This window comes from Callospermophilus lateralis, chromosome 10 (assembly GCF_048772815.1).
Source record: "Callospermophilus lateralis isolate mCalLat2 chromosome 10, mCalLat2.hap1, whole genome shotgun sequence".
Lineage (NCBI taxonomy): Eukaryota > Metazoa > Chordata > Mammalia > Rodentia > Sciuridae > Callospermophilus > Callospermophilus lateralis.
The window spans coordinates 43283972-43425764 of record NC_135314.1 but is presented as its reverse complement, the minus strand read 5'-3'; the positions used below and the strand labels follow the sequence as shown (position 1 = coordinate 43425764).

Genomic DNA, 141793 nt, shown 5'->3' with positions numbered 1-141793 from the left:
ATGGCATCAATGTTTATAGCAGCACAATTCACAATAACTAAATTATGAAACCAACCTAGATGCCCTTCAATAGATGAATGAATAGGGAAACTTTGGTATATATACACAATGGAACATTATTCAGCATTAAAAGAGAATAAAACCATGGCATTGCAGGTAAATGGATGAAGTTGGAGAATGTAATGCTAAGTGAAGCAAGCCAATCCCCAAAAACCAAAGGCTAAATGTTTTCTTTGACATGAGGATGCTGACACATAATGGCGACTGGGGGGGCTGGGGGGGTCATGGGAGGAATGAAGGAACTTTAGGGCAAAGGGGAGGGAGGGGAAAGGAGGAGGCAAAAGGGAGGAATGATGGTGGAATGAGTTAGACATCATTACCCTAAGTACATGTATAAGACATGGGGGGGAAAAAAAGATTTAAAATGGCCACTTCTAGCACAACAGGCTCATTTTGACTGAGAGAGCTGAAGTTTTCTTAATTTCTGATTCCCTGTCTTCAGGCCTGAGTAGTATCCACACCCTTTGGAGGGATTTGGATGGTACCATTGTGCTAACATGAGTGAAAGTTCACTCTGAGCTGTGCTTACAACTGCATTTCATTTAATCCTCACAGAGAGACTATAAAGCACCACCTTCACTTTGTAAAGAAAATACAAAGCAAGAATTTGGGGGTGGGGATATAGCTCAATGGTAGAGTACTTTCCTAACATGCATGAGGCCCTGGGTTCAATCTCCAGCATAGCAAAATAATAACAATAATAATAATAATTCAAGACACATTGAGTTAAGATAATTTACCCCAAGAGACAGAATTAGATTTGAGCTTAGAGGTACAGGACCTCCTAACAGTTGTGCTGCTGCTTCTGCAGTAGCCACTTTGTGGGTGTTAAGGGCTAATTGCTAGGTAATCTGCCCCTTTAGCACCTATATCTCTCTGAAATGATATAGATTACTAAACTGGATCCAGGCCTTTTGCAAATTTTTGTCTGTGAGCCAGAGTTCAAATTTGTACATTTAGATTCCTGTATCTCTGAAGTATGTATTTCCTTTTTAAACCAGTCTAGGACCAAGAAGAATCAGAGTTAATAATAATCACCAGAGAGCCGCTCCCCGAGCCCGGATCAGCCCCAGCGGCCCGCCAGCGTGGCAGTCACATCACTCCATTTGGAGTAGAGGCAGAGCAGAGCCGCTGCCCGAGCCTGCAAGGTAGACAGACTTGCGACCGACCGGCGGAACAGGCCCAGCGGTCTACTGGTGTGGTAGACACGTCACACAAATTGGAGGAGGGGCAGAGCAGAGCTGCCTCCCGAGTCCGCAAGGTAGGCAGACCCGCGTCCGACCGGCGGATCAGGCCCAGCGGCCTGCTGGTGTGGTAGACACGTCACCCGTCATCCCAATTGGAGTAGGGGCAGAGCAGAGCCTTCGCCTGCGGTCGGAGCAGGCCCAGCGGCCCGACAGCGTTGTAGTCACGTCAACCCAATTGGAGCAGGGACAGAGCAGAGCCGCCACCCGCGCCCAGAACAGGTCCAGCGACCTGCCGGCGTAGTAGTCAAGACACCCCAATTGGAGTAGGGACAAAGCAGATCCTCCACCCGCACCCGCAAGGTAGGCAGGCCTGTGACAGACTGGCAGAACAGGCCCAGCGGCCTGCTGGCGTGGTAGACACGTCACACCACTTGGGGGAGGGGCAGAGCAGAGCAGAGCCGCTCCCCGAGCCCGCATCAGGCCCAGCGGCCCACCGGCGTGGCAGCCACATCACCCCATTTGGAGTAGAGGCAGAGCAGAGCCGCCGCCCGAGCCTGCAAGGTAGATAGACTTGCGACCGACCGGCGGAACAGGCCCAGCGGTCTACTGGTGTGGTAGACACGTCACACCAATTGGAGGAGGGGCAGAGCAGAGCCACCTCCTGAGCCCGCATGGTAGGCAGACCTGCAACCTACCGGTGGATCAGGCCCAGCGGCCTGCTGGTGTGGTAGACACGCCACCCGTCACCCCAATTGGAGTAGGGGCAGAGCAGAGCCTTCGCCTGCGGTTGGAGCAGGCCCAGCGGCCCGACAGCGTCGTAGTCACGTCAACCCAATTGGAGCAGGGACAGAGCAGAGCCGCCACCCGCGCCCAGAACAGGTCCAGTGACCTGCCGGCGTAGTAGTCATGACACCTCAATTGGAGTAGGGGCAGAGCAGATCCTCCACCCGAGCCCGCATGATAGGCAGGCCTGTGACAGACTGGCGGAACAGGCCCAGCGGCCTACCGGCGTGGTAGACACGTCACACCACTTGGGGGAGGGGCAGAGCAGAGCCGCAGCCCGCGCCCAGAACAGGCCCAGCGACCTGCCGGCGTGGTAGTCACGACAACCCAATTGGAGAAGGGGCAGAGCAGAGCCGCCGCCCGCGCCTGCAAGGTAGTCAGATCCGCGACTAACTGGCAGAACAGGCCCAGGGGTTCACGGACGTGGTAGACACGTCACACCAATTGGAGGAAGGGCAGAGCAGAGCCGCTGCCCGCGCCTCCAAGGTAGGCAGACCTGCGACCGACCGGCAGAACAGTCCCAGCGGCCCGCCAGCGAGGTAGACAGATCACCCCAATTGGAGGAGGAGCAGAGCTGCCGCCCGCCCCTGAAAGGGAGACTTTTCAACTATACAAGAGCAATATAAATATATAGGGGGAAAATTTCAAAAACACAACAGTTTCACTAAGCAGAAAGAAACACGAGCAATATGAAAAGACAAGGAAAGAAAGGACCACAAGCAATGCAGGTCAACTCAACTTTAGAAGAGGTAATAGCTGCAGCAGATGGAATGTCAGATAAAGAATTCAGGATATACATGCTGCAGATGATCTGGAGTCTCAAGGAAGACATTAGACAGCAAAATCAGACAATGAAAGATCACTTCGACCACTTCGACAATGTATTACATAAACAAATCCAAGAAGCAAAAGATCAACTATACAGGGAGATAGAGGTAATAAAAAACCAACAAACAGAAATCCTAGAAATGCAGGAAGCAATAAACCAACTTAAAAACTCAATTGAGAATACTACCAGCAGAGTAGAACACTTAGAAGATAGAACATCAGACAATGAAGACAAAGTATTTCAACTTGAAAAGAACATAGACAGCTCAGCAAAACTGTTAAGAAACCATGAGCAGAACATCCAAGAAATATGGGATAATATAAAGAGACCAAACTTAAGAGTCATTGGGATACAGGAAGGTATAGAGGTCCAAACCAAAGGAATGAGCCACCTATTCAATAAAATAATATGAGAAAACTTCCCAGACTTGAAGAATGAGACAGAATCCCAAATCCTAGAAGCATACAGGACGCCGAATGTGCAAAATCATAAGAGATCCACACCTAGACACATTATAATGAAGATGCCCAACATACAGAATAAGGAGAGAATTTTAAAAGCTACAAGAGAAAGGAAGCAGATTACATTTAGGGGTAAACCAATCAGGATAACAGCTGATCTTTCAACACAGACTCTGAAAGCTAGAAGATCCTGGAATAACATATTTCAAAAACTGAAAGAAAATGGGTTCCAACCAAGAATCATGTATCCAGCGAAATTAAGCTTCAGGATGGAAGATGAAATTAAAACCTTCCACGATAAACAAAAGTTAAAAGAATTTGCAGCTAGAAAACCATGTCTTCAAAACATCCTCGGCAAAACATTACAGGAAGAGGAAATGGAAAATAACAATGAAAACCAACAGTGGGAGGTAGGACAGTAAAGGGGGGAAAAATAATCAAAAAGGAAAACAAACCATGTTTAGTAACATAAATAAACAAATATGGCTGGAAGAACAACCCATATCTCAATAATAACCCTAAATGTTAATGGCTTAAACTCACCAATCAAGAGACACAGGCTAGTAGAATGGATCACAAAACAAGACCCAACAATATGCTGCCTACAGGAGACGCATTTGATAGGAAAAGACATACATAGACTGAAGGTGAAAGGTTGGGAAAAAGCATATCACTCATATGGACTTTGGAAACAAGCAGGAGTGTCCATACTCATATCAAATAAAATAGATTTCAAGCCAAAGTTAATCAAAAGGGATAAAGAGGGACACTACATGCTGCTCAAGGGAACCATACACCAACAAGACATAACTATCATAAGTATATATGCCCCAAACAATGGTGCAGCTATGTTCATCAAACAAACTCTTCTCAAGTTTAAGAGTCTAATAGACCAACATACAATAATCATGGGAGACTTCAACACAATTCTCTTACCACTGGACAGATCTTCCAAACAAAAGTTGAATAAGGAAACTATAGAACTCAATAACACAATTAATAACCTAGACTTAATTGATATATATAGAATATACCACCCAACATCAAGCAGTTACACTTTTTTCTCAGCAGCACATGGATCCTTCTCAAAAATAGATCATATATTATGTCACAGGGCATAGACAACTCTTAGACAATATAAAGGAGTGGAGATAATACCATGCATCTTATCTGATCATAATGGAATGAAACTGAAAATCAACGATAAAAGAAGGAAGGAAAAAACATGCATCACTTGGAGAATGAACAATTGGTTACTAAATGATCAATGGGTTATAGAAGACATCAAGGAGGAAATTAAAAAATTCTTAGAGATAAATGAAAGCACAGACACAATATATCAGAATCTATGGGACACATTAAAAGCAGTTCTAAGAGGAAAATTCATTGCTTAGAGTTCATTCCTTAAAAAAAGAAAAAAACAACAAATAAATGATCTCATACTCCATCTCAAAATCCTAGAAAAAGAAGAGCAAAACAACAGCAAAAGAAGTAGAAGGCAAGAAATTATTAAAATCAGAGCTGAAATTAATGAAATCGAAACAAAAGAAACAATTGAAAAGATTGACAAAACTAAAAGTTGGTTCTTTGAAAAAGTAAATAAAATTGATAGACCCTTAGCCATGCTAACGAAGAGAAGAAGAGAGAGAAATCAAATTACTAGCATACGGGATGAAAAAGGCAATATCACAACAGACACTTCAGAAATACAGAAGATAATCAGAAACTATTTTGAATCCTTATACTCCAATAAAATAGAAGATAGTGAAGGCATCGATAAATTTCTTAAGTCATATGACCTGCCCAGATTAAGGCAGGAGGATATAGACAACCTAAACAGACCAATATCAATTGAGGAAATAGAAGAAACCATCAAAAGACTACCAACTAAGAAAAGCCCAGGACCGGATGAGTATACAGCAGAGTTTTACAAAACCTTTAAAGAGGAACTAATACCAATACTTTTCAAGCTATTTCAGGAAATAGAAAAAGAGGGAGAACTTCCAAATTCATTCTACGAGGCCAACATCACCCTGATTCCTAAACCAGACAAAGACACTTCAAAGAAAGAAAACTACAGACCAATATCTCTAATGAACCTAGATGCAAAAATCCTCAATAAAATTCTGGCAAATCGGATTCAAAAACATATCAAAAAAATTGTGCACCATGATCAAGTAGGATTCATCCCTGGGATGCAAGGCTGGTTCAATATATGGAAATCAATTAATGTTATTCAACACATCAATAGACTTAAAAATAAGAACCATATGATCATCTCGATAGATGCAGAAAAAGCGTTCGACAAAGTACAGCATCCCTTTATGTTCAAAACGCTAGAAAAACTAGGGATAACAGGAACTTACCTCAACATTGTAAAAGCAATCTATGCTAAGCCTCAGGCTAGCATCATTCTGAATGGAGAAAAACTGAAGGCATTCCCTCTAAAATCTGGAACAAGACAGGGATGCCCTCTCTCACCACTTCTGTTCAACATAGTTCTCGAAACACTGGCCAGAGCAATTAGACAGACGAAAGAAATTAAAGGCATAAAAATAGGAAAAGAAGAACTTAAATTATCACTATTTGCAGATGACATGATTCTATACCTAGCAGACCCAAAAGGGTCTACAAAGAAACTATTAGAGCTAATAAATGAATTCAGCAAAGTGGCAGGATATAAAATCAACACGTATAAATCAAAGGCATTCCTGTATATCAGCGACAAATCCTCTGAAATGGAAATGAGGACAACCACTCCATTCACAATATCCCCCCAAAAAATAAAATACTTAGGAATCAACCTAACAAAAGAGGTGAAAGACTTATACAATGAAAACTACAGAACCCTAAAGAGAGAAATAGAAGAAGATCTTAGAAGATGGAAAAATATACCCTGTTCATGGATAGGCAGAACTAACATCATCAAAATGACGATATTACCAAAAGTTCTCTATAGGTTTAATGCAATGCCAATCAAAATCCCAATGGCATTTCTTATAGAAATAGAGAAAGCAATCATGAAATTCATATGGAAAAATAAAAGACCCAGAATAGCAAAAACAATGCTAAGCAAGAAGTGTGAATCAGGCGGTATAGCGATACCAGACTTCAAACTATACTACAGAGCAATAGTAACAAAAACAGCATGGTACTGGTACCAAAACAGGCGGGTGGACCAATGGTACAGAATAGAGGACACAGAAACCAATCCACAAAACTACAACTATCTTATATTTGATAAAGGGGCTAAAAGCATGCAATGGAGGAAGGATAGCATCTTCAACAAATGGTGCTGGGAAAACTGGAAATCCATATGCAACAAAATGAAACTGAATCCCTTTCTCTCGCCATGCACAAAAGTTAACTCAAAATGGATCAAGGAGCTTGATATCAAATCAGAGACATGGCGTCTGATAGAAGAAAAAGTCGGCTACGATCTACATACTGTGGGGTCGGGCTCCAAATTCCTCAATAGGACACCCATAGCACAACAGTTAATAACTAGAATCAACAAATGGGACTTACTCAAACTAAAAAGTTTTTTCTCAGCAAGAGAAACAATAACAGAGGTAAATAGGGAGCCTACATGCTGGGAACAAATCTTTACTCCTCACACTTCAGATAGAGCCCTAATATCCAGAGTATACAAAGAACTCAAAAAATTAGACAACAAGATAACAAATAACCCAATCAACAAATGGGCCAAAGACATGAACAGACACTTCTCAGAGGAGGACATACAATCAATCAACAAGTACATGAAAAAATGCTCACCATCCCTAGCAGTCAGAGAAATGCAAATCAAAACCACCCTAAGATACCATCTCACTCCAGTAAGATTGGCAGCCATTATGAAGTCAAACAACAACAAGTGCTGGCGAGGATGTGGGGAAAAGGGTACACTTGTTCATTGTTGGTGGGACTGCAAATTGGTGCAGCCAATCTGGAAAGCAGTATGGAGATTTCTTGGAAAGCTGGGAATGGAACCACCATTTGACCCAGCTATTCCCCTTCTCGGTCTATTCCCTAAAGACCTAAATAGAGCATGCTACAGGGACACTGCTACATCGATGTTCATAGCAGCACAATTCACAATAGCAAGACTGTGGAACCAACCTAGATGCCCTTTAATAGACGAATGGATAAAAAAAAATGTGGCATTTATACACAATGGAGTATTACTCTGCATTAAGAAATGACAAAATCATAGAATTTGGAGGGAAATGGATGGCATTAGAGCAGATTATGCTAAGTGAAGCCAGCCAATCCCTAAAAAACAAATGCCAAATGTCTTCTTTGATATAAGGAGAGTAACTAAGAACAGAGTAGGGACGAAGAGCATGAGAAGAAGATTAACATTAAACAGGGACGAGAGGTGGGAGGGAAAGGGAGGGAGAAGGGAAATTGCATGGAAATGGAAGGAGACCCTCAGGGTTATACAAAATTACATACAAGAGGTAGCGAGGGGAAAGGGAAAAATAATACAAGGGGGAGATATGAACTGCAGTAGAGTGGGTAGAGAGAGAAGAGGGGAGGGGAGGGGAGGGGAGGGGGATAGTAAAGGATAGGAAAGGCAGCAGAATACAAAAAGACCCTAGTATGGCAATATATAAATCAATGGAAGTGTAAAAAAAAAATTACCCATTCCAAGGTATTTTATTACAGCAGCAGGAAGAGACTCCTTCATCTGGGAAGACCTCCATTTCTTCTCTCTGTGGGAAGGACACTTTTGCCAGTTTTAGGATTCTTGGCGTCCATATTTTGTTTTTAATCACTTTGAATATATCAACCCACTCTTTTTTGAATTCCAGAGTTTCCAATGAGAATTCCCCAGTAGGACTATACGGGGCTATTAGGATGAAGCCTTCCTCCCTCTTAGCCCCATAGGTGTTATGACTGTGGTTAGGGAACAGATCATGTTGTTTCAGTATCATAATGGGAGCCAAGTGCTATTATATTTTGAGACCAATGATTTGGAAGAAAAAGAAATTGAATACCTTGAGTGTAGATATGATAAGGTCTTCAGAAGCCCAGAATTATTAGAAATGTTTAGAATTGAAATGACAAGTCCTTTTAATTTGTAAACAAGTAAATATCAGTCTCCATAACCAACTGAACCAAAAAAAAAAAAAATATATATATATATATATATATATATATATATATATATATATATATATATATGTCTGGAGTCCATTTGTATTCTTGTTGTGACATGGAAACAGTTCTGGAGGCCCCAAAGGGAGATGACCACTGAGGGTTTAGACCAGGCATGATTGGTCCTTTTCTTGCTCTGAACTCACAAGGAGCCATTGTGAGGAAGTTTCCAACAGCGGGTATATAAGAAAGTGGCCAGGGCTGGGTTTTTGTCCACAAGTACAGGAAGCTCTTGGTGGTGACCTGTCGGACTCCCAGATAGTTAGTGCGTTTGGTGGTTGGTGGTTGGTATTCGGTGGTTGGTGGTTGGTGGTTGGTGGTTGGTGGTGCTGTGGTCTTTGGCTTTTGGTTTTTTGATTTGGGTTTGTTATTTTGCTTTGTTTTTGGTTTTTGGTTTTGCTTTGTTGTTTTGGCTTGTTATTTTGTTTTTAAGCTAGCATCCTTAGTTGGTGTTCCTGCTTAGGATGTTTAGCCCGAGTAGTGAGAGTAGTGAGAGTAGTGTAGCAGCACTGCAGGTGCCAGGTTCCTGCAGTGTGGCAGCCTTCATGGAGCACTATGAGTTCATGAAGGTCATCGGGCGTGGTGGGTATGGCCAGGTGAGCCTAGCCCTCCATCGCCTCTCAGGGGCACAGGTGGCAGTGAAAGCCCTGGCACTGGAAGTGCAGAACATTCCCGCCTTCAACGAACCCCAGATAATGATGAGTCTGGAGCACCCCAACGTGGTCCAGCTGTTTCACGTGATTGGCACCGAGAGCACCGTCTACATGGTGATGGAGCACGTAGGTGGGGGACAACTGCTTGAGCACATCAGACGTGGCATGCAGGTGGAGGAGGTCCGGAGGGTTTTCAGGCAGATCGTGTGTGCCGTGGGCTACCTCCATGACCAGGGCATCGTGCACCGAGACCTGAAGCCAGAGAACATCATGCTGGATACCAGAGGCACCGTCAAGCTGATCGACTTTGGTGCCGCCACGTGGTTCAGGGCTGGGGAGAAGCTGAGGCGGATCTGGGGCACACTCCCATACCTTGCCCCTGAAGGTGTCTTGCGGCACGAGTATGAGGGACCCCCGGTGGACGTCTGGAGCCTGGGGGTCATCTTGTATTTTATGTTGACACGGAGCCTCCCATTTGACTCCACGTCCTATGAGGACCTGCTGACGCGGATCACTCACGCAAGGTACCATGTCCCTGACTCAGTGCCTGTCAGAGCCCGAAGGCTCATCCACAGCATACTGACTGTGCAGCCCCCGAAGCGGCCCACAGTCAAGCAAATCTCTCGGCACCCATGGCTGAAGCAGGGTGGGGAGCGTGTACCCCAACAGCGTAGTGAGGCTCTTCCCAAACACCCAGACCCCCAAATAATGGCGCTCCTGGTTGACAATGGTCTCGATCCATACCAAACCTGGGTGTCTCTGGCCAAGAGAAAGTTTGATGCAAGGATGGCCAACTACTTGATTCTGCAGCACCAGAAAAGCCAGGGGGTAGAGTGCATGTACCCAGGGAAGCCTGTGCCTCGCAGGGTTAGGCTTTCCTCTTGTCCTGCGGGCCTTTCCCGTGGCCCTGTGCTCCCAAGGAGGAGCACGAGTGAGCCTGTCCTTCAAGCCTTGCCCTTGCCCCATAAGCACCAGCTGCCTGAGGAAGCCAAACAGCCAGGGCAGGTGGGCATCAGAAGGGCCAGCCTGCCTGCTCTTCCTCTGGACTTGCAGCCTGCTGAGGCCCCGCCTCCTGACGAAGCCTCCCAGTCTCACTCGGTGTCCTACTTGCCCAACCGCTGGAAGCGCCTGCTCAGGTTAGTAGAGACCGTCCGCAGCAGTTCGGCCCAAGATGTAGCCCCAGAGGAACCCCGAGAACCCAGGAAGAGCTGGACTAGGAGGATCGTTAACTGTGTCCAAAGACTGTGCTGTTGCATGCCACGTGCCCGCAATAGAGTGTTTCCAAGGGTTCGCAGGAGAAGTGAGCCGGAGCCGGATCAGTAGACCTTCTGTGGCTCCAAGAAAGTGGAGAGCTGAGCCAGACAGGACCAGTGGACAGCCTGCGATTCCTCTGCCCCCACCTGCGGAAGACACCAGAGACTGTTCTGCCTGGGACACTTCACCCTGTCCTGCCCCTTTTCCTTCTCCCATTCCTCTGACATGTTTTTTGATAACATTGATTTTGGACAAATTGTATAATAAAATTTGTGTTGCAAAATTTAAAAGTGCTCTGATTCAAAGAAAGGAGGGTCCTCAGGGTGGGTCAGGTCCCACCAGCCATCATCTCCCAGGCCTGGACCACCGTGCCTCCCTCTCCAGTGTACTGGACTCCCTTGCCCTTAGAATAGATGGGGACTCACTTGTCTTGAGCCAGTGTAGAACATTCACTTGCTTTCACCTAGTACAGACTGGCTTCTGTTGATCCAGTGTCCATGGAGTCTCTCCCATTGAGCATTTGTAGACATGACCTTTAGCTGGTGACCATGGTCAGGAGGAATACCTCCAAGAAGGCATGGAAGACCTGTGTTCCAGGGCAACTTAATGATACTGTGTGTAGGGCAGGTAGGGAAGAGTTGGCCAGTACAGCAGTGGCTGGGTGCCTCAGCACCTGACATGCAGCCTCCTCAAAATTGTCATGACTGTTGCTAAAGATAAGGGACAGGGAGTACTCAAGATTTCAGGACTGGAGGGTCAGTTCGTCTTATGGATGCAATTATCCATTAAGGCATAGTGCACCCACATGGATTTATTCTTACCTTTTTATTCTATTAATAGTCTTGTAAAGCCAAGTGCCCACAAATGAAAAATAAGAAATGGTCAGGCTTGTCAAAGGTGATGGCTTGGGCATCTTGTTTCTCTGACATGTCCACTGGTCTGGCACCAGGAGCTGCTCTGACACCAGCTTCCGGCTCTTGCCCTTTGTGGTCAGAAATGTATACTATGTTAAACTATGTCATTCTTGTGTAGACTTCAGTGTAGAGGTCTGTCACCTCCTTGGTTACATTTATTTCTAATTTTTTTAAAGTTATAGCACATAGAATTTTCCTAATTTCCTTTGCAGCAGATTCATTATTGGAGTAAAGGAAATTTACTGTTTTGTATGTGTTGATCTTCTATCCTGCTACTTTGGTAATTTCTTTCTCTTGCCTGATTGCTTTGGATACAGTTAATGGTCTATGTTGAATCATAGTGAGGAAAGTGGACATGTTTTCCTTATTACTGGTTTTAGAAGAAATGTTTTTAGTTTTTCTCCATTCAGAATGATGTTGGCCTTTGGTTTGTCATATATAGGCTTTAAGATGTTGAGGGAAGTTCCTTCTGTCCTTAGTTTCTCTTGTTATAAAAATGAATGGGGTAGTGACCTTTGGCAAATGCATCTTCTGCATCTATCAATGTAATCCTGTGATTTTTGTCCTGAATTCTAATTATGTGGTTTGTTACATTTATTGATTTCTGCATGTCTTCAACTGATATTTGGTTTATTTTTTTCTCTATGACCTTGAGTTGTAACATTAGTTAGCTATATGGTATTTTTGGTATATGATATTTTTGGTATATTATAATTTTTTTAAAAATATAAAAAAGTGAACAAAAATATATGTGACAGTGTGAAGACAACTTAAATTTTTAGCAATGGGTTTCTATATTTTTTAAAAAATTATAAGTTGCCTTCACACTGTCACATAGATTTTTGTAATATCTCTATTCTGATTTCTTTCTAAGATTTCTTTTCTACAATTCATTGCTCTTGTAAATGTGTAGCATTTAATGTTCAATTGCAGGTGCTGGAATTCCTTTATTATTCCTTTATTATATTTCATCCATTATTATCTATGCAAGGAGTACTCTGTCTTTATTTGTGTTTCCTAACATTTGCTCCATCTCCTAAAATATGAATATTCAAACAGATGTGATTAAAACGTGAATTGCTTTGTCAATGAAAGAAAGATTTTATTGATGTCTTTAAGATCCATTTGATTCATTGTTTTTGAAATATTTTTAGTTCTAAATAATCTTTGTTTATGTCTGGATGACATATCTAATGGTTAGAGAGCTTTGTTTAAATCGCCCAGTATTTTTTGTATTTTGATCTATTTCCTTCTTTATATTGATAAGAGTTTGCTTTCTGTATGCAGCATTGTTTGAAGCATAAATATTTATAATCAGTATATCTTGTTGCTGGATTTTCCCCTCGTCAGTATGAAGGGATCTTCTTTGTCCCCTCTAATTAATTTTGAATTGAAGTCTACTTTGACATGAGAGGAGCTACCCTTGCTTCCTTGCTTTTCCCATTTTCATTCATGTCTCTGTCTCTAAGGTGAGTGTCTTGTAAGGAACACTTTGCTTAGTGTCTTGTAGGCAACATGTTGCTGAATGTCTTGTAGGCAACATGTTGCTTTGTATTGTTTTTTTAACCCAAACTGCCAATATGATTTTTATTTCCTGCCATTTCAATTTATTTCTAATGCTAAATTCAAACTTGGTTATCCTTTAATGGACTCTTCTATTGTATTCATCTCTTTCATTTTTATGTATTTTCTCTGCATGAATTATTCCATCAAGGACATTTGGCAGTGCAGACTACATGGTTACAAATTATTTTGGTTTCTGCTTATTGTGAAGGATAATTTTGCTGGTTATACTAATCCTGTTTGGAAGCTGTTTTTTTCCAAGACTTAGCATGTATATTTTCATGCCCTCCCAACTTTTAGGGTTTATGTTGAGAAATCAGTTGAAATCCAAATGGGTTTACCTCTGAATGTGACCTGCTGTATTTTTCTGTGGCTGTTACTCTAAGCTTCTTCTGTGTATTAGGCATTTTCATTATAATGTGTCTTGGAGAGAATGATTTTTGCTCATGCCTATTTGGAATTCTATATGCGTCTTGAGTGTGGATTTCATCTTGTTCCTAAGATTTGGAAAGTTTTCTAATATTGAGAAGATTGTGCATTTCTTTAGTTCACATTTCAGGAGCCTTGAACCACAATGATTCTTAAATTTGTTACCTGCAAACTGTCTCTGATTTCTGGAACATTCTGTTAATGGTCTCTTTGCATCTTTGTTTATTTTGACTCTATTTTCAAGATTATGTACTTTGTTGTTTAGACCACACTGGTCTAATCTATTGGTAACATTTTTTCCACTGAATTATTAATCCAGTTTGTTTATTTAGTTTTCACTTTCCAGATTTTTTTTTTCAGAATCTTTCTTCATTGGAAGTTATCCAATTGGAAAGAATTAAAACTATACTTGGTGTGTTCTTTCATCACAAAGGACTCAAACTAGAAAATAGTAAAATGAAAGAACACCTCCAAAACTTTGGAAAATAAGCACACTTCTATGTAACCTATGGATCAAGGAAGTCTAAAGGTGGACTAAGTGAAAGATCATTGGGTCATTGGGCAGTAGGAATGTACAAGACCACACCCATCAAAGATATGACCATACCCACCAAGGAAAGGTACTTCACGACAAGCCCACAAAATTGTATGATTGCGTGGATTGATGTAGAAATATCACAGTCAATACCAATGGATAAAAATTCTGAGAAAAGTAGGATTAGAGAGTGTTATGGGTTAAATTATATCTTCCAAAGCATTTGCTTAGGTTCTAATCCCACACCTAGCAATCACGGCTCCCCATAACAAATGACTGAATTATGATGTAATTACCAAAGATGGTGTCATAAAGGAGTAGGTCAAGCTCTTAGTTCTGTATGACTTGAGTCCTTATAAGGAGAGCGGACAGGCAGCTCATTCAATGGCACTTTTGACCTTATTTTTCATGTAAATTTTTTTATTTATGACAGCAGAGCTCATTACAATTTTTATCACATATATAGAGCACAATTTTTTATATCTCATGTTGTTTACAAAGTATATTCACGCCAATTCCTGCCTTCATGTATTTTGGATAGTAATGATCACCCCATACCCTCTCCCTTCCCCTCCAATGAAAGGTTAATAAAATAGGTACTTGTCACTCCGTTTTTCTGTATGCTTAACAAAACACTATTGAAATCTTAAGAACTGTTTGCTAATCTTGTTCCCAGAATGTGCTGTCCCCAACTGCCAAACTGCAGAATGTAACTTCCCTCCCTGCCCTCTCCAAGGAAAGTATATATGCTCTGCTTAAGCGGTTCTCAAGGCTCTTTGCTCTATTCAAGTGAGCTCTGAGCCCCAGCATGCTGGACCCCCAATAAACCCTTTGCTGTTGCATGAGAAAAAAAAAATAATAATAATCACCAAGAAGGAATTGGAAACTTTCTCATAAAATTTTTTTAAAAAGCACCTTGAAAGTAAGCTAAGAAAATCAATTATCAACATGAACTCTCAAAACATTTGATATTTCTTTTTTGTATCTCTTCTAAAGAAAACAAATTTGCTTATTTCGAGTGGAAAGAAAAAATCATTAATCATATTGAAGCCAATTTTAGTTTATTTTACATATACACACAATCTAGTCAGCAAGTATTAAAGGAATAAGTCTACCACACACATATATGGGGAGCCGCTCTGAATGATTCATACCTTTCTTCCTGGAGTGGAGAGGCTTTGATTGGTCACTACATCTAGTAATGACCTGGACATTGCCCCAGTCTAAGAAGTTTGAGGGTGTGTCTTCACATGTAGGTGTGTTACCACATGGATAGAGCTAAACTCACCTATTCCTTTGTAATATTACCCATTGCCCTGTTTGGGAAAGAATGTTCCATGGAAATGCCCTTTGTGTGTCCCCTTGTCTTGCCCTTGCTTTGGGCGTGGCCTTCCTAGATGTCAGTCAACCTGCTGACAGCAAAAATCATGAAGCTAGACTCAACACCCTGAAACCTGATACCTTGCCTCATTTGAATGGCTTCTCCTCAATAAAAGGGTTCAGCATGTACTCACTCTCTTTCTGTGGACCCTTAAGTCAGAGGAGCCGACACAGGACCCCCAAAGAAAAACATATCTCTATCTTTTGTGTGATTATTTTGTGCAGCCCAGTTCACCTGCAGTGATCCTGAGTGTTTAGTCAAGGAAAGCGACACACATAAAAATACTACAACTATATATTTAAATGTACCTTTGAGATTTGAGATTTCTCATCCCCTTCTCTCCACTTCTACCCCCAACATTTAGAAAAGGTTTCCGCAGTCCAATTTGCCTGGTCCTGGCTTCTTCCCCTGCTTCTCCCACCTATCCTGCTGGGCTCCCTGCACACCTTGACTCTGGGTCCCTCCATGTCTCAATAGCTAGCTGCACTATTTCTGAGTCCAGCAATATCAGTGTGCCCACCAAATTCCTCATTTTTCTACCAAAAGAAGAGCGATAAGTCAACAATAAGGTTTGTGGAGGAAACCTCAGACATGATGTCATCCTAGCTATAAAAATGACACTCCCTGTGAACATACCTTATAGTGGCTCCCTGTTGCCTACAATATAAAAGGCAAAGTTCTCAGTCTGATATTGAGGCCTACCTCTCTCTCTTGATTTTTTCCCTCACTCTATTGATGAATCTCTCAAGCCAGGACTCAAATCACCACTGCATATGCTTGCTTAGAGGCAGCTCCATGGTCTTTGAAGGACCCTGGGGCACCTGGGCATGTGACCAAAGAATGTTGCCCAGTTGCTAGAACTGAACTGTGGGCCTTGATTTCTGCCAGGACTGGGGCCTTGCCCTGTATCCCATCTGAGTGCTGCCTGCCCCTGTGGGCTTTCCCCACAGTCCCCTACCCCCCTATCACAAGTGGTCATGCCACATATGAAGATGTCCCAAACCACAGGGCCTGCCTCCCTCCTCTGCCTCTCTAGCTGCAGGGCCTCATGTACTGGTTACAACTCTCCTCTTCCCTGCCCCAACCCTAGCTCACTCCATAACACCCTCTGGACATGATGCCCTTCTGCTGGGCTGTCTCCAATCCTTCACTGGCTCTCAGTGTCCTTCTCAGTTATGTCCCCAAGGTACCTTATGCCTAAGAATCCCAAAGGATGAAAAGTGCTGTAGTGTGATAATATTTATATGTCAGAGCTTTGTGAAGTGCTAGACATATACAAGGTGCTAATGTTCTTGACATTCCTGAACTTGGAACTTGGGTACCACCCTTCCGCACTACCCCTGGTGCCCATGAGTCTCTATCCTGCCCCTGAGAGTCTCATCTCCTCACAGGTCCTCAAGGACCTGCCTCCCACTCACTCACACAGTCCACTATGGGCCCTCTCCAAGTTCTTAGAGCCCTTATGATGTTACTCATGGTGACATTTCATTAGACCTTGTCTGGTGCTCCAGGCTCAGGAGATCTGGCTCAGCAGCAGACAAGTTGTATGAAACTGACCCTCAGTTTGCTGTGAAAGAAAGGAACTGGGACACCTGTGGGGCTTTTCAGTTCCAATGTTTTATTATGTAGGCATTTCTCCTTCTTATCTAAACCATATGCTTTTCATTCTGTCACCTACAGTATACTGCCAGGTTTGTTTGAGAATGTGATTTGATATTGGAAACTGAATAGTGGATCTGTCCTACTGATATGGCAAAGTGACTTCAATTTTGATGCTCCTAATATATTTTTTCACTCCTCATCTCATCACAACTGAATTAGTTTCTAGGAGAAGTTTAGAATATTGAGTAGTGTAGTGAAAGGTCATTTCCTTTTTCTGTTTTGTGCTGCGATAACAAAATAACAAGACTGGGTATTTTAGTTCACGGTTCTGAAAGTCAGAAAGTCCAAGATCGAGGTGCCAGCCTCTGGGGAGGATCTTCTTGCTGAGTTATCACATGGTGGAAGGTGGTAGGGCAAGAACACAAGAGAGCAGAAACCACTCCCAAAAGCCTTTTTCACTGCAGCATTAATCCTAGGATTACTAGGGATTAAATTTCTATATTTGGGACTAATTACACTGGGAATAGTTTCCAACATGAGTTTTGGAGGGAACAAAAACATTTAAACCATAGCAGCTACTAACCAAAAACCTCCATGTTCCACAAATACATGTTCCCAAACAGAAAACTTAAAGAGATTTTGATTCTGCAGGTCCAGATGAGGACTGGACAAACCTCTCAAGTAGTTCTGATGCAATAGCCCTAAACCATCCTTTAAGAAACATTACTTTAGGGAGTAAGGATTTTTAGAATAATCTAGAGAGCAGAATTTTATTCCTGGGATAAACAAGTGATACTTTCTTATTTGTGGGGAAAGGTTGATTGATATCCTTGAGGAATGGGCATGGGGCCAGAGGAGTGCTAATCTTTGGTTTCTGTACAGAGCAGGTTGTACACTGCAGTAACTAGAACACCCATGCTTTTAGACTCATGTAAGCCTCTGTCTCTGCCACCATGGCTACTCTGTTCAGAAGTTTATTGTGCCAACATGAGGACAGCTGAGGGCAGAGGCTGACTGGCTGAGAACAACAGAAATCATTTTATTTGATTGGCTGATTAGTGCCTCCCCCACCAGGAATGCTCTCTGCTGGGCATTAATGCAGTTATAAAGATGTTCAGACTTCATTCTCACTGCCTTGGTCCACACACCTCTTCTCCAAACACTTCATTGCCATTCTTTCCATCCTTTCCCTATCACATTCCTGATGAACAGGCCAAGCTACTCAACCACCTCCTATGAGTATCTATCTGCCATCACTTCTGCCTGATGCTCTGCCATTAAGAGGATATTCCCTCAGTGCAGTCCTGAGTTAGTCTGTAGCATAGGAGCTGCCCATTTTTGCCTTGCACCCACATACCAACTGGATCATCCATGAATCAAGTTTAGCATTTTCCTCCTCTGTCAGATGCTCATGAAGAATCTTCCATGCATTCTGTGGCAGGCTGACTCTAGACTCTAAGGTTGTCCCCATGACCCTACCTCCAGCTATTCACACTGTGGATAATTCCCTCCCCTTCAGTGGTGGAAGAATGGAGAAGAAGGTAAACCAATGGGAAGCGAGGGGAAATGTGTGTTGTACAAGGTGAAAGCCTCCTTATCATCAAATGTCCACATACATCCCTAAAAGAGGAGCACCAGCCTGTATGAAACAGGGTTGATGGGCTGCTTCTATAGATCTACAGAAGTCAGGAGAATCTGGACATTTGAGATTGTCAAGTCCATCAATCCAAACAGCCTCCTTTCAAGTCTCAGTATCCTAGTTTTTTTTCTCAATCAGGTCTTGACCTTGGTGTACCAGATTTGCTGGGTTTGAGAATTTAACCTTCTCTGGGGCGATGTCACTCATATAATTGTGTTTCCAAACACAATTTGGCTCAGATTTCTTTACCCTCTAGCTGCAGGATATGTGAATCATTTTATATGCTACTAAATAGGACCTCTGGCTTTCATATTTGATCTTATATTGGCAATTAATCACCTCAGTCTTTCATTATCTTTAATGAATTAATCACACCCTTCCCAAATGACTATCACATTCCAAAGCTGTTACAATTACTATTTCCCCAAATCCCTGAGATCCTCCATCTGCTGCAAACCCTCCCACAGCACCACAATTCAGTTTGCCACTGATGAAAGTTTGAACAATTTCCACAGCATGCCAGGAGCTGTCAGTGCTCCACGACCACCAGTGATGGGGTTCTGGAGTTCACATACCAGCGGCTGGCAGGTAATCTGGCTTCAAAATTCCAGATTAAACCCTGTGTATTTGTTTGCAGGTGTGTGTGCACGCTGTGGATCAAACTCAGGACCTTACACATGCTAAGCAACTACAGAGCCTTTTTCTAGAACTGCTTCTGGATTAAATCCCTTAGGAAACAGATATTGATATTTGCATGCATAATTTTTTATTTCCTGGTACTCTCAAAAACAAAACCTGAGAGGGCTGAAGGAAGCAGAAGTAGGCAGAAGAAACTGTTTGGTGATGTGGGTTGAAATAACTTGTATAAAGAGTGCTGCCTTAAGAAAAAGGAGCTAAGTGCTTCTACCCCTCTAACTAGTCCTAGGAGGTGGGTTGCCCCCAGGGAAGATTGGCAACTCAGATAAAGTGGCTTAGTTTGGCTGAGGATAGTTGCTGGAGAATGATTCAGCTAATAACTATCAGTTGTCATACTCCCAGCAACTTAGGTAGTATCTGAGTCCTAAAAGGAGACACACCAAAGCATCCACTGCATCTGTACTCCCTGGTTTTAAAATGGTATTGTCATGCGCGAGTTAATCCTTCCCACTCCCAAAAAACATTTTTTTTTTTCATTTACCACCTTAGTGCTTTCCTTTCCTTTTCTAGTGACCCCATAAAACTTAATCCAGGTATGGTTCTGTCTTGTCTGTTCCAAAGGGCAACATACTCAAAACCCTCTTTTACATTAAAAAACTTCACAAATTTCCACTTAATAGTAATGCAATAATAGTAACTGAATGAATATCTATTAAAAACAAATAATAAAAGCTATTATAAATTATGGACTGTTTTAAGCACCTGTAAATGTATTAATACAAAAGATGTATATTTATATAGGTAACTCTTGTTCTAATGACAATGCTTGGTGTGCACATAAATTTATGAACTCCCTAGACTAGGATACTGCCTATAGTTGTGTACAAGAATAGAATGGTCACCTGAAGAAGCAAGTAGAGATTGAAATCTAGCCCAACCTCTTATTTACTAAGTTCACCCCATCAAAAGCTGAATGTGCCTGAAGGATGGTGGCACTTTTTCTAAACAAATTGCTGAAACAGGTTATCATTTTGTCACAAGCCATTCATGGGTTGCATGTGGGTCACAGCACATGGAAGCCTCGTAGAAAGAGACATCTGGTGTCTGGGAATAACCAGTAGACATTTCCTCTGTCAATTGCCCAGGGGCAATGTGAATCTCTATCCCACTCTACTGTGGCCCACACAGCACCTAAGATGGGTGTGACCTGCCAAGATGTCAATCCACTTGCTGACTGCAAGATATCCCCAACAAAGACTCAGCCCTTGAAACCTTATCCCGGTCTTTGATGTACCCCTTAAATAAACTGCCCAAGCCATTTTCCCTTTGTCTTGTTCCAGAACCCATGGGGACTAGATCTCTCAGGGGCTTTACATTAAATAAATATATTTCTGTGTTTGTGTTTTGTTTCTAATTAATTATCTGAGATTGTTAGTTTTAGGGTGGCTTGGATTCCCCTGGGCAGAAAGAACCCTGCAAAGAGACACTGGCTATAGTTCCCCCAGAAATCATTTAGCATTTTTTTCCCTACTTAACATAAAGTCACCCTTCTGCCAACTCTGGACCTGCCCAGTGACTGATTACAAGCCCCAACTCTATAGTCAGGCAGGCAGTCCTACATGTGGATTCTATCTTTGCCACCTATTTGCTATTAACCTTTGATGTACTTTGAATGTTTGTTACCCCTAAGTCTATATGTTGAAATAATACCTCCAAAGATGATGATTTAAGACATGGGGGCTTAGGGAGGTGATTAGGTCATGAGGGTGAAGACCTCATGAATGGATTAGTCTTTTTGGTATGTGTAGGGGGGGGGGGGGATACCAAGGAGTGAACCCAGAGGTACTTAATCACTGAACCTTATCCCCAGTCCTTTTTTTGTATTTTATTTGGTGACAGGGTCTCCCTGAGTTGCTTAGGGCCTTACTAAGTTGCTCAGGCTGGCTTTCAACTCAGGATCCTCCTGCCTCAGCCTCTAGAGCTGCTGGAATTACAAATTGGGTTACAAGTATGTGCCATCTTGCCTGACAAGAAGTAGTGCCCTTTAAAGGAGGCCAGAAGGAGTTAATTCCACCATGTGAGGTTAAAGTGAGAAGACTGGCTGTTTATGAGGAAGCAAGCCTTGACCCAACACTGAATCTCCATGCCTTGACCCCAGTCTCTAGAATTAGATTTTTATTGTTTATAAGTCACCTAGTCTATTTTGTTATAACAGTTCAAATGGACAAGAGTACTGCTTCCTTATCTGTAAAATGGGATTAGAACACCTCCTCTGCGAAGTCATGGTCAAGTAGTGAATGGACACACATTATTTTCACAGATCTGTCTTATCAACTTTATTGAGGTCTAATTTACATGCAATAAAATGTCTAAACATTAAGTGTACAGTTTAATCAGAATAATGTAAAGCAATAACCAGATAAAGCATCTGTGTGCTTTATACTATCCAGGGATTGTAATAGGACCAGAGGAAGATACAAAGTAGCATAAAATACCCTTAGTTAAATCTGGTTAACCCTTTGATTAGATTAGGGCCTGGGTTGCGTGTCTCCCTTTCACCCTCCCTCTCTAGGTCCTCTGCATAACAAATCACATTGTCTAATACTTTAGTCCATAAAGCCACTTGCAGGCATCTTCCAGTTTGTTCCCTGTTGTATTGTCAGCACCTATCACAGCGTTTGGGTTTTCCATGTTCACTTACAGAAGACCTTTGTCAACTTTATAGTTTTTGTTTTGTTTTGTTTCTTTTTTTTTGGCACTGGGGATTGAACTCAGGGGCACTCAACCACTGAGCCACATCCTCAGCCCTATTTTATATTTTATTTAGAGTCAGGGTTTCGCTGAGTTGCTTAACGCCTCGATTGCTGAGGCTGACTTTGAACTCTGGAACCTCCTGACTCAGCCTCCAGAGCGGCTGGGATTACAGGCCTGAGCCATCGCGCCCGTCAAACCTTACAGTTTTAATTAGTAAAGGTCTGTGGAGGCAGCAGCATTGAGAAGGATCAGATTTCAATAAGATTAATGTACAATTCAGGGCTAAATCCAGTATTTGGAAAAGATAAAGGTGGTTTATCTCAGATACCTGCCTGGAGCCCACAGTGCACGAACCCTGGAGGAGCTGACGTTATTATCAATTGTTTAGCTTTCATTAAACGTGTGCTACTAGACTTCTGATCAGGGTTCAGGAATTAGATGTCCACGGCTGCATGGACATGGAATGAAGATGACCCCTCATTCGGGGATCCTCCTCCTCTCCAAGAGGCACACACTACACGTACCTTCAAGAGGCCAAGATACGCACCTTCTTCAAATGTCTCTGCCCTTAAGGCAAATGGTTTGTTCTGTGACCAAGAAGGACCGGAGGACACGATCCACAGTGTGTCCTCTTCTGCAGAAAGAACGACTCCACGGTCCCCAACCCCAGTCCTTTGGGATAAAGTAGGCTGCAAGTCGAACTGTGTCGTCGCAGAAACGCCGGCGAGATGCCCCACGACTACAAATGAAGTTTACAGGCCCTCGGCCCGCGCGCCGCTTTCCCGCCAGAGCGTCGTGTCCGCGGGACCCACAAATTTGGAGACAGTCGCGCTAAAGTGTCCTTACCCGGCGGTCTCGGGTGGGTGCAAAGGACAGGGTGAAATTTCATTCGCATCTCCTTAGTTATGCCCGTTCCAGTCTATGCCTCTCGAAACGTCTGTCGCCTTAAAGATGCGCCTTAAAGCGTCAATGCGCAAAGGGTTCTCAACGCGCGGCGCGAGTCCCGCCGGAAGTGACGCGTGTCCTGCGCGCATACTCCCGCCCTGCCCTTCGCGGCCGTTCTGTGGCGGGAACCGAGGCGACTGTAGAGACTGCACCTACTGCAAGTCTTCGGGTCCCATTATTGTCTGAATTAGGAACAGAGCTGAGACTTTGCCACCACCTCGTCCTTTTCTCATTCCGGAAGACCCCAGAACGAGCCGGCAGTCCACTCGCTTCGGTGACGAGAGGCTAAAAGACCCAGGCTCTGCGGTTCCCGCGCGGGAAACAGAGTTTGCAGGTGACCAGCGGGTGAAATGTGGAGCTTGCCTTCCCTGCCGGTCCCGTAATGCCCCTGTGAGGTCTTTCATCTCGCATACCCACCCACGCCCGCATCCCTTAGCGAGACGGGGGTTGGGTGTAAGCATCTCTTAGAACCCAACTTTGGGCCGTATTATTTTTAGCAGCCCGTAGCAGGGATGGAATAGTCTAATGACGTTAAGACCCTTGGCCGCTTACAGATATTAATAATTTATTTTATTGAATGTATAGTCAGTGCCATGCAGAGCTGAGAGTTCGCAGTTTTCTTTCTTAACTCAGCTGTCTTATGTGGGATAGGCCTTAGCTCCTTTTGCAGAAGGGAAAATCCCGTCTTGTGGGTGGTAATTAATTCATCAAATGTTATGGAGCATCTGTCATGTGCCAGGCACGGTTCTAAACACGGAGGGCATATAGCAGTGAGAAAAAAAAGAGTTGCCACTAATGCTAAGGATTTTCAGGCAGGCTAATGATGTGTTTTGTTTGGTTTTTCCCCCCTGAAAATACCCTGGCAGAATGTTTACCCAAATGTTAGTAGCTATCTTCTGTATAAGGGACTTTATTTGATTTTTTAGATTTCTCATGCTTTTCTCTATTGGGTTCTTCAGTTGAATATGTTAACAGAGAAATAACTATTTTCATTTTAACAAGAGTCCCCCACTCTTCCTACCCCATGGATGTGGCAGAGGTGGGAGGGGGGCTTCTTTAGTTGGACACCAGCTTTGCCAATGAAATAGATCATTGAGTGGAGCTCCAGGCTGTAGTAGCAGTGAAGGTTGTGGTCCCAGCACTTCTAATTGCAGAGTCCATTTCAGGGTGTAGCTAGATCTCACCCATAACTGAAATGGAAGAAACTGTAGAGGTCCATATACAATTTGCCTATTAGTGGTGTCATATTTATCAATGCATTTGGAATTCTTAAAATTTTTTATGATACGCAATTTGTATTTGTTCTGTAACTTTTTCATTATAAATACATTCTAAGTTCCTTAAGAACTTTGGCCTCTTTTGTGTTCCTTGTAACCTTCAGCACACTGTATTCAGAGCATCCTGGGGCATGGGGTGATGTCCTTACAATAAGTATTTATGAATGCCTTTGCACAAGGTAATTGTGCTTTCAGGCTGAACTTTCTCTTAATGATTTCAAGAAAGCCTTTATTGATTGATTGATTGATTGTCTTGCACTTCATCAGGGTGAAGTAACCATGCAGGCATTTCTAAAAGGCACATCTATCAGTACTAAACCACCATTAACCAAGGATCGAGGAGTAGCTGCCACTGCAGGGAGCAGTGGTGAGAACAAGAAAGTCAAACATGTTCCATGGGTGGAAAAATAGTAAGAACGCTTATATTTTGTGGAAATAGCTAATAAATTACTGCTATAATCGTTCTGATTTATTTTTTTAAAATGTGAGGGGGAATTAGTTTATTTTGTTTAGATGCTGTTCTTGAAAATCACCCAATTATATAAATCACAGAAACTTGGTATTGAAAGATACCTTACAGTGACCTAGTTTAATTCCCTTATTTGGTAAATCTTGATAGCTAAAGTTTGTAGTTTGGGGGGCTGGGATACAGAAATGAAGAAAACATTTTTTGCAAACTGGCTGTCAGGAATTCTACTTAAATCCAAATATTCCTTTTTTATTACTTGTAGGTGGAAATTGTCTAATTTTGTTTATACATTTTTGGCATCACAACCCTTGAAATGGCATTTTAATTTTCTTATAATATCAGTAAATGATATTATAAGAAGTCATTGTAACCATTGAATGGATTGATATAGCCTCAGTTATTAAGGGTTTGCAAATTATTTATTGGCCAAATAAGGTACTCATGTGTTTTGTTTGGTACCAACATTCCTTATAAAAATCTAGATTTTTAAGATTTTTTTTTTTTTAATTGTCAATCCTGAGGAATGAACCCAGCATGCCACATGCTAGGCAAGCACTCTACCACTAAGCTACACACTCAGCCCAAAAGTCTAGATTTCTTTTTTATTTAAAAAATTATTAGTGGGAAAAATCTATATTTTCAGCTTCTCAGGAGATCAGGCAGCATTGGCTGCAAGATCTCAATGACAATTTAATGGACTTGTGTATTGCTTCTCATTTTGGGAAGGTCATGTGTTCCTTAATTTGCCATAGTCCTTATTATCTTTTTTCTTGCTGTACATCTGCTTTCTTCACTCTCATTGTCTGCCTAATCCTTGCAGTATTTGAACATGAGACACTGGTTTGTAATATATAGAGGTATGATTCCTGCCTAGCATTAATCTTATTAATTAGGAAAATGTGGATCAAAAACTTGATTACTTAACTAAGCACAAAGTCTACTCAGGGGTGGGAATATATAACTTTGTTCTAGCTTCTCTTAAGATCACTAATTAATGATTTAGGATGAAATTTATACTTCACATTGGTTAAACTTGGTTTTTGTTAGCCCTTTTGGTACAGTTAGATGATAAGAAAAAAAGTGTCATTAGCCAATTCACATTTTAAAGTATATATATGTAGCCAACATAGTTATCTTTCTTTAGATTATTAAATAGTTCTCCCTTTTCAGATCAGCTTCATAATCTTATCACTTTCTAGGCAAGCGTTTAATTTTTATCCAGTTGGCATTTGTGGCATATAAAATAAAATCCCATTGCTTAATTCTTGTTGCAAGCAGTGCAGATGGGAGATAAAAAATTATTTTACTTCTGTAGTATATATTACTTAAGGTAAATTCAAATGAGGTTTCTACCTTCTTCCAATTCATTCCCAATATATGAGAATTATTATTGGTATTTTAAAAGAAGAAACACTTGAGACTTTTCTGTAGCTACCAATGCTAAATAACTTTTTTTCCTTCCATCCCCTCAGTCGCCCAAAATGTGTAGATGAAGTTGCTTTCCAAGAAGAAGTAGTTGCAGTGTTGAAAAAATCTTTAGAAGGAGCTGATGTGAGTACCAGATGATGCTCAATGTCATTGGGAAATTTAAGAATTAATTTATTCACCCTCTTCCTTTGTTTATAACCTTTTGCCTTCATTAGATACGAGTCTGTATAGCAACGCCTTGATAACTGTACAAACAGTTAGTTCAACAAATGCTTATTAAGCATCTGTATAAGGCAGCTTTCCATTGCTGTGTTAAAAATACCTAAAATAAACAATTTACAGGAGGAATGGTTTAGTTTGGCTCACAGTTTTAGAGATTTCAGTCCATGGTTGCTTGACCACATTGCTCTGGGCCTGTGGCTGCACAGTATGTCATGGTGGAAGTACATGGCTGAGGAGGCTGCTCACCTCATGGTGGCCAGAAAGCTACAAGAGAAGGGACTGGGATCCCTATGTTCCCTTCAAGGTATGCTCCCAGTGACTTAACTTCCTTCCACTAGGCTCCACCTCCTAAAGATTACACTGCCTCCCAGTAGTGCCCCAGGTTGGCAACCAAGCCTCCAGTATACCATCTTTGGGAGTGATTTAAGATATAAACCATAACAGTATCTTCTGTTCAGTCATATGTAGCGTTGCTACAGAGTATTCAAGTAAGTAAAGACCATGAACAAAACAGACTGGGCTTCTTTTTTCATGAGCTTTTATTTTGGTGAGAAGAGACAATAAACAAGCCAAATAAATAAGATAATGATAGATAATATTACATGTTATAAAGAGCCAGACTTTTCAAACTTTACGATTTGGCTTGAACTACAGCATAAGAAAATCATTAAAGCTGCATGCCTGTAATCCTAACTACTTGGGAGGCTGAGGTAAGAGAATTGCAAGTTCAAAGCCTTGTAGCAAGACCCTGCCTCAAAACAAAAAATAAAAAAGATTTGGGGACTTAGTTCAGTGATAGAGTGCCACAGGTTTAATCCCCAGTTCCAAAAATTAAAAATAAAATCATTGAGCATTTAATTCTGCTTAAGCTCTCTATTTCCAGCTGTAATGTATAGGACAAAATAATCCTTGAGTAACCTGTCATTTAGATTATTAGAGGCAAAATAAACCCATGTAAAGAATTAGAAATTTCAGATTGTATATAAAGATGTGCCCAAGTACTTCAAGAACTCAGTGAAGAAAGTCACAGATGAAAGTAGGATATGGTTGGATTGCTTGTTTTGTTAATCAAGATATGCTTCCTTAAACCTGGCTGCTTTTAATATGAAGTTCTTTGGTTTTTGTTTCCATAGTTCTCTTATAATTACCCTGTGGGTTGAATATACCTTATCCAAGATGTTTGGAAGCAGAAATGTTTTAGATTTTGAATTTTTTTTCAAATTTTGGAATATTTGTCTTAAACCTAATGAAATATCTTAGGGATAGAATCCAAGTCTAAATACAAAATTTATTTATGTTTCATATACACATAACCCTAAAAGTAATTTTATGTAATACCTTTAATAATTATCATGTATGAAACAAAGTTTGTGTGCATTGAACCATCGGGAAACAACAGTGTTACCATCTCATCCACCCACATAGATAGTATGTGGTTGTTTGGTTTCACTGTCATTCCTGACTCTGAATTTAGATACTGCTGATAAGCAATCATTTTCTACATTTATTCATACATCACACTTAACAGTTTCAAAAAAAAATGACATTCCACTGATAGTGAAAAAAATAACATGTTTAGGGTAACTAAACACTTGTAGCATCATGTTGACACTCAAAATGATTGGATTTTGGAGCCTGAAATTTAGATTATGGACATTCAATCTGTATTACAGTACACCTTTGGAAAGAAGTTACAGTTACAAACCTATTTAAAAGCTTTTCTTTAACTGTGTTTGGTTTGTTTTGGTTCACAATTAATTTCACAGTGATACAATTTTAATTGCATCACAAGATAGGTCCAATTTAATTACTAGTATTTTCAGCTCTTTAAATAAATGTTATAGGATTATGATTTAATTTTTGACTTGAGATTGAATAAAGGTCTTTGTTCTGTGATCCCTTTTTTAATATTTTGTGGACTGGGGATATAACTCAGTGGTAGAATACTTGCCTAGCATGAACAGTACAAGGCCCTGGATTCAATCCTCAGTACCACAAAAAAAAAAAACTCAAAATGCTTCTTTTCAAACTAAATTTTACAAAACAAAACAAAAAAAATAATTTTTCAAATTCTAAATAGTAAAGAAAAATACTTTCTTCATTTACTTTCAAAGGTAGAATTATAATAATTTTTTTTTCTAAAATCAGTTTTATGCCAGGCATAGTAGTACACACTTATAATCCTAACAGCTCAAGAGGCCCAGGCAGGAAGATGGCAAGTTCAAAGCTAGCTTCAGCAACAGCAAGGCCCTAAGCAACTTGGTGAGATCCTGTCTCACAATAAAAAATTAAAAATGCAAGGGATGTGGGGATATGGCTCAGTGGTTAAGCGTCTCTGGGTTCAATCCCTGGTTCCCACCCAAAAAAAAAAAAAAAAAATCAGTTTTAAATTGTGATATTCCACAGTTCTTAAATGAACCACATATATCAGACTATTATATAAGGTTTAATAATTCTACTGTTTTAAAGAATTTAAATTATTGTATGTTATAAGTTAATTACTTGGATGAATCATTACAAATGTTGAGGTATGCATGAATCAAAATAACAGATATAACCTTAAAAACTAAGGAATCTAGGAATATTTTTATGTGGTTTTTTTTTTTTTTTTAAATAGAGCCTCATAGTTTGTATCTTAAGGTATATGTTACCAATTAGTAGTCTTTTTTTAATCTTTCTTTTAATTGTTGATGGACCTTTATATGTGGCGCTGAGAATAGAACCCAGTGCCTCACATAGGCTAGGCAAGTGGCCTACCACTGAGCCACAACCGTAGCCCCCAATCAGTAGTCTTTTAATTAGTATATTTACCTGTATGTTGGTTTTTGGTTTATTTGGTAAACACTGTAGTAGTATTCACTGTACTGAATACTATAGTAGATGCTAAGGATACAGAAGTGACTGGGACAAATAAGGTTCTTGGTCTTTTTTGAGTAAACCATCTAGGGAGTTAGACAGGTATTTTACAATTAAAACCATCAATTAAATAACCATAAATAAATGTAAACTGAAATAAATGCAACAAAAACAAGTAAGCAAATAAGAGAGGAGACCCACTTTAGATTGGATGGTGAGGGAAGATGTCCAACTTGTAATGCATTATGAGTTTGCCAGGCAAAAAAGAGTAATGTCAGATTCTAGGTCATGGGAACAATATATTGCCAGGCCTGAAAATACTTAGCTATTGGAAGCCATTAAAGCTGGAGCCTGGAATGTGAGGGTGATGGGCAGGTCATAGAAGTCCTTACAGGTCATGATAAGCAGCTTGTGGATTTTTGTCCGTTTTTTTCCCTTTTTTGCCAGGGGAGTGAGGCAGGCTGTGCTGAGGATTGAACCCAGGGCCTTTCACATGCTAGGCAAGCATTTAACCTCTGAGCCATATCCCGAGCCCTTTGTGGTTTCTTCCTAAGTAGAGTGTGAAGCCAGTGATAAGGTTTAAATAACAAGCACAGTGATATTTGATTTGGTGAAGAATTAATGGACAGGGTGGTCAGGCAAAAATGAAAGCAAATAAACTACTTCATAGTGTCCTGTATGTAATGATTTCCTTAGCTTAGAGGAATGTATAGTTTCAGCTGGGCACTGTGCCTCATGCCTGTAATTCCAGCAACTTTCGAGGCTGAAGCAGGAGGATTGCAAATTGAAGTCCAACCCCAGTAACTTAATGAGATCCTAAGGATTTAGCGAGACTCTGACATAAAAAAGGGCTGGGAATGTGGCTCAGTGATTAATTGATCCTGGTTTCAATCTCTGGTACCCCAAAAAAGAATGCATGGTTTTAGAATGGAGCTCATTAAAATGTAATACATTTATTAATCTTTACCACAGATCAATTGCCTAGTTGATAGGAGCCAAACTAGCTAGATTAAAGGTATAAAAGAAGATAGCTAGTCATTTCATTTTACCCTTCTAATGAATTCTCCCTTTCTTGTGGACATCTCTACAGGGTACACAGTCATGATGTGGTGTAGTGTCTAGGGCTTTATAGATGTTTGGGGTTTTTTGTTGATGTTTAAATATTTTTGTTCTCATTCAAAGCTCTTGTATGCCTTTTTCAGTCCTTTTTCTTCAGTATTGGCCAAATCCCATTACCCTTTTGATCTCTTTCCCCTTTGAAACAGCTACATCTTTATATAAAATTTCACCCAATCTTGAACAAAGAAATCAAAAGCCTGAGATTCCCTTCAGACATAAGTAGGTCATAAATACAAGAAGCATAGATATTGGTTCAATTTAAGAGATTAGAAAGATACTTTGGGGAAAAAAGTGATAGTATATGAAAAAGCAGTATTTGGAACTGTTAGTACTATGATACCAGTTAGATTAAGGCATTTTAATAGCTACACACATCTATCTTCTTTACTAGGGAGATCACTAAACTGTTCACAGACATTTGCAGTCATCATTTCATCTATTTGTGCCGAATACAATTGATAAAAGTTAAAATTTAATTTCCACAGCTACCTAATCTCTTGTTTTATGGGCCACCTGGAACTGGGAAGACATCCACCATTTTGGCAGCTGCTAGAGAACTCTTTGGGTAAGCTGAATTTAATCAAACAATCTCTCACTTTTAAAGATTTGACACCAAAAATCTTTGGTACTACTTTTCTCTAAAAATTTTCATTTAGTTTCTGTGAGGTTCTTGGGTTTATTTTTATTTCTGAACTTTTATTAATCCCAATTCATCCCCTCCTCCCCAGTAAATTAGCTACCTACATCTTTTGTAACCTGCATTCTGAACTTTGTTCAAATATTTGAATGTACTACAACATAGGGAGCTTGTGATTTTTTTTCTTTAAATTATTTTCTATAACTTTTTTGTTATGATTTTGGAGCCCAGAGGACCACCCTGTCCCTGGTATTTAATTATAAGCACCCTTGTAATGCTTCATCTGTATCTTTGAGATAGAAACTGCTGTTATTTTCTGCATCACCCCCTCTTGAGTTGCCCCTGATCTGGATTTCTTAGTCCCTGCCTTGAGTGGCCAGCCAAGCGAGCTTCTGCCCTCAAGCCTCTTGAGTGTAAGCAGAGTAAGTGGTAGTTGATGGAGTTTAATTCCAGATACACCAGAAAAGTCTCCCTGTGACATTTCTTCTTTGATTCTTCTTCCTTGGTTGACTAACTGGTATAGTCAACTCTTCTAGAGGGGTTAATAGATGGACAGTTGACCCTTCAACCACATGGATTTGAACTATATAGGTATAATTATATGTAGCTTTTTTGAAGATTTGCAAAAATTTGGAAAAACTTGTAGAATCATGTAATCCGTAAATATTGAAAATTTTAAGAAAAGGGCATGTCATAAATGCATAAAATGTCAATAACTGTCTATTTTGTCATTACTACCATAAAATATACACAAATCTAAATTTAAAAGTGTGTCAAAACTTATGTGTACAGACACAATTTGTATATAATGCTATTCAAAGTCAGAAATGTAAACTAATATCAAGATGCAGTAATTAATTCTAACTACATAAAATTAACTGTAATACATATTGTACTACGGTAATGATTTCAAAGCCACTTCCTGTTGCTGTGAAACAATGAGCTCAAATATCAGCTATTTAAGACGCCTTGTAGTTTTGAGCAATTTGTCTAATAAGTATCTCAATAAAAAGTGGTCCCTCGCAGTTCTCACATATTTTTTACCTTATGTAATACATATACAAAATGTGTATTGATAGTGGCCTGCATCTAAATATCAGTAAAACATGCACAAACATAACAAAGGCTGTCTTGAATTTACCCAGAATTTTTTATTAGGCCTATAGCCATGGGGTACATCAGAAATCCTACATATGAAAATAATTAGTTGCCTCTGAAATACCAAACATGAAAGGATAATTGTGCCACAGTGTAAGGGAAGACAAAAGAAGAAGCTGCTATAGCCTTAGAGTTATTAGATGACAGCTTTCTTTTTTCATTACTGAGGATTCAACCCAGGGATGCTCTACCACTGCCTGGACTTTCTTATATTTTTTTATATTGAGGTAGGGTCTCGCTAAGTTGCCCAGGCTGGCCTCAAACTGGGGATCCTCCTGCCTCAGCTTCCCTAGTAGCTTGGAATACAAGTATGCCCCATCACACCCAGTTTAGACAGCAACTTTGTTTCTCAGATTTTTTTTTTTTTTTTTTTTGGTACTGGGAAGATTGAACTCAGGGACATTCAACCACTGAGCCACATCCCGAGCCCTCTTTTGTATTTTATTTAAAGACAGGGTCTCACTATGTGGGATGCAGGGGTGGTGTTTAAGATTGAGCTCAGTTCTTCATACATGCTAAGTATACACTCTACCACTGAGCTATACCTCTAGCCAGTCTTGTTTTTGTTGTTGTTGTTTTGTGGGTTTTTTTTTTTTAATTTAAAATATATGTAGAGAAAAGACCAGAGGGTAGTTTTAGACCAGTGGTTTGACAGGGCATGCCAGGTATTTTTATTTTCTTTTGATTTCTCCATAGTAAGCATATATTACTTTTAGTAATTTTTTAAAAACTCATCTAACTGTTCATGCCAGAGCTAGGGAGGTAGCTCAGTGGAGAGTCCTTGCTAGCATGCACGAGGTCCTGAGTTCAGTCCCCAGTACTGGGGTGGGGGGCAACTGTTCATGTTAAGGCTGAGGGTGTATATAGTTCAATGGTAGAACACTTGTTCAGCATGTACAAGGCCCTGGGTTTGATCTCAAGCTACAAACACACACACACACAGAGGAAAAAAAAAATGCTCATGTTTTAATCCAGTGACTTTCCTTATAATAAGCTACACTCTGGAAATGATTTGAAAAGTGCTCAAGTATCAAGAATTCTAACACTTAAGTATGTTAAGTAAATCCAGTAAGGAATTATCATATAACCATTAAAATAACGTTTATAATGTTTTTTTTTTTTCCTCAGTACCGGGGATTAAACTCTGGGGCACTTGACCACTGAGCCATATCCCCAGCCCTATTTTGAATTTTATTTAGAAACAGAGTCTCACTGAGTTGTTTAGCACCTCACTTTTGGTGAGGCTGGCTTTATTAACTCTTGATCCTTCTGCCTTAGCCTCCCAAGCTGCATGTGCCACCACACCCAGGTTACATTGGTTCTTATAACATGGCAAAATAATTATTATACTATATCAAGAGGACTAAAATTTTACATATTTTCTTATGTAGCTTTTTTTTTTAATGCATGAATAAAACTAACATGTTAACTGCATGACTCTGCAAAAGAAAGAACACAGACTTGCTCACATACCTTCTATGTATTTTGTATACTAGGTGGATCTTAAACTATTGCAATGTTCAAATGTTAAAATGTAATAGGCCTAGGTTACTTGAATGGTCTACAGTATTCATATTTATGAACATATTTGTGTTCATATTTATTTGCAGTGTTAATATTTCATATTTATTGTATATTTATTTATTTCATATTTAAATAGGCCTGAACTGTTTCGATTAAGAGTTCTTGAGTTAAATGCATCTGATGAACGTGGAATACAAGTAGTTCGAGAGAAGGTGAAAAATTTTGCTCAATTAACTGTGTCAGGAAGTCGTTCAGAGTAAGTAAACTTGCCTCCCCTTCTCCATGGCATGTAATTTTATTTGTTTTAAATGTAGGCTGTGGTCTGCATATGCCCCTCAAAAGTTTATATGTTGAGACAATCTTCAAATTCTAATGTTAATGGTACTTGGAGGTGAAATGTTGGGAGATAATTAGGAGAATAGATGAGAGGGCAGGGCTCCCATGATGACATCAGTGGCTTTATAAGAGGAAGCGAGATCGGATAAGCAGCCTCTGTCTTGCCATTTGATGCTTTCTGCCATGTTATAACAAGACAGCCCTCAACAGATACATACAGTCCCTCAATTGTGGGCTTCCTAGCCTCCAGAACTGACAGAAATAAATGTATTTTCTTTATAAATGGCCCAAGGTTTTGCTTTTTGTAGCAACACAAAATGGACTAAGACAGTAAATGTTGCTGCTAAATTTTCAGCTGCTTTAACTTTTATAATTATGTTAGAAAACAAGTTACCTCCCTTGTCAGATAAACTCTTTAGTTTAGTGTATATTTCATAGCTTGAGTTACCACAAAATTTCTTTCAAACTGGGATAGTTTTAGAGTGAAAAGAAACACTATTGGTAATTAAAATATGACTGTTATGCCTGAAGCACACAGAGCTTAGGTGGCAGAGTTAAATTTTACATCAGAACACTTTAAAATTTGTAGAAAGTGAATGACTAATTTTTTTTTCTTTCAACTCTATCTCTAATAAATGACTAAGAAGAATTCTTAAAACTCAGTAATAGCCCAGCACAACTCAGGATCATGAGGCAGGGAGATTACTGGTTTGAGGCCAGCCTGAGCAACTTAGCAGGACCTTCATCTCAAAACAAAATTAAAAAAACAAAACAAAAAAACAGAATATGGCTCTTAGTTCAGTTCACAATGCCAAATAACAGTCAGTAATAACCCAACTAAAAGACGGGTAAAGGAATCCAAATACACATTTCTCAATTTAAAAAAAAAAAAAAAAAAGCTATACAAATGGACTTTAAGATGTGAAAACAGGGGCTGGGGCTGGGGCCCGGTGGTAAAGTGCTTGTCTTGCATGTGTGAGGCACTGGGTTCGAGCCTCAGCACCACATAAAAATAAATATATTGTGTTTTCATCTGCAATAAATATTTTTTTAAAATGTGAAAACAATGCTCTTCAACATAATTAAGCAAATGAAAATCAAAATCATGATGAAATCCTACTTTATACCTACTAGCTGGCTAAAATTATTCTAAATTGAGAATAAGTTGTTGACAAAGATGTGGAGAAATTATAAACTTCATACATTGCTAGATGGAATGTAAAATAAAGTCTCTTGGAAAACAGTTTGGCAGTTCCTCTAAAAGTTAAGCAGAATTATCATGTGACCCAGCAGTTCTACCCCAGGTACATAACCCATAAAAAAAAATGAATATGCATGACTGCTCAAAAATGTAAATAATATCCATAACATTATTCCTAATAACCAAAACATGGAAACCCAAATGTCCAAATGATTAATGGATAAATAGTTCAGAAAGTACAATAGTGATTGCCTAGAGCTGGCAAATTTGGGGGACGAGAAGAGTGACTCCTAATGGATACAAGATTTCTTTGGGTGTAAAAAATTTAGACTGTGGTAATGGTTGTACAATTTGTGAACATGGTAATGCCCCCACTGCACACTGTTTTGACTTTCTGTAATTTGAGTTACCTGTGGTCAGTTGTGATCTGAAAATATTACGTAGAAAATTCTAGAAATAAACAATTTTCAGACTACAAGCCATCAAGTAATGTGTGTGATGAAATCTCAATTCTGTCCTGCCTGGTACATCAATCATTCATTCATTCCTTTATACAGCATGTCATGTCCACGCTGTATGTGCATTCCACCTATTAATCACTCAGTCGCCATCTTGGTTATCAGAACTGTCACAATATCATGGAACTTGTGTTCAAGTAACACTGGTTTTTACGTAACACCCTCCAAACACAAAAACAGTGATGTTGGCAATCACTAAATATATATTGATGATTTGATAAAATTATTTCATTTTATTGGCTGGCCTCATGAATACCCATAAAGAGGTCTGGAAAGAAATGTGTTGCTAAATACTACTGATCTCTTATGATGCCTATTAAACTTCACCATAGCTATGTAAGTATAGGGGGAAAAAAAACATGGTGTGTATGGACTAATACTCCAATTTCAGACATTCACTGGGGACTACCATATACTAAAAAACATTGTATACTTTAATTGGGTGAAGTGTGTGTATATCTCAGCAAAGCTGTTAAAAGCAATACATGCTAAAATCTGATTCCTATGTGTTTCTCCAATTTAGTGGGAAGCCATGTCCTCCTTTTAAGATTGTAATTTTGGATGAAGCTGATTCCATGACCTCAGCTGCTCAGGCAGCTTTAAGACGAACTATGGAGAAAGAGTCTAAAACCACACGTTTCTGTCTCATCTGTAACTATATTAGTAGGTATGTATGTTTCCCTGTAGATGCTAGGCAGTCTTATTTATTTTGGTACTGGGGATTGAACTCAGGGACACTCAAGAGACAGGGTCTCACTGAGTTGCTTAGCGCCTTGAGGTCTTGAGGTTGCTTAGGCTGGCTTTGAACCAGTGATCCTCCTGTCTCAGACCCCTCCCCCCTGCCCCCAGCCTCTGGGATTACAGGCATGCACCATCATGCCTGGCCAGTCTATTTTTAATTGACACGTAGAAAGTGAACTAACGTGACATTTTTCTGCATATATACAATATGTAATGGATCAGAGTAATCACATATCACTTCAAATATAGTTGATACCACTTGTAAGGCAGTTTTATTTTGATTTAAAGACTGCACTAACATTCCATCTTGATTTGTTCTTAATAAGTGGGGTTTTTTTTCCTCTCATTCTTTTGTAGAATAATTGAACCCTTGACCTCTAGATGTTCAAAATTCCGCTTCAAGCCTTTATCAGATAAAACTCAACAGCAGCGATTACTAGACATTGCTGAGAAGGAAAATGTCAAAATTAGTAATGAGGTAAGTAATTCCTTTGATGAATGTCCATGAAGAGGTCTGGAAAGAAATTTATCACTTTGACCCTACTATATTTTTCAGGCAAACTGAAGCTAGATGAGCAACAGTTGGAATGTCTAGGAGTTAAAGGTTTACTACTGTTAAATTATTTAAGCTAATTTCTTTCAGACACCCAAAACTGAGGTCACATATACAAGACAAATACTGCAACAAATAGTCTAATAATACACTTCAAGTAACACCCAAAACTGAGGTCACATATACAAGACAAATACTGCAACAAATAGTCTAATAATACACTTCAGGTGATAAGGTCCTTACTCAGAATTCAACCATAATTTGAATTTCCTTTGCTTATTTTCTGTGATCCAGGAAATAGGATAAATATAGAATGTTTTCATTTTCATTAAAATCAAAAGGCTGTAACTGGTCATCATAGTTTAATCCCACCAACTAGGGAGGCTGAGGCAGGAGGATCTCAACTTCAAAGCCCACCAGTCTGGGCAACTTTGTGAGACCCTATCTCAAACAATGAAAAAGGGCTGGAGATGGAGCTCAGGGATAAAGAGCCTCTTGATTGAATCCCCACTACACACACACACACACACACACACACACACACACACACCAAAAAAAAAATTTTTAAACCCCCCCTATTTTCTTTTCAGGGAATAGCTTATCTAGTTAAAGTATCAGAGGGAGACTTAAGGAAAGCCATAACATTTCTTCAAAGTGCTACTCGATTAACAGGTGGAAACGAAGTCATGGAAAAAGTGATCACAGACATTGCTGGGGTAAGAAACTAGATAAATTCATTATAGTTGTTTTATTTGTGGCTGTTTGAAAATTTTGCCCAGATAGAATATGTAATATGGGAATAAACTGGGTACCAGGATACTAGAGGAGGTAACACTGATTTTTCAGTTCATCGAGTACATTATTTGATTTAAGTATAAAAGGTATAGCATTAGGCACATTAGGTATTCTGTTAAAGCACCCTGTTATCCCTTAATATCTGGGGGATTGAGTCCAGAACAGCCCTTCCCCCACAAAAAAAAAAAAATCCAAGAATGTTCATTTAAATCCTTTATGCAAATGATGTAATGTTCACATGTAATCAATTGTGTTCCCCTTTCTTTGTGCTAGTTTTTATATTGTTTAGGGAAAATCAGGGTACATGCAGACTTTTCAAATATTTTCCATCTGCAGTTGGGTAAAACCATGGATACAGGGCAAAACCTATAAACAAAAGGTATATATCAACATTTGAAATCATTATCAAAACTCACCTCAGTGATTACATTCAAAACATAATTCCCATTTTTCAGAAAAGTGCTTTCCCTGAGGCCCTTAAGGATCAGGTGGGTAGCCTCACTCACCCATTGGCCAGACAGAGTACTGCTGTTCTTGTTCCAAGTTTCTTCACAAGAGTTCATGGAGTTGAGATGATGAAGATAACTCCTTTGCACACATAGGCCACTTCACCATTCTAAGTATGGAATCTATACTAATCTTTTTTATACCTTTTAGGTTATACCAGCTGAGGCAATTGATGGAATATTTGCTGCATGTCAGAGTGGCTCCTTTGATAAACTGGAAGCTGTAGTGAAGGTAAAACCAGTTACCAAGCTTAGGGTAAAATTTAAGTGATCTTACCCTAACAATTTTTTCTGTTACACAGGAATTGATAGATGAGGGTCATGCAGCCACTCAACTTATAAATCAACTCCATGATGTGGTTGTAGAAAATGATAACCTTTCTGACAAACAGAAGTCCATCATTACAGAAAAGCTTGCGGTGAGTACATACCATGATTACCCTAGATGATTTATCTGAGGATAGTTTGTTGTTTACCAACTTTTTTTTTATTATTATTTCCTGTAGGAAGTTGATAAATGCTTAGCAGATGGCGCTGATGAACACCTGCAATTGATTGGCCTGTGTGCCACCCTGATGCAGCAATTAACTCAGAACTGTTAAAGTCAATAAAGTGAATAAAATGACTTTTGTAAATAAAAGGTTTTGAGAGAAAATAAAATGGCCAGAGCATCTTTAAAGTGAATATACAATTTATTTAACATTCAAACTTCATTAAGACATGTGCAATATGGCAATTTTACTGGGGGTTTCACCCTACCTAGGATATGATTGCTTGCTGGGGCTTAGCAACAGGGTCCAGTTCACACTTAGCACTAATTAAATACTTTATTGAATAAATACAATACCAAACAAAATGCATTCAAATGCTTTCTAAAAAAAAATCAATTTTAAAGGCCTTTCTATTCAGGCTAATGACAAACACAATAAAGGCAGATATGCTAGTTTAACATAATTGGCTGATTTTATACAGCACTTATATCTTTTAGTCCACAAGTATATTATTAAATGATAGAGAACATCTAATACAACCATTTCTACAGAACTAGGAAATAAATTTCTAAGAAAGAAAGATTTTACAGACCCCATCTTTTATACCCACCCCAACAGTCTAACTCTAAAGAGGATAAAGCCGAAGACTTTCCTCACAAGAGCTCACGACTAATGTCGCTTTGCTATCAAAATCTGTATTTCTGATCCGTTATGAGCATTGAGACAAGATTCAAATATTCCCAAAGAAGCACAATGCACGTTGTGATCGCCTATTCAGCAACAGCGAGCACTGCATTCAAATATCTCTCATCCCAGGAATTAAATAAGGTCAGCCACATTCATGGGCATTTCCTCCACTGTAGTATTGTAGAAAGTCTCAATGTCACGAAGAATCCTCTTGTCTTCTTCAGTAACAAAGTTTATAGCCACACCTTTCCTCCCAAATCGACCCCCTCTGCCAATTCTGTATAAGAGAAAGAAACCAGCAATCAGAAAATTACTTCTTGCATACTTTTATGAACTACTGATCATGAGGATCCACTTGTTAACCATCAGCTGCTGTTTACTTATCAAGGTTATCGTGCTTCTAATTGGAGCACTAGCTGCTAAATCAATATCTAGAGAAAAAAATCTTCCTTTGCAGTTAGTGCCAAAAGGATTCAAGGCTTGTCTGGCTGCAAAATGAGATTTTATCAGGCGTCTTGAGCATTATTATAAAGCAGATGACAAGTATTGTGTTTGGGGTAGTGAAATTAAAGCCCATACCAAAGTGGGCCAGCCAAGAGCAGTTGTCAGCCTGGGACAGATGTAAACACCAGGAATAAAACAAAGAGAACAGTTATGTAATCCATTTCGACGCACTTCTGGAACTGTAAACTGTAAATACAAATGCTGCAAGGTTAACTATTTTCTAAAACTCACAACTTTTTTTTCAGTGGGAAAACTAATTTTGGTATGGTAACCCAAACTCATCACTGCTTTTTTTTTTTTTTGCTCAGTTTCACACGTTATACTCAAAGTTACTCAAACGTGTTTACCTCCAAAACAGCTCTCTACCTTCCTATAAAAACCAGACAATACAACCACCTAATGCTCCCTAACAAATGCTAACATACAAAATGCCTTAGCTGGAACAACTTAAAATATCAAATAATCATGACAAAAGAAAAACAAATATAAATACCGACTCGCTCTTTATTCAAACAGTGTGCTGTTTCGCTTATGATTCCACGTCCTAAATTACGTCAACGCCGTTTCTGAGCGCCATCTCGTCATCAACTGCTGCTATCGACTCCTGTATTTTTTAAAAAGTCTTTTTTTACATCATATAACAAAGTACAATTCAATTTATTTAGGGATAAAGCCACTATAACTAAACCAGGGATCACTCAAATTGCTACCAGGCGACACCAAGAAAAATCCCAATTATAGAATCACCAAGAAAAAAACACATGGACAAAGCATCACTAAAAATAAAGCTCAAACATACACTAAGACAACCAACAGATCTAAAGCAACCTGATCAGTATTGTATGTGCACAATCTGGGCCAAAGATTACAAGTTTTCCCACTTTGTTCTGACCAATCTTCCCAAGTACAATGTAAATTACATCTATGTTACTGTCTTTACTGACTATTCCCTGATGACACTGCCTTTCATATAAAAAGAGAAATATGAATTTATTTCACCAATATACAAAGTCAAGATGTTCTCACCTGTGAATATAGTTTTCACGATTGGTAGGTAGATCATAGTTTATAACCAAAGACACTTGTTGCACATCAATCCCACGAGCCTGAAATAAAACAGTGAATGTTTCAGAGTCCTATTCAAAAACACTGGGAGATGCCTATATAATGTAGGCCACAAAATAGTAATGAACTATACAAAGTGGTATAGCCCACTGTGGAGCGTGGTCTTTTATTTTTCTCCCAAACAGCCCAATCTGGTAAAGGCTATTAAAAAAACCTTCCCAAATATATTAACTCTTGGTATATTACTTAAAAAACAGTAAAGTACATACATACTTACCAACAAGTCAGTAGTGATCAGAACTCGGCTTGACCCTGATCGGAATTCCCTCATGATAACATCTCTCTCTTTCTGGTCCATGTCACCATGCTGCAAATGAAAAAAACCTTAATTCAAGAATCACCAGTCAGGTCAACATTTAATTTTATGAACATGTATGAGACCAAGCGTCCCTGGCTGCTATAGGGGTATAGCAGACAGGTATAGGTAAGAAACAACTTTATTTTGAGCAGGGGGAACGACAACACAGCACTTAACAGCTATATTGTAGTCTGAATCCTGCTGAAATGAATATTCAATCTTTAGATTACTAAGAACATCTCTTACCAGAGCAGAAACTGTGAAGTCCCTGGCATGCATTTTTTCAGTGAGCCAGTCCACTTTGCGCCTTGTATTGAGAAAAATCACAGCCTGCGTAATGGTCAGTGTCTCGTACAAGTCACAAAGTGTGTCCAACTTCCACTCCTAAGGCGTTTCAAAGAAAAAAAACAAACTTAGATTTCTACTGTTCATTAGAAATTCTTTCCATAAGTCTGTGTAATATATGTTGCACCAAATCTTAAGACAAAGGACACTGGACATTAAGAAAGAGGTCCACCCCAGTCTTTTTAGGATCCAGTGCAGTTAATTTTCTTCTTGTGTGTACTCTGCTAGCATTATTGCAAAAACCAAGATATGATCCTAGCTTCTGCAATTTTAGCACAGTGCTTATACAAGAAGGTAAAAATGTCTTGTAACAATTAGACAAAATTACCTCTCTTTCAACATTAATGTAAAACTGTTTGATTCCTTCAAGGGTCAATTCTTCCTTCTTCACCAGAATTCGAATTGGATCTCTCATAAATTTTTTGGTCACTTCCAACACATCTGTTGGCATTGTGGCAGAAAGCAACACAACCTTAGAGAGGGGGAAAAAATGTTGTCACGGAAATAGATAGCACAAAAAGAACAATAAAAATAGAAATAGAATAATGTTTGACACCAAGCGTCTCTGTCTTATCATGGAATGAACTAGACAGAGATAGTAATGTATCAAATGCTTTAAGCAGGGGGAACGACAATAAAACACTTCAGTTATATTGTAACTGTACCTGCCTTAAACAAAACCTCTGAAGAGTGAAATAAAGCTTACCTGAATACTTGTATTTAATTTTTGGAAAATCTCATAGATTTGATCCTTAAACCCTCGGCTCAACATTTCATCTGCTTCATCCAAAACAAACATTTTGATCCATTTTGGAGCTGTTAATAATAACAAAGTCATACTGTATCATCTCTCCCTTAATGAATTTGAGTCCAATAATAAAAATAAACTATATTAAGATAATACTTACAAAGATATCTTCGGTTTAACATATCAAACACTCTCCCTGGTGTGCCAACAACAATATGTGGTGCTTCAGCCTGCAGTTTTTGCATTTCATTTCGAACATTTGTTCCACCAATGCAGGCATGACAAGTTGCTCCCATATAATCTCCAAGTGCCAGAATCACCTTTTGGATCTAAAATAATTTTAAAAATTAATTATTGTCCTGTAAAAGTATATATGGTGACTAACTTCCAAAGCATAATGGCAAGTTTTTGGTGTGTCAACAGCTTGTATGCATGCATAGCACAGAACTACTTCCAAGCTTAAAATGCAGATTGACCTAACTACTTCAAGGTACAATTCTTTTCATGTCTGTCTTGTGCCCTATCATAAGTTGGATCCTGCTGACCCAGATATCAAGTAATTAAGTAACATTTCCTACATTATTCTTCACTGTGTAAGGTGTAAACAGTGAATCAAGTAATGAATGTTAATTACAGCTAGGGCAAATAATGATTCTCCCACAGGGTATGGTGCCTTAACCTTAATAAAGCCTACGGCTTTATTAGAAAGGTTTACTTCAAAGCCAATACAGCAGTGAGCTTTGAAAACATAGCATGCAACAGATGCATCACAAACTACTGAGACAGTCAAATGGTAACATGTCACTGCAGTTTTCATGTTGCACAACTGCATTCAAATTAAAAAACAGGTACAAATCTAGTTCACCCTAAACAGAAAGCTTTGGATTCACAACCTTTTGCTATACAACCCTAGTAAAACATACCTACACACACATTTCCTGCTAACTTTGAACAAAAACTCCCTGCATGCATAGATAATTAAAAAAGGAGGGCTCTGAAAGGACCAATTTAAGCTGTTTTAAATTCTTCACAGTTGTGAAACCTGAAACCTATGCAACACGCAAGCAGTTTTTTTGAACTACACTATCAATACCTGTTGAGCCAGTTCTCTGGTGGGGGCCAATACTAGTGCTTGGGTCTCCTTGAACTCAATCTCCAACTGTTGCAGGATGGAAATAGCAAATGTGGCTGTCTTGCCAGTACCTGACTGAGCTTGAGCAATCACATCATACCCTAAAAAAAGTAGGATACATATTTACCGATCCCACATCAAATTGTCACTTCTACTTCACACCATGTATTCCAGTTGGAACATGAATTATGTCCAATATTCAAGTGATCAGCAATGAGTATTCTCTTCATTTCAGGTCAGTCCCGAAAGATGTTTGCCATCATTTCACTTTTAAGGAATACAAATAGGTGCTAGTAGTCCCCCAAAGGTTACTTTTCCCTTTTTTATGGTCCACATCAAGGTAGAACAGTGAATTCATTTTTAAAATGCCAAGAGTTTTCTTTTACCTTTAATACAGGGAATAATAGCTCTCTGTTGAATAGCTGAAGGCTTCTCAAAACCATAAGCATAGATGCCCCGAAGAAGAGACTCCTTTAAATTCATATCATCAAAGTTATCAACAATCTCATTCCAGTTGCTCTGTTAAGTTAAAAAATTACAAAACAATTAAGTAAGATGAAGACACTCACCTTTCAAGACCTTCAAAAATCCACACCCATTTCTTACCTCGATGACACCATCGGGGTCCATTCCCTCTGGGCCTCCATGTTCTCTGCTGACAAGAACACCGCAGTTAGGCAACATCCCTTTCCCAAGCCACCTTAACCTTTTCAAACTTTGTCACTGCCCTCCCTACACGTGTAGTCTTAAAAGAGCAAACGAAGCAGATGCTGCAGGGCGCATTAGGAACCGTGAGCCTTCCCCGAGGTTCAGGGCTGTGGACAACTGTCAAAACAGGCCCACAAATATTAATGAGCCCCCTTCCCCTTAGGCCAGAGCGCCAAATGCTCCCGTTTCGGCAGCGGAGCGTCTCGCGAGAACTTCACGAGAGGAGCTCCGCCCCTAACTCTGCGCAAGCCGGGGTGATTGACGCCGACGAAGGGGCCTGCAAAGGGCTATGCCAACGGTTCGCCGGCGCTCCAGCTGCAGGCCCAGGCCCCACTGCCTTCGGGCCATGGGGTGCGCACCGCAGCGACCCACCGCCCTCAGCTACAGCCTAGGACCCCCCAACTCGGGCCGTTGGCCGCAAATAAGCTTTGGGACTGGGTTACACTACACAGAACGGGGGCTGCGCCGTGGCTTTAAAACTAAATGTATACCTTGCTGCACTGGGAGGGGAAGCAGCCACTTTCCTCTAGTGCCTCTGTCAGAAAAGACTCCCTTCACACTCCGTTTGCGGGCCCTCGCTCTCCCTACCCGCATTTCGGGGCCCAACCCATCATGGAAGCTTCTCGAAGGGCACACAGGGGCATAGTACCCCAAGGAAACGCCGTTGTACCTAGAGTTTCGTGCCTCCAAGCCATCCACTACAATCTCTGACGCTACGTAACCTTCACTATTCAACACCACCACCGGAAAGGCGCCATACCTGTTATAATCCGCGGAGCCACCAGACATGATCCGAAAAACCACTCAGCGCCCGACTGAAAAGACAGCCGCACCGCGCCACCGGTTTTTTATAGGCTCGTGGCCGGAACCCGTTTCTTGCGGAGGAATTTACTTGTCTCTCATCGGTAGCCGCAAAATTGTGATCCTGAGGTCATTACCTCAGGTGAAATCCTAAGCGAGTCGATGAGAAAATACAGATTTCATAGTTTTTCGACATTGCAGGATCGTTGGAAATCCTAGGATCGAGAGGAGGGCTGGAACTCTTTACTTCGCGGCGGAAGAATATTGCAGCAGGGAGACAACACCGCTCCCCGCCCGCCCTGCTCCTACGGGGTTTCCGCGTCCCCGACGCAGAGGCGGGCCGGGGAGCGGGGGCCCGCCCGGGAGGCGGAAGCCTGCGGCGCGCGGTTAGCTCGAGGCCGGGCGCCCGCGGGCCCCGCTCCGAGGTCGCAGCCGGGGGTGAGGTAACTGAGGGACTGGCATCTCCGTGTTGTAGACTGGAGGAGAATCAGGTTATTCCGCCTCTTCTCACCACTATTTAATTTAACGGTAAAGAGCCGCCTGGCGTTTAACCCCATCATTTAACATCCGTTTAGATCTTGAAAGTGTGAGACCCCTGCTAGGGAAAATGTCGGCCACCCAGCACATGCCAGAAAATCCGGTTTGCCGGTACATTTTGCAGAGCGACAAAAAGAAAATAAAAACAATTTCTATTGCCATTTACTGATGTCTCCGAGTAACAACTCTGCTCGCCTCTTGTTGCTTCTGGTCTTTTCAAAATAATGCTAATGATTTTAACATAACAGGTGGTGTAAGGAAAGCCTGATAGAGTCATTATTAACTTTGGCAGATGGGTAGAGGTTTAGAACCAAGTAAGCAGAAATTTTAATGATACTTCTGGCAGATACAATTCCATGCCACTTTGGGACCAAATAAGTTTGGGTTCCTTTTTTTTTTTTTTTTTTTTTTAAGGTTTTTGAGTTTTAATTGCCTATGTGTAGTGAAATGTTGATTAACTGAAATTCAGAGCAAATTTTGCTGCTTATCTAAACTTTATGGCTTCTTAAGTCTCAAAGATTTTCATTTAGCCTGAACACAAGCCCCTTATTAAGAATAAAAATGTTTGATCATTGAAGTTTAAAACAGTCCTACTGAGTGCATCATGACTACTCAAGAGAACGTTTTCACGTTAATTCAGAAAACAAAGTCTAATTACTGAAGCAACTGATTCAATTTCCTATATTATAAAGGAGATCTTGCTCTAAATAATATTTTAATTTTAAAAAATTATGTATTTACTTGAAAATTGCCAGGAACTGTAACAAAAATTAATACCAAAATGACAAAGTGGACCTGGCTCTTGGTCTAAAGATGGTGCTTCTCATTCTTTGTGATGGTCTGTAATATTCAAATCCAGATTTGAGGTAATGCCAGACATTTCTGGAGAAGGATGGTGGTCAGAGAACCTTATTGTCTCATTCAAAAACTACTAAAAAAACAATACCCTGAAATCTAAGAAAGTGAGGAAAATACTAAATCAGAAAGGGCACCAACTGTTTAGTCTCACTTGAGTTTTAGTTTGGTAAAATCAAGTGATCATGGGCTGAAATCAGTCAGCAATTAACACCTATTTGTTGAGTATTTTCTTTAGGACTAGCATTACCACTAGATACTGTGAAGGATTTTCCAAAGTCTCTTAAAGAGGAAATGATCAAAGGGCTAACCTTTAGGTTACAAGCACTGATGAAGTTTAAAGATAAAAAAGAATAATGTAGTCAGAAACTCAGATCTACAATATCTGTAACCCCACAATGTATTCCTAATAAGTGCTGTGCTTACCACATTTGCATGTGCTTACTAAATAATAAGGAACATTAGGTAATTAGTGAATTAATGATCAAAGCATATGCTTTAACAACGTTCTGCAGATCTACAAAGAGGATTCACACTCTGAAATTAAAGATAAATGTTTCTTTTTACCAGGGATCTAAAATTAGATTGAGAGAGACCTCAAATAATGCTAAAAGTCACATTTCCTGTATGAGCCATCCAATTTAGCCTTGCTCTTCAGTAACCTCATCTGACAGTTACAATCCCATCTAGCAGCTATGAGCTGACATTCACCAAAGGAAGCATGGAATTGGTACAAATTTGTCAGTATTACATGGAAAAACAATAGCAAAACCTTTAATGAATATGTTCTGTTGGTAGTGACATCTTCCTAATGAAATACCATATAGTCTTATCATTCAGGAAGCATTTGTGTGCTATCTTGAGATTCTTACATTAAGTCCATCAGTGGATTTTAAGCAATAGCCACACAACAGCATGTTGATAATTTATTGATATATAAAAAGTTTGTTAAAGTATATGTTTTGGATCTAATTATTACTTATTAATGTTCTTTATTATTTAGTAAGGAAACTGCATAATACCTTCTGCTCCTACATCTGTAATGTTAGTGTTTGAAAAGAATTGCCTCAAGCAGGATAGGAGTGGTAGTTAGTGCAGCTACTCATCTCTTTTTTATTCTTTAGTTGCTGGAGGAAATGAGAGGATAGATTCTGCCTGTAGGTAGGCAGCATCCCTGAAGCAATTTGGAAGGAGGCACTCACTGCCATGTTCTTCATAACTTATAAAACCACTGGCATGAAAATAGGTAAAGGTAATAGAATTGAAGAAAATGGAGAAAACTGAAAAGGATCATGGAAGGAACTATTGAACTTTATAAGGTCTAACTTTGAATCCATTTTTCCAAGATTATTAAATTCTGTGTAACCAAAATGCATGTTTTACTACACTTACATAGAGATTCAATAAAAGTACATTCTATACTTCTAATCAAGAAATATAAACCTGTGTTATGGGTGTAGCTCAGGGGAAAGGGACATGCTTAGCATTCATGAGGCTCTGGGTTTGATTCTCAGCACCGTACATACACAAAATGTGGTGTGCATAAAAACCGATGCAGTTTCAAGGTTCTATAAGAGCAGACCAGACACTTTTTCTTTATATCTTTCTTTTTTTTTTTTTTTTTTTTTTGTACTGGGGATTGAACCCAGTACTTTGAGCTTGTTAGGGAAGTGCTCTAATTATAAACTCAAGTTCTATTTGAAATGCAGATTACTGTGGACTCTGATTTCCCACACAGATTCATTAGATTTGGTCTGATGTGGGGCCAGCTTTTTGATTCTGAAAATGTTTAAATCTACTAAAGAGTTGCCAGAATAAAGCAATGAATGACAAATGCATGTCACAATTACGAATTGTTAAGAGTTTATCACATTTGCTTTCTTTGTTCTAATTATGTTTAAAGTCACAGATGCAGTGACACTTCACTCCTAATTCTTCAGCCAGACATCCTTTACATCTTAAAATAAAATTATTCTCCTTTCATAAAACTATAAAAATACCATTACACCCAAGAAGTTTACTATTGATATAAGAATATGTCTAAAATCTGTCTATATCCAAAATTTCTTAAATGTTCCAATGACATACTGTAGTTTCTTATGTTTTCAATCTAGGATCCAATCAAGGATCACACATATTTAATGGTCCTGTCTCTTTAGCCTCTTTTAATCTGGAAGAGTACCTCCTACTTTTTCCCTGTCTTTTATGACTTTGACATTTTTTTAGATTCCAGGACAATTCATTATTCTTTGTTTTAGAATGTACCACATTTAATCTTTCTGATTTCTCCCTCATTATTAGATTACATTTCTACATTTTTGACAAGTGTGCTATGTATAAGTTGTGAAATGTCCTCAGTCCATCCCATCAGGGGCACAGCACATAATGTTAGATTTCCCAGTACCCCCTTGTGATTTTCATTCAGGTTAATCCACACTTTGAAAAATCCTGCTTTAAACCTTGCAGTGTTGTGTTTTGTTTTGAAGTCATCAAACTCTAGTAGAGTTCTGTATTGTCAGCTCTAATCCTTTATTTGAACTGCTAAACCCATCAACAAAAACAACCATTAGTATATGGCACCACATGGGTCCTTGCAGGCATCAAGAAAAAGGACAGAATTCTCAACTTGGATCCAATTGAGAAAGGAAAATAAGCACATCAAAACAATTTAAGAGAACAATTGTCAATCAGAAGACCAAAGAGCAGAAAATTTGTCAAGACTCAGTGGGAAAACAGATGTACTTCTATTCAATGGTGGGAGTTTTAATTTGTGTAACATTTTTATGATATTTTGGCAATATGAAGAATTAAAATGCACATATTAATTTCCCCAAGTATTCAAGTTAGTAATCTTAAGCTATGCATTACTAACACAAGAAACCAGAACCCAGCTTCTCCACTTTACCATCCCCACAGTGAACAAGGATGTTTCTTTCTTCATCATTTTATTGTATGTATTGTATTGTATTGTATTGTATTGTATTGTATTGTATTGTATTTATTTTGACGTGGGTCTCGCCATATTGCCCAGGCTGGTCTTGACCTCCTAAGCTCAAGTGCTCCCTCCACCCTCAGCATCCTGAGTGCTGGGATTATAGACATGTGCCACTGGGCCTGGTTCCTCATTATTTTAATGGAAATAACCTAAGTATGTATCAAAATGACATTGATTAATAAATGGTATACACACATATTAGCCATTAAAAACAATGTGGTCCTCTTTTGCTTTTAGGAAATTGAATGGATATATTTTTTCCCTATTCTTCCTCCTAAGTACAATTTAAAAGGCTAGATAGTATATAAAGCAAACACAAAAAGACTCTGAGAGGCATACAAAAGATAAACTGGCTAGGAACCTTGAGACTGAGTTGGTGGTAAGTTCCCTGCAGTTTCTTCTTGTTTTTTTTGCATCCCAGATTGAAACAGAAGCAGCCAGCAACCCAGAAAAACCAATAGGCACAGTCAAGAAAAACACCCAACAAAAATCAGCTGTCTCTATCCAACCAACCAGTAAAGAGGCATCCTAGGAAGAACAGTTTTAGGCATATCACATTATTTCAGTCTTAACACCACAAAAGAAACTGGGTCCTACCCATGGCCATGCCAGCAAAGGCCAAGTGGGAAGACTGTAATGAAGTATCCTGTCATCAGTATCACAACTACCACCACCTCCACATTGTTGGAGGAGACTTCTGGGATACCTGGCAATAACTAAGATGCTCCTTCCCATTCAAATGGTGTAGTATCAGAGGACGCCTGATGGAAAATCAGGACTTAAACATCATACAGTGGCAGCGAAGCCCCAATACCAGCCTGTCAGTAACAAGAGGTAATCCCCTCTGAAATGTGTGAGGGGGTGCCACCTTTTGGTAATGGAGAGGGGTGCTTTCCTTCCAAACCAGAGCCTTGTTTCAGCCTAGAGAACTAGCTGAAACAGAATTAATTAAGCTCTAATAAGCAATTAAAAGATAATATTACGGATTGTAAGAGAAATGCAAATCAAAACCACTATCAATTCCACTTCACATCCATGGGGGGGGATATAAAAATAATAACAAGAAGCTAGAGTGTATATCTTAGCAGACCACTTTCCTAGAACAGCAAAACAAAACACACACACACACACACACACACACACACACACACAATAACATTATTGGTGTGGGAAAATAGCAATTATTGGTCTGGAAGTTGGAAAATTGAAAACCTAATTCATTGCTGTTGGGAATGTAAAATGGTGTATCTACTGTGGAAAATATTAAACAGAGGATACCCTATGATCCACCAATTCTATGTGTGAGTGTATCCTTAAAAAAATTGAATGCAAGGCCTCAACCAGGTTTTTATACCAATGTTTACAGCAGCATTATTTAAAATATACAAAAAAAAAAATGGAAACAGCCGAAACATCCATTGATGGATCAAAAATAAATAAAATGTGTTTTATACACATAATGGAATATTATTCAATCTTAAAGAGGAATGAAATACTGGTATATGCTACAATATGGCAGGACATAGTCTTTTTAGAACTTTTGAGTACATCATCCTAAGCGACACAAGCCAGATACAAAAGGACAAAAATTGTATGATTCTGCTTAGGTGAGCATACAAACAGTAAAATGGTGGGGTGAGGGGAGGACAAGGAGTCATAATGCGTACAGAGTTTCAGTTTGGGGAAAAAGATTTGTAGATGGATAGGTGTTCATATTTGCACTACATTGTGAATATACTTAATACCTCTGAATTGCCCACTTACAAATGGTTAAAACTTTTATGGTGCATGCCTCTAATTCCAACTACTTGTTAGAGAAAAGCAGGAGGATCTAGAGTTTGAGAACTTAGCAAACTCCATCTTTAAACAATATATGTTATGCAAAATTTTATTTTTACCATAAAAATTGTTTTTAAATGTCTTAATCTAATAATCTATCAGAATGAAATTCTCCCCCCTCCAACATGTGGTTCTAGGTTAACTGTCTTAAAAAAGCAGTATACTGATAGAGAAAAAAAACATCCCTAGAGTCACATAGCGATATAAGAGCATCCAGGTTTCAATAGAAAAATCACTATGCAAACAATTAGGAAGGTCTCAACCTGATTGAAAAAAATAATAGATGCCATCCCAGAGATGTTAAAATTGTCAGATCAAGACTGTAAAGCAACCATGAAAAAAATAAAATGCTTCAATGACTAATTATTCACACACTTGAAACAAATGAGAAATAGAAAGAAAAAGTTAATTGTATTCATCCTTAAAATGAAAAACCTTTGCTTATTCACTCTTCTCCCTTTCTCTCTTCTCTCTCTCTCTCTCTCTCTCTCTCTCTCTCTCTCTCTCTCTCTCTTTTTTTCCCCTAATGCCAGGTAGGTCTTAATGGCCTGGGACTGGGACACATAGAGTGAGGATCCACAACCATGGTGTGTGTGTTGGGGGACTGAGAGTAAAGATAATTGAGGTTCTGGATGTGCTGGATGAAGCTGAGCTGAAGGCCAGGTTACTTGGTAGGTGCAAAGTCCAAACGTATGCTGGTCACACCTGCATGGGGAGCTGGAGGTAGGTAAGAAGTCCAGGGCCAGGTGAAGAGCCTGGGGATATAGGGACACAGGAAGGAGAAACCAGAAAAGTCAGTTTTGTAGTTAGTATGTTCCATCTGTTTTTCAAGGAATAGAGTACTACAAGGCTAGAGGAACCCTGTCTGGGGAGGAAAGTGACCCAGCAAGACATAGTCTGTGACTGTGGCTGAGATAGGTACTGTCATCAGGAAAAACTGAGCTGCTCAGCCATGCTCACCAGAACTGTAGACTGGTCAGAATCATTGGTAGGCCACCTCGTCCAAGGCAAGGAGAGTGCTGAGCAGCCCCAGTGACACCACCAAGACTGCCAGACTTGCCCGTGCTCTGGGGTCCCTGCAAAAGCAGCTGCTGAGCCCAAGGAATACAGGATGTAAGCAATTGGGGTGGGAACATCTGTGTGGCTGTCAGCTATCCTGAGCAGCTTGTGCCCTTCAGCACTCCCTGCATGCAGAGGAGGTGAGTTCAGGTAAGAATATTTAGCATCAGCTGGGACACAGCCTATGTCACAGTGGTTAGGTCGCTCTGTTTCCTTTGTATCCAAGTTTCATCATGGAAACTTTATTGAGCTGCAAAAAAAAAAAAAAAAAAAAAAAAAAAATACTTCTCTGTCAGACTTACAGCTCCTGCAACTTCAGAATTTGCTTCTTGGCTGCCTCTGATGACATTTTCCTCCTCCATCTCCTTTTTCTTCCTTTCTCTTGTTCTTCTTCCATCTTCTCCATCATCATTTACACCTTTTCTTCCCACCCCTCCGGTTCCACTCCACCACCATGCAGTGCAGTGCAGCTTCCCAGCCAGTGGTGGGAAAGTAGGGGGTGACCTGGAGCGCTGATTCTGTGCTGCCAGGGACACACTGCCTTACAGACCATGATGGAACCTACGCGAAGTGGGCGCTTGGGAGAACCGCGCCCGGCATCTGGTCCACCTGGCCCCGCTGGCCCCGCTGATCACTGTGGGGCACCAAGCACACGCCAAAGGCACAGTCAGCCAAGGTGCCACAGCGGGTGCAGAAATACCTTGGCCTTTGAAAGACTTAGTTAAATTAAGGATTAAAAGACAAGTCACAGATTGGGAGAAGGCATTTGCGAACCACATAACTGACAAAGTACTAGTATTTAAAATATATAAAAACTCTCAATAACTTAACAGTAAAGCAAAAAATCCTAATACAACAAAAGTAAAAAAGATTTCACTCAAGAGAATATACAGATGGCAAACAAGCATGTGGAAAGATGTTTAATAGTAGCCATTTGCAAAACATAAATTTTGAAAAATGTGAGATTATCTCTACACAACTTAGAATGGCTTAAATTTAAGAAAGAACAATACCAAATTCTGGCAAGAATGCGGAGAAATTGGATCTCATACAGGGCTGTGGGAATGTAAAATGGTACAAACACTCTGGAAAACAATTGGATAGTTTAAAAATAAAACTAAACATGCAAACATCATAGGATACAATCCAGCAATATCACTTCTGGGCATTTAGCTGAGAGAAATGAAAATTTATGTTCACACACAGACTCATACATGAATGATCATAGAAGATTTATTTATAAATAGCCAAAAGCTGAAAACAATCCAGTTATTTATCAACAGTGTGTGCTTAAACTGTGCTGTATCCACACCATAGAATGCTACTTAGTAATAAAAAAGGAGAATAGGTTCACTGACATATACAACAACCTGGATGAATGTTGAAACCATCATGCTGAATGAAAGAATCCCAGAAGGTTACATACTGCATTATTCTATATGGCATTCTTTTGTTTATTTGTTTGCTTGTTTGGTACAGGGGATTAAACTCAGGGGCAGTTGACCACTGAGCCACATCCCCAGCCCTATTTTGTATTGAATTTATTTAGAGACAGGGTCTCACTGAGTTGCTTAGCACCTCGCCTGTCCTTTGCTGAGGCTGGCTTTGAACTCACAATTCTCCTGTGTCAGCCTCCCTAGCTGCTAGGATTACAGGTGTGTGCCACTGCACTCTCCCTATCTGGCATTCTTGAAAAGATAAAATTATAAAGATAAAATGGAAAACAGTTTACTGGTGGCCAGGAGTGGGGGAGGGATGATGGTAGAAGAAAAGTAGGTGTGGCTATAAAAGGGCAACCTGAAGATCCTCATGATTGAGGGGGTACTCTCTCTTAGCTACATCCTGGTTATAACACTATACTGCAGCTTTACCAAGAGTTCCCATCAGTAGAACAGGCTAAGGAGCACTAGCTCTTTATATTATTTCTTATGCTTGCATGTCAATCTAACATTTTCTCAAAATAAATGATTTAATTAAAAAAAAAAAAAGAATGATTGCTAAAGGTATCATGGTACCCTGGATTAGATCCCGGTGTAACACAATGGCATTAGTGAAAAAATTGTAACAACAGCAGTGAGGTAACCAGATCTATGTGTACCAAAATGGAAAGATTTAAAAGATATTGTAAATGTAAAAAGCTAGTTAAGGGGCTAGGGTTGTGGCTCAGGGGTTGAGCACTCGCCTAGAATGTGTGAGGCCCTAGGTTCGATCCTCAGCACCATATAAAAATAAATAAATAAAATAAAGGTATATATTTTAAAAAAAAGCTAGTTAAGGGTTGAGATGAAGATCAGTAATAGATCACTTGTCCAGTTTACCCAAGGCCCTGAGTTCAATCCCTAGCACCTCAAAAAAGAAAAAAAAAAAAACATCTAGCTCAAGAAATTATTGTTAATAAGATTCTATCTGTGGTTTAAAATGGATAGATATTCACATAGGAACCATGTATTATATATAGTTATTTTAAACTTTTCTACAACAAAAATATCCTCTAAATATCTTTATTTAAAGGGAGTACAAATGGAAGAGGGGGAAAATCTACTTTTTACTGGCAAGTACTGTTCAGTTTATATATATACTATATATATAGTACTATAAATATATATTACACTTATAATTTTTAAGATAATCATTACTAGATGTCATTCTTTTTTAAAAAAAATATTTTTTAGTGGTTAATGGATCTTTATTTTATTTATTTATATGTGGTGCTGAGAATCAAACCCAGAGCCTCACAGATGCTAGGCAATTGCTCCACCACCGAGTAACAACCCCATCCCTAGGGTGTCATTATTTACATTCAGGCAAATCTAAACATATCTTGCTTAGTACAAAGGATACGTTAATGTGTAATTGTTTTTTATTACAGGGGTAGTGTGTTTCCTTTAACAAATAACTAATAATAAACTTATTTAAAATAATTTGTCATGTGATTTAATTTGTAAAAGTGTGTCACTTTTCTCATTCCTTTTCTCTCTTAAAACTTACTCTCTTAAGGGGTGGATTGTGGCTCAGTGGTGGAGTGCTCGTTTAGCACATGCGAGGTCCTGGGTTCAATCCTCAGCACCACATAAAAATAAATAAAATAAAGGTATTGTGTTCAACTACAACTAAAAAATAAATATTACAAAAAAAAAAATCACCCTTTTAAGAGAAGCTCAAAAACCTCCTTGTTTGGATAGCCTTAGGCCTGAGCCTAAGCAACTCCATTTTAAAACCACCAGCTTAAACTTTAACCCGCAGTTTCAGCAGGCACATCCACAGATCCCTCCCCAAGGGCCTCAAACAAGTTACTTCCCCTCACCTTGATAAAGAGTGTGAAGCCCTACCAAGCTGTCCTCCTCTGATAAGAGGGAAAGATGAGAAGATCAGGGTGGAGACCACCAGACCATATGTTTCTGACCTCAGGGTAAATGATGCCACTGAGAAATCCAGTGGTAATTGATAAGCACTGAAAGGGGGAGTAAAAAAAAAAAGAACCCAAATTTAGTTTAATTATTTTTTTTATTAGTTGTTCAAAACATTACAAAGCTCTTGACATATCATATTTCATACATTTGATTCAAGTGGGTTATGAACTCCCATTTTTACCCCGTATACAAATTGCAGAATCACATCAGTTACACATCCACGTTTTTACATACTGCCATACTACTGTCTGTTGTATTCTGCTGTCTTTCCTATCCTCTACTATGCCCCCTCCCTTCCCCTCCCATCCCATCTTCTCTCTCTACCCCATCTACTGTACTTCATTTCTCTCCCTTGTCCCCCCCTTTCCCTTCACCTCCTCTTATGTGTAATTTTGTATAACAATGAGGGTCTCCTTCCATTTCCATGCAATTTCCCTTCTCTCTCCTTTCCCTCCCACCTCTCATCCCTGTTTAATGTTAATCTTCTTCTCATGCTCTTCCTCCCTGCTCTGTTCTTAGTTGCTCTCCTTATATCAAAGAAGACATTTGGCATTTGTTTTTTAGGGATTGGCTAGCTTCACTTAGCATAATCTGCTCTAGTGCCATCCATTTCCCTGCAAATGCCATGATTTTGTCATTTTTTAGTGCTGAGTAGTACTCCGTTGTGTATAAATGCCACATTTTTTAATCCATTTATCTATTGAGGGGCATCTAGGTTGGTTCCACAGTCTAGCTATTGTGAATTGTGCTGCTATGAACATCACAAAAGAGGTGAAAGATTTATACAATGAAAACTACAGAACCCTAAAGAGAGAAATAGAAGAAGATCTTAGAAGATGAAAAAAATATACCCTGTTCATGGATAGGCAGAACTAACATCATTAAAATGGCGATATTACCCAAAGTTCTCTATAGGTTTAATGCAATGCCAATCAAAATCCCAATGGCATTTCTTGTAGAAATAGATAAAGCAATCATGAAATTCATATGGAAAAATAGAAGACCCAGAATAGCAAAAGCAATTCTAAGCAGGAAGTGTGAATCAGGCGGTATATCGATACCAGATTTCCAACTATACTACAGAGCAATAGTAACAAAAACAGCATGGTACTGGTACCAAAACAGGCAGGTGGACCAATGGTACAGAATAGAGGACACAGAGACCAATCCACAAAATTACAACTATCTTATATTTGATAAAGGGGCTAAAAGCATGCAATGGAGGAAGGATAGCATCTTCAACAAATGGTGCTGGGAAAACTGGAAATCCATATGCAACAAAATGAAACTGAATCCCTTTCTCTCGCCATGCACAAAAGTTAACTCAAAATGGATCAAGGAGCTTGATATCAAATCAGAGACTCTGCGTCTGATAGAAGAAAAAGTTGGCTCCAATCTACATATTGTGGGGTCGGGCTCCAAATTCCTTAATAGGACACCCATAGCACAAGAGTTAATAACAAGAATCAACAAATGGGACTTACTTAACTAAAAAGTTTTTTCTCAGCAAGAGAAACAATAACAGAGGTAAATAGGGAACCTACATCCTGGGAACAAATTTTTACTCCTCACACTTTAGATAGAGCCCTAATATCCAGAGTATACAAAGAACTCAAAAAATTAAACAATAAGATAACAAATAACCCAATCAACAAGTGGGCCAAGGACCTGAACAGACACTTCTCAGAGGAGGACATACAATCAATCAACAAGTACATGAAAAAATGCTCACCATCCCTAGCAGTCAGAGAAATGCAAATCAAAACCACCCTAAGATACCATCTCACTCCAGTAAGATTGGCAGCCATTATGAAGTCAAACAACAACAAGTGCTGGCGAGGATGTGGGGAAAAGGGTACACTTGTTCATTGTTGGTGGGACTGCAAATTGGTGCAGCCAATCTGGAAAGCAGTATGGAGATTTCTTGGAAAGCTGGGAATGGAACCACCATTTGACCCAGCTATTCCCCTTCTCGGTCTATTCCCTAAAGACCTAAATAGAGCATGCTACAGGGACACTGCTACATCGATGTTCATAGCAGCACAATTCACAATAGCAAGACTGTGGAACCAACCTAGATGCCCTTCAATAGACGAATGGATAAAAAAAATGTGGCATTTATACACAATGGAGTATTACTCTGCATTAAGAAATGACAAAATCATAGAATTTGGAGGGAAATGGATGGCATTAGAGCAGATTATGCTAAGTGAAGCCAGCCAATCCCTAAAAAACAAATGCCAAATGTCTTCTTTGATATAAGGAGAGTAACTAAGAACAGAGTAGGGACGAAGAGCATGAGAAGAAGATTAACATTAAACAGGAACGAGAGGTGGGAGGGAAAGGGAGGGAGAAGGGAAATTGCATGGAAATGGAAGGAGACCCTCAGGGTTATACAAAATTACATACAAGAGGTAGCGAGGGGAAAGGGAAAAATAATACAAGGGGGAGATATGAACTGCAGTAGAGTGGGTAGAGAGAGAAGAGGGGAGGGGAGGGGAGGGGAGGGGGATAGTAAAGGATAGGAAAGGCAGCAGAATACAAAAAGACCCTAGTATGGCAATATATAAATCAATGGAAGTGTAAAAAAAAAATTACCCATTCCAAGGTATTTTATTACAGCAGCAGGAAGAGACTCCTTCATCTGGGAAGACCTCCATTTCTTCTCTCTGTGGGAAGGACACTTTTGCCAGTTTTAGGATTCTTGGCGTCCATATTTTGTTTTTAATCACTTTGAATATATCAACCCACTCTTTTTTGAATTCCAGAGTTTCCAATGAGAATTCCCCAGTAGGACTATACGGGGCTATTAGGATGAAGCCTTCCTCCCTCTTAGCCCCATAGGTGTTATGACTGTGGTTAGGGAACAGATCATGTTGTTTCAGTATCATAATGGGAGCCAAGTGCTATTATATTTTGAGACCAATGATTTGGAAGAAAAAGAAATTGAATACCTTGAGTGTAGATATGATAAGGTCTTCAGAAGCCCAGAATTATTAGAAATGTTTAGAATTGAAATGACAAGTCCTTTTAATTTGTAAACAAGTAAATATCAGTCTCCATAACCAACTGAACCAAAAAAAAAAAATATATATATATATATATATATATATATATATATATATATATATATATATATATGTCTGGAGTCCATTTGTATTCTTGTTGTGACATGGAAACAGTTCTGGAGGCCCCAAAGGGAGATGACCACTGAGGGTTTAGACCAGGCATGATTGGTCCTTTTCTTGCTCTGAACTCACAAGGAGCCATTGTGAGGAAGTTTCCAACAGCGGGTATATAAGAAAGTGGCCAGGGCTGGGTTTTTGTCCACAAGTACAGGAAGCTCTTGGTGGTGACCTGTCGGACTCCCAGATAGTTAGTGCGTTTGGTGGTTGGTGGTTGGTATTCGGTGGTTGGTGGTTGGTGGTTGGTGGTTGGTGGTGCTGTGGTCTTTGGCTTTTGGTTTTTTGATTTGGGTTTGTTATTTTGCTTTGTTTTTGGTTTTTGGTTTTGCTTTGTTGTTTTGGCTTGTTATTTTGTTTTTAAGCTAGCATCCTTAGTTGGTGTTCCTGCTTAGGATGTTTAGCCCGAGTAGTGAGAGTAGTGAGAGTAGTGTAGCAGCACTGCAGGTGCCAGGTTCCTGCAGTGTGGCAGCCTTCATGGAGCACTATGAGTTCATGAAGGTCATCGGGCGTGGTGGGTATGGCCAGGTGAGCCTAGCCCTCCATCGCCTCTCAGGGGCACAGGTGGCAGTGAAAGCCCTGGCACTGGAAGTGCAGAACATTCCCGCCTTCAACGAACCCCAGATAATGATGAGTCTGGAGCACCCCAACGTGGTCCAGCTGTTTCACGTGATTGGCACCGAGAGCACCGTCTACATGGTGATGGAGCACGTAGGTGGGGGACAACTGCTTGAGCACATCAGACGTGGCATGCAGGTGGAGGAGGTCCGGAGGGTTTTCAGGCAGATCGTGTGTGCCGTGGGCTACCTCCATGACCAGGGCATCGTGCACCGAGACCTGAAGCCAGAGAACATCATGCTGGATACCAGAGGCACCGTCAAGCTGATCGACTTTGGTGCCGCCACGTGGTTCAGGGCTGGGGAGAAGCTGAGGCGGATCTGGGGCACACTCCCATACCTTGCCCCTGAAGGTGTCTTGCGGCACGAGTATGAGGGACCCCCGGTGGACGTCTGGAGCCTGGGGGTCATCTTGTATTTTATGTTGACACGGAGCCTCCCATTTGACTCCACGTCCTATGAGGACCTGCTGACGCGGATCACTCACGCAAGGTACCATGTCCCTGACTCAGTGCCTGTCAGAGCCCGAAGGCTCATCCACAGCATACTGACTGTGCAGCCCCCGAAGCGGCCCACAGTCAAGCAAATCTCTCGGCACCCATGGCTGAAGCAGGGTGGGGAGCGTGTACCCCAACAGCGTAGTGAGGCTCTTCCCAAACACCCAGACCCCCAAATAATGGCGCTCCTGGTTGACAATGGTCTCGATCCATACCAAACCTGGGTGTCTCTGGCCAAGAGAAAGTTTGATGCAAGGATGGCCAACTACTTGATTCTGCAGCACCAGAAAAGCCAGGGGGTAGAGTGCATGTACCCAGGGAAGCCTGTGCCTCGCAGGGTTAGGCTTTCCTCTTGTCCTGCGGGCCTTTCCCGTGGCCCTGTGCTCCCAAGGAGGAGCACGAGTGAGCCTGTCCTTCAAGCCTTGCCCTTGCCCCATAAGCACCAGCTGCCTGAGGAAGCCAAACAGCCAGGGCAGGTGGGCATCAGAAGGGCCAGCCTGCCTGCTCTTCCTCTGGACTTGCAGCCTGCTGAGGCCCCGCCTCCTGACGAAGCCTCCCAGTCTCACTCGGTGTCCTACTTGCCCAACCGCTGGAAGCGCCTGCTCAGGTTAGTAGAGACCGTCCGCAGCAGTTCGGCCCAAGATGTAGCCCCAGAGGAACCCCGAGAACCCAGGAAGAGCTGGACTAGGAGGATCGTTAACTGTGTCCAAAGACTGTGCTGTTGCATGCCACGTGCCCGCAATAGAGTGTTTCCAAGGGTTCGCAGGAGAAGTGAGCCAGAGCCGGATCAGTAGACCTTCTGTGGCTCCAAGAAAGTGGAGAGCTGAGCCAGACAGGACCAGTGGACAGCCTGCGATTCCTCTGCCCCCACCTGCGGAAGACACCAGAGACTGTTCTGCCTGGGACACTTCACCCTGCCCTGCCCCTTTTCCTTCTCCCATTCCTCTGACATGTTTTTTGATAACATTGATTTTGGACAAATTGTATAATAAAATTTGTGTTGCAAAATTTAAAAGTGCTCTGATTCAAAGAAAGGAGGGTCCTCAGGGTGGGTCAGGTCCCACCAGCCATCATCTCCCAGGCCTGGACCACCGTGCCTCCCTCTCCAGTGTACTTGCCCTTAGAATAGATGGGGACTCACTTGTCTTGAGCCAGTGTAGAACATTCACTTGCTTTCACCTAGTACAGACTGGCTTCTGTTGATCCAGTGTCCATGGAGTCTCTCCCATTGAGCATTTGTAGACATGACCTTTAGCTGGTGACCATGGTCAGGAGGAATACCTCCAAGAAGGCATGGAAGACCTGTGTTCCAGGGCAACTTAATGATACTGTGTGTAGGGCAGGTAGGGAAGAGTTGGCCAGTACAGCAGTGGCTGGGTGCCTCAGCACCTGCCATGCAGCCTCCTCAAAATTGTCATGACTGTTGCTAAAGATAAGGGACAGGAAGTACTCAAGATTTCAGGACTGGAGGGTCAGTTCGTCTTATGGATGCAATTATCCATTAAGGCATAGTGCACCCACATGGATTTATTCTTACCTTTTTATTCTATTAATAGTCTTGTAAAGATAAGTGCCCACAAATGAAAAATAAGAAATGGTCAGGCTTGTCAAAGGTGATGGCTTGGGCACCTTGTTTCTCTGACATGTCCACTGGTCTGGCACCAGGAGCTGCTCTGACACCAGCTTCCGGCTCTTGCCCTTTGTGGTCAGAAATGTATACTATGTTAAACTATGTCATTCTTGTGTAGACTTCAGTGTAGAGGTCTGTCACCTCCTTGGTTACATTTATTTCTAATTTTTTTTAAGTTATAGCACATAGAATTTTCCTAATTTCCTTTGCAGCAGATTCATTATTGGAGTAAAGGAAATTTACTGTTTTGTATGTGTTGATCTTCTATCCTGCTACTTTGGTAATTTCTTTCTCTTGCCTGATTGCTTTGGATACAGTTAATGGTCTATGTTGAATCATAGTGAGGAAAGTGGACATGTTTTCCTTATTACTGGTTTTAGAAGAAATGTTTTTAGTTTTTCTCCATTCAGAATGATGTTGGCCTTTGGTTTGTCATATATAGGCTTTAAGATGTTGAGGGAAGTTCCTTCTGTCCTTAGTTTCTCTTGTTATAAAAATGAATGGGTACTGACCTTTGGCAAATGCATCTTCTGCATCTATCAATGTAATCCTGTGATTTTTGTCCTGAATTCTAATTATGTGGTTTGTTACATTTATTGATTTCTGCATGTCTTCAACTGATATTTGGTTTATTTTTTTCTCTATGACCTTGAGTGGTAACATTAGTTAGCTATATGGTATTTTTGGTATATGGTATTTTTGGTATATTATAATTTTTTTAAAAATATAAAAAAGTGAACAAAAATATATGTGACAGTGTGAAGACAACTTAAATTTTTAGCAATGGGTTTCTATATTTTTTAAAAAATTATAAGTTGCCTTCACACTGTCACATAGATTTTTGTAATATCTCTATTCTGATTTCTTTCTAAGATTTCTTTTCTACAATTCATTGCTCTTGTAAATGTGTAGCATTTAATGTTCAATTGCAGGTGCTGGAATTCCTTTATTATTCCTTTATTATATTTCATCCATTATTATCTATGCAAGGAGTACTCTGTCTTTATTTGTGTTTCCTAACATTTGCTCCATCTCCTAAAATATGAATATTCAAACAGATGTGATTAAAACGTGAATTGCTTTGTCAATGAAAGAAATATTTTATTGATGTCTTTAAGATCCATTTGATTCATTGTTTTTGAAATATTTTTAGTTCTAAATAATCTTTGTTTATGTCTGGATGACATATCTAATGGTTAGAGAGCTTTGTTTAAATCGCCCAGTATTTTTTGTATTTTGATCTATTTCCTTCTTTATATTGATAAGAGTTTGCTTTCTGTATGCAGCATTGTTTGAAGCATAAATATTTATAATCAGTATATCTTGTTGCTGTATTTTCCCCTCGTCAGTATGAAGGGATCTTCTTTGTCCCCTCTAATTAATTTTGAATTGAAGTCTACTTTGACATGAGAGGAGCTACCCTTGCTTCCTTGCTTTTCCCATTTTCATTCATGTCTCTGTCTCTAAGGTGAGTGTCTTGTAAGGAACACTTTGCTTAGTGTCTTGTAGGCAACATGTTGCTGAATGTCTTGTAGGCAACATGTTGCTTTGTATTGTTTTTTTAACCCAAACTGCCAATATGATTTTTATTTCCTGCCATTTCAATTTATTTCTAATGCTAAATTCAAACTTGGTTATCCTTTAATGGACTCTTCTATTGTATTCATCTCTTTCATTTTTATGTATTTTCTCTGCATGAATTATTCCATCAAGGACATTTGGCAGTGCAGACTACATGGTTACAAATTATTTTGGTTTCTGCTTATTGTGAAGGATAATTTTGCTGGTTATACTAATCCTGTTTGGAAGCTGTTTTTTTCCAAGACTTAGCATGTATATTTTCATGCCCTCCCAACTTTTAGGGTTTATGTTGAGAAATCAGTTGAAATCCAAATGGGTTTACCTCTGAATGTGACCTGCTGTATTTTTCTATGGCTGTTACTCTAAGCTTCTTCTGTGTATTAGGCATTTTCATTATAATGTGTCTTGGAGAGAATGATTTTTGCTCATACCTATTTGGAATTCTATATGCGTCTTGAGTGTGGATTTCATCTTGTTCCTAAGATTTGGAAAGTTTTCTAATATTGAGAAGATTGTGCATTTCTTTAGTTCACATTTCAGGAGCCTTCAACCACAATGATTTTTAAATTTGTTACCTGCAAACTGTCTCTGATTTCTGGAACATTCTGTTAATGGTCTCTTTGCATCTTTGTTTATTTTGACTCTATTTTCAAGATTATGTACTTTGTTGTTTAGACCACACTGGTCTAATCTATTGGTAACATTTTTTCCACTGAATTATTAATCCAGTTTGTTTATTTAGTTTTCACTTTCCAGATTTTTTTTTTCAGAATCTTTCTTCATTGGAAGTTATCCAATTGGAAAGAATTAAAACTATACTTGGTGTGTTCTTTCATCACAAAGGACTCAAACTAGAAAATAGTAAAATGAAAGAACACCTCCAAAACTTTGGAAAATAAGCACACTTCTATGTAACCTATGGATCAAGGAAGTCTAAAGGTGGACTAAGTGAAAGATCATTGGGTCATTGGGCAGTAGGAATGTATAAGACCACACCCATCAAGGATATGACCATACCCACCAAGGAAAGGTACTTCACGACAAGCCCACAAAATTGTATGATTGCGTGGATTGATGTAGAAATATCACAGTCAATACCAATGGATAAAAATTCTGAGAAAAGTAGGATTAGAAAGTGTTATGGGTTAAATTATATCTTCCAAAGCATTTGCTTAGGTTCTAATCCCACACCTAGCAATCACGGCTCCCCATAACAAATGACTGAATTATGATGTGATTACCAAAGATGGTGTCATAAGGGAGTAGGTCAAGCTCTTAGTTCTGTATGACTTGAGTCCTTATAAGGAGAGCGGACAGGCAGCTCATTCAATGGCACTTTTGACCTTATTTTTCATGTAAATTTTTTTATTTATGACAGCAGAGCTCATTACAATTTTTATCACATATATAGAGCACAATTTTTTATATCTCATGTTGTTTACAAAGTATATTCACGCCAATTCCTGCCTTCATGTATTTTGGATAGTAATGATCACCCCATACCCTCTCCCTTCCCCTCCAATGAAAGGTTAATAAAATAGGTACTTGTCACTCCGTTTTTCTGTATGCTTAACAAAACACTATTGAAATCTTAAGAACTGTTTGCTAATCTTGTTCCCAGAATGTGCTGTCCCCAACTGCCAAACTGCAGAATGTAACTTCCCTCCCTGCCCTCTCCAAGGAAAGTATATAAGCTCTGCTTAAGCGGTTCTCAGGGCTCTTTGCTCTATTCAAGTGAGCTCTGAGCCCCAGCATGCTGGACCCCCAATAAACCCTTTGCTGTTGCATGAGAAAATAATAATAATAATAATAATCACCAAGAAGGAATTGGAAACTTTCTCATAAAATTTTTTTAAAAAGAATACAACAGTTACTATTATGGTATTATGTAAAAATGTGGATGTGTAACCGATGTGATTCTGAAATCTTTGTAATGTTTTGAATAACCAATAAAAAAATAAAATAAAAAAAAAACAAGTACATGAAAAAGTATACCATCTCTAGCAGTCAGAGAAATGCAAATCAAAACCACCCTAAGATACCATCTCACTCCAGTAAATTGGCAGCCATTATGAAGTCAAACAACAACAAGTGCTGGTGAGGATGTGGGAAAGGGGTACTCTTGTACATAGCTGGTGGGACTACAAATTGGTGTGGCCAATTTGGAAAGCAGTATGGATATTCCTGGGAAAGCTGGGAATGGAACCACCATTTGACCCAGCTATTCCCCTTCTTGGTCTATTCCAAATTTAGTTTAAATGATAGAGCAAATGAACAGGGACTCAGCCAGCCGAAACAAGGATGCATTCGAGTGGAGAGCCTGATGAGGACCTGTCATTCCATCACTTGTCGTTGTTCCTGAGTCTCTGGTTGATCCTCACCACTCTCAAACTCTACCGCCTCATTTGGACCCTGATGAGAGCCACAACTCCTCCCTATGACCCTCTCCTCAACCAGTCGTTCACTCCACGCCAGGAAAAGCTTGCCTTGGTTCCTGACCTGGTCACCGCGGTCTGAGTGAGTGTGCATCTGCTGGACTTAAAGCCTAAGGCTTAAGACTTCTGAACTTAGCAAGCCTGTCATTAGCCTATCATGATTAAGTGTGTTTTGCAGTGCTTAGAATTAATCTAGAATTGTTTGTTGTGGGTTAATTAATCTAGAATTGTTTGCTGTGAATTGATTATGTCTATTGCAGTGCCTAGCATTAGGGATTGTTGTTTTCTTGATTATGAACCTATAGAGTGAAACTGTATTGAGTAATTTGAGTGAAGAAAGCATTCAAAGGGGCAGAAGCAGCACGTGGACATTCTTTATTTCTCCCCTCAACTGTATACGTCTCAATTTTGCCCCCTCGCGACACTCCTCCTCCACTATGCCCTCCCTGATTACCCCAGAAATAAAGTAAGTTCTTCCTTGGACTCCCACAGCCACAGTGTTACACATATGTGCTAGTTTATAGTTTAGAATATGTATTTCATCTCTTCAACCACAGTGTACACATCTCAAGACGAGGGATTCAGTTTGATTCACCTTTGGATCCCCATACGTGAAGCCCAATGCCTTCATGCTTGCATTAGTATTCTATCACTGCTGCAACTACCACTAACTTAGTGCCTAAAAACAACAACCTACAGTTGTACAGATCAAACATAGAAATGGGTCCCATAAAACTGTAAATGAAGCGGTCAGCAGAGCGTTGTTCCTTCTGGAGGCCACATTACTATGCCTCTGTCTTTGTCATCTCTTTTACTCTAACCCTCCCGCCTCTCCCACTTATTATTATTATTATTATTATTATTATTATTATATTTTGAGACAGGTTCTCAATTAAACCTTCTTTTCCCCTTTTTCTCAAAACCATGTCCTCATTATCAGATTGATATCAGGGACAAGGACCAAGCTTTTGGCAAGAGTTTTATTGTTTTGCTAGCTGTAAGGTCCTTGCTTAGCATCTAGGCGGCCATCTTAAATGACAGCCGCCATTTTAAGGAAAAAGTTTCACTTTCCCGCCCAAGGGCCTTTCTGAGAAAGGCACACCAACCCTACCCTTCACCACCCACATTAGGACCCACCGGGCTCTGATTCCTGAGCTTCTCCCCTAAAAGTCCCAGAACCCAAGCCTGTTTTGCCTCTCTCTCCTATAGAGAGTTGGCCTTTAGTTGTCAGCTCTGACAAATAAGCTCTTGTGTGGATCTCTGCCTGGTCTCCGTCTTTATTTCTTGCTTACCTGTCTCTCGTTCCTCACTTTCCTTTCACTAGCAAGGAGAAACACAGGGGACTCCTGTCCCAGAGGCTGTGATTCTGCCCACCAGCAGGAACAGGGGGCTTTTAAACAGGTGATTCAAAGGCTACATTCCATGTGTTCTCTGTTGGAGTTGTAACTCACTTGTTAATTTGGGAGATATTTTTTTTTTTATTGGTTGTTCAAAACATTACAAAGCTCTTGACATATCATATTTCATACATTTGATTCAAGTGGGTTATGAACTCCCATTTTTACCCCGTATACAGATTGCAGAATCACATCGGTTACACATCCACGTTTTTACATATTGCTATACTAGTGACTGTTGTATTCTGCTATCTTTCCTGAGATCTTCTAGTACCATCCCCAAAGTCTGGATTACTTCCTTCATATGGTGGGTGTGTACTCAAGGACAATTAACTCTTATCAAGGTTGGGGAAGAAAGGTAATCCTGTTTCTCCTGAGATTGGGTAGGGGGAAGAGATTAGGGAGGAGCGGGAGAGAGGAAGAGAAAGAAACATGTCCATTTTAAAAATAAGTTGCCGTGGCAAAGCAGCAAGGGTTATTTTCAAAGAATATAGTGGACCACTGGACCACTGTTACAAGCTTTTTTTTTTTTTTTTTCTCAAAACCGTGTCCTCATTACTGGATTGGCATTGGGAACAAGTGTTATGCTCGAATTTGGGACCCCCAAAAGACCACCAGAGACCAAGATCAGTGTAAGCAGCAAAGAGGCGTTTATTGCGAGCTACCTCTGTCCCCTGTGAACACACAGCAACTGGTGATGCTGAGAGAGGCCCCGAGCCCAGGGTTTGCAGCAGTTTTATACACTCTTTGGGGAAGGCAGGGACTTCACAGACATCATAGCATCTCTTAGCAAATCATCACATTCCGTGGGAAAATCAGATAACAACTCTAAAACATGGTTAGCATATCAAGTGGCGGGAAAGAATCTGGAAAGGATTATTGGTTAGTTCACTTAAAAATGACTGGTTTAAACCATGAGGGTGTCGCAAGGGGCATACGTTCCAAGCTGCAGGGCTTCTGGTCACCACATCTAGGTGGGGGCCATCTGGAATTTCAGATATTTCGATATCTTGGCCTATTTTAGGCAATCACCATCTGTGTTCTGCAGAGCTTTCTGTGGTATTTCCTGACTTTAGGACTGCAGTAGATCAGGGGTTAAGTTTCAGAGCAAAATGAGGTCCCAAGTAAAATGAGGTTGCTTAGGTCTTTCATAAGGACTCAGTTTTTGACAACAATTTTACGTAGTAACTGAAATTTGCACCATCTCACAGAATGATGTTGGGGACTGGTGTTATTTTTAACTAGATTATCTTAACTGAAATCTGTGCATTTAAGAACCAAGTAGGGGGAATGGAAGGACAGCAGAATAAAATAGACATTATTATTGCTGTGGTTATATACATGACTGCAAGACCAATGTGATTCTGCAACCTGTACACTCAGAAAAATGAGAAATTATATCCCATCTGATTCAAATGTATGATATGTCAAGATCATTGTACTGTCATGTGTAACTAATTGTCGGGAGCCATTCTCACACGTGACTGGGTGACTCCCGGTTAGGGTCTGAGGCACTCTGGCTGTGTCGGAGCTTTCCCGGCCCTCTCCTGTTGAGAGAACCTGTCCGTGTGGGGGTGTAACTGACCACTGACCCCGGAAGCCCAATCACTGACCCTGACCTTGGAGTGCGCCCCCCCCTTCAACCTTCATTGGATGGAATTATCCCCTGAGTTTCTTGCTCCCCAATAAAAGGCTACTCCCTGGCGTGCTCTCTCTCTCTCTCCTGCTAGCCCTGAGTAATCCTTGCTGCCCTGCAGGGCGGTTAGAGGAGGGAACAGAGAGGGGAGCCGTCTCGGACCTGGTCATAGAAAAAGGTAACTGAGTCTGTGTGTTTATTTCGATCTCACTAGCTAACTTTTATGCCAAGAACCTCATTAATGAAACCATTGCGCTGGCCGCATGGTAGAACTAATTAAAACAAATTAAAAAAAACATGCAAAGAGAGAATTGCCTATACTGTACTTTTTTCCTAATAGAACAGTCATCAATTGGCTTCTGGCAGAGGAGGTTTTCAATTTGGGAGCTCTATTAGAATTGTTTCTTGGTCTTTGGAACCATTTCACTCTGGTCAAAGACAGATAAGTCAAGGTTAAACCTTGAATCACAAAGGTAAGCTTGTACTTAGGAGAAACAAAGCACAATCTAATGTTTTTTAAAGAAGCAACCAAGTAAGCTCTGAAACAAGATCTTCCTGTTAACTCACAGGCTGATTGCCATCTTGGGGATTTTCCTTTCTCCTAAGTACATTTTTTCCCCCTAAACTTCTCCTTGCTGATCTTCTTTTCTTTTAGCTTCTCCTTCCTGATCTTTCCTCCCTAATCTCATTTTCTCTCAATCACCTCTATAAAACCCCCCTGCTTCTGACGATGGGCAGAATCATAGCCCTTGGAACAGAGTCCCCTGTTTTTCTTCTTTGCTAGCAAAGCAATAAACTCTTCTTTTCCTTTTTCTCAAAACCATGTCCTCGTTATTAGAAAAAAAGGACTGAGCTTTTGGTGACAGTAACAAACAAACAAACAAACAAAAAAGAGTAGGGGGAAGAGCCAAAAATTCTTTACTGGCTTAAGTAAGAAAAGTCACAAGTATTGATATCTCTCCATAAATACAATATGTCTTAACATATTAACTTACTGAAGACAGCATGTTTTCTAACCTACTTGGTTCGGATATGCCCATCCTTTGCTCCTACAGCACTGCCGAGAACGACTTCATACCCACATCATTTGCACATGTGCAGATGAATCTGTAAGAAGTATAACTCATGGGTCAAATATGTGAGCTTGTAATTTGGAAGAGGATTATTTTATATTTCACTTTTTGAACATGCAAAAAATACACTGTACAAAATGCAAAAGAATAAAGGATACTGTTAGGTCGGTGATGGGTGACTTGGTGGCGACTTAGGACAAGGCAGTCCGCAGGGGAAAGGAACGTCAATCGGAAACACCTGTCAATCAGCGAGATCTCCGGAATAACGCCTGTCAATCAGCAGGAACCCCTGGCCAATCCCGGAGTTCAGCCAGCTCCCCTAACCAACTCCAATGGGACAAGGGACCCTAAAAACACCTTTTCCTGTCCCAAGCCCTTCCCTTCCTGCTGTAAGCCCCATAAAAGTCCAGTCCAGCTAAGCTTCCACGCGGTTGCTCCTCAGACCCTTCTCCTGTCCACTCAGTCAGTCTGAAGGAGTTCCACCCGGAGTGATATCTCAATAAAGCCTCCTTCGGCAGCCCTTTTTAAATCTGCCTCCTTTGGTGGCTGCCCGCCTCTCCTGATCTGACAGATACACTGTGAAAGAGAAGTCTTCATTTCCCTTCCCCTCCAACTCCTCTCTCCAGAAATTGCTAGTCACTTCTTTACCCTGGGCAGTATTTCTGAACACTTTAATTCAGTTTATCCAAAATCCTTGGCCATTTGGCTGGCCCTTCCCTCCTGCTTTTTAATTTTTTTTTTTTTTTCCTCTGCAGTGTTGGGGATTAAAACCAGGGATTTGGGCATGCTAGGTAGGTGCTCTAACACTGAACTACTTCCCAGGCCCCTCCCTCCCTCCCTCCCTTTCTTATTCTTCTCCCTCTCTTGCTCCTCTTTCTTTGGCTTTTTATGATTTACTAATTGCTGGTTTCATGTTATCATGCCTTCCTCCAGTCTTTAATTTGTAACTGAAGAGGTATACTAGGTCATTCAATGAAAGTTAAGTTTTTCCTTTTTCATCTTAAAAAATGTTTTTGAGAGTGTATGTATTAGAATATAAAAGACATTTTAAATTTTTAAAATTAATAATCATAATAGTTTTAATTTTGTTTTGGTCAAATATAAGCTCTCATGAAAACTTAAACTTTTCCATTTTGAAGTCATCTTTCTCAGTAAAAACCCCTTTTTAAGTCTCAGTTTTCTGAAGACTAACTTTAATCTATTTGCTGCATTTCCGTAAGTATAATTTTACTGCTGGGCACCTGTGGACAGTGTGGCAGCAAAGTGTTTGCCTTCTTCTGTCAGGCTTTATGGCTTAATGTCCCACTTTTCTTGATAATCTTTAAGATCATTTCTCTTAGATTCACATAGAGTTGTAGTGGTTTTTTGAATCTAATTATAGAAGCCCAGTTGCATTCTATTTATTTATTTGCATACTAGAGATTGAACTCAGGGCCTTGGGCATGCTAGTCAAGTGCTCTAGCACTGAGATATATCCCTACCCCAACTACATTTGTGACACTTTACTGAGCTTTATTTTCTAATTTCCTCCTGTAGTTGAGTTATACTGTATTTCAAAGACCTCTTCCAGGGAGTTCTCCCGTTCTCTGTCATTGGTGACATTTCAACCCTAGTTTTCCTGGAATAAAAAGCTTTTACTAGTAAAGATTTCAGAAGGCTGGAGTCCCTTCTGAGGTCCTGGAGTTTTCTGGGTACATATGGGCTTTCCAGGGGCAAAAATTAGAGAAAGATAATAAAGTAAGTTAGAAAACTCTTAGGTAAACTGAAATTACACAAAAGTCCTGCAAGAACAAGGAACAGAAAGGAGGGAAATACTCTCATTAAAGAAGAAAAAGCATTTTCCCAGTGGCCATAGCCCCCATAAATACCTTCACTTATGCATTTATCCTCTGGGGGGCAGCAGTTCCCTGCAAAGGAGGGAAATGAGCTGGGAAGGAAGTCAGCCTTTTGCAGGAGAGACACTCCATTTCCCATTTTACTAGAGGTGAGGAAAAACACTCTACAGGGGCTCCAGGCTCACAGAGTCCTCACTCACCTGACTAGGATTTACAAAATTAACCTGAATCACCTCTCAAAAGTGGTTAACATGCTAGGAGCAGTGATGCACCCCATAATCCCAGCAGCTGGGGAGGCTGAGATAGTAGTATTCCAAGTTCAAGGCCAGCCTCTGGGCAACATAGGGAGGCCCTAAGGAATTTAGCAAGACCCTTTCTCAAATAAAAATTTTAAAAAGGACTGGGGATGTGACTCAGTGGTTAAGCATCTCTGGGTTCAATCAATCCCCACCATAATAACAACAAAAAGTGAGAACATTATTCATAAAGTAAGAATCCTGGGTCTTAAGCGTCTCTGGGTTCAATCAATCCCCACCATAACAACAAAAAGTGAGAACATTATTCATAAAGTAAGAATCCTGGGTCCCTCTGTGAGTTTGCTACTAGTAATATATGGGGCTCCACCCATTTTATGGATCTATACTCATCATGGCTCAGAGATTACCACAACCACAGCAACAATATTTCCTAAATTTTCTTCCTGTTTTCAGCAGTGTATCATTATTGAATGGCATTCAGATATTTATTATAAGTATATAATAATTTATGGGAATCAAATCTAAAGATACAAAAATGATCATGATATATTGAGATATATGTATTATATATAGGTAGCATTATATATATAGGTATTATATATATAGGTAGCAAGAGAGAGAAAAATAGACAATAATATTGTCTTTTTAGTATGATTCTTTTGTCTCTATAGTGTGTCTCTGTAGTATGATTCTTTTTTCTGGAAAACATATGCCTGAAGACTTTTGGAAAAGATCTTTCTGGAAAGCTATCATCAAGATTTCTTTCTTTCTTTTTTGTAATTATAAATATTTTTTATTTGGGATTTTACAATTAAAGCCACATTTCCAAGGCATCTTCAGGAAGGCAGACATGATCAATGTGTTTTAAAGCAATGGTTCTCATCTATGATTAAGACATTCTTAGGCATTTTGGATCACCAAGAGCAACACAAAATCTTCAAAACAAAACTAGTTTTAAATCTATTTTATTTAAAACAATTTACGAATAGGCCAAAATATCACTCAGCCTAAGAGAACTTCAACCTTTTTAACAACATCATAGTCCAAAAAGACTAATAATTACTGCTGATTCAGCTCACAGTATTATCCTTTCCCAGGCAGCAGAACCGTCTCTAGAAATATTTTATGGGCACCTTCTATGGGCATCAGAGATTTCCACAGCCACAGGCATGGCCCTGCCCACAAGAAGCTTAGTGTGGCCAGAGAGACAGGAAACACCCAGAACATGCAAATGGAGCTGGCTCCAAGTCCACACCTCTACCTTAACAAGAGCAATCACCCACATAAGTCATCACGTGTTTTAGCAAATAAGCCACGGGAATAACCTAGCAATTACATGCTACATCAAGTTTCAACTTGATATATATATTTTTTAAAAGATTGCATTTTATTTTATATTTCTGAGTTGCTGGGGATGGAATCCAGAGTCTCACATATATTTTATATTTCTGAGTTGCTGGGGATGGAATCCAGAGTCTCACATATGCTAAGCACACATTCTACCAGTGAGCTACAACCTCAGCCCAAAAAAGGTTTTGTTCAGTTCACTGATATTTGTGCTCACTCTGTTTTCCCTCAATTGAATCAAGAGAGAAATGTAACTCCAAGCCAACTGTACCATAATGTTTGCTGTCCTAAATGAAAGAATGGCTTGTCCATGTCCTAGAATTTCTGCACAGTTCCACATCCTGATGTCAAATTCAGTAGTTACTGTTAAACCGAGGTACAAATTTAGACAGCCTGTAGACAGCGCCCCATCCTACTTCAGGATTGATGCTGATGAAATCATTCAAGTTCATTTTGGAGTCAATGCAAGGGTAGGGTGTAGGAGGATCTCTCCAGTTCCCACTGGGGTCTTTCATGTGAGATCGGTCAGAAGCAAAGTTCTTCAGGTAGCAATCTGCACGGATCACTCTAAATTTCCCAGATCACCGATCCATTTCCAGGTCTTGCCTGCTATTTCCAGACAGGTATCATCTTCCTCTCATTTGATATGAAGACAGCATAACACTCTTCCAAAGGATACTGGTTGTGGTTTTTGATGTATTCACAGAGTTTCTAAATATTTTCAGTAGCAGCTGCTGTGGACACAAGTGTCCCGCGGTGGGGGGGTGGGGGTGCTGTCTGGCTGGTAGAGGGTGTCCCCGGCCTGGGGCTCACAGCCAGGACCCACCAAAGGAATCTGTCAGTGCGCAGCAGCTGGCGCCAGTATTCTAGCAGAGTGGGATATCATCAAAATTTCAACAGTACTTTCCTCTGGTTGGTAAGCTTACAATAGTTTTTATTATCTTCTCATTATTCTGTATTTTCTATTTTTCACATTAAATATTAAGGCAAATATCATAAAATAGTATATTTTTAAAGAAAAAATGGACATTGATCAGTTACCTAGAAAAAAATAAAAAATAAAAAATTTTTAGTTGTATATGGACGTGATAATTTTATTTATTTATTTTTATGTGGTGCTGAGGATTGAACCCAGTGCCTCACATGTGCCAGGCAACCACTTACCACCCAGCCACAACTCCAGCCCCAAGAAAAATTAGTAATGAATTTTAACATTTAAAAGAATATTTAAATAAAAATGACTTCAGTCCTTCTTTTTCCTGGCTTTTACTTACTAATATTTATAGACCTTAAGTAACTAACATAAAGTTGTTTGAGGATGGAGAAGATTTCAGGACCAAGCAGTAGTACATGTTCAAAAAAGAGGAATTAAATACAGTGAAAACACATAAGCTTATTATTCTTTCAGGGCAATTCTGATTGAGTATTTATGCCCACCTCTCCTTATCCTCTTGGTCTCGTTAGGTCTCTACAGATGAAGCAGCCCCAGGTTCTAGATTCCTTCATTATAGAATTCTTGACTCTCAGAAGAGTGTGGGCCACCAAGGTCATCTCCTCCTGTCCTCCTAACTAGCTCAGAAATCCTTCCCATAATACCTACAAATTCCTGCCTGCAGAGATGGGGAACTCAGGGTTTATGCCTGAAATGCTTTGCCCCTTTGCCTAACTAGAGAACAATTCATTATTCAATATTCAAATCAGGGACACTGTTCCTGTGAGGTTCATATCGCACTGTCATCTGGCAACTGTGAACATGAACTCTTGTCAGGGAGTCCTGATTCACTCCTCCCTCCCTACTAACACTTGCTTATGTGATCTTGCCAGCTTATCCCATTTCTCTGAGCCTCATCTTTCTCACCTGCAAAATGGGGTTCAAAGAGGTGATAATATGTATTAGATCTTCAGGCCATATCTGGTATATAGGAAACAAGCAATTTTAATGATAACTCCGAGATCATTATTTGTCATATCAGTGTATGTTAAAATTACCTACAGAGCTTTTAAAATCTGTTTTAGTAGATGTGGGCTGATGCTCCTAACTATTTTTTAAAAAGATAAATTGCCCAAGTGATTCTCATATATAGCCAGGATTGAGAAACACTGCATTTTCCCAGTGATTCTGAAAGTATGGTCCCCAGTGCAGCAGCACAAGAAACTTCTAGAAGCTATTAGAAATGCCACTTCTAGAGACCCATCACAGACCTGCTGAATGAGAAACTCTGTAAATGGGTCCCAGCAACTAGGGTTTTAATAAGCCTTCCAGGAGGTTCTGATGTGTGCTAAAATTTGTGAATAGCTGCACTCAATTGTAAACTGAGAAAAAGCATACACTGTGTTTACCTTTTACTATGATGAGGCTCCACATTGTGCCACACACAAAATCAGTTTAGTTTATCAGTTCCAGAATATTTATTGAACACTAATTTTCTGTTGGACACAGGCCTGAGCCCTGGGAACATGATGATGCGTGAGATGGTTCCTTGACCTCTCAGCTTCTTACAGCTTCTCAGACTTCTCTGTCCTCTGATTGCAGCTTAAACAGAGCTGTACCATTGTAATTGTGCTCATAATATGTATTTTTGTATGCCTGTGTCTCCCACTAACCTGGGATCTCCTTGAGGGTTGGATCAGCCTTTAATCATTCCTTAGGACATGTTCAATTGCACATGCGTTACTGGATCTGATTCGGTATTTGAAAGCAACAGAATAGAATGTGTACGATGGTAAGGGGGAAAGTCTAGGGTGATAGACAAGATTGATTTTGTTTTGTTTGGTGTTGGGGATTGAACCCAGAGCTTGGTGCATGCTAAGAACATATTCTACTCTGTCAAGATTGGATCACGGAAGCAGAACCCCACGAGTACTGTGGCCTAGGGAATTTGCAATAGGAAGTTGATCTGCATTGTGGGAGAGGCAGGATAGAAGAAATAAATATAGGTAGATCTAAAGGAAGAACAAGGAAATAAAGTCTGAGTTCAGAAGTTCCACATACTTTTCCAGGCCTGTCATTCCCCCAAGTCAGTTCTCCCAAGCCTATCACTCCCAAATTCCTGGGAAATCTATATATCTACCTTGTGCGTTGTTAATTAGCCCTTCAATAAATCAAGTAAGCCAAGAGAGAGATGACACTTTAAGAAGCCTATAATTTAGAGGACTTTCCAGTGTTGTCTACCGATCCAATAATGGAGACTCCATCACACTAGGATCCTGAGAAATACCAGATCACCATAAATCCTTTTGTAATCACCAGACTGATGATATTCCTACATCCTTATGTACTTTCCCATACCCACTTTTTACCAAATTCTCTTTTTAAAAAAGAGCTGGGAGCTCCCAAAACATTTCTCTCTCTCTCTCTCTCTCTCTCTCTCTGTCTCTCTCTCTCTCTCTCTCTCTCTCTCTCTCTCTCTCAATAGCCCACATTCTCCCTAGAACTTGTAGGTGCTTTCCTAAATAAACTTCTGTTTATGCCTCTGAGTGACACTTGCAGAAATTCTTTTCCATCATACAAGCTAAGGACCCTGCTGGTCCTGAGTTGGGTTTCTCCCTCTCCCTTGGAACTCCTCCAGACCCTCTTCCGGCAATATCTCTTCTCCCCAGACAGGAGGAACTAAAAAAGTGAAGCGCAGAAAAGGGAAGTTAAAGGATTAGAGTGAAGTTACTAATCAGTCTTCTGAAAGCATTGTGATGTTGGACAAATCAAACCTGGACATGCACAGCCATCTGCCAGAAGGACTGGGCAGGGGAGCTAGTAAAGAAATCTATGGAAGGCTCTTACCCCTGGTGGGTCTAGTGTGGCAATAGGCCAGGCTGGTGGGCAACAGGGAGAGCGGCTGCAAAGCAGGAAAGAGAAGACAGGCTGCAATCCCTTGATCTGTCAGCCATCTCTCCCTGCATCTTGCCTGGTGACACTCAGAGAACAATGGCCACTGCTTCATACCGACTTACAAATTTCTCACACGCTTCTCCTTTGGGTAATTCTAGCTTAGAAACAGATAGTAAAGGGGCTTCTTGAAAACTTAATTCCTGCTTAGGCAAGTAGGCACAGTGTAATATCACCCAGTTAGTAAATAGTACTTGATAAGAAGCTGGCACTGTTTTTCCCTCAAGAACTACCATTCCATCCATTTCTAATGAGAATATTAAATACCACTAGAGATGAGAGATGGTGCCATCTGTAATTGCTGCATTGGAGAAGACAGAATGGCAGTTGCTAGAACCAAAACCTTTGCTAGGGTCATTTCTTATTCAGTAGTAGAAACCGAAGTTATGATGACTTTCAGAGAATAATTACTTTCTGTTCTTTTTGATATGATATGTAATTGACATTTCCCACATTTTTTATAAACTTAGTCCAAGAGTGCCTAATGACACTACCCTGTTTATGTGACAAGTGTCACAAATATCAAAGTAAATGAAATGACCCTGACCATTTGGTTCTGATCAATTTGAACTGGGAAGTAATAGTGTTTTCCATTTCATTTGCATATTGACTTTAGTGAGCTGTTAAAATGTGGTAGGTGTTTCTTTTCCTTTCCTTTTTTTTTTTTTTTTTTTTTTTTTTGCGGGGGTGGGGTGGTAACAGGGGATTGAACCCCTGGGCACTTTACCACTCAGTTGCATCCTCAGTCCTTTTTACTTTTTGAGTCAGGGCTTGGCTAAGGTGTCCAGGCTGGGCTTGGACTTGTGATCCTCCTGACTCAGCCTCCCAAGTGCCTAGGATTGCAGGCATGTGCCACCACACCCAGCAGAATGGTATGTTTCTTTCTTTCTTTTAAATATATATTTTTTTTAGTTGTAGATAATCACAATACCTTTATTTTATTTATTTATTTTTTTGTGGTGCTGAGGATCTAACCCAGTGCCTCACACATGCAAGGCAAATGCTCTGCCAGCTGAGCTACAACCCCAGCCCTGGTATGTTTCTTTATGAGTTACCAGAAAGCACAGATCAACTAACTCTCAGTTTCCTCGATTGTGTTAGTGGTCTTACCATTCTCTTAAGGAACCTACACTAGAAAACTTGTCACTTAGATTTATTCATTACTGTCCTTCATTCTTCAGACTCAATAATTAATCTATTTTTGTTTCTGTTTGTTTTTATTATATATCTTTGAAATGCCATTTATATCCATCTTATACTTGCTGTTCTTATTGTGATAATCCTAATGCATACAGTAGTCACCCACCCATCCATCCATCCTTCCATCCATTTAAAAACATTTTTTTCAACACCTTTATTTTGTCTGTTTATTTTTTATGTGGTGCAAGTGCTCTGCCACTGAGCCACAACCCCAGCCCTCCATCCATTTTTCATGAGTTTCATAACCTTCCTTCCTATTTCTTCCAAAATGTGAAAGTGCTGATACAGTAGAACTGTATAAAACTCAGTAATTAGATTTAAAGAAAATAGGGAGGGCCTAAACCATTAGCTTCACACCTGGATTCATTAGAACTAAGTGAGCAATAGTTCAAAAATACTGATATCCAGAACTATTCCCAGAGCTTTGAACACAGACAACCTGGAGCTTCCCGGGGTTATTCTAATGTGTGGCCAAGATTAAGAACCTAAGGAAGTGGAAGTGAGGGAGAAAATATTTCCAACCACTTGTTATGAGTTGATGACAACATTTGAATCCTGAGTTTACCTGCAAAGGCACAAAGGGACATATGCTGTGTCACACGCATCTCCTTTTCTGACAAAATATTTCCCAGGGGGTTTATCATGTGCTAAGCATTATGACAATTATAAGAATTTCTCCTTTTTAATCATTATAACATGCCTATGAGGTGAGTATATCATTAACCTAATATTTTTGATGAGGAAACTTGGGCTTTGAAAAGGTAATTAAATTTCCAGCTTTTGGACTTGGGTTGTCTCACTACAGAGCCCTGGTTCTTCACCATCTCACTGTCCTGCTTCTAATGTGAATATACAGAGAAATACTTCCCATCAAAGTCTTGCAAAAGACAGAATGGTGTTCAAAATGGAGATTCTTGTAAAGGCTGGAGGGACAACCTTTAATACTTTAACAAAAGCATTTTTTGCAAGACATTGAGATGGTATTTTGCTTTCTGATCTTCAAAACTTCCACAGGGAAAACCCACTAAGGTTTGAGTGGGTTGTCACTGTAACCCCTGGGTCCTCTCAAGCCTTCTCAGAGGAGCATCGGAGAGATGAGGCCTCTCCCACAAGGTAAAGATACAGTGGATGGGAAGTATGGGTAAGGCTGGCACAGAGCCCCCAGGTGTGTGTCCTCCTATGAGTTAAGTATTTCAGGCTTAGCAGGAAAAAAAGGGTGAGGTAAAAAGGGGGCAAAGGCCTTCTGCTTGAGAAGTTAGGCCCAGGCTTTGTAGAGAACATGAGTTGGACTGAACCAGGGGAATTCCTGCACTGAAGAGAAGCATAAATGGATGAAGCTATGTGGTTCCAGAGCCAGGGTCATACACCTGGGGTGTGCCTTTGGCTCCTGATTTGGGGAGAGTGCAGACATTTTAAAAGTGGAAGAGGTTGGGGTTGGGGGTGTAGCTCAGCAGTTAAATGCTTGCCTAGCATGCATATATGCATATATAGGTTCCATCCCCAGCACTGTAAAATAAATTTTTTAAAAAGCAAGAGAGATAGGGGTTAGGTCATAGGGAACTCATGTTTAGATTATCTAACAAAGGCCTCAAGTAGAAGTACAGTACTTCATGTTGAAAAGACAACTAGAAGCTTTATACATCATCCCTGAGAAGTTGTCCTTCTGTTAAAATGTGATAGTCTGGAGATAGTTGGAGCAGTCTCATCTCAGGCTGACTCATTTTTACCCAGAACCTTCTAGATAGTTGGTCTTAAATACTTTTTGAGCATGTCAGGAACTATGACAGGGACTTTACCGCCTACTTTACTGTAAACCCAATGGGCTTCATTCTGCGTTTCCAAGTTTGTCTCTCCACCTCTTTGACATCTTCTTCTCACATTGCTCAGGTCTGCTTACTGCTCCACAAATGATCATGGCTTGGATTAAGTCTCTGTATCATAAGTTTTTGTCTTGTCTTCCCAAGAGAGTTGCAAGCTCTTTGAAGGAAAGGATTATATCTTTTCAATTTTAATTTTCTTCTTCTTAGGAAGTGGTGTTACTGAGTTTATCCTGAACAGTACTCATTATGGCATCAGCTATGAGATATTTAATAACAATTTTTTGGGGGGCGGGCAGGGGTTGAGATAGTGAACAGTTCAGAATCAGAAAATTATCTTGGTGTGTTTTTTTTATAATGATAACATTAATAATAAAGCCCCAGGATGACATGGCATAATGGAGTCCAAAAGGTCTGCGTTTGAGTGCCATCTCAGACATTTATTAACTGTGTGACCCTGGGCAGGATACAGTAAACAACTGCAGTTTCCTCATTATGAAAGACAGATGACCATCGGGCCTCAGGGTGAGTTGCAAAGATTAAGTTACACAACATAAGTATATAGTCTACCACAGTGGAAGACTATACTAGGTATTCAATACATGTTTTCGTTAAAGAAAATATAAAATCTCTATCATGTTTTACTTTGTTGTTTTTTTTCTATTTTCTCCTTTATCTGGCTCAGAAATATAATTTCAAATTTTATTTAAACTTTTTGGAGGTTATAATGAGAAGATGATAGACCTCATATGAATACAAAAGTTTTTTTTAATCTTTTGCTAACTGTCCAAATTATAGAAATAGTAAACAAGTCTATTTCTAGCTTTCACCTGGAAGTCAGGAGAAGGGTGAAGAAGGCAAGGCAGAGAGAGAGAGAGAGCGAGAGAGAGGGAGCTGAGATTATTGGTAGAAACACAACCCACTAATCCTTCATTTAAGTCCCATGATAGTCTTGGTGGTAAGGAGATTTCATTTAAGAAGTCTCAGCTTGGTTAGAGAGAATGTTCCAGAATTGGATTGCGAGCTTCCATGGCAGAGCTGCAGCACTGGTGACCAGCTAGAATTTGCTATAGAATGGGTGTAGCTGAAAGGAAACCACTGTCAATTAATCAACTCTGAATTTTATTTCTCCCAGGAACAGAATGATAACATGGCATTCTTCTATATTTAAAATTTATCTCATGTTTCTTCTTGTCCTTCCACTCAAAGCTGCTGACAGAGGTGGTTGGGGCTATTGTGCCAGGCGTGAAGATTCTGCCCACTGGTCAAGAGACCTCACTCTCAGATGTTGGCTCTGTCCCTGTCTTTGGGGGTCGGCCCATGTACTCGCAGGACATTAGGTGCCTCTGTAAGTATAGCAAAACTTGGTTAATCTGATATTTGGTTCAATTTTTAAAAAACTGGAAGCAGTCAGTTGACAAGGTGAGACTTTTTCCTGATATCATTGGTTCTTTATTTCAAAGCGCAGACAATATTTAAAATGAAATAGAAACCCAGAGCTCAATAAATTTTAATAGTAGCAGCACATGTATTCATAGGCAAGTGTGGCTGTTTAAAGCCTTATCTTGTTTCTGTAGGCAACAGTACAGCACAGGTTATAAAATGTAAGGCTTCCTGCAATGAAAAGCCATCACATACAATGAAAGGCCATCATATTCTCTTTTTCAAATGTCAATAGTTTTCAATATCATAGCACAAAGATTATATTATTTTAAAGTGAGGCTAAAGAGGAATTTCCTCAAAATTTCTGAACAAAGTTTGCATCACATTCTATGATATTCCCTTGTCAATTATAAAAATAACGTTTGCTTAGCAAACTGCTTTGATATTATTTCCTCTGCTTTGTATCCCTATCAAACTCAGAACTTTTGAAAACTAAAGATTACTCAATTTAACCTTAGCAAAAAGATAAACAAAACTATTTAAAAACCCTGTTGCAAGTAATAGTTAATGTGTAAACAGAAATGATTGACTTATGAGAAACACCTGCACCCAGAAAAGGAATTATCAGAATAGCTTGATCAAGTGGGAGTCTGTATCTGATAGAACTAACACAATGTGGAAAGAGAAAGTCAACTTATTTAATTTTCCCTTTCCTTCCCTTTGGCTAACCTGTCTCTCTTTCTTGCCATCCCTATTTGATATCTAGAAGTTTTACCTTAATTTTATTTGTAATTTTTATTTTTTTGGTACCAGGGATTGAACCCGGGGGAGTTTTACCACTGAGTCACATCCCCAACCCTTTTTTATACTTTATCTTGAGACAGGGTCTTGCTGAGTTGCTTAGGGCCTTGCTAAGTTGCCGAGGCTGGCTTTGAACTTGTGATCCTCCTGTGTCAGCCTCCCAAGCCACTGGGATTACAGATTTGTAATCTACCACATCTAGCTTAACTTAATTTTACACCATTAAAAAGTTCAGCATTCAGTCTCTTCGACTTTCCTTATTTTCATACACACTCAGGGACCAGGTGTCAGTTTGCTCAGAATAGCAAGTTTTAGTATGAAAACTGATAAAGTACATTTGAGGTATGCATTCATGAAAAGTAAATGGCAGTAGGTAATAAGGCACATTGGTCCATTTTCTTTGCCAATTTAGAAAACTTGTGAGGAAGACTCAAAAAGGATTTAGAACTCTGGTACACAGTTTTATACAATTCTTCGAGACCGATGGTGTCCCCATTGGGAGGCTCACTACTTCTCTCTAGGCTGTTTTGAAGCTTTATGGGTTTGGTGCCTCATATTAGGATATTTACATTTGGACAATGCAGGGAGGGGATGATGAGGTGTTTAAAAAATACCCATGGCTGCATAAATTATCAAAGAGCATCAGAGAGATCGAAACCATGAAATTCTTTCATTTCCATGACTGGATTATTTCCATTAACTGGCTTCCAGGGACGTCCAGGACATTTGGGGGAGTTTGTTTCTGGAAAATCAGGTATTAGCTCAAATAAAAAGCTATCTGGTTTTATTTGGATATCAGGGATCAAATCATCATAATTCTCTGTGGGAGTTGGTGACATGGGAGGTGTCACTGCTTCAAGGAGATCTGAGTCCTGAAAGTCAGAAGAGGTAACTGCTACACCTGGTTGGGTTAGAGAATGGATGGGTGTTGGCCCTTCCATCTTCTCCTCTGTCTGTGTAGAAGATGTAGTACTAACTTCAGGAAAGCTTGCCAAATGCTCTGGTCTCTGGTCATTGAGCTTTCCATTGTTTTTGTCTTTGTTTTTATGTTTTTCATGACCATGACCATGCTTAAGCTTATTTTTATGTCCATGGGCTAGGTCATGTCCTATTTGATGTCCCTGGTCAAGGCCATGTTCAAGATCAAAGTCAAGTTTGGGTTGATATCCATGATCAAGGCCATGCTGTTGTTGTCGACCATGGCCAAGGGTATTTTCCTTTGGAGGACCATGGCCAACCCCATGTCCCCTTTTGTGCCCATGGCCTTGCTTATGCTCATGTTTATGACCATGGCCAAGCCCAGGTTTAATTTTCTTTTCACTGCCCCACCCATGCCCACTCGTGGGTCCTTCCTCTTTTGCTGGATCCTGTTCTTCATCTTGCACAGGTGCCATGGAAGTGTAGGGTAGACTTACAATTGTTCCTCCTTCTTTTTTTTCTCCTGGTATTGCTCGGAAAGGTGAAAAACCTGGAGGCCTTTTCATCAATGTCATCTAAATAGGCAATATTAAAATGAACACATTACTGCAAAAGCCACACTATCAGTGAAAAAGAGACTGAGATCTGGCATTACTATCTTGATTCACAATGGAGCAGGTCTTCGTCAGATTTTAAATACTATATTAATCTTCCAGAAAGGATGAATAACAACCTTTCCTCTTTTGATTGATCTTGAAATTTGTGGATATTTGATTATTGTTCTTAATTATACTCTAAAATATGGAGAGGTTTTTATTCATCTGGAAAAACCAGGTGGTTGAACTACATGACCTCTAGGTTATCTCCTAAGCTTATAATTATGTACATCCATTACACAGTATTTATTAATTGATGCTATTTCTATTACCACCATTACTGCTTTTATCTTAAAAGGCCCTAAGTGTCTTTATAAACTAAATATATTAGGGAGAATATACCCACAGCCACTTTATTGGACTGAGACACATTAGGATATGTTCACAAGCTTGTAATGCAGTGTCTGTTGTGTTAGAATATACATATACACACGTATGACAGGAACCTGCCTCAGAACAGGGGAAAGAGGTAACTTGTATTGAAAGTTATGGATTTGCAGACTATTTCTGCCTAGACTTTTACTATCTGTGAGAAAATGATGGTTGAAGGCAGTGTTTGGTAGTGAAAGAGATGAGCTTTGGAATCAAGCCAGACCCTCTAGTAATCAGCTGCATAATGTAGGCTTGGGCTCTGATTTGACCCACACTTGATTCCGAGTGCCACTAACTTCACTTTTCTGCAAAAACAGAGTAATAAAAGTAACTGCCTCAGAAGGTTATAGGAACACTATGTGTGTGAAAATTCAGGAACAGAGGAAGCATTTAAAATGTTATTATTCACTTTGGGACCTCAGTCTCCTAATTTTTAATGTCTCATCCTTAACAGTGGGGAAAGCGCTATTTACTTCCCAGAGTTCTTTTAAGACTTAAGAAGATGATGCAAACTAATGTTTTTTCAGACTTGAATCATGTGTATAAATCCCTTGGTGGGGAGTGTCTTGTTCAATTGAAGGGTTCTCATTCAGTAAATATGGAATGAGTGTGAGAGTCTGCATTTCAAAGCTCCTTGGATGAAAACAGAACATAGCCCAGTGCTGTATCTGCCCCAGGTTCTAGAAGGTGAGTGTCCAGGGTTAGCGCCTCACAGCAGGGACTGCATCTCATAACCAGCTCACAAAAGCTTCCAGGGGATGCTAACAGTGTGTGAGAAGTGATCAAGGGGGTCGCTGCTCTTTTTTTCTAGTCATAAGAAATGTGAGATTTCTCCCCTTTTAAAAAAGATAGTCCCCCAGTTCATTTCAGTAATGGTTCATTTTCCACCCCCAATATGGCTTTTCAGAATGAGCAGAATTGATCATGAGATGGAGATGATGGCAATCAGAATCATACCATTCCTAGCACTTGACAGTTGATGGTAGGGTAAACTTTTTGCTCCCAAGGTATCACATAAACTTCAGCATTGCAGCTTAGACTTTGCTGTTAATGAAAACAGAAGCCCAAAGAGAGACAAGTGTTATTCATAAGACATTTAAATAAGGGCTACTTAAAACATCAAGTAGTGAAAAAGCATTACTACTCACACCAGGTTTTTTGGTCTCACAACTTTCAGTCAACTCTGTATTATCTTCCTTGGAGCATGTGGTTTCCCTGGCTGTGAACTCAATAAAAAATTTCTTCCCGGCCACCACCTGGAAAAGTAATTAGCCCCAAATTCATGCTTAATAAATATTTGTAAAATAAATTATATTTTTTACCCTAAGGAATTTTAAGAGAGGACCTTGAAATTTTAATTACATATTGACCAACTTGAAGAGTTGTACCGAAAAATGTACAAACATTTCATAATAAAAGTTTCAGTTTGTAGGTATTTTAAAACTATTTGGTGGGCTGGGGTTTGGCTCAGTGGTAGAGCACTTGCCTGGCATGTGTGAGGCACTGGGTTTGATTCTCAGCACCCACATAAAAATAAAATTCTGTGTCCATCTACAATTAAAAATATTTTAAAAAATATTTGGTTGTTTCATTTCCTTTTCTAAATGGAGGAAAGCAGGCTATAATTCTATTTTAATCAAACATTACTTGTTGTCCTGCAAGATTTTTTCCCTGCCAAATCTTGAATCAATGGAATGCTGAATTAGCACTAAAGAAATTGTGTGGATTAAATTATGAAATTAGTAAAACATATTTGAAATTTTATTGTTTCTCTCTCTCTCTCTCTCTCTCTCTCTCTCTCTCTCTCTCTCTCTCTTTCTTCAGGTATTGGGGTTTTAACCAGTACCAGGGTGGGCCTCAATCCCAAGCTCTTTTAATTTTCTCTTCTAATTTTTAATTTTGAGACAAGGTCTGGCTAAGTTGTGACACTGACCTTGAATTTGCAATCCTCTTGCCTCAGTCTCCCTAGTACCTGAGATTATAGGTGTGTGCCACTATGCTGGTTTCTCACATTTGTTTAAAATTAGGAAATGACTTCCATCTCTAACAACAGTTTTAATCACTGCATAATACTGTTTTCCATTAAACATTTTATAGCCAAATTTCTTGACCAAATTATTTAGTATTTAATTATAGATTTTAAGTGTTTTAAATGTAGTATGTGTGTGTAATATTATGCAGCTATTAAAAAGAATGCATGGCATCTATATCTGTTGACCTTGAGGAGAGGCATTATTTAAAAAAAGGAAGTTACAGAGGGGTAGTGTAATTTTACATTTATAAAAGCACTCTAAAAGCCTTCTTTATCTCTTTATGCTTTTTAAAAGTATTGGAAAATGTTTGATGATAGGTGGAGGTTTACAGAGCACAATCATAGGAAGAACTAAACTCCTCTGTATTTTCTGATATAGTTTTGTTGGGCAAGTATGGTTAAGTTAGTACTATCTTCCATTCTAGGGCTCAAGATCACAACCACTTCACCATCATTATCAGGTATCATTTTTATCAAAAGTCTTTCCAGACTAAACTCATCCTGCCCAACTATTTTTTTTAAGTAGAGAAAACCAAATAGCAACATGAATCCCAAGTAAATTTAAAAACTTAAAGAAAATAACTAGAATAATATATAGTCATTATAACTCAGAATGAGGGAGGTCTTTGTCAGTGAAAAATAGAGAATAAATACTTCTAAAGTAAGGGGGAACTGTTTAAATTTGATGAGACGAAAATAAAAACAGAGTCTCATAAATCCCAACAAGCAAAGTAAAAAAGCAAAGTAGGAAAATTATGATGTAAGATGATATTTGTATGCATATAAATCCCAACACCAAAAAATGAACAAAAGACTTGAGATAAAAGACTTGAGATAAAAAAGTTAAAATGCTTATTAAGCCTGAAAAAATGTAATTTTATTGATGACCAGTAACATGCATATTTAAAAAGCATTGCAACATCAATTTTAATCTCTTGTGTTCACAAGGATAAAAACATTGATGATACCTGGTGTGTGTTAGGTGTGGGAAACAGCCCCAATCACTGCTGATAGGAATAGAATTCAAATCAAGATCCCTAATCATTGTTTTATACCCAGGTTGTGTGAATGTAAATTGTCGTACTTGCAAGTAGTTTGGTGATTTGACAACTTGCACAAACAATCTCAGCTATATACATATTCCTTGATATTCCTAGAAAAAACCCTCAAAGAATCAGACACAGATTTCTGACATTTATTCATCTGAGTAGAGGCAGGCAGAACACTCACAGCCTTAGGGCTAGCAGGAATGGGGGCAGGGCAAAGTAGACATCACAGGTCAGAAATTTCACTTAATAATGTGAAAACAGAAGATTCACAAAGTGTTTGGTATCTGAAATATCAATCCAATTTGGAATGGATGTGCATCCAAACAGTACGAAACATGCAAAGCCAAGACAAGACTAAAACTACAAAACATACCCCAACAACTTGTCAAATTGGTCACTTGGCGAACAGTTTTCAGCAAATCCTCAAATGTAAATTTATTTCCAGCAAACTGGTTTCTTCCACTAAGGCTGCCTTAAGTGACCACGTGTAAGCAGTCAAATTGCTCTTTTGAAATTCAAAAAAATCAGTGCAGATTCATCTATTTCAAGGGGGTTTGAAATTTATCCTGTATTCAGATTGATTTGACAACTAACTGAAGGGACATGTGACTCCTTTTGGTTCACAACATTACTGCTTGGGGTGCCCCTGGTATCCTTAGTGTAAACACACACTCATACTAGAATGTTAAGTTAATCTACAGAGAGAACTGTAACTCCTCAGGCATGAGTTATTCATGTTTGAGAATGAGTCATTCTCTCTTGACAGCAAACCTCTGACATATAATATATGGCAGATGACTCCTGTGACATTAAGAATAAGGGGATTTAAAGGGGCATGGTGGTGCACACCAATTTTCCCAGCAGCTCACGAGGTTGAGGCAGGAGGATCTTGAGCTCAAAGTCATCCTCAGCAACTTAGTGAGGCCCTATGCAATTTAGTTAGATCCTGTCTCAAAATAAAAATATAAAAGGATCAAGGGATGTGGCTCAGTGGTTAAACACCCCTGGGGTTCAGTCCATGGTACAAAAACAAACAAACAAAAAACCCAAACAACCACAAAAGAGGATTTCACACAAGAGTGAAGATGTAAAGTTCAAGAGTTTGTGGCATGAATGAGCATCTCTTCAAGTAAGCACAGGTGTGTTACATGGCGGCGAGGTCGCAGAGTGGGTGGTAGAGCACCTGAGTCATAGATCTAAGTGTCAGTTGTGATTATGTTAATAAAGTCTGATTACTTATTTAGATTAAAAAACTAACATAAGAAATTAGAAAGATAAAAATAAATAGCCCATTATGCCCTCGCCAAAACTCCACCACTGTTTTTATTTTAATATATGTTTTTTTAGTTGTGGATGGACACAATACCTTTATTTTATTTTATTTATTTATTTTATGTGGTGCTGAGGATTGAACTCAGTGTTTCACACGTGTGAGGCAAGTACTCTCCCACTGAGCCACAACCCCAGCCCCCCCACCACTAACAAACAGTCTGAAGCATGTCTCCTCAGTATTGCTTTCTGTGTTTTTTATAACATAATTGAGAACAATGTATATTCAACTTCATGGCCTTTTTTCATCATTGACTATTATAATAAGACATTGTCTACATCAAGCACTCCTCACAAAGACACTTTTAAATTGCTGCTCAATGCTGGATGATGTGGCACATGCCTGCAACTCCAGCTTGGGAGGCTGAAGCAGGAGGATTTCGAGTTAAGAGCCACCCTCAGCAATTCAGTGAGGCCCTAAGAACTTAGTGATACCCTGGCTCACTCTCAGCCACATGGTTAAGCTCCCTGGGTTCAATCCCTGCTACCAAGAAACCCCCACTTCTGCCCCTGCCCCTATTTTGTAGGAATACACCAGGCATTGTGTAATCATTTTTGTATTATTGGTCATTTTGGCAGCTTACCATTATTTGATCTTAGAATTAAAACTTCAGTAAATACCATTTTATATAAAGACTTCTATTTTATATTTCTAGAAATTCAATTTGAGTCCAAAGTATGAGCTTTTAAGTGAGAATTTCCTCACTGGACTATGAAGATCATGTTGCCTGGCTGCAACAACTTGATTCTAGTTTGATTACTTTTCTTTAGCTTGTAGTTAGGCAAGCCAGCTTTGAGTCTGCAATAGGAATCTGTCCATGCACATGACAGGCATAGACTGTTGGAGCTGGTAAGGATTTGGGCTTTTCTAATCCAGCTACTCATTTCACATATGGGGCCACAAAGATTATTTGAATGATCCTGGGGTCGTCCAGGATGCCAGTGGCAGATGCTGTGGTACAGCTGTCTTTTGACTCCAGATGAGAACAACCCTTATCCTCTACTGACAAGGCATGAAATTGGAGATGAACCCCAAGTGTGCACCTGTAAGAGGGAAGGGCACCTCAGGCAGAGGGGACAGTGAGAGAAACAACATGGAGGTAAGACAGTGTGGATGGTCTAGTCAATGACCGATTGACTGATATGGCTGAGCCCAAGGCACTGTGTTCTATAATAGGAGATAAGTCTGGAAAGCCATAGAATAAAAATCCTGAGTTTTATTAATTATAATATAGTTGCTGGTATTTGGACAGCATGTTAGAGTTTGAAAAGCGATTTGACATACCTTATTCTATCTTCACCCTAGTCATTTATAGATATTAAACAGAATGTTTTTTTTTTTAATTTTTTAGTTGGACACAATATGTTCATTTTTTTTAAATTTATATGTGGTGCAGAGGATCGAACCCAGGGCCTCACTCGTGCTAGGCAAGTGCTCTACCGCTGAGCCACAACCCCAGTCCAAAAACAGAATATTTTAAGAGACCTAAAATCACACATGAAACATGCAGAGAAGTTGGGTTCACAATTCAAATCTTACCATATTCCATTATTAAATAAACTGTTTCCCAATCCAGAGCCAAGATCAGTGGTAAAAGTAGCAAGCAATTTGCACAGACTATAACATCCCCATTTTTAAGCATAATTTACAGACCTGTGCTGTAGCTCTTTTCACGGTGTCAATCTTGAAGTAGAAAGTTTCGTTATTTTCTGCATTAAGCTTTGCAATGGAATGAGTAAGTGCTTCTGCCAGCTCAGGGCTGTCGAGAGGTATTTCGAAGGGGCAGCCAGGACAAATCTTGGGATGTGGTTTTACAAGATCCTCTCCTGAAAGAATGAGACTTTAAGTCAGCCTGTGCACTGGAGAAGCAGCCTAGCCTAGTACTTCTCCCACATGAGATCTAGCATCCTGATTTATAGAGGGCCACATGGTTCAGGGATGAGTCAGGGAATATTTTCAGTATGACCTTCATTTCCTACCTCTTTGTTCCCACCCTCAGAGCCCAGTGTGTTTAGGTAAACATATGCAACTGGAGGGTGTCAGTGACTCAGTCAGTATGCTACATTTTTCCTGATTTTTTGCATATTTGATGGAAACTATAAAAACCAATGTCTAATTTATAGGGGTGACTCTCCAATGGGAAAATTTCAAGTCTTGTGGTTCTGATGAACAGGAAGCTTTGGGAATGCTTTTCATCATGGAATGTATACAACTATTTCCCAAATATAAGGAAAGCCAACTCTTTTTGAAAGAAATACTGAGTTGACCATAAACCCACACTCTCTCTCTATTCTCCATTATAACATGCAAAAAGAATCGCAACTTTAGTTAGAAGGATTTTATCCTGAGTGGTTAAAAACAAGACAGTAATCTTGAATTTACAACACCAGATTTTAGAGCAACTTGTACATAAGCAAGACCAGCTGGCATGGTACCTGCAGGCCAGTTTTGCCCAGAAAGCAGAAACTTTTCCTTCTCTCACCACATTCCCTTCTGGCCATTTGCAGGGCAGGCTCAGCTGCAGCAGGTGCAGCACCCTGGGCAGGGGAGGGATGAGAAGTTCTCAGAAAGGCCCATAGGCTACAGAGACTTCTGCATGATGTCGTGGGAAAAAAAGTATGGTCTATATGAAAAGATCAGCCAGTTGTCCAGGGCCACTATTTCATTACTGGGTGGCAACACGTGTTATCTCTCACCTGAATGAATGTTGCAGTTCTGTGAGAAGGAAGCAATTCTTAGCTGAGGATCCACATATGCACTATCTGTACATTCACCCATATCCTGGTTTTTAAAAAGCAAAATTAAAATCTTTAAACAACTAGTAAAATTTTAAAAGATATCTGTTTTCCAAATCAATGCTGGGGGTGGGGGTAAGGAATAAAACACAGTATAACTGCAAAAGAAAAAATAAGAAATAGGTAATAGAATCGATAACATCAACAAACATATCCCCTACATAAATAAGAGAAAAGATGAAATAACATGACAAGAATACTTATCATAGACAATAATAACCATATAAGTATAATTACAACATTGATGAATCATTGTTACCTTGAATTTTACTTTATACTATTCTTCTAGGTCCTTGTTTTTTTACATTTACCTGATATAGCTTTGTTTATTCCTTATTTTAAAACTTTATTCTTTTTATAAAAATATATGATCCTTGAAGCTGTAATAAATAATTTTATTTTTAACTTACTTGGAATCTTTTTTCCTTTTCCTTTTTTTTCTTTTTCCTTTGTGTAGTGCTAGGACTGAATCCAAGGGCCTTATAAATGCTGGGCGATTGCTCTACCACTGAGATACAACTTCAGCCCATCTTTACCTTCTTAAAAGAAAAATTGGTAACACAGATACCTTAACAAATCCTCTAAAGCATTTGCTAAGTTTGATACCAATTCCTTTTTTTTTTTAAAGAAGTCTTTAAACAGCAGAAATATAAGGATGCTTCCTTAACATGATAAAGAATGTCAATATGGAACTCACAGCAAATAGCATACATAATGGTAAAATTTTAGAAAATTCTAAATTTTCTTTTCCAGTAAAATCAGGGGAAAAATAACTATGTGGTGAGTGTCATTTCAGAAATTATTTATGAAAGGTAAGTTGAATTCAATGAGACACTACTGTCCCTCCCCACCGCCTCCCCAAAAAAAGTCATTAAAAAAGAGATGATAAACCTCAGTGATTCTGGCCTGTACTCCCAACTGCTGGGGAAGCTGGGAAAGGAGGGTTGTAAGTTCAAAGCCAGCCTCAGCAACTTAGTGAGACTCTATCTCAAAATAAAAAATAAAAATGGGTTAGGGATGTGGCTTAAGAGCCTCTGGGTTCAATCCCCATTTTTTTTTAAAAAAAAAAGAAAAAGAAAAAAGGAGATGAAAGTTATTATTTGCAAAATATATACTTATATACCCAGAACAATCAAATGAATCAATAAAAAGCTATTAGAGTTGATCAGAAAGTTCAGAAAAGTTCCTGCATATAAGATAAACCTATAAAAATGATAATTTATACATAAACACTACTTATTAAGAAGAGAAGAAAATAAAAAGAGAAACAATGGGATTTAATTCTTAACAGCAATAACCAAACCAAATCAAGCAAAAACAAAATAAAACCTAGGAATAATTTTGTTGAGAAATGTTCTGGCTATATATAAAGAAAATCACATAACTTTATAAGTAAACAATAAAACTTGATTAAATCGAAAGATGTAACAAATTCTTGAGTAAAAAGATGAGATATAGTATATATGCTGATTCTCCTTAAATTAATTTAGGAAAGAAAGCAAAGCAATTCCAATCAATGTGACAATGAGTTTTTCTTGCAAACTTATTGAAAGGTTGGTTTTGGAAATTCAAACATTAGAATAATAATCACATGTTTAAACTTAATATGATGTCATGGCTATTAAAATATGAAAGTATAGGTATAAAAATAAAGGTCAGATCTTTTGTAAGAAACCATTATAGGATAAAAGTTGCCACAAATTTATGTAGGAGAGAAGAATGTTGAGAAGTTTTCTTGTTCTTTTGAAAAATTAAATTTGAATACCTCATAATATATATAAAAATTAATTCCAGATAGATTTAAAAAGCTATGTTTAAAAAATATTGACCACATACAAACTAGGGAAAAAATGAAGTGTCTGCTGGGCAAGTAATGGAAGATTTTGAAAGGAAAATATTGGTAGATTTGGTTACCTATGAACAACAGTTATTTTGAGTCAGAAATACTATAATGAAAACTGAATGGTATAAACTGAGACAATGTGGCAAAGCACTGATACCTTTAATATATAAATGCTCTTTTCCAGTTTAATCAAATTCATCTCAAAGAGAAATGGGCAAAGGATATAGATGATAATTCATAAGCTCACTCCATAAACTTATAACACGTATGAAGATATTATGGATAAATAAATGCATAGTAACTGTATTGTTGATTGAGGAAATTTAAATAATTTTAATAAAATGAAAATATTTTAATCTATGAAATTATCCATCTTTAAAAAAATAGTACTGAATACTGCTGTGCATTTATAGACAGAATGTAAATTAACGCATTTTTAGTAAACAGTTAACGTGTGTGTGTGTGTGTGTGTGTGTGTTTGTGTATGTATTGAGAGAGAGAGAGAGAGGGATTGATTTAAATACTCTTATATGATTTATACTATACATAAAACTGGGGCTTTATTCTGAAGATAAAAATACCAAATACAGAAATAGTTTTGCTTTTAAAAGTTTTGGTGAACTGTTAATTATAATGAAATATGGAAATAACCCAAATATTCAAAAGTAGAATGATTTAAAAAATAATTTAAAATATCTTCATTAGAATATTACACAGGTGTTTAAAAATAATTTTATCAAGAATTTTAATGACATGGAAAAATTCTTGTGTGAAAAAAATACCATGTAAAACAATCACAACTATTAAGAGGAAAAATCACTAAAAATTGTTCATAATTATTTCCCACCGAGAGGAAAATACACTAAGATATCTTTGGGTCTTCGGCGTTATAGTTCAATATTATTTTTCCTATGTCTCTATATATTCTCAAAGTTTTTTTTAATAATAAGTATATTTCCAATAAAGGAACACATATATAATAAGTGTCATTTGAGATGGGGAGGAGGATGCTGGGAGGAGCCCAATAGTTCTTGATTCTGTCAATGCATCTAATTCACTGAGAAGCTTTCATATCATCCTAACCCCAGAGACCCACCCTACACCAATTAACTCAGTAAATCTCCGGGAATGCCCCCAAAGAAGTGTTTTTAAAAGGTAACCAGGTGATTCTAATAAGCTGAGTGGCTTGAGAACTACTATAAAACCTCTTTAATCACTGCTTTTAAAACTTTAATATATACAAAAATCATCAGAAAATCTTGTTAACATTGCAAATTCTGATTCAGTATAAGTCAGGATTCAAGATACTAGTCCATGAAATATACCTTGAATACCAAGGTCTTCAATCTCTCTCTCTCTCTCTCTCTTTTTTTTTTTTTTTGGTACCAGGGATTGAATCCAGGGGCACTTAATCACTGAGCCACATCCCTATCCTTTTTTGTATTTTATTTAGAGACAGGGTCTCACTAAGTTGCTTAGGGCCTTGATAAGTTGCTGAGGTTGGCTTTGGACTTGCAATCCTCCTACCTTAGCATCCCCAGCTGCTGGGATTTAGAGGTATATACCACTACACCTGGCCAAGGTCTTTGGTCTTAGCAATTGTGGGCAAACTATTTCCTTTATATTTCATTTCCTTTAATTATTATAAAAATTCTGTGAGATAGTTGCTGTTACCATCTCCTACCTTACAAATAAGGAAGTGGAGTCTCAAAGAAGTTATAACAAAAACCTGACTGGCTTTGTAACATCATCCAACACTTCAATTTCTTTGTGTTGCAAAGAGATAACATGCTACATAACATTTAGATCTATACGACCTCAAATAGCTAATTAAGCATAAAATGCAGAAGGCTTTATCATTTTTTATATTCACCTTTACTTTTAGTTTATATATTTGGATGAATTTGTTAGGGAATAGACATATGTGAATGGTGGGAACACAAGATTAAGAGAATAATTCTATAAAATGAGCCTAATATGCTGACCCCACCTGCTTTCCTTCCAAGAAGCAATTAACCTGCATCCCCGCCTGGCCTCAATGGAAAGGGTATGTCACATTCCTCAGCAAACTACTTGTTCACTGCAGGAGAAATGAACAAGGCCCAAAACAATGTAGATAAAAGGAACCCAAGTTACCCGAAAGGAAACTTTTGTGACCAGATCCTGAAACTCTGGGAGATAACGATATTTCCTCCTAACCATAAAATTTGTAAGAATGTATGGTTAAGAATTAGGGGCCAGGTTGTACCTCAGTGGTAGAGTGCTTGCCTAGCATGTGTGAGTCACTGGGTTCAATCCTCAGCACCACATAAAAATAAATAAATAAAATAAAGGTATTGTGTCTATTTACAACTAAATATATATGTATGTACATATATATACATATATGTATATGTATGTGTATATATATATTTTTTTCTTTTATTTTTTTTCTTTAAGGAATCCAATTAGAACTGGTCACCATGGGCCAAAGTGAACTAAAGTTGTCATGACAGTGGAGACTAGAAAGTCTGATGTCACCTTGTTATTAGTTGAAAGTCAAGAAGTAGACCTGGGTGGAACTCTACGGAAACTTTTCTGGGATGCCCAATAAAACTGGAGTGCAAGAGAGGCACATTGTCCCCCTCCTCTCTGAGAGGACTCACTCCCTTGAGAGTGTCCACTTTCCTTTTACCTAACCCTTCAATAAACTCATTCCTGTTACTCTGAGAAACATGCCTGAAATCTTTCTGACTTGATCTCAAGAATTGAGATTTGAAGAGCCCTCAGCTTCACAGAAAGCCCCAGATCTGTAACAGTGTAAATCTGTATGTATAGTTCTGTAACCTGATTTTTTTTCCACTGAACATATTGTGACCATTCTATTATTCTACTAAAAACTCTATATAAACAGTATTCTACTCTATATTTATACTGCCATTTACTTAACCATTTTCTAATGCTGCATATATAATTCATTCCCAATATTATCCTATTAAAAACAACACCAAAATTAACATCCTGTGGTCTGGACTTTCCATCCTCCCTCCCTCCCCACCTCCACCCCGCCCCCATCGAATAGAATTTTAAAAGTAGATTAAAGGACTTGCAGCAATTCCTTGGTTAATGGACAGTCTTCTGCTACAATGAAAATATCCCTGGGGAAAGATGCCTTTAGCCAGTTTAACATTCACCAAAGATTGCCAACACCATTTTAACATATTGTGGTTGAGATGACAAGATATCATCCTACAAAGGGCCACTAAGGGATAGAGACTCAGCATGTGCTTATTAAAAGACAAAGGTAGAAGAGGGAAGGTGAGAAAACCAGCAGAGAAAAGTTCGAAGTTAGGAACTGTCCCGTGTGGAGCTGGAGAACGCATTTGAATTCAGTGCCCTCCAGGTCTCCCCAGGAGATAGGAAAGTGTGAAGACATAACAAAGACAAACCTGGCAATTTCATCATTTGTTAGGGCCTTTCCTAGTCTTTGGTTACCGTATTTCCCCTCGCAATCGTTGCAGATTTTATGCCCCCAATTTTTTTGTTGATCTTATGAGAAGTCGTTTTGTTTGTTGTTTTTATTGTTGTTCAACTTTTCGTTCACGGAAAACTCTTTCTACGGTCTGTTTCTGTGCTCCACAGCGACTATAATCACTTTCAGCTTGAAGCAGGAAGAATATTTTTTTTATATTTACCCACAATCAGAAAGAAATGCTTCGGACGTTGACTTATTGCTGACAGACGAACTGTACGGTTTAGCTATCACCGCGAGATGCAAGGCTTGCCAAATCGTGTGGCAACCTCGCCAGCAGCCTCCCCTTGTGGCTATGGCTCTTCAATAGGTTGACTGACAATACCGTTAACACCGCAGCGCTCTAAAGAAATCCCGCGAATTGGCTTTTGGAAACACACTGATAGCGCGCGGGGGCTGAGAATTCTAGGTTCAGGGCTCGCTGAGCGCAAGACAAAACGCGCATTCGCGTACCACCCGCAATAGCAGTGCTGCTCCGTTTTCCTTTTAAGCGGCTGGAGAACAAAAGTATACCTTGTGATCTTTACGGATGAAACGTTATGCACCAATTTTTGGACTGAAAATTAGAGTGCAACGATTATGCGGTGAAATACGGTATACTCTGTAAATACTTAATTGCTAGATATGCAGATTCTTTGATGGGGAAAATTTGACCGCTATCAAATGTTAGGTTATTGTTAACTTCAGGGATACTGAGTGAATGTGACTATGAATTGCTAAATGTCATTTACAATGTCATTTACGTTTTAGGGATAATCTTCTCACATAGCCTTGATAGTGGCTATGCCCCTGAATACGGTAAACGAAATTAAAGAACTTTATAATTAGACTTTTGCTCACTTACACCATCGGAAAGGGACTTGCAATCTGGAGTTAAGAGAAGAAAATCCTTTTTGAGACAATCAGTTTGAACAATTGAGTAGGTGATTTCATAGTTCCATCCAGCCACCACCTGCAATAATTTGGGGATAAGAGTTTAAAATAAAATTTAAATATTATTCACGGTGAGATATAAAAGTTATGAGAAGTTTAAAGTACTGCAAGTACAAGTATAGCATAAGTGCTCAAGAAAACGATTACTATTACCTGACAAAAGTCATTACTGAGTAAATGTAGAGTACCCTGAGACTCAAACAAAACACTTAAACACACACACACACACACACACACACACACACATTTACACACACACACTCATGCACATCTACAAATAAAAAGCAATAATAGATGAACTTGCTACATTTCCTTTAATAAGACCTAGCAATACTTCCTCTGCCAGTCTGCAGAAAAAAAAGTTTTAGTAAATTTTGTGAAACAATAATGCTCTCTCTTCTAGAAAAGAAAACTTTAGAGGGGGAGTGGCCTTTATAGGTTCTGAGAACACCAGGTAGTGGAATTTTCCTTCTTTATTCTGGGCTGGCCCCACCCTGATAGTTGTATATGGACAGAATTGAGTAAAAAGTGTGTCTTGCCTCCAGGCAAGTCATAGGTGTCTTAAATTCAGAGAATTTTACTGACCAAAATGAATCACTCATAAGCATCTGAAAAGCAAGGGTCCCAGTGAATTAGCAGAAAAGACTTGGTGAACTGAACCAATAAAAAAAAAAATACAGATTATTAGGTATTTACTGTTTTCTCCATGATGATATGGAAATGTAATTTAGGGGCAACATTAAAAAAAAAAAAAAAAACAATCAGCCAGCCTTTTTAAGATACGGATTTTTAAACTCTAAAGCCAGAATGACTTTTCCATTTCTTTTCCTCTGGGAAAAATATGTAGTGATGACTACTTGCTCATTAAAACAGTTTGAAAGGATATTACACTCCCCACTCTTTGCCTTTGGTGCTCTTTACATGAAAACACAGCCACAATCTTATGTTTTCCTTCCACCAATGATTTATTTTAGGTGATGAAACCCTGAAAGTAAAGATCAAACAAACCTGTCTTTGGGCTCTTTTTACTTCTCTAAGAGCAAAGAGGTGGGAATGCTTCGTGTTGTTGTTAAAATGTTGAATGGCATGTTTCAAAACGGGCTCCAGGTCAGGGCTCTCAGTTGATATGGGATGCACACAGCCCAGGCAGGTGTACTGGGCTGTCACCACAGGGCCGTCAGCTGAACGGAGAGAAGGCAAAAAGGCAGTGTTAGCTATCAAAACCAGCATCTGATACATTGTCTTGTCCTAAACCAAGAAGATACTTCATTCATTCATTAATCATTTACTTAAATTTAATTATTTGATTTTTTTTTCTCCTCAAGTACTGGGGATTAAACCCAGGGGCACTTTACTACTGAGCTCCATCTCCAACTTTTAATTTTATTTTTGAAATTCTGAGACAGGATCTTACTAAACTGCTAAGGCTGGCTTTGAACTTCCAATTCTCCTGCCTCAACCTCCTGAGTCACTGGAATTACAGGTATGTGCCACTTCACCCAGCCAAGAATATAATTTAGAAAGCTCTAACAAATTTTGCAGTAAACTCTCTATGCAGAAGGAAAAACAAGAATATAAAACTGCTTTTTAGCTTGGGGGGGACTATCATTCACTCAGAAACATCTTATCTATATAATATCATGCAAAATTATTTTTAATGTATTGAATTAAATTAATTAATTAGTTTATTAATTTTTTTGACAGTGCTTAGGGATTGAATTCAAAGCCCTATGTATGATAGGCAAGTGCTCTACCACTGAACTATATCTCCAGCCCTTACATTTATTAAAAGTATTTTTAAATTACAAAAATTACACAAGAATATATATCCTTTTATTAAAAATTAAAACATTGCAGATATATTGCTTATTTTTCAGTGATAATGAAAGCAGAAGCCTAACTCAGAGTTTAAGGTGTTTCATATCAATTCAATCTGACAAATGTGCTCTTTGCTCTAAGAGAAAAAGAGCCAGTGCAAATACAGATTCATTTAAAAATTTTTATGTTACACATATTGTTAAAAATTTCTTAGATCTTTATGTTTAGGATTTCATGCATCACCTAAAAGAAACCACTGGGGGAAGGAATACATGTGGCTGCCTGATCCAAAGTGACAGGTGAGGAATAGAGTTGGAATGGGTCTGGCATGATGATTGGCATATGATGGCCCAACATCAGGACTCTGAAGCTCCACCCACTCATACAGCTACGCTCCTAAGCATTGCAAATGTTATTGCAACTGCCACCCTCTGGGAGGGGACAGTCACCTGGCCTGGGTTGTGTTCCAGATACATAGAAATGGCTAATCTCCTCTGGGCAGTTTCACCAGATATATCAGCTACCTGGAATAATCTGGCAGATCTGGGTAGCCACGGAGAATTTCGTACTCTCCCTCTTCCCCACGGTTGCTGTGCATTCTCCTCTGGCCTAAAAGAAAAGATAGAGATCATTTACCCCAAACTTTTCTATAGAGAAGTCCAGCCAGTACTGTTACTAAATATGTCTGTCTTTAAAAATAAAAATTAAAAAAAAAACTTGTGAAGTTTTTTTTCTAACAGAGTTTTAAGACATGAGATGAGCATTTTTTTTCTTTTGTAGCCTAGTGATTGTGTTTTAAAGCCCATTGATATTCATGATGTGTCAGAGGAGAGGCAATATGAATGGGGAGGCTTTTAAGAGCCTCAGAGACACTTCTTTTTCACCAAGATATTCACAGTGCCTTAGAACCTCCTGCTAAACTCTCTGCTTGCTTTACCTCTCAATTTCAGTGGATTAACACCATTTGCACAAGGTTCAAATTGACCTATGAGGAAGAGCAAGGACCCTGGCATCTGCCACTTGCTCACTGTTCCCTCTGACAAGTCTCTTTGCCCCTCAGAGTCTCAGTTTACCCATCTCATAGGAGCTCTGCCACACCTGTTGTGAAGAGGAAGTGTGCAAACTCACAATAAGGTGACCCTCGGAGGCCCACCACATCATGGGCACTTTGGCGGCTTTCCACTTCTTGTTGAACAGTATTTTTTTTTTTTTTGTTATTTTTCAGTCACACCCATTGGACTTACCCTAAGCAGCAGACACTATTCTATTAGGATAAAGCACATCTTCATCTCCACAGCCCAATTTGCAGGGCACAGCAGCTCATTAACCCTGATGGCCAGAAGGCTCAGTGAGGGGGCAGAACCAGCACCACCATCCTGGTCCCCTGACTTGGAGTCCTGAGCCATTTTATAACTGCAGGTGACTGTCATGTTCAAAATGCACAGAGTATGGCAATATCCTGACATCAAAGAGGGGAATTCGTAGACTGTGAAAAGAGAGGCTTGCTTCTCAGGTAGACAGTGATTCCAACTTTCCTTTAGATAAAATAACCTCTATGGTGTGCCAGGCATGTGGTAGGTGTTTGGTTAGTTATGGGTGATTTTATTATGGTTATTTGCTTTGTTTTCTAATCCCCCCTTTTAAGGATAGCCTTTCTTAACAAGGTCCTTTGCGTAGTTTATCTCATTTCATCTTCCAACAATGCAATGAGGTCAATATCATCTCTTTATAGGGGAGAACATCAAATCAGAGAGGTCAAGTAGCTTTCCTGCCACCACCCAGGTACTTGAAGCAAAGTCAAGATTTGTACACAGGCCCAAGAAGATGAAGTACCATCATTCTTCTCTCATTGGACCTTAAGCTCAGCCCAAATGTTGATCTGCTATCTCTCTGAGGTCTGACTCCCAAGTCCTGGGTATCACTAGCATGTCCTTCTCATGGGAGGGCTTATCCATGATTTTTCTATCTATGCAAGAACACAGATATTGGGCTGGGGTTGTGGCTCAATGGCAGAGTGCTTGCCTCGCATGTGTAAGGCACTGGGTTTGATTCTTAGCACTACATATAAATAAATAAATAACTAAAAAAAAATCTAAAAAAAAGAAGAGCCCAGATATTAATTAAGAATCTGACTTTTCTACAAATTTGAAGGTTTGTGTGCCTCCCTCAAAAACAGGCTCAATAATATTAATAGTCCCAGTGAAACATCCACAACTGATGAATGGATACAGAAGAACACCTGGTACATGTACACAAGAGAATACCTTTTTAATTCGGTCATTAAAAAGGGTAGAATTATCATTTGCAACAATGTGGATGGAAGTGGGGATCATTATGCTATTGAAATAAGCCAGGCACAGAAAGGCAGGGACCATGTGACCTCACTCATATGTGGAATATAAAAAAAATATATCTCATAGAAGTTGAGGGTAGAACAGTGTTTACTGGAGGCTGAGGAGAGCAGTGCCGGGTGTGGAGGGGGATGGGGGGTGGAGGGGTGGGGAAAGGTTGGTCAGTGGGTACTGAATTGCTGTCAGTGAGAGCAAGAAGTTCTGATGTGCCATTGCACAGGAGGGTGACTGTGGATTTCAAAAGGCTAGAAGAAAGGATTTTGAATATTGTCACCATAAAGAAAAGCATGTTTGTTTGAGGAGGTAGATATGTTTAACCTGATCTAAACATTACACAATGGATACAGCATCAGAACATCACATGGTCGCCCATGAATACATACAATTTTTATGTTTTCATGTTGAGAATCACCTACGTACTCACAGCTTCCTCCACTCCCTTGTAGTCACAATCCTGCCAGGTTTTGCCACTTTGAACCGGACAATCACCCTCCTTGATTTGATACTTGAGGGAATAAAATGTTTCAGAGCCAACCTGAAAAGAGCAACCACAGATTATGGAGTTCATCCAGCTGGCCCACCAGGAATAATCTGAGTGAGTTCTGAGATAGTTATTAATATTGGTCTTGATCTGATTTGATTCAATGAGAGCCACACATTCATTAAAATATAAATACTTACATCTTTATAAATATTTCCACAGAGGAAAATTCATATTATATTTACAAAAACGTTAGCTTATTTTTTATTTTTTTTGGTGAAAACTAATTTACATGTACATATGTCTTTTAAAAAGCTGGGAAAGATATGTAGCAATCCATTAAAATATTTGTCTCTCAGTTGGATTATAATTATCTTTCACTTTCTTCTTTAAGCAAACATTTCTAAGTTTTCTGACTTTTTTCCTAATAAACATATATTTGATAATTCTAAAGAATGAGAGATATTTAAATTAAAATTATTAATAATTATTTCTGTGTGGTAGGATTAATAATGCATGATTTTAGAGAGTTTATTTACTTTATTTTCTAATTTTTCTCCCTCCCCCCAGCACATTTTTAAAGCAGCTTTATTGAGATAAAATCACATGCCATACAATTCATCCACCTAAACTGTACAATTCAATGTTTTTTAGTGTATTTACAATGATTGCCTTAATTCATCTTAGACCATTTGATTTCCCCTGCAAAAGAAACCCTTAGTTATTAATAGTTATTAACAGTTCTTAGTTATTAACAGTTCTTAGTTATTAACAGTTACTTCCTATTCTTCCTCTCTCCATCTCCCTGGAAGTTAATAATCTACTTTCTGTCTATTTGTATTTGCTTATTGAAGACATTTCGTATCAGTGGAATCATATAACATGTGATTCTTCTTTCACTTTGCATAATATCTTCAAAGCCTTGAAAGAATGCTAAGAATCCTTAACTTGTATATATAAAGACCTCAAAAAACTTAACACCAAAAAAACAACCCAATCAATAAATGGGCTAAGGAGCTGAACAGACACTTCTCAGAGGAGGATATACAATCAATCAACAAATATATGAAAAAATGTTCAACATCCCTAGTAATTAGAGAAATACAAATTAAAACTACTCTAAGATTTCATCTCACACCAGTCAGAATGGCAGTTATCAAGAATACAAACAACAATAATTATTGATGAGGATGTTGGAGAAAAGGCACACTCAAACATTGTTGGTGGGACTGCAAATTGGTGCAGCCAATCTGGAAAGCAGTATGGAGATTCCTTAGAAAACTTGGAATGGAACCACCACTTGACCTAGCTTTCCCACTCCTCGGTGTATATCCTAAAGACTTAAAAAACAACATACTATGGTAAAGCAGCCACTTCAATGTTTATAGCTGCACTATTCACAATAGCTAAACTGTGGAACCAACCTAGATGCCCTCCAATAGATGAATGGATAAAGAAACTGTAGTATATATACACAATGGAAGATTACTCAGCATTAAAAGAGAATAAAATTATGAAATTTGCAGGTAAATGGATGGAGTTGGAAAAATATCATGCTATGCAAAGTAAGCCAATCCCGCCAAACCAAAGGCTGAATGTTCGCTCTTAAAAGTGGATGCTGACCCATAATGAGGGTGAGTGTAGGGAGAATGGAAGAACTATGATTGGGCCAAGGAGAGGGAGGGTGGGGAGTGGGCAGGCAGGAAAGATGGTGGAATGAGACATCATTACCTTGGATACATGTGGTGCAACTCTACATCATGTACAACCAGAGAAATGAAAAGTTGTGCTCCATTTGCGTACAATGAATGGAAAAACTTTCTGCTATCATGTATAACTGATTAAAAGTAATAAAAAATAAGTTTAAAAGAAATAAAGATTTTTCTATCCCTGGGGGAAAAAAAAGAATCCTTAGCCTGAAAGGATGAGTGACGTCATGGACTATATCAGTGCTTCATTCCTTTTTTGGGGAAACATAATTTTTCTAAGATGTCATACAATGAATTTTAATGTGCAGAGGTGAATTAGATGAGTTTTCAGATACAGAACTCTGGCATGTCAGAGCACCAAGGGGCCCAGGAGGCAATGTTGTCCAACCACTCATGTTGCAGCTAAGAGCAGGAGGTCTCCCAGAAGACAGGGCATGTCTCAGACCGCCTCATAACCTCAGGAAGGCAGAGTCAGCCACACACTTCCTTAGTCCGCTAGAGCCCAGGGTAGTGTACTGTAAGCCTGCCTGGTCACAGGATCTGTATCTGGGAGATGATGGAGTCAAACAACATTATCTCCAGGATTTCTTCCTGCTGAAGAGTAGGAGGTGATAGGAGCTGAACCCACATGGCAAAGTAAAGATAAAATAAGATTATATGGACATTTTAGCATAAAGTCCAAATTTGCCACAAAATTAGTTGATGAAGACACTACTATGAATTGTTGCTTGCAAGCAGCAGGAAACAGAATTCCTTACACAAACATACTAGGTTGTGAAACAAAATGACTCGATTTTGCTTTCCAAAAAACTGATAAAATAAAAAACCATGTCACCTAGGGTTTTCTCCTTTATCCTCCTGATGTCACAGGGTGGTAGTTTATTTCTACTTAAGTAAAACATTTGCCTAACTAATCCAGAGAAATAGACTTTTATAGTGAAATTTAAACAAACTCTTGAAAGATTTGTATACCCTTGAACTTATACATCCTGACAGCATTTTCTCCTACCTGAGTTCATCAGGGCAAAGATAAACGTATATTAAAAGTCAACCCAAACATTACTATTAACCTTGGTGCACTCAGCCACAAAGACATCACGGCAGATATTTTGCCTAATGCGGTAGAACCGTGCTAATCTCACTCCTGACTCTTCTTAGATACACTGCACACAGAACCCCCTCTCATTTAAGGTTTAGAGGTCTTTAGATTGTATTCTCAGGCCAGACACCTAGTGAATCAATCCTCTTTCTGCAGGTTCACTGAGTTCTTGGATTCTCCTGTAGCCCCTTTTACCTTTCTCCATTTTTCTTTCTAGTATACTGCTCCCCTGCTCCCACCCCACTGGTATTAAGGATTCAATCCAGGGGCACTTCACTATGGAACTACAACCCCAGCCTTTTTTATCTTTTATTTTGAGACAGCATCGCACTAAGTTGTTGAGACTGGCCTCAAACTTGTGATCCTCCTGCCTCAGCTTTCTTGGTCTCTGGTATTACAGGCATGTACCACTAGGATACTACTTTTTCTATCCAAAAAGCCAACTTTGTTTGCCCAAGGACTAGCCATACCTTGCCTTCTACCCCTGGCTCTGCCTTCCTGAGGTTGTGAGGGGTAGAGAGCAGGGTATGGCTAGTTATGCCCAAGGACTGCCATACCCTGCTCTCTACCCCTACTTACTGTTTTTTTTTTTTTCTCTCCCCATATACTAGGAGAGAGAGAGAGAGAGAGAGAGAGAGAGAGAGAGAGAGAGAGAAAGAGAAAGAGAGAGAGAGAGAAACACCAAGTAGCTCTGGTCTTTTCCAACTGATTATCAGTCTTTAGTAGCTGTTATTGGTGGTGGTTGTGGTGGTGTTGTGTGGTGTGTGTGTGTGTGTGTGTGTGTGTGTGTGTGTGACAGAGAGAGAGAGAGAGAGAACTGGGCTCTGAGTGATTGCACAAATCCCAAGTGACTTCAAGGTAAAACATAACTTACTTACCGTCTTATTAACCTCAATCACACGGTACAACACAAACTGGTTGCCGCTTTGTATCCTATTGTTATAATTCTTCAGAGCAGCATCCACAGCCTTAAATACGTCCTCATCATCACAATCAATTTCCTCAGTGACAGATTCCTGGGATAAACTTGCTAGCAGCCTGGAGCAGAGGAAAAGGATGGTTATTAGTTTCATGATTCAACAGTCTCCCTGTAGAATCTGAGAGATGGTTTCCCTTAGAATTGGGAGCCAACTTGGATGCTGATTTTAACAGTCTCCAGTCTCTTGTTTCCTCTGTTCTCTTCTCTCTCTACCTCAACACTTGGGACCTCAACATTTGGGGCCCTACTGCCATACACTATTTGCTCTCTTCCAAAAGGACAAATAGCTCTGCCAGTTATCCAAGCAGATTTCAGCCTGTAACATTACAACACTGGGGTCACTGACCTGACTGTTTGCCTTTGAAAAGCACATAGGAGCACGTAGCACATTTTCCAGTGATTGCACAAGTTTGCATAAAAATTAGAGCAGGATCTAATAAAGGAGGAGAGAAAAGTAGCTCTGTTATTTCCTTGTGACTTTCCCAAAGCCATTTGTCAAGGTCACTGCGTGTGTAAACAAAGCAACAATGAGGGCAACCTGCAGACACTTTTCACATAAAATTTCTTTGCAGGATGTTTATCAGCCTAGAAACAGGCTGCTATTAATTATATTGTATGCTTGGGAACCTAAGCACAGGGGTATCAAGTGAGTTCTGGGAATTTTACCCGGGAGATTAGCATGCCTGGATATAAACTCTTGGCATCTTATCTGGCCTCTGGCCAAGCCAGCCTCTCTCTGCTCAATTGTGTTAGTTCTATAAAGGAAAAGCTTCCTTGGGTAAGAGACAAAGGAAATTAAGAAAGAAAGAAATTAAGAAAGAAAGAAAGAAAGAAAGAAAGAAAGAAAGAAAGAAAGAAAGAAAGAAAGAAAGAAAGAAGGAAGGAAGGAAGGAAAAAAAGAAAGAAAAAAAGAAAGAAAGAAAGAAAAAACATTCAAAGAAAGAAGGTCTTAGGGTAGGTTAAAGATATGACCTGAGCAACTCAAGGTCACATAATATTCCCACCTTGGTTTTCTCACCTATAAAATGTAGAAAACCACAACCTGTGTGTGTGTGTGTGTGTGTGTGTGTGTGTGTGTGTGTGCACGTGCACAAGTGGTACCAGGGATGGAATTCATGGGTGCTCTACCACTAACCTACATCTCTAAACCTTTTAACTTTTTTATTTTGGGTCTGGCTAAGTTGCTGAGGCTGGCATCAAACTTGCAATTCTGTACCATTGCTCCTGACAGAGAATCATAATATCTTATTGGGTTTTTTTTCTCATAATATCTTATTGAGAAGTGAGTGAGATGACATATGGTCAGGGCCTGAGAATTAATTATGTCTAATTAGTTATATCTACTACTAGAAGGGAATGGTTAAGAATCTCTGACTCACCAGTTTCAAGTGCTTGTTAATGGCAGAAGGTAGGTTCTATTAGGGAGACGGGGGTGGAAATTAAAGGCAAAAGAGCTTGGGTAAGAGTTTAGGCTGAGAGAAAGGAGAAAGCAACAGAAATGTAGGAATTGAAAGGTGGGAGGATGGGGAGATGAGCAACAGTCACTGTCCAGGATGAATTGGAAAGGAACATTCGAGGCTGGTCATCATGCAGGTACTTGGTGGTAAATGGATGGAAATTCTGAAAATCATGTTAAGTGAAATAAGACTCAGAAAATCAAAAGCTGAATGTTTTCTCTCATGTGTGGAAGGTAGAGGAAAATAAGGGAAAGAAGTGGCAGGAAAGGAGATTGAATATCGAAAAGATATAAGATCAGTAGAGTAGAAAAAGGAGAACAGGAGGGAGGAAAGAAGAGAAAGGGTTGTTGAAACATGGAATGAAATAAATAATATCTTGGTTCATACACATATAAATGCACCAAAATAAGTTTACACACACACACACACACACACACACACACACAAATATAAAATACCAATCAAAAATAAAGGAATATAAAGAAGATCAAGGGCTGGGGATGTGGCTCTAGCGGTAGCGCGCTCGCCTGGCATGTGTGCGGCCCAGGTTCGATCCTCAGCACCACATACAAACAGAGATGTGTCCGCCGAAAACTTAATAATAAATATTAAAAAATTTCTCTCTCTCTCACTCTCTCTCTCACTCTCTCTTTAAAAAAAAAGGAAGATCAATAGAAGAAAGAAGAGAGAACAGGGGGCATGAGGAGGGAAGGTAAAGCGGAGGGGAATAGGGATTGAAATCATATTCCTCACATGTATTATTTTGACAAAATGAACCCAAATACTATGTATAATTATATTGTCTAAAAATTTTTAAAAATAAAAAATGAAAAATCTCTAGATTTATAATAAATTTTTACTATATCATATCAATTCATTAAACAAACATTTATGAAACTCCAGTATGTGCTAGGCACTTTGGTGAATAAAATCGGCAAAATCTGTACTGACAATGAATTTACTGGGGATAAAGAAAAGAAAAGAATCAACAAATATTTCTAGTCTTTAAGTCTTAAAGAATGGTAGGGTACTACAAAGAGAAAGGTGATGTTTGAAAGTAAGATTTTTCTAGAGAAGGGTGAGGAGTTCAGACTTTAGGCATTTGAGGAGTCAGCAACATTGCCTCTGTTAATATCAGTTTTGGATGTAGATAGTATAGTTGCAAACAAACATATCCATTTTACCCATTGTGACATAAAAAATCTAGAAAAGCAACAGTCTGTGGCGTGTTGTCTAAAACCTCTAGTAGCATATATGCTCCCTGGGGTAGAAATAATTTTTTTGCAGCACTATTTGCCTGCGGCAACTGTTTGCATAGGACAAATGAATTTAATTAAAATGAATTGAGAGCTTTTTGATTCCTATGTTTTCCAGGTAACATTTTCATTAACTCAAGCAATATTTGTGCAAGTACCTTAGAAGTTATAAAATAAATGATTCTGTGGGAGAAAACATTTTGAGCTATTGACCTGAAATCCCTGGGTTTCACCTTTCTCAAGACCTAATTCAAGCAGCTCATCCTATGTTCATGCCGCCTTGAAAGAATGAGATTCTGTAAGCCAACGTTCAGCTGGTCCCCACCAGTATGGCCACACTGGTTGTTTATGGCTGGGAATTGTTCTTATTGGGTGTTGTGTCTGGTCTGATTGGTCTGTTCTTGTGTCATGTTGGCTATTAGATATTTAGATTATCAATCATCATTGTGGCTGGAAGATAGAGAGAACCTGAATTCTTATCAACCTGTTTCTAATTTCTTGAGCTCTGATTTGGAAAGAAGGAAAAAGAAAGAGGATTAGAATTAGGGAAAGCACCAAAAATGAATAGTGAGCTTATGTGAGACTAGAAGAAGAGTCCCTAGCCTGGGAAGAAGAGATGAGAAGGGCAGTGGTATCTGGGGGTCCTGAGCCAAAGAATGCTGCTCTGCTTCCAGAATGCAGACTGAAAGGCGGTAAAGAGGCCTGGAAGAGAATGCCCATGTGATGTGTCTCGGTAGTTATGTCCATTGGTGGTGTTACAAAGACGCCTATATTTCTAGTTCCATACAGAAAGTAGCAGACTAACTAGCCTCAGAGAGCAGCCTCAGGATTCTTGATCTTGAGCCAATGATCAAGAATCAGACCTATTTGTGCCCACCCAAACATCCTGGCTCTATGTGAGACTCTAGAACCAAGCCACAACCAACTTTGTGTGAGGAATCACAGGGCAGAGCAAAAATGCCAGAAAGGACTGGGATTGAGTTTCCCATTAGTCCAGGAGGATGGTCCTGAAGTAGAAATTAATTGGTTCTGAAAATAAAGTGATAGTTATTGTGCATGTGAATTTAGGGTCATGACTCATGCCTGCAACTTTGCGATTTATAGCTGGGACTTTATTTGCTTCTTAGTTGAACTTAGATAGTATTTTTCCAAGAGGAAATTTAGACAAATAGAAATAACCACTAGGAGACAATTTGGGTCACTTTCATAATAATCCTTTAAGTAATAATACATATCTTGTTGGTATGCTTAAACATAGCACAAGCAGTAATGGACAATCTAGAGTTAGAGAAGTTCAATCCAAGAAAGAAGGAAACTCTGAGAATTAGAAATTTACTGCAAGCAATACAGTGGCCAGTGACCTAATTAACTTCTGATTTGTAGCATGAAATCTTTCCTCACCTTTCCATCTATCTGTCTCTTCTTGCACCATTTCCTTCCACACCCACATATTGCCCTATCCTGAGTATAAAAGTATGATTAAAACAACTGCAATTTCACAGATGGCTCTAATTTAGAATATGATTTACTTCTGTCGGAATCCAAGTTTATGTGGCTTCTGAAGATGCCCATCAAAGAACCAAATTTTATTTTGGAGATGGATATGCAAAAAACTTGGAAAGGTGTGGAAATTCACTCTTGAATGTCCCTGGACACGATTCAGAGGCTGATTGAGGGAAGGGCTGAATCTTCGTGTTTAGGGGATTATTGCAGTTTGGCAATGAGAAGTTGGGGAAATTGGCTTCAGGAAGAGGAAGAACTTCATTTATGTTTAGTGGAGGGAGTCGAACAATGGATCCAATTTGTCTCGGATGGAAAGGAAAGTGTCCTTTCCCTGGGCCTCTTTTTCCTGGGTGCCTATGTGGTGGGCCATGGCCACGGTGATGGTGATCTGGGGGACCTTGGCCAAGGGAAGGTGGATCACAGGGTCCATAGTCATCGAAATCATGGCCACGGGGACCATGTCCATGGGGACCATGTCCATGGGGTCCATGTCCATGGGGTCCATGTCCATGAGGTCCATGTCCATGGGGTCCATGTCCATGAGGACCATGTCCATGAGGCCCTTGTCCATGGGGTCCATGTCCGTGAGGACCGTGTCCATGAGGCCCATGTCCATGGGGTCCCTGTTCATGAGAACCGTTTCCATGAGGACCATGTCCATGGGGTCCATGTCCATGAGGACCATGTCCATGAGGCCCTTGTCCATGGGGTCCATGTCCATGAGGACCGTGTCCATGAGGCCCATGTCCATGGGGTCCCTGTTCATGAGAACCGTTTCCATGAGGACCATGTCCATGGGGTCCATGTCCATGAGGACCGTGTCCATGAGGCCCATGTCCGTGGGGTCCATGTCCATGAGGACCATTTCCATGAGGACCGTGTCCATGAGGCCCATGTCCATGGGGTCCATGTCCATGAGGACCATTTCCATGAGGACCATGTCCATGGGGTCCACGTCCATGAGGACCGTGCTCATGGGGATCATGTTTATGGGGCCCATGGCCATGGGGACTGTGTTCATGGGAATGGGGTCCATGGTGATGCTGATCACTGAAACTATGATTATGAGGGTGTCTTTGGGTCTCATTGGTGCCAAAAGGAGGGTGATGACATCTTGATCCTGGAGGTGGCAAAAATGGTGGAAAATCTCCTTCTTGAAGTGGTGGTCTGCCAGAGTTATCTTTTCCTTCTGGGGGAGGTCGGAATCCGAATTTATGTGGCTTCTGAGGATGATGATGAGAATGTCCATGCCCATCAAAGTGGTGGGGAGGGCCCCAATGGGGTCTCACATCACTGATGTTTCTATGTTCCTGGTAAAAGAACAGAAAAGTGTGTGTTATCATGTAATGCAAACGGAGAAATTAGATGTTTAGCTTGACTTAGGGCAATGGCTTCCAAACTTTTGGACTTCACAAGTCAATTTAAAAAGTCAGATACTAAAAAAGAGTGTCCAATTTTTATCTAGCCAAATCAACATTTAAAATGCAAACAAAAACTGCCCACTAACACCATTATTATTTCACAAAAGGAATGATATCTTGACAACAAGAGTCAGAAAATAACCATAGAGTAAAGAATAATTTTTGGATGGAATATATGTTGTATTATGAAAAATTTTTAAATTATACATAAGCTTTCTTATTTTAACATATATTGGTGAAACTACATTAAGGAATGGCACCCATTTGTAGACCAGCCTTTGGAAAACAAGTGTCTTAAAACTTAGACTCTCAACAGAGTTCTGAGACTTGATATAAAATCCTTACTCCTACAGGATGGACACCTGCCTCTTTACTTTCCTCCTCGTCCAGACTTTAACTTTCTAAAAAGTCTATAGAGCTGCATTCTTAGTGACAAACCTACCTTTCCTTTTTCCTCTTCTTCCTTCTTTTCTTTTTAATTTTTATTTATTTATTTTTGCTAACATAAAAATCACTATGAAGAACATCTTTGTGCTCACTCAGAAAAAGCATAAAGGTTTCTGGGATGGTTATAAAATATCATTTTTAATCTTATTTTATAAACCTTTACATGATAAATTTGAGACCAATTAATTCCTCTTAGGTTCAACATCTAATAATAAAAGCTAAGAATTATGAAGTCTCAGCACTGGAAGTTCTAACTATAAGGACCATTTTCAAATTCACTTAAGGTTGACTGAATTGGTCATTGTACTTTTCTGCCAAATCTTTCCCATGCCCTATACTTGAGAAAAAATTTATATTTTTTTAGTGTCATGCCAAAAATTTTACTCCCTTTCCTAGGGGCCTATTCTATTCTCTCCAAATCTCTCTCTCTCTCTCTCTCTCTCTCTCTCTCTCTCTCTCTCACACACACACACACACACACACACACACACACACCTCTAAGAACCAATTACACTGTGTGTGTGAAAATATTTAATGTGGCACTGTTCATAACAAAGTGTACTCTGACAACCCACCTCAAAGTTAAAGACTTCACAAGTTACTTCAAGGTCTTCTGGGGCTTCCAAGTCAGAGGCTTCTATATCATAGGACAAATCTGCTCTGCAGAATCCAAAAACCTACAAAAGAGAAAGAAGTCTGTAGTGGGTGTGTGTGTGTCTTCAAGGGGTATGAGGGTTCCCACCCAGACTTATGAACTGGAAAGGAAGAAGAGCTTTAGAAAAATCAGGGTAATGATATTATCAGACATCTCCACCAGTTACTTAGCAATCTTTCCTAGTCAACCCTTGGGGAAGGTACAGGTTGCAAAGGATTTCATTGCAATTTCTCTCCCATGAGCAGTCACAAGCAATGGGGGCTTCCCCATGTGTGTGGCGATTGCTCATGTCATTACTGCTTTTCCTTTAGGCCACCACTTCTGTCCTGAAGATCTGAGTTGTCAGTGCCTAGAGAAAATGAGGAATGGTTTAGAAGATAAATTTGTATGACTTTAACTGGTTCCTTGAAAGTGTTAGAAAGTATAAAGTATAAAGACAGGTTTGTAAGGACCCTGTCAAGGTAAAGGGTCTGCTGGCCCCATCCTAAGTATGAGGGCTGAACTGACTAGCCCGATGCTCCAAAGTCCCCTAAGCTCAGCCATCAAAGCTAGACAAACAAGTTGACAATTCTTTTCTAGAAAACAAACAAACAAACAAAAACCAAGCTATTAAGTATTGAGGCTCTGAGTATGGTTTTGGAGTGAGGTCTGTGCTAATCCTGGCTTCACCATTTTCTACTTGTGTGAGTCACAGGTTACACACATTTTCTGAAATTCAGACTATAAACAAGTACAATGCTATCTACTCACATTGTGAGAGGATTTAGAAAATCAGGGTAATATTATCATCAACTTCCAATTACCAACTCTCTCTGTTCTGTACTGGTCTTTTATTACCCACACAATGATAGCTGAGTTTGTTGGATAGAGGAGGGAAGTATTTTTTTCTGGTAGCCACTGAGCAGGAATCTAAAATTAATTCAGGTCAAAATTTTGAGCAGTCAGAAAAGGAAATAACAAATGCTTCCTCCCTTCAGCCAGAGAGAGAATGTGTTACTAAACCTCAGCAAAATCCTGGACTTGAAATTAGAATTAAAGTCTTGTGTGCACTTTCTAGCCAAGTGCCTTAGGTAAGTGATTGAAATTCTAGGCCCACTTGCCCCAAAGAAATGGAGGCAGGCATTTGCTTCTCCTCAGTAGGTTATCACAAAGTTCCCACAAGACAATAATATATGCAGGGGTGTTTTATAAACTGTGAGTCACCAAGCAAATGTCAGGTATCATTAATAAGATTCTCTAGTAGATATACAGATTAATTTGTAAATAATTAGGTAAAAATCCCACTGGACTAGGCATGAGAAGAACTGGACTATAGTCTCAGCTGGGTTGTGAACATTGGCAAGACCCTTCCTTTGTTGAACCTGTTACCTCCTTACTTGTCAAATGCAATCCCTGTGGGTGTCGATGCATTGGAATGAGTGAGAGCACATTGTAGGGGGGTCTTAATACAAGCTGGTTATTAGTTTTAGTTAAACTTTTAATTTTAACACGTTAAAAACCTGTTTTAGGTTTAGTTATATATCATGTATATTATAAAGGCATTTTCTCATGATTTGTTTAACTTTTCCATGCCTCTGTTTCCCCATCTACAAATTAGGGACAAAGAGTTTCTACCCCATAGGGTGGTATGTTAATAAGTTAATGTATAAAGCACTTAGAAGAGTGCCTGTCAGGGAGCAAGAACTCTCTAGATGACACTTAGCATTTCACAGACATTTGTTATACTCACTTACTTTAGGGGGTCTGGGGAAATGTTGTGTGGAGCAGTTCCTCACAGAGAAGTCCAGATAGTATTTGGTTCTTTCCCCTCCTCTCTAGAACAGATAGGAGCAACATAGTTTCAGGAAAAGAAAAAGTATAAAAAGAGAACAGTAACTATCCAATGTATTGTAAAACACTAGAATGCTTAAATCACCAATAAGTGATGTTTTTCTTATGGTTTTTTTTTTGGGGGGGTTTCTAACTAGTCTTTAATTATTTTGGTTATACTTTTTTTATTAGTTGTTCAAGACAATACAATGATCTTGACATATCATACATTTGATTCAAATAGGGTATGAATTCTCTTGCAGGGAAATGGATGGCACTAGAGCAAATTATGCTAAGCGAAATTAGCCAATCCCTAAAAAACAAATGCTGAATGTCTTCACTGATATAAGGGAGGTGACTCAAAACAGAGTTGGAAGGAAGAGCATGAGAAGAAGATTACCACAAAATAAGGAAAAGAGGAGGGAGGGAAAGGGAGGGAGAAGGGGAAATGCACGGAAGATGGAAGGAGACCCTCATGGGTTCACAAAATACATATACGATTTCTTATGGTTTTTGCCTTTTAAAAATGTATCACAAAAGCTGGGCAAAGTGGTACATGCTTGTAACCCCAGTTGCTCAGAAGACTAAGGCAGGAGGCTCACAAGTTTAAGGCCAGCCTGGGCCACTTAGTGAAGCCCTATCTCAAAATAAAATAAAATTAACAAGGTTTGGGGATGTAGCTCAGTGGTTTTGCCTACACTCACCAGGCTCTGGGTTTCATCCATAGCACAGGGGGGAAAAAGTATCACATAAGTGATAGAGTGAACACAATTTCACTGTAAGGGTTCAAATATGCAGACATGATAAGCATGGTGTGAAAAATCACTCTTGCTGCACCCTAGCCTCTGCTTCTTAGAGTGAGCACCACGGTCCACTTGATGTATTTCTCCTTCTAGCCTTTTGCCACATATTCATGGCGACCTAAGTATTTAACTTCAGTGGGTTCATGTGCTGAGTATTGCTCTGTAACCTGCTTGTCTTAGTAATATGTCTTGAACTCTTTCCAGTGCCTCTGGGTCCAACACATTATTTTAAATGCATTCCATTGTTGGTATGTACCGTGATCCATTTAATTTTACATTTTTGAAATATACAGCAAATATCAACCAGCTGCTCCTCAAGACAACTCTGGTTGGAAGGCACTTGAGTCCTTGGACTGTGAGGCAGGTAACTATCTAGTTCTCTAGACACACCAAATGTCATGAGATTATTTCCTGAAGCCTCATAATATAACCATATAAGCACAGATAAAAGATTTTGTTTCCAAAAACTGAGAGGTTAACACACGAAGATATCTTAGTGCTTTTTCCTTCAGAAGTGTTTGAGGATAGGGTCATAATCCATTTAAACAGTTTCTACCATAATATAAGAAGATTAAAATTCAATGATTGAATAATTCACTTACCCTAATATGCTCTTGTCCTTCCCTCTTTCCTTTTTGGATTTTCCCTTCTCTCTTTCAGATGTCTACCTTCCCTTTCTGCCTCTCCAAACAAATCAAACCCTTGCAGAAAAGCAGTTCTTTGTGATCCGCTGTCTACTATAGCCAAAGGGCTGCCACAGTTTCAAAGGTAGCTGGTCACTTGGGGCAAGTGGAGAGGGTTGTCAACAGTTCTTGCCTGCCAGGTTGGTGCCTGGGTCCTCACACTCTAGCTAGACATTAGTGGTGACTCACCCCTCTCGCAACTCTCTCTACTCGGTCCACTCTGAAAGAGGCAAAATCACTGTTCTCACTTTTGTACTTGTCAAGGGCTTTGTCAGCTTCTTTTCTGTACTGCTCAGTGTCCTCAAAGAAATCCAGGATTACAGGACTGTCTTTGTTATTGCTCAGTGCTGAAGACACTAGAGAAAGAAGACAACAGCAATATTGTAATTACAAGTGGGAAATAGGATGCCAATGTTTAGACTCCATGTGGTACATAAAAGCATGATGGTAAGAGTAACAGGAACTTGCATCTAAAACATGGGCAAATTCAGGGATGGAGAAACTAAGTAGCTTGTTGATCCATCAGTCAGTCAGCAGCTGAGCTAAACCATTAGTCTTTCTTTCTTTTGTTCTAACACTCAGGTTCCTATTGTGACCACTGTTCTGATGCCCTAGCATTCATAAAATGCAAATATTTTAATAAATTCTTCCTGTCTTTGCCAAGGAGGAAAGAGGCCTCCTTAACATAAAGTTTGGTCCAGAGAGAGAAGATACAGCTCAATCTTTCTTTAAGGCAACCTCCTGTAGAAGTTGCTCCACTGTAGCCTATATTGAACCAGGTTGAGATTTAGCATGTTTAAAGGCATTCTGTGATAATTCTTTTTGAAAAAGCAAATATAAAAAGCATGGACTTTAGAGTCACCATGGTTGTTGATACAGTCATGCCTTCATCACATGTTGACCATGTGCCCAAGGCCATGTCATTGAACTTCTGCCTAAATTATTTTATCTCTAAAATAGAAAGCAACACAATCTTTATTTCATAGCCTTGGGTGAGGGTGAATGATATTATTTATAAACAATCACTTTGTAAACTATAGAGAAATATATAACTTTTAAATATGAAGCCAATACTTACGAGTGGTAAATGTTCCACAAAGCATATTATATAGACCATTTTATTTGATTCTAACAAGAATCCTAACAGCTACTACTACTATTATCTCTATTTTAAAATGAGAAAAATCTTAGGTTAAATAACTTGGCCTAAAAACCACAGAACTAGTAAATGATGAGGTTGGGATTCTAACACAAGCAAGTCTAACCCCAGAGCCTATGTCTACACAATGTTGCTATATGGCACTTTGGAAAGCTCTATTTTCTTGTATTGATTTTTTTTTTTTTAAAGGAAGATGTATCAGTAACAGGGGAAAACTGTCCTCCTTCTATTCTCAGAAGAGTGAGTAATAATAAAGACCATGAGAACAGGGATCCTTTCTGATGTACATCATGGTATTAATATGATAAATACCACTCTATGACTGAGTTCTGTATTAATCGGGAATTTATTTAGCAATTTAACAGATTAACATACCAGAACTGGTGGTGCAGTTAAAGTCATTCATTCGGAGGTCCTGAGATTCATTTGAATATCTTGTAACTATTACCTTACATTGCCCAATCACCTGTAAAAAGAAAAGAGAGTTTTGGGCTGGGATTAGGGATCAGTGGTAGAGTGCTCACCTAGCATGCATGAGGCACTGGGTTCAATCCTCAGCACCACATAAAAATAAAATAAAGATATTGTGTCCATCTAAATCTAAAAAATAAATATTGAAAAAAGTGGCTTTTGACTCATTGCATATCATCCTCCTTTATAAGGGAATATGAAGGGAATGCCACATACTCCTGCTATCCATTTAAACTGTATTTGTACACACACAAAAGCCCTGGCTTCCATCCTCAGCACCACGCACTCAGAAAATTGTATTTGGGGTTTCCTTCATCAAAGCCTGTCTCAAACTCTGCATTTTCTTACCTTGCTCCTGTGTGCTGCATACTATCAGAACCCAAAACCCTTAGGAGAATGAAGGAAAAACTGTTTAAATGGATTATGACCCTATCTCAAACATTTCTGAAGGAAAAAGCACTAAGATACCTTGGTGCGTAAACCTCTCATTTTTTGGAAATGAAAGTTTTATCTGTGCTTATTCATCTTTGTGTTTTACACCTGTGACAGAGATTCTGGCATGTCAGTACCCACCTCCAACGTGCACAGCAAGACCCCCTTCCTCAATGCAACTAAGCCCTTTGGCCATTCCTGGTAATGAGACCAATTTTGATGGGATACACTTACAAGTTCATAGCTTCATGGACCATACATAGATTGTGAGGCTTGGAAAGGATTTTGAGTCTATCTATTTCAGGATTCTCCTCTTATTTTACAGTTGAAGAGACTGAAGTCTAGGAATGTTAGGTGATTTTTTCCTAGGGACTCACAGCTGATCATACTATCCCAAGGAATCACAAGCCTTGTTGACTTATCTTTCCCTGGGTTCCTATGAAGGGCTCTTTACAGGGTGTCACTCAAGGTAAACACAATCTTCATGAGTCTCAAGGCATAAACTGCTCTTACTCTTTTCCAGGTTAGACCAAACATATGGTTTCCCTGTGTAAGCTGATAGGAGGTAAGAAGGATTAAGAGGAGAATGGTACCCTGTATACTTACTATATCAGACGGCCTTCTAAAATGAGCTGGTATACAGTCTTCCTGGTTCTTGGACAGGACCCAGCAGTCAGATTCTTTTACATCCAAGACTAAATAATAGACAGTCACAGATCCCTGAAGAATGCCAAGAAAGCAACAGGTGAGTAGGATGAGGGAGCTCAGGAGGTTTTTAAAATAAAAACAATCTCTTTATTTCTTAAACAGAATTCCTGCTTATCTCCGAGTCTTTGCAGATGTCCTACCTCTGTGTCATTTGATCTATTTATTTGGATAAATGGCTTCAAATAGTTATTTCCAAATGTTCTTTTTAACTCATTATAAGGTTTCTTCTGCCCCCAAACTTTAAAAAGTCATCACTGAAGGGCAGTGTTGGGTGGGTGGAGGTGTTGACAATACAAGCCTAGAATGGTAAATGGAGATCGCCGTATCACCTTGTGCAATCTGCCGTGGTGGTGGTGTCCTCTCACCCAGCTCTCTTCCTGAATCTGGACTTCTGACCTTGATTTCAACTTAGACTCACTTCGCTTACAGATCTGCTTCCTCTCTCAACTTCCCTGGTCTTTGTCAGAAACTATTAATTACTTATTGCTGTAGGCTGTAGTTTAGAAAATGTGTATGGGCTTTGTTTTACTTTGGCTACACAGAAATCAAGCCATCAATGGTCTTTCTTTGAAACGTTCTCATGTGTATTTTTCATTCTCTTGTTTCAATTCCAACTACCTGGGTCTGACCATCATTTCTTCATTCCTGAACACATGAAATAGCTTCCTACTTCATGTTCCAGTCACCTTCTTCCATCTCTCCAGGCACATTGTGTTCTCCTGTTCACCCCACTGCCACAAACCCATACTGCCACTCAGAGGTAGCACCATGCCCATTCATTCTGTGCCCCACACATGTGGCAAAGACCCTGAAATGGAACTGATGATCATTAAATTACTTGCTGATCATGAATTGCTTGTTGTTGTGATCAGTACATTGCTAAACTCCTGGATTTCTATTCTCTGCATTATTCAGCACTTTCCTAAAAAAAGGGTATATTACTCTGCTCATCCTCTGTAGTAGTCCATAGTGACCTCTCTGATTTCAGTCACTCCACCAAAGAGAAGGTAGGTTATCATATTTTGCAAGACACTTCATCCATAATCTCTATCAACCCATCAAATCCACTTCAAATCAGCATATAATCTAAGTGAAGTCTTGTTTAAACGTCTTCAAGACAAGCTCAGTCTCTCTTCCAACTTCACATTGAATTCTGGCCTCTCCAGAGCCCGTGTAGTTCTGGATCACACCCCTTGCCCCGTCCAGCCTTTTCAATTACTCCCTAGGGCCTCCTTTTTTGATTCCCTGCCCACCTTGATATACCTAGAATTCTCTTGAAATGTCTTTCTCCAGGCCTCTTCCTATTCATATCCTACCCATTCTTCAGATTCAACTGAAGTCTTCTCCCACCCAATCTTAATAGCTCTCCTTTCACTGAAAGTGCTCCAAATCAGCATTTGATCACTGAATACATTCTTTGTTACCCAGTTTGCCTTGGCGCATCAGAAGATTGTTCTTTCCTCAAGGGCAAGGCCTGCTAGTTAATTCTGATTTTTCTCTTGAAGCCATTTGCATAGTGCTTCTAAGTGCTTACAGATTGATCCCTAGTTAATCTATTCCAATAATAAACGTGGAGTTGGAAGGAAAAATAAACAATCTAGAGCAGCCACAGAAACTAAACAGAAGACCTTGACTGAAGCCATTTGTTGTGCTGAGGAGCTAGAGTCTGATTTGCCCTGGGGCATGGTCTCCCAGCTCAGCTCTGACATGGACAATTTCTCACCACTGTGTCCAAGTGGGCATCAGCGACCCGCAGCAACTGGAAAAGATAGCCATTCCGTCGCCATTTATTGATAAGTTCTACAGCTTTCTCAGCCTCAGGCTCAACAGCATTGCAGTCGGCAGGACTCACAGCGCATGAACATTGCAGTGAGATCAAAAGTAGTAGGGCAGTGAGCACCTTCATTTTGCTACACTCCCCCTGTTGTGGTCTACCATAGCAGAGAATTTATACACACACACAATTGATGAAACTTTACACATTTTTGTTGTGCAACTGGGAATGTTCACCTTGACCCCTGGTTCAAATATCTGTCAACAATCTGTAAATGATTAGTGGATCCTGGGGACAGAAAGCTGAGACATGCCACTGGTGATCCGGTAAAACCATTATCTACACAAATCTGGATTTTTAAAAATTGTATATAATTACAGCACAACTTTTCATTTCTCTATACATGATGTAGTATAGCACCATATGTGCAGTCATACATGTACCTAGGGTAATAATGTCCACTCATTCCACCTTCATTCCTGCCCCCCTGTCTCCTCCCCTTCCCAAATCTGGATATTTTTAGTAGGTTGCGGATCCAAAGTCTATTTTTGACCTTAAGTACTGCCAATGTGTGTGCCCAGTGGTGAGGTTTGTGCTAAGGTAATTTTCCTCCATCAGCCTGTCAGTCTCAGCCAGAAATCTCCACCATCAGCCCCTCTTTGAATTATGGCGCTAAAACTCAGTAGAATACAATCAGTAGATTTTATTTTTTTAGTTGTCAATGGATCTTTAATTAATTAATTCACTAATTTATATCCAGAGCTGAGAATGGAACCCAGTGCCTCCCACATGCTAAGCAAGTGCTCTACCACTAGAATTCTTTAAAAAGAATCCTTGTTAACGTGTTTAGTAGTTAACATTCTACAAGGAATTGACTTCAGGTAGAATAGCATGATTAATGGACAGTGGCCTTGGAGTCAGATGTAAATTTCTAACCCTAGCTCTGTCACTTTCTTATTGTGTGATACTGTGTAAACTCCCAAACTCCTCTGATTTTTGGTTTTCTTCACTTATAAAATGAGGATTAATACTTCATTGTAGGCTTATGTGATAGTTAAATAAGAAAGCACGTATAAAGCAACCAATACAAATCTTGGCACAGACTAGGTGCTGAATAATTGATGCTATGTGTTATTATTAATGCTGTTTATTAGGGTGCCTGGGAAGAAGTGGGGAGCATTCCCATATCATCCCAATTCTCTGTGGCTCTTAAAGCATTCCAAACAGAACTGGTTCATGTGCAAGAGGAGAGGGGTGAGAGCAGGAGTCAAGCAATTGAATACCTGTCCCATAGTGGGGAGGGCTCAGCATTGGAAGACAGGGCTGGGATACACCTGACCTCCTGCCACTAACCCTCCAAAGAAACCTATATACCTATGTGGAACCTGCATACCTGCAGAGGCCAGCAACTTCTGAAAAGACTAAAGGGAATCAACTTCACTTCCCTCCCTACTACCAACAAACAATCAAAAGACAGCATCTCCCTTCCTCCCTGTACTTTTTCTACAGTAAGGTTCAACAGCAATAGTTCTCAATCTTGGTTTCATATTAGAAATGCCCAAGGAGTTTAAAAAGAATCCTGGGATCAGGACCCTTCAAAACAATTCAATCAGAATGGATCTGGGTTTGGATAGTTTTTAGATTCCCAAGTAATTCCAGTGTGCAGTCAAAATTGAGAATAATTGAGCATCCAGACAGAACTGAATTGAAGCAAAGAATTAGAAGAAAGAAAAGGGATGAGTTATTTGAAAAAGCTACTTCACTTCCAAGGGTCACAGGGTGGTTTAGTGAGTGCTAACGTGGAAGAAACATGTTTAGGATAATGTTCGAGACTGAACTTTTAGTGTGAACAACAACTGGCTTTTAAACAACTGAATGGGACCACTATAGTATAACTCAGAAGGATAGAAATAGTATGGAATCTGCTATAGGTATCCTTAAGGGCTCCAACCCAGTGGTGCAGAGGAAAGCTATTGATTAAAACAAAAACAGTTTTATGTTCTAATGAGTTGAGCTCCTTAATCAAGTCTTTCACCCAATATGGAGTGCCTGGGCAAATCAGATGCTGGAGTAAATTAAGGGATGGGAATGCTGGGACTGGGAAAAAGGAAGGACAATTTATGCTTTCCCTACAGTACTGCTTTGCTGAGATTTGGGGGTACTTGCAGGACCCAGGCATTCCCTTCCCCTGGCTTTATTGAATATTTAAGACATACCGTGCTAATGATGCCTTTCCAGTAACCAGGGAAGCTTCGGGTTGAGGTGTCTCAGGGAGCACAAAATTAAAGGTAAGTGTATGTTCAGTTCTGAGAACTGTCAAATGCTCTAGGCATTGACATTGGCTTTGGGAAAGCTCCCCAGATGGTCTAGAACCAGAGAATGGCCTTAGATGTGATAGAGGAAGAGGAGTGGTGGTGACTTCACAGGATGGCTTTTGGGGCAGACTGAAGTACACAGATCTTCACCTCCATGGTCTTGTTCTGGCATTCAGGTACTTTCTAGGAGTTTTAACCATGTTTTCAGGAAAAGTCAGCTAACAGAACTTTCATTCTTTTAAGATTTTTTTTTTTTTTTTTGCTCATAATAGAATACACATTCTTTGCAAAAAAAAGTATGAAAAGTACAAAAAGTATAAAGAAAATTCATCTCAAATTCCACTACCCATGAGAAAAATCAACTATAACATAATTTCTTTATAGAATGTTTTCTATTTGGATACATAGATTTTTTTTATGTTGTTGGAACTATTCTGTACATACAGATTTTTTTTTCCTTCACTGTTGTTGAGTATTTATTTACTTATAACTTATTTTTTCAGGTATTAGTAGAAACTATATAACATTTTAAAGTATTGTTTTGGGTATTTTATAGGATTTTAAATATTTGGGTTATTCTAATCATATAATCTCTTTGAGAATCACTGGATCAGTTAATATAATTTTTTAGCATCAGGGTTTTTATTTATTTATTTTTTTGGTAATAGGAATCACTTCTTTTAAGAAAAAAGAAGTCAATTTTGGTCAGATGTTGAATGAATTATTTTGTTACTTTACTTTCAAAAAATAGACATATTTTTAAAAGCAGGTTTAGGTTTGCAGCAAAACTAAGTGGAAAGTACAGCGAGTTCCTAAGTACTCTTTACTTTCTTGTCCCATGCTCACAAACTCCCCCGCCCCATGATAAACATCTGAACCCAGAAGGGCACATTTGTTCCCGCCAAAGAACTTACAATGACACATCATTTTCACTGGAAGTCCATAGTTTACATTAGGGTTTCCTCTTCACTCAGTAGGGTACCTAGCATGGGTTTTGACAAATGTGCAATGTTTGTATCCACCATTATAGTATCACGCAGAATAATTTATCTGCCTTAAAAATCCTCTGTGCTCCATTATTAATTTATCTCTCTCTCCTCTCTCCCCTCTAGCCTCTGGCAACTACTGATATTTTTCACTGTCATCACAATTCTCTTTTTTCCAGAGTGTCATATAGTTGGAATCAAACAGTTGGCAGTCTTTTCAGATTGATTTCTTTCACTTAAATTTCCTCCATGTCTTTTCATGACTTGATTATTCATATTTTTTAGTGACAAGTAATATTCCATTGTCTGGATGTACCACATTGTATTTATTTATTCTCCTACTAAAGGTCATTTTGGTTCCCTCTAAGTATTGGCAATGATGAGTAGATCTGCTATAAACATCCATGTATGGGTTTTTGTGGATGTAAATTTTTAACTCATTTGGGTCAATACTAAGGAGTGTGATTACTGGATCACCTGATAAGAATATGTTTAGCTTTTTTGCTTTTTTTTTTTTTTTCTAGAAATTTCCAAACTATTTTCCAAAGTGGCTGTACAAATTTGCATTTCCAGGGGAGGGGAGGGGGGATAGTAGAGGATAGGGAAGGTAGCAGAATAAAACAGTTACTAATAGGGCATTATGTAAAAATGTGGATGTGTAACCATTGTGATTCTGCAATCTGTATTTGGGGTAAAAATGGGAGTTCATAACCCACTTGAATCTAATGTATGAAATATGATATGTCAAGAGCTTTGTAATGTTTTGAACAACCAATTAAAAAAAAATTAACAAATTTGCATTTCCATCAGCAGTGACTAAAAGTTCCTGTTGCTTCACATCCTCGGCAGCATTTGATGTTATTGTCAATGTTCTGTATTTTGGACAATCTCGTAGTTGTGCAGTGGTCTCATTATTCATTTGTGTTTTTTGTTTGGGAAGGGGAGGAATTGAAACCAGGGCCTTGTGCATGGTAGGCAAGTTTTCTACTACTAAGCTACATCCCCAATCTTTTTATATTTTATTTTGAGACAGGGTCTCCCTGAATTACATAGGCTAGACTTAAACTTGAGACCTTCCTGCCTCAGCCTCCCAATTAGCTGAGATTACAAACATGTGTCCCCCTAAGAAGTTACTTTTAAAGATGCGTCGGCATTAAGTCTTAATTCCACATAACTAGAAATGCTCAACACCAGACGTTTCTGCATAGGAGATTGGTGTTTCAACAGAGACGATTTGAAACCACTGATTATTTTAATACAAAGCCTCAAATGAATAATGTTTGTAGCATTTTGAAACTATTAGCTGGCATTTGGATTAGCTAGCTTGCTGGAGTTTGCAGGGTAAGAAAAGAAGGGCAAGAATAAAAAAGCTAGGGAAACAGCAAGAAGCAAGCCAGAGAAGAACCCAAGTCTGGATCTGAGGAGAATGATGGACCCAGGTTCCCCAGCTTACTGGTTTACCATGGGGTTCAAGGAGCCAAAGGGAAGACAAGATTGAAAGAAGCGGGGGAGGCAGGGAGAGGGCACCATGTTGATGCAATGGCTCATCACCACCAGGGTAGCTCCTGCTAGGTGGCCCCTCTTCCACAGCTCTAATTTGTGCTGGGCTTGGGTAAGCCAGCCACATCTCCTTTGGCTTCCCTGTGGTTGCTATTTCTCCATGCCTCAGCCTCCCCTGTCCTTTCCTGACCTGGCCCACAATCGTTCATTAAATGTTCCTTCACTGATGGATCTTCAGTTGAGCTATTTGATGACCATTCTGCCTCTTTCCAGACCCTGACTGAACCCATATGACACTCGCTCCCCAACTTTTTAATTTATTATGGGTAATAGGTAAGAGTAATGGGTGTGAGTTTTATCTACTTCTTTTACATAAATTAGGCCAAGGGCTGTGCATCACTTCTAAGAAATGGCCACCAAGATGGAGGGCAATCATTATATGGGCAAATTATTTGACAAGATGTCAAAAGTCATATCCTGAGTGTGTGTGTGTGTGTGTGTGTGTGTGTGTGTGAGTGTGTGCACACAGATATACTTCTGATTAAGGGGAAATTGGTTCCACTGTTGGGTGTGTTTGTTTTTCTGGTACTGGGTATTGAATCCAGGGGTGCTATGCCACTGAGCTACATCCCCAGCCCTTTTTATCATTTATTTTGAAACAGGATCTCACTAAGTTGTCAAACCTGGCCTCTAACTTGTGATCCTCCTGCCTCAGCCTCCCAAGATGCTGCGATTACAGGACAGCACCACCAGGCCCAGCTTGTCCCAGTGTTTTTTAAATATGGAAAAAAAAAAAAGACTACAATTGATGGGCCCTTCAACTTCTGTTCTAAGAATCTGTGACAATAAGAACTCTTGTGGCCTGATGTTCCCATAGGGCCTGCACAGGTCATAGGCACATTTCTCTTCCATCTTAATCATCTGTTGAGACACAGAGACCTTCAGGAAGATGAAAAGAGGCTGAGTGTTGGAAATGGCATGAGCAATACACAGCTAGACTTGGTCTTGTAAGGGGAGGTCAAGAGGGAAGCTGCTGAGCCCGTTTTGTGTACCTCTTGCACTTAGGGAAGTATCTTTACTAACGGAGAGCTTTAGTACTGGTTGCTGAGCACACAGATGCACTGAAAGGACAAACCTCGGTCCATGGCATAAGATCACATTTTGGAAAAGGATGCAGCCCACCATGTAGCACCATGTCCAGAGGCCAAGGCAGCCCAAGTCGGGGAGTCTCATTATTTCCATTTCCAGCCAATAATTGAGACCAAGAATAATGGAAGACACACTTTATTAGCTATTTTCTACATCTGAACCCGTTCTTTCTCCATCCTATCCCACCACCTCTCATCTCACACAGGGTACTATATCCCCAAGGAAACTGCTCTGTGATTCTCAGGGTGGGAGGAGAAGAGGGCTATTTTTTCGGGCAGGTCCTGGGCACTCATCAGAGTGCTGCTTTTCTTTGGGGAAAGGAAGGACAACCAGCTTCTTCTCCTCGGGTTCTAGGAAGAGGAAGGACACATCCAGGATGTCTCCCTGGGGATTGGTGGTTAGATCCAGCTGCACTGGGAAGGCGTCCTGAAGGCCTGTGCTCTGGGGATCTTCAGGCTTCTCATCATCCAGGTCAGGAAGGTACTGGATAGAGGTTGGTGCAGTTTTGTAGGAAGCCTCGGAGGAGACTGCATTTCTTTTTGGGGGCTCTTCTACGTTGTCGCCCCCAGGGGACTGAACCTGAAATAACAATGTTTTAAATGCAGAATTCCATAAGCCACATCTGGTGGCAGGCTAAGCTGGTCTCTGCCTTTCAGGAAGAACATTTTAAAAGGAGACCAGCTAGAGGGATGGGTCTCCAGGTAAAAGGGTTAAAAAAGAAAAACAGAAAAGGGCCAGGGGAACCAGGTCCTGTAGAGGACTGACTGCAAGTCTCCTGATTTCAGAGCTGAACAACTGTCCAGAGAGGCTAAAAGTCCCTGGTGAGCGCTCTCTCTGTTCCTCATAGGGGCAGCTGCAGGCACCTTCTACTGAATATTCTGTGCCAGGCCCTACACATTGCTCTTTGTCCAGTCCCCTCACTTGCCCCTCTGGGATCTGAATGAGGTCACTGTTGCAGGCCCACTCTATAGATGAGGAAGCAAGACTCAGGCCACACGGCTCATGAATGCAGACCAGGACCAGCACCTGGTGGCTTGTCTCAACTCAACCAGGCTGTCTCGAGGTCTTAGAGCTCAATAAACATTGTTGGAGGGGGATGGGATGTTTTCATGGATGACTTCTCCCTGAATTTGGGAATAAGGTCTCTCAGGGAAACTGAGTTTAATGCTTCAGAGGCTCAAGCCTTCTGAGCTGGTAGTGCCCTGTTTCTGAGTGTGTCTTCCTAATTCTGCAGGACCATAAATGTGACTAAAACGAAATGTGACAGGTCTCTGATGAGCTACCACATGGGTGTGGCCTCAGGGTAGCCTTAGTGAAGTGGTAATCTTGGGGAAAATCAAAGGGGATGGGATGGGATTTACTAAATGTAAATAATCAGCTCTTCACAAAAAGATAATTAGGACGAAAAATACCTGCGGTGGGAATAAATCACAAGTCACAGAGACATATTTTTCTGATGCTCTTTGAGCCAGAGAACCTTCGCAAAGACCAACGGGCTGAAAGAAAGAAAACACAAAACTATGTTAAGTATTAAGATTACTGATAATCATAAACGGAAATCAACTTATTTTTGGCTTTTGAAGACACACAGCCAATCAATATTTTATGCTCTTACCATAAAATGGCAGATTTTTGAACCAATTCTGTCACCCCTAGAAATTATATAAACTAGGTCAAATTGCTTCCAAAATTCAATTTTCAGTATTCAGTATTTAGTATTCCTCGATGAACAGATCTCTGATTATTAGATTTTTTTTTTTTTTTTTGTATTGAGCAGAAAGTTGTGGCTATGCAATTTTACCTCTTGGTCTTAGTTCTACATAAAGCTTGTTTTTATCTTTTAAATAAAATCTGCTTCATCTTTCATACAGCAGCCCTTTATATGTGTCCCACTTAAATTTCCTCTTTTCAGACAAAACCATTCTCAGTTTCCTTCAACCTCTGTTTATAGCAAACTAAAATAACTTTGTTTTCTTACCACAAATGTAATAAATAGTTATTTTAGAATATAGACAAAAGAAAATAAACTGGCTGTAGTGGCACATGCCTGTAATCCCAGCAACCTGGGAGGTTGAGGCAGAAGGATCACAAGTTCTGGGCCAGCCTTAGTAGCTAAATGAGGACCTATGCAACTTAGTGTGATCCTGTCCAAAAATTAAAAAATCAAAAGGACTGGGGATGTGTCTCAGTGGTAAAGCACCACTGGCTTCAGTCCCCAGTGCCAAAAAAAAAAAAAAAAAAAAAAAAAGAAAACAAAAGAAAAAAGAAAGAACATAGAAAAAAAAACATACTTGTTGCTTACAACAAGTCATTTGATGTCTTTTCTTCCAAACTTTTTTCATATTATATATAATATTTCCACAAAACTAGTATTATATTATACATATTATTTTATAACTATTTCGTCACTGAACAGTATATTATGAAAATCCCTTTATGGTGTTAGATATTCTTCTGTGATTATCTTTATAATGGCTATCTAGTATTCCTCTGTATTATCTTAGCAAGATTTTTTGTATGACAACCACATGGAATGCAACTTTTTTGTTTAAGTATCCAGCTCTATCTTTTCACATATCTCTAGTTAGTTCCTTAGAGCAAATTCCTAGAAGAGGAATAGTAGATTCATAGAGTATGTACATTTTCAGGTATAGTAGGATATTATAATAAATTAGCAGTTGCCAGGGGCAGCAATGAGGAATAGCTGTTAATGGCTGTGGGGTTTCTTTTGGAAGCTAATGAAAATATTCTAATATAATAAAGTGTTGGCGACACAACTCTGTGAATATAATAAAAACTAGGAATTGTATACCTTAAAAGGATGAATGTTATGGTACATGAATTATGTCTTAATAAAGCTGTTATTGTGAATAAGGGGAAATTACTTTTGGTGCATTTTGCCAAGTTTTGCTCCAACACATTGTACCAATGTACATTCCCACCAGTGGTGTCTCAGATGGTTTCAAGTTGCTCTCCCCAGTATGTATGCTTTCTTTGGCTTTTTTTTTTTTTTTTTTTCGGGGAGGGGGTGTACCAGGGATTCAACTCTGAGCATTTTATATTTTATTTAGAGACAGGGTCTCACTGAGTTGCTTAATACCTTGCCTTTGCTGCAGCTGGCTTTAAACTTACTATCTTCTGTCTCAGCATCTGAGCCTTTGGGATTACAGCTGTATGCCACCACACCTGGCTTCTTTGACTTTTTACTTGACTTAATCTTTCTTAAAGAGTGGTCCAAGGAATGGAACACCATGGTGTATTCCAAATGTAGGAAGATTTGTTCAGACAGAAGTAGGATCATCACCAGTTCATCTATATTTTATGGTCCCCATGACCATTTTTTGCAATATGGCATCATATTGAGAATGAAAATTGTACTTATAGTTGAATAAAACCTCTTATCAATGCATCTAGGCCTGCCTGATTCCTAACTAGTCAGTTGTTCTTAAGGGGAATAAAAAAGGCACATGCTTTGCAACATTTTATGTAAAATTTATGTTGCAAATACTTAGAGGTGACTGTGAACACAATCTTAAATTATGAAGACGTTCTGGAATACTCACTGCAGAATCAGAGGACTGGAGTGTGCAGCTACTGGCCTGGGATCTGGTACAGGGTGACTCTTTGATTAGGTATTCCACAAAGTAAGAAGGGCCAAACACCCACTATAATAAGACAAGGGTTGAGATGTTAAAATTAAATCTTGCTACATAGGAAAAACACTCAGGTTTGCAGCAGTATATTTACAGAAAGGATACATCTCCAGAGGCATTGCCAACACACATATCCATTGTCCCTGTAGATCCCCACAGAGATCAAAGCATGTACTATAACTTGATTATTTAGAAAACATTTTTTTTCTTTTTTTATAGGTTATTCAAAGCATTACAAAACTCTTGACATATCATTTTCATACATTCGATTCAAGTGGGTTATGAACTCCCATTTTTACCCCAAATACAGATTGCAGAATCACATCAATTACACATCCACATTTTTACATAATGCCATATTAGTAACTGTTGTATTCTACTGATCAACATAACTTTCTTTAGGGTTAGAATGGGCCCTAAATACTTTCCCTTTGTAAGCTTATTTTTCCTCATATAGGTTTGTCTTTTGTATTCTTGTTTTTCATATGAAAGATATCAACGTGGGCTGGGGATATAGCTCAGTTGGTAGAGTGTTTGCCTCACATGCACAAGGTCCTGGGTTCAATCCCCAGCACCAAAAAAATAAATAAATGAAAGATATCAATGTAAGCAAATACAAATGAAACTCCATTTTCCCTAATCCATAGAATTCAACCTCTACCCTAGGTCTTAACATGGAGTGCCTGTTGTGTTGTGAAGTAGTCCATGGTCAGTCAGATATGAGGACATAGTAGTAACTGGTAAACCTAGGTAGAACCCCACCAATGAGTCTATGAATTCATTTCTCTTCTTGCCTTCTGGTTGATGAAATAAAATCAAGTCACATGACTCATAGAAATGGCGTGGTATAATACAAGCTGAAACATGATTTAATGTATATTAAATCTACCCAGAAAGGGAATGTAGAGGGGCTCTTGGGTTCTAATCAAAAAGAGTGCCTGGATATTCTCCTTTCAGTTTAGAAATCTACAGTGACTGGTATGAGATACACTGTGTAACCGACCTGGGCATTGAAGCCTTACCTGACTTGACCCCCTGGTGATTTTGACGAGAGAATACTGCTTTGAGGTGCTCTCATTGTTGTATTTTGCAAGAGACTCTGTGGCAGCTTCTAGAACTCTGGGATCCGACAAGTCAATGGGAACTGGGCTTGGGCAGTCAGGGCACATATTGTAAACTTTTCTCCGAGAAACTGTTGATGTCAATAAGAATAGATTAAAAATATCATGGATTTTCAAGCCTATAATAGTCATATATCATATAAGGTAAAGATTGAATAGATAAGATAAGGCTGGAGTGAAAAATACATTTTCCGGAAAAGAAATTAGTTGTTGGCATTGAGTTTTCTGTGGTGAGCAGTATTATTTTTATAAAGAAATCAAAGCCAAATTGTTTCCACCTCACACAAATTTATCTACTTTAGGAATTGCGCTCAAAGACAACATAGTCCACTATATTGATAAAAGACAGATCCCCTCAACTAATTTAACATCTTCTCACCTTTGCCTCTGTACACCAAATGCCTTTAAAAGTTTGGGCTGTCATTATTGCCATGTTGTATGTATCTTTTAGTCCTTAATACCTAGCATCATATCTTGCACATAGTGAGTACTTACTACATGCTTATAGATTCAGTAAGAGACATAGCGGAAGGTGGAAACACACACCCTTTTGGGCTGGAAAATGTAAGTGACCCAGAAAACAAAATTGGTCAAATCACCATATGACTAATGGTAGAACCACAATTTCTGTTTGGGAGGCGCTGAGGATGACAAATCTATTCTGAAAGTCAGGTAGGGAATCTGCCTTGAAATCATTTTTGCAGAGAAAACACATTATTTTGATTGTTTTGGGGACTGAGGAATATTATGGGGGAGTTATGTCCAAAGCTTGTCACTCCTGCTTCATCCCCACCTGTCACTTTCTGACTCTCTGAGCCCTGGTACCTAGGACTCCCATGAATGTCCTGAGGCTCTTCATTAGTTGTTATTCTCTAAATTATTTTAGGTGAGTCTTGTCTTCCCAACCTGGAACCTTAAGCTGTAACTAGTAAAACGTTTGTTCTGTTGCCTTGTGGCTTAAAGGAACCAATTCTACTGTTATCACCTAGATCGTGTTTGAAATGCAGGATCTTGGGCTCTGACCAGGCCTATGGCATTGGAATCTGTACTTTAACAAGATCCTCAAGGGGAGTCACAGGCACACAGCAGCTTGATAAGGACCCATATCCTATCTTTTCGTGCTATGAGGTGCTGGCTTTCCAAGAGCTTTCCCTTGTGAAAAGAGGATACAGAAGGGTGCATGTGCATATTTCAAATGTCACCAGTTCCCTTTCTATTATTTTATATGTTCAACAATGTGAGTGACTCCTTCAACTTGAAAGAACTAGGGCGTATGTAGTAGGGAAAAAGAGAAAACACTCTACATTCTAAAAAGAAATAGAAGACTCCAAGTCAAAGCAGAACTGGGTCTAGGCTCCCTGAGTGGTTTAGACCAAGTCTTGTAGGAATGCATAACAGGAGAGCACCCCTCCTTTCTTGAATAGCGAAGAATGTGGAAGAAACTGTATAGGCGGTGTTCCTTAAAGAATTGGTAGGAGTTCCAATGACAAAGTTCATCAGAGGTGGGCATGCTCAGTGAAGGGACAGGAGCAATCAAGAGGCAGATATTGGAAAGTACAGTGTGTATTCAGATAATATTGCAGCATCCAGTTGAATGCAATGTCAGGAAAATAATGGCAGTAATGGCAGAGATAGCTAGAAGGGAGCCTGGGACCAGTTATAGAGAATGTGCCATTTATGTAAGACTGAAAATTTAGAATTTAATGCAGGGCACTAATATAGAACTATTGAAGGTGATTTAGGAAGATTAATTGTGGAAAAAGAAGCAGTGTAAGTTGAATTTCAGTAGGGAGGTAAGTAGTGGAAGTTTAAGCAATACAAAGCAAGGATAGAAGAAACTATATACACTCTCGGCAGAGCCCTGTTTCAACAGTCTTTCCATCTTTTATTAAAATTAACAAAATCATCATGATCTCTTACCTGGGCGAAGAGTACAGTTATAAGCAGGTAAGTAGAGAATTCTTCTTGGCATGTTAATGTAAAACATTGCTTTACATTTGCCATAAACCTGGAATCAACAAATACATTTTATAACATGGTTGATTTAAAACCACGAGGTTTGAAAATACTCCCCAAATTAAAATTTGGAGGTTTCATTGTAAAGTAATGAGAAACTCAAAATCAAATTCTGTGATTAGGCTGGGAAAAATTGAAATTTATCATCAAACTGTTGAACCATTTCCTGGGACAAAGTGAGCTATACTTCCCAACTTCCCTCAGAGTTAAGTCTGGATCACTGAATTCTAACCACAAGATGTGAGCAGAGTAACTACTTTTTGGTCTGGCACACTCTATTCACTATGCTCTTTCTCTTGAAAGATGCAGCTGAGCGTGGTGACAACAGAAACCAGTAGTTGAAGATGGCAGAGCCTGAGCCACAGCACAGGAGGAACCCCTATCTCCATATTCCTCCTGGAGTAAACCCCTCCCCCACCCTCCACCCCACCTCTGCTCAGAAACTTCTGTTTTGAACTCTGCATGAATGAGAAATAAACTTCTATCATGTTAGAGCCAATATGTGTTTTTTAGTGTATGCATTGTCATAGATAGTATCACCATAACAAATATAACCAACAACAGGGTGAACAGACTATTTGCTTTAAAAAATCAGTTAGGTGTACACTGACAAATTTGGTTAAATGATTAGAAAACGTCTTGTTTTTAAGGCCTCTAGAATCTTCATTTATTTATTTATTTTTTTGGTCCCCTGTAAGTTGTCATCCCCCTGTGGTTACCCATGTTAACCATTAAGGATGAGTCCATCTATATCTTTCTCTGTGCAAAAACTTTATACACTCACACACACACACACACTCACACACACATGATATATCTTTAGAAAATATATTTTGATCAAAATTTTTACTTCTAAACACATCACTATCTTGCATTCCTATTACATAGTTCATATCAATTATTGGAAATAATCATAGTGTGATTAAAAACCAAATCAAAACTAATGCTATTGTTTTCAAATCTTTTCAATGGTCATCTCAGAAAGGATGGATTCTGAGGCCCAGTAGGTCCTATGGTTACAGAAAACCCTTCCTTGGCACCTTTGAGGGTCCCCATACTGTGAGCCATCCCTTTTCCAAGCCTCAAACCTCATGTCAATGTTTACTAAAACCAAAAATAAAAGCAAAATAAAATGGAAAGCTCTCCCTCCTTTGCTTTTGCTGTCTATCTTAATCTCAGAGCCAGAATCTTTTCCTTAGATCTTTCTTTCACAATTTAGACACTGGCTCAAAGCCTGCCAGAGAGGTTTGGAGGTAGAAAACCATTTGGAGGCAACTTTTCAATTCTGGTCAGCATTATCCTAATGTGTCTTCTCAGAAATGCCTCTGATTAAATTTGGTTCTGTCCCTAGTGTTAGAATAAGCACATGTGCACCTCGTCCAGGAAATTATACAGAGGGATATATTTTTAAAATGGCAGACATTGAACAGTCTTCACCCTATAGAACTTAGTTTCTTTCCTGACAACTAGCACTCACTGATTCATGCAAGGGCCTCTCACTGCAGTCCTTCCATGACTTCCTGCTCTGCACATGGCAGCTGGTTTCCAGAACGTCCATTGTGAGGTAGAACAGGGATCCCAGGTCATCCTGTGGGGTAGGAAGGGGTAGAGAGACACACCATATCCCAGATGAAACAGAAACCCATGAAGACTAGATAAAACTGCCTGATTTCTGGGAGAGTCAAAGGACATGAGGTTTGTGAAGATGCCTTATAAACTTAGGTGTCAGAGAAAGTACATTGTAAGCACTTGTTCCCAATAAGAGCATCTTAGCACCCCGTGGCAGAGAAGGGCATGGCATTCTTAGCAGGGTATCCAATTTGAAAAGCACCTGCCAACTGGGGGTTCCCATCCCTCTGGCCCATCTCTGCAGTCTGTCCAAATGCCTATCTCAGAAGGGGGACTGTCTATCACTTGCCTGTCTCTGTTCCCAGACATCCTTCACTCGGTTGAGGGCCAACACATAGCCATCCTTTTGTTGTTTGTTGATATCCTGTAGAGCTAAGCCTGCGACTGACAGCACATCTGAGTCCTTGCAGCCCCGAGAGACCAGTGGTGCAGGTTTCAGAATCTCCCTGGGTGGAGACACAGCCCCGCAGCAGGTGGCCAGGATACAGAGTACCAGCAGTTGGAGCAGACCCATTCTGTGGGGAACAAGGCCCAGGATGGGTCAATCTGTGAAACTGCAGGAGCAGGCTGTTCAGTGGGGCTCTTTAAGGCAGACTTGAGCCATTTTATCATTGCAATCTGAATGGCTGTCCAGGATTTGAAATACTATTCCTAACTTATCACCTTGAATTCTGAACAAGCATTTCCCTGAGTCAGTACTTTGGATAGGATTTGCCAATGCTGTAACCTTCCAACCCGCAGCAATCAATCTTGTATTCATGTGTGCACATAAACAAATTTATGTTTCTTAAACCTTTTCCCCAAAAGCATAGCAAACATTTGGTCAAGGCTCTTAGGAAATCATAACTAGATTCTCCTTTGTGTCCAGGTCTCCACCTGAATCAGAATATGGGGGGCGGGGTATCACCTTTCCACATTCCTCATTGCTGGTTTCCTCAGCTGGACATGTACCTCAGGCAGCAGCGCAAGATCATGGGAGCCCAAGAGACCCAGGGAGTTCTGACTTTCCAGCCAATCTCCTGAGCTCACCACTCATGTTAGACCCAAAAGGCAGCCTCAGTCACCTACCTCAAGCACAGGTGTGTTTCTAATTAGGAGCCTCACTTGGTTATTTTAAGCCAAAGACTGTATTTAAATGGAAAAAGGCTAATGAGATTTCAAAAGTTCTCACATAATACTCAGACTATTCTTCCTTCTATGGAGCTAATGGAAGCAAATTCGTAAGGGGCTAAAATCTACTACTGAGAGAAAGAAAATGATGGGCAGGTAGGCTGGGACACTGGCCAGATTCTTGTTGGGACTCTTGCCTTCCTCCTTCAGCTTGTTTGGGGTCATTGAGGCTGTATGAAAGACAATTTTTTAAAAAATATTTACTTTCACACACACACACACACACACCAGCTGTAATTTATCATGGAAAAAAATAAAAGATCCATGACAAAGGGGAGCTTCTAGATTAGGTTATCTCCAAAAGCTTTCCTGGAAACCAAGCCATGAAAGGAATAGCACCCACGCTCTACCCTCCTTCTCCACCTCCTTGTCTCACCCAAGGCTTCTGTTCAAATTGGTTTAGGAACCGTTGCCTCCATCTGTGTGCAGTCTTGGAGAGTATCCACATATAGAAAATATTAAAGGCTCTCAAAAGCTTTGGGGAGATGAAAACCATTTAAGCCACATTTTCCTACACTTACTGGACTATGAGAAAGCTGTTAATAACACCTGTAATTAACCCACAAGTATATTCTGGGAATTTACATACTAGTAGGTTAGGATAGCCGTCTGTGAGGGTTTTTTGATGAAATGAAAATTTTGACTGGAAGTGGAGATCTTCTAAATAGATTGAAAGAAATGTCCCTCTGGTCTGAATCGAAACACACGTGCAGTAAGCCATGGCTGACAGAGTAAACGAAATATAAGCAAAACATTTAATAGTTCTAAAGCAGCTATGTTTACTTAAATCTTTGCTTGCACATTAAACAAATATAAATACTTGTGTTGCTGTCTGTATCAATGTGGTTGGTTATTGTAATAAAATTTAAATTTCATTAAAAATGTGAACGAAGGGTCTGGGATTGTGGCTTAGTGGTAGAGCACTTGCCTAGCATGTGTGAGGCACTGGGTTCGATTCTCAGCACCACATATAACTAAATAAATAAAAATAAAAGTCCTCAACAACTCAGAAAAAAATTTTTTTAATGTGAATGGAAACAATTTGTTTTTTTTTTTCCTCATTAGATAGCTGTGCTCATAGACAGGGAAATCATAATATCTGGGTCACTAACTGGATGGTAGCACATAAGTTCACTGAAAATTACTCTTAAAGATAATTTAATAAATCCAACCGGCATATTTTCCAGATGAGAAAACTGAGGTTTAGGAAGATAGAGTGCAAAAAAAAAAAAAGCCATAAGTAAATTAATGGCAGTACAGAACCTTCTAGTTTAGAATTCTTTTCATTGGGCCAACAATGATAGCAATGGCCTAATTGTAGTTCAATTACTTATTGAATGAACTTGGGAAGCCACTTATTTGCTGTAAGCCTCCATAGCTAAATCTGTCAAATGAGTGAATCTTAACACCTGCCTCAGAAATTGAAGCCAGATTTAAAATTAGGTAGTCAGTGTAGTTAGGTCTAATATCGAGTGAAATCTAAAATGGAGGCCATGCTGGGAATGACTCAGGGAAAACGCAGGACAACTCAAGGAATGTTAATGAAGTCCCGAAAAGGCCCTAGGCCAAAGTCCACCTCAAAGAAATGTTAATGGAGCCCAGGAAACAGCCCCAACAGATTTGGAAATAGCCCATCCCAAAAGGTGATAATTAAGCCCACCTGTGTCCCACCCCTCGGGCCTCCAACCTACATTCCATCACCAAAACTATAAAAAAGGGGAAACAACCGCACTTCCACAGATTCCCACCTCTTGGGTCCCCTTCTTCCTCCGGGAGAAGTCTTTTCTGCTGTCCTTCAATAAACTTCTAATTTCTATTCTGACCTTGCCTCGGCGTGCTTCTCTGGTGTTATTCTTCAACATTGGGGAAGCAAGAATTCGTCACCGGTCAACAGCGGTTTCAAAGTCATCCACATGAAAGACCAGACCAGAGCTTGGCTTGCAGTGCCAGCTCTTGACAATCACGATAGCTCTCTATAATTCAGCAAGCACTTACTGAGTATCCCGACAATGCTCTCAGGAATTGAAGGTAAGGCCAATCTGATTTGAAAGGCTCTCTATAATTCAGCAAGCACTTACTGAGTATCCCGACAATGCTCTCAGGAATTGAAGGTAAGGCCAATCTGATTTGAAAGGCTCTCTATAATTCAGCAAGCACTTACTGAGTATCCCGACAATGCTCTCAGGAATTGAAGGTAAGGCCAATCTGATTTGAAAATGACTCCCAAAGTTCATTTCTGATGCAACAGTGTTGAGAGGTGGGACCCTCAAAAGGAGGGTCTGCCCTCATGAATGGCCTCGTGGCAGGATCACAGGAGTGGGTTTATTATGAAAGCGAGGTCAGCCTCTTCTTGCCCCCTTTCTCCTTGGCCCTCCTGCCTTACCCCATGGGACAACATGGCAAGAAGGAAGGCCCTCTCCAGCCCTGGGCACTTTGACCTTGGATTCCCAGCCTCCAGAGCTGCAAAAAACAAATCTGTTCTTTATACGTTCCCAGGAATGCTGTTATACCAACACAAAATGGACAAAGACTAATAAAAATTGATAAGGTACAGTCCTAACTAATTTCTGAAAATAAACAAGAACTTTTTGAGAATTGATTTACAGAATGCAGATCTAAGGATTAGATTAGAGGTGGACTGTCGGCATGGCTTTTCAAATGAGAACAATATGAGGAGAATGTACACAGAAACCAGAAATGGGTATTGTTAAAAAATTCTAATCGAGAGTCCATTAGACTGGAGAGGCTCTGGCACTTTAAATTCCTACAGGAACAAATCAAAGCCCAAAGTAAACAGAAACCTGAAACTTGAAACTGAACCAACCAGAAACTACCAACTAACCTTTAGCTAGGAACTTTCCACGTATTCCGTATTCCCCGTATTCCGTACTCCGGCAAAATTGTTTTCTTTGTCTTGCTTCTGCAGAAACTTTATGAAAAAGTTTCCCCGTCCTGCTATTCCTGGCAAAGTGTCAGCTGTTGTGGTCCAACGCTACCCTGAATGCTCAAATAAACTCTAAAAATTTAAGGATTTAAATTTAAAGATGCTCAGGTTTTTCTGTTTGTCAGGATACAAAAAAGACTTTGCAATTCTGGGATAAAACCGAGTTAATTTCGCAATAAGTACACAAACGTTCTTTGAACTGTTTCAGCAGGTAGATCTGAGGCAGGAGGAAATGAACCAGCCCCATAGGTGAAGGCCACTAGTGCAACTACAGTGAAAGGCAAGACACAAACAAACAGATTAAAAGGGACCGAATGCTGACCCAATGGTCAGGTGGACTTCAACACAGATCCTGGATCAGTCTGATTTGTGTGAGCTGATCTTAGTGGCAAAACCTTTCGGAAGCCCAGTTCCTCCTCTGTGAAGTCAGGTTAAAGCAGTTTCTTAGAGCCCCTTCAGTGTCAACGTGAAGATGGCACATAACTTCACCCTGTCCCGGGAAGAGGCCACTCCTCAGGTCCATCAAGATGGACCTGTTCACCACATCCCAGGGATCTGGGTTGCAAAGTAGTATCAACAACCGGAGCCCAGTCCCTTCTAGTGTACAGAGTATGGGAGTCAAGGGACACAACAGGATGAAGAGCCTAGTCTTTGGAGACAGCAAGTCCTGGGTTTAAGTTCTACCACCACCACTGTGGTCGAGACACCACGGGCATGCCATCTGATTTAGTTTCCTTTCTGAAAAACAATGATGCTCTCAGAGTATGCACAAATTTGTAGAAAGAGGACAACATATTTCCTCTTTCCCTAGAAGCCCTGGCCAGGTACACATATATTTGGTTCCTACCACATGTGGGGACACTTTAGTATCGGCATAGAATTGTAGTTTCAGCAGAGGAGTGAGGAGTGAGGCTTTGAAGACAGATCAGCCTGGGTTTAAAGTTTGATTGTGGTTTAGGGTAACTGTTGAATCCAGCACCATCCAGTAGAAATACAACATAAATCACGTTAATTCTATCATTTCTAGTAGCTACATTAAAAAGTGGAAAGAGGGGCTGGGGGTGTGGCTCAGTGGTAGAGAGAGTACTTGCCTAGCATGTGTGAGGCACTGGGTTCAATCCTCAGCACCACATAAAAATAAATAAATAAAGGTATTGTGTCCATCTACCACTTAAAAAAAATTTAAAGTTGAAAGAAATAAAGCTAATTTTAATAATATTTTGTTTAACCCAATCTGTCCAAAATACAATTTCATATGTGTGATTAATATACAAAAATTATGAGACAGTTTACATTCTTTGTTTCGCACCACAACATGCTTCTGTGTAGACTAGCCATATTGAAGGTGTTCAAGAATCGGATATAGCCACTTTCTTAGATAGCCCAGGACTAGCCCATGGAGCCTCAGATTCCTCTGGTGTAAAAGGGAAGGCAGCAGGGGTATCCATCTCTGAGGTGTGATAAGGACTCATCACAGGAGTTGTAATGCGTTTAGCAAGAGCCTGGAGCATATGACACCCAGGAACAATGATCACTGTCAGTACCTCTGAAACCTCACCTTATCCCACCCAGCCCGGATTCCCATGTGACTGTGCCAGTGGCCTTTTCCCAATCCAGCAAAAGGGAAGTGGTCACACCTGAATGGATTTATCACCAGGTGAGAGTCAGGTTAGAAGAAACAGGCAATTGTCCTTGAGTGAAGAGGAGGCTCTAGAGGGCATCCTGCCCACTTGCCTTCTGACACTGGAGAGATTCAGGGCATCGATTTAGGACTGTTGACTTTAGAAAAGGGAGAAGTCAGAGAGTTGAGGTTTTGCTTGGGGCAGAGCTGGAAGATGTACAGTACAAGCTGATCTCTAATCTAGGAGATTAGATCTTGGGGAAGTTACAGGAACCTAAGAGGGTAGGATGTATACTCAAGCAAATTACTCAGCAACCACAGCACTAAAATATCAGGCTAGTGTTTTCCTGGTTAAAAATATCCCTGTAATGAGTCTGTTTATCTTTCTCTGTGTCCTTTCCCCTCTTTATCTTTTCTCCTTCCACAAACACAGAATGAACAACAGCTGAGGCCCAGCATGATACATAACACTGAGAAGTTCTCAGTAGATGCCCAGCCCTGAACTAAATATTTTGTGTCCCTTCTCTCATTTAAGCCCACGATCAACCAGGGCTCTAGAGACCACTCTTATTCTCACTGAACAAATGAGAAAATGGAGGAGCCTCTGTTACATAACTTGCCCAAGGTCTCAGAGCCAAGGTTTTCATTTGAGGTCTATGTCTTCAGAGAGGCAGGCACAGTTCTTGCCCTTAAGAAATGGATACGAGGAAAGCAACAGAGGAAAAACTCATTCCTCTGGGGGCAGTCAAGACAGGTTTCCTGGATGAGGTCACATTCAGTCTGGGGCTTGAAGAATAAATAGGAATATGCTAGGATGGGCAAGACAGGGAGGAGAGGAGGAGGATGGTAAGAGAAAGAAATGTCCTCAGCACCTAAGAGGACATTTGCTTCCTGTGTCTTCCCGTGTTCCCCAAACCTCCAGCTGACCCTTCTATAAACTGGATGTTTATTGTTCCCAGCCCACCCAGCAGCCTCAGGTCACCTTCCAATAGTCTGTCGCCCACT

General features: G+C 39.6%; 7 protein-coding genes, 6 non-coding genes and 1 pseudogene across 22 annotated transcripts; 4 read left to right on the top strand and 10 right to left on the bottom strand.

Annotated features, from left to right (window-relative positions):
* Window positions 1–8944: 8944 nt before the first annotated feature.
* Window positions 8945–10456, top strand: LOC143407805 (sperm motility kinase 2B-like). Its single transcript, XM_076866991.2, has one exon. The coding sequence runs from the start codon at window positions 8945–8947 to the stop codon at window positions 10454–10456; it is 1512 nt and encodes a 503-aa protein (XP_076723106.1).
* Window positions 10457–22900: 12444 nt separating this feature from the next.
* On the top strand, window positions 22901–38783 carry Rfc4 (replication factor C subunit 4). Its single transcript, XM_076867300.1, has 11 exons — window positions 22901–23119; window positions 24330–24472; window positions 26004–26082; window positions 30642–30721; window positions 33612–33731; window positions 36054–36197; window positions 36629–36749; window positions 37415–37540; window positions 38277–38357; window positions 38428–38544; window positions 38632–38783. Exons 2-11 carry the CDS (start codon window positions 24342–24344, stop codon window positions 38725–38727), a joined length of 1095 nt encoding a protein of 364 aa, XP_076723415.1. The 5' UTR covers window positions 22901–23119; window positions 24330–24341; the 3' UTR covers window positions 38728–38783.
* A 15-nt stretch (window positions 38784–38798) lies between these two features.
* Window positions 38799–45006, bottom strand: Eif4a2 (eukaryotic translation initiation factor 4A2). Of its 5 annotated transcripts, none has more exons than XR_013092447.2 (12): window positions 44924–44989; window positions 44062–44110; window positions 43842–43974; window positions 43417–43556; window positions 42484–42652; window positions 42282–42391; window positions 41904–42047; window positions 41477–41614; window positions 41150–41239; window positions 40834–40913; window positions 40301–40411; window positions 39490–39580 (listed from the first exon to the last, which is right to left on the bottom strand). XR_013092447.2 is itself a non-coding variant. In XM_076867297.2 (11 exons), the coding sequence occupies exons 1-11, from the start codon at window positions 44950–44952 to the stop codon at window positions 39436–39438; spliced, it is 1224 nt and encodes a 407-aa protein (XP_076723412.1). In that variant the 5' UTR covers window positions 44953–45006; the 3' UTR covers window positions 38799–39435. The 5 variants fall into 5 exon arrangements, 3 of the variants coding, with proteins under 3 accessions (XP_076723412.1, XP_076723411.1, XP_076723413.1); XR_013092448.2 differs by having other exon boundaries at window positions 39492–39580; window positions 40305–40411; XM_076867297.2 differs by lacking the exon at window positions 40301–40411 and having other exon boundaries at window positions 38799–39580; window positions 44062–44107; window positions 44924–45006.
* On the bottom strand, window positions 40974–41113 carry LOC143409049 (small nucleolar RNA SNORA4). The gene has a single exon (XR_013092563.1). It is a non-coding gene; the product is annotated as a small nucleolar RNA SNORA4 (small nucleolar RNA).
* Window positions 41303–41434, bottom strand: LOC143409030 (small nucleolar RNA SNORA63). Its single transcript, XR_013092547.1, has one exon. It is a non-coding gene; the product is annotated as a small nucleolar RNA SNORA63 (small nucleolar RNA).
* Window positions 41692–41871, bottom strand: LOC143409067 (small nucleolar RNA SNORA81). The gene has a single exon (XR_013092579.1). It is a non-coding gene; the product is annotated as a small nucleolar RNA SNORA81 (small nucleolar RNA).
* LOC143409032 (small nucleolar RNA SNORA63) lies at window positions 42121–42246 on the bottom strand. The gene has a single exon (XR_013092548.1). It is a non-coding gene; the product is annotated as a small nucleolar RNA SNORA63 (small nucleolar RNA).
* On the bottom strand, window positions 43657–43725 carry LOC143409071 (small nucleolar RNA SNORD2). The gene has a single exon (XR_013092583.1). It is a non-coding gene; the product is annotated as a small nucleolar RNA SNORD2 (small nucleolar RNA).
* A 14231-nt stretch (window positions 45007–59237) lies between the features above and the next one.
* LOC143407804 (sperm motility kinase 2B-like) lies at window positions 59238–60749 on the top strand. The gene has a single exon (XM_076866990.2). It carries the CDS (start codon window positions 59238–59240, stop codon window positions 60747–60749), a length of 1512 nt encoding a protein of 503 aa, XP_076723105.1.
* A 12750-nt stretch (window positions 60750–73499) lies between these two features.
* Window positions 73500–73776, bottom strand: LOC143407803 (protein N-terminal glutamine amidohydrolase pseudogene; annotated as a pseudogene).
* A 7535-nt stretch (window positions 73777–81311) lies between these two features.
* Kng1 (kininogen 1) lies at window positions 81312–106200 on the bottom strand. Of its 4 annotated transcripts, XM_076868309.2 has the most exons (11): window positions 106006–106200; window positions 102263–102373; window positions 100012–100096; window positions 98678–98850; window positions 97581–97688; window positions 91284–91368; window positions 90241–90413; window positions 85325–85432; window positions 85134–85220; window positions 83646–83723; window positions 81312–81392 (listed from the first exon to the last, which is right to left on the bottom strand). In XM_076868309.2, the coding sequence occupies exons 1-11, from the start codon at window positions 106198–106200 to the stop codon at window positions 81312–81314; spliced, it is 1284 nt and encodes a 427-aa protein (XP_076724424.2). The 4 variants fall into 4 exon arrangements, with proteins under 4 accessions (XP_076724424.2, XP_076724425.2, XP_076724422.2 ...); XM_076868310.2 differs by lacking the exon at window positions 97581–97688; XM_076868307.2 differs by lacking the exon at window positions 81312–81392 and having other exon boundaries at window positions 82863–83723.
* Window positions 106201–110405: 4205 nt separating this feature from the next.
* Window positions 110406–120848, bottom strand: Hrg (histidine rich glycoprotein). The gene is given in 9 exon segments (XM_077110424.1): window positions 110406–110884; window positions 111290–111632; window positions 112766–112867; window positions 114579–114659; window positions 116330–116496; window positions 117675–117765; window positions 118809–118922; window positions 120634–120836; window positions 120839–120848. Coding segments are annotated over 9 exon segments (1590 nt in total).
* A 6026-nt stretch (window positions 120849–126874) lies between these two features.
* Fetub (fetuin B) lies at window positions 126875–135567 on the bottom strand. Of its 3 annotated transcripts, XM_076868694.2 has the most exons (7): window positions 135343–135567; window positions 134902–135012; window positions 133329–133416; window positions 131310–131479; window positions 130198–130299; window positions 128047–128130; window positions 126875–127213 (listed from the first exon to the last, which is right to left on the bottom strand). In XM_076868694.2, the coding sequence occupies exons 1-7, from the start codon at window positions 135565–135567 to the stop codon at window positions 126875–126877; spliced, it is 1119 nt and encodes a 372-aa protein (XP_076724809.2). The 3 variants fall into 3 exon arrangements, with proteins under 3 accessions (XP_076724809.2, XP_076724810.2, XP_076724811.2); XM_076868695.2 differs by lacking the exon at window positions 134902–135012; XM_076868696.2 differs by lacking the exons at window positions 133329–133416; window positions 134902–135012 and having other exon boundaries at window positions 135339–135567.
* On the top strand, window positions 130800–130867 carry Trnav-cac (transfer RNA valine (anticodon CAC)). The gene has a single exon. It is a non-coding gene; the product is annotated as a tRNA-Val (tRNA).
* Window positions 135568–141793: the final 6226 nt, after the last annotated feature.

What these genes read in the sequence shown, in the direction of transcription:
- LOC143407804 (XM_076866990.2), top strand. Translation starts at nt 59,238, where the DNA reads ATGTTTAGCCCGAGTAGTGAGAGTAGTGAGAGTAGTGTAGCAGCACTG.
- Eif4a2 (XM_076867296.2), bottom strand. Translation starts at nt 44,952, where the DNA reads ATGTCTGGTGGCTCCGCGGATTATAACAG. An exon ending in GGCTCCGCGGATTATAACAG is followed by an intron (nt 44,111 to 44,923) that starts GTATGGCGCCTT and finishes TGTTCTTGTCAG; the next exon opens with CAGAGAACATGGAGGCCCAG. An exon ending in CCAGAGAACTGGCTCAACAG is followed by an intron (nt 42,653 to 43,416) that starts GTATTGATAGTG and finishes AAATTATTTTAG; the next exon opens with ATCCAAAAGGTGATTCTGGC.
- Kng1 (XM_076868307.2), bottom strand. Translation starts at nt 106,200, where the DNA reads ATGAAACTAATAACCATCCTTTTCCTCTGCTCCAGGCTGCTAGCAAGT. An exon ending in TAAAAAGAGCCCAAAGACAG is followed by an intron (nt 97,689 to 98,677) that starts GTTTGTTTGATC and finishes AAATTATTGCAG; the next exon opens with GTGGTGGCTGGATGGAACTA. An exon ending in TGAAAAGAGCTACAGCACAG is followed by an intron (nt 85,433 to 90,240) that starts GTCTGTAAATTA and finishes TTACTTTTCCAG; the next exon opens with GTGGTGGCCGGGAAGAAATT.
- Fetub (XM_076868694.2), bottom strand. Translation starts at nt 135,567, where the DNA reads ATGGGTCTGCTCCAACTGCTGGTACTCTGTATCCTGGCCACCTGCTGC. An exon ending in AGAGGCCCTTGCATGAATCA is followed by an intron (nt 133,417 to 134,901) that starts GTGAGTGCTAGT and finishes TGTTGATTCCAG; the next exon opens with GTTTATGGCAAATGTAAAGC. An exon ending in GTGATTTATTCCCACCGCAG is followed by an intron (nt 127,214 to 128,046) that starts GTATTTTTCGTC and finishes TTGTTATTTCAG; the next exon opens with GTTCAGTCCCCTGGGGGCGA.
- LOC143407805 (XM_076866991.2), top strand. Translation starts at nt 8,945, where the DNA reads ATGTTTAGCCCGAGTAGTGAGAGTAGTGAGAGTAGTGTAGCAGCACTG.
- Rfc4 (XM_076867300.1), top strand. Translation starts at nt 24,342, where the DNA reads ATGCAGGCATTTCTAAAAGGCACATCTATCAGTACTAAACCACCATTA. An exon ending in GTTCCATGGGTGGAAAAATA is followed by an intron (nt 24,473 to 26,003) that starts GTAAGAACGCTT and finishes CCATCCCCTCAG; the next exon opens with TCGCCCAAAATGTGTAGATG. An exon ending in AATCTTTAGAAGGAGCTGAT is followed by an intron (nt 26,083 to 30,641) that starts GTGAGTACCAGA and finishes TAATTTCCACAG; the next exon opens with CTACCTAATCTCTTGTTTTA.